At 38.0% G+C, this 121896-nt stretch overlaps 7 protein-coding genes and 2 pseudogenes across 18 annotated transcripts; 1 reads left to right on the forward strand and 8 right to left on the reverse strand.

Annotated features, from left to right (window-relative positions):
* Positions 1–14310: 14310 nt before the first annotated feature.
* Positions 14311–15572, reverse strand: LOC148584518 (uncharacterized; annotated as a pseudogene).
* Positions 15573–23869: 8297 nt separating this feature from the next.
* Positions 23870–43863, reverse strand: LOC132184527 (Pentatricopeptide repeat (PPR) superfamily protein). The gene is made up of 6 exons (XM_059598197.2): positions 43569–43863; positions 39261–42775; positions 37508–37606; positions 31526–31605; positions 24404–24505; positions 23870–24301 (listed from the first exon to the last, which is right to left on the reverse strand). The coding sequence occupies exon 2, from the start codon at positions 42708–42710 to the stop codon at positions 40341–40343; it is 2370 nt and encodes a 789-aa protein (XP_059454180.2). The 5' UTR covers positions 42711–42775; positions 43569–43863; the 3' UTR covers positions 23870–24301; positions 24404–24505; positions 31526–31605; positions 37508–37606; positions 39261–40340.
* A 6342-nt stretch (positions 43864–50205) lies between these two features.
* LOC132184159 (serine/threonine-protein kinase RHS3) lies at positions 50206–54389 on the reverse strand. Its single transcript, XM_059597671.2, has 5 exons — positions 54123–54389; positions 53496–53573; positions 51989–53271; positions 50913–51340; positions 50206–50815 (listed from the first exon to the last, which is right to left on the reverse strand). The coding sequence occupies exons 2-5, from the start codon at positions 53532–53534 to the stop codon at positions 50382–50384; spliced, it is 2184 nt and encodes a 727-aa protein (XP_059453654.2). The 5' UTR covers positions 53535–53573; positions 54123–54389; the 3' UTR covers positions 50206–50381.
* A 1919-nt stretch (positions 54390–56308) lies between these two features.
* On the reverse strand, positions 56309–67324 carry LOC132185058 (uncharacterized). 12 transcript variants are annotated; one of them, XM_059598878.2, is made up of 7 exons: positions 64446–67324; positions 64239–64344; positions 63291–63460; positions 58350–58505; positions 58106–58235; positions 56777–57631; positions 56309–56681 (listed from the first exon to the last, which is right to left on the reverse strand). In XM_059598878.2, the coding sequence occupies exon 1, from the start codon at positions 66983–66985 to the stop codon at positions 64448–64450; it is 2538 nt and encodes an 845-aa protein (XP_059454861.2). In that variant the 5' UTR covers positions 66986–67324; the 3' UTR covers positions 56309–56681; positions 56777–57631; positions 58106–58235; positions 58350–58505; positions 63291–63460; positions 64239–64344; positions 64446–64447. The 12 variants fall into 12 exon arrangements, with proteins under 12 accessions (XP_059454861.2, XP_059454866.2, XP_059454869.2 ...); XM_059598883.2 differs by having other exon boundaries at positions 58350–58474; positions 64239–64293; positions 64394–67324; XM_059598886.2 differs by having other exon boundaries at positions 56309–56656; positions 64239–64293; positions 64394–67324.
* Positions 67325–71707: 4383 nt separating this feature from the next.
* On the reverse strand, positions 71708–73000 carry LOC148584519 (uncharacterized; annotated as a pseudogene).
* Positions 73001–93567: 20567 nt separating this feature from the next.
* LOC148584520 (uncharacterized) lies at positions 93568–94262 on the reverse strand. The gene is made up of 2 exons (XM_088518491.1): positions 94034–94262; positions 93568–93932 (listed from the first exon to the last, which is right to left on the reverse strand). Exons 1-2 carry the CDS (start codon positions 94260–94262, stop codon positions 93568–93570), a joined length of 594 nt encoding a protein of 197 aa, XP_088374617.1.
* A 2378-nt stretch (positions 94263–96640) lies between these two features.
* On the reverse strand, positions 96641–97093 carry LOC132185880 (seed maturation protein). Its single transcript, XM_059599682.2, has one exon. The coding sequence runs from the start codon at positions 97002–97004 to the stop codon at positions 96759–96761; it is 246 nt and encodes an 81-aa protein (XP_059455665.1). The 5' UTR covers positions 97005–97093; the 3' UTR covers positions 96641–96758.
* A 1047-nt stretch (positions 97094–98140) lies between these two features.
* LOC132184395 (Acid phosphatase/vanadium-dependent haloperoxidase-related protein) lies at positions 98141–102344 on the reverse strand. The gene is made up of 5 exons (XM_059598023.2): positions 101975–102344; positions 101749–101883; positions 101570–101607; positions 101374–101440; positions 98141–98760 (listed from the first exon to the last, which is right to left on the reverse strand). The coding sequence occupies exons 1-5, from the start codon at positions 102194–102196 to the stop codon at positions 98353–98355; spliced, it is 870 nt and encodes a 289-aa protein (XP_059454006.2). The 5' UTR covers positions 102197–102344; the 3' UTR covers positions 98141–98352.
* Positions 102345–119171: 16827 nt separating this feature from the next.
* LOC132173327 (uncharacterized) lies at positions 119172–119999 on the forward strand. Its single transcript, XM_088518492.1, has 4 exons — positions 119172–119273; positions 119423–119656; positions 119746–119838; positions 119925–119999. The coding sequence occupies exons 1-4, from the start codon at positions 119172–119174 to the stop codon at positions 119997–119999; spliced, it is 504 nt and encodes a 167-aa protein (XP_088374618.1).
* The last annotated feature ends 1897 nt before the right edge of the window (positions 120000–121896 follow it).

A 121896-nucleotide genomic window follows, 5' to 3' on the forward strand; every position in this document is an offset into this window, starting at 1 on the left:
ATTTGAATTTTCATTGAATCATATGATTAAATATTGATCTTAGATATTTATATTATTCAATATACATATATGTATAATTATAATTTATAACATATATAGACTTATAAGTTTATAACATATATTGGAATTAAATCTCTTTGTACTTAATTGTTGTATTAGTATGAATTGTTATACTTATGACTTATGTCATATTATATATGTATAATTGGTTATTATATAATCATATAAATTAGAATGATAATACATTAATACTTCAATTGTGGTTATAAGTAACACATTGTTTAATTCAATGTCAATTACTTTATTTGATTTATACGAATCATGTTATCATTGTACATCATGATTAACCCTACTCAATAAAATAAAATAACATGATTAACTTCAATAAGTATTTGAATTGTTATTAAATTATATGATTAAGTATTGATCTTATACATTTATATTATTCAATATGCATAATTGTATAATTATAATTTATAACATATATAGACTAATAAGTTTATAACATACATTGGAACGTCTCTAGGTACGTAATTGTTGTATTATTATGAATTTGTGTACTTATGACTTATGTTATATTATATATGTATAATTTGTTATTATATAATCATATAAATTAAAATGATAATACATTAATACTTCAATTGTGGTTATAAGTAACATATTGTTTAATCCAATGTCAATTACTTAATTTAATATTATACGAATCACATTATCATTGTACATTAATAACATGATTAACTTTAATAAGTATTTGAATTGTCATTAAATCATATAATTAAATATTGATCTTATACATTTCTATTATTCAATATGTATAATTGCATATATGTATAATGTATAATTATAATTTATAACATATATGTACTTATAAGTTTATAACATACATTGGAACTAAGTCTCTAGATACTTAATTGTCATATTAGTATGAACTTGCATACTTATGACTTATGAATTATGTCATATTATATATGTATAATTTGTTATTATATAATCAAATGATTTAATGATCAATCGATCATGTGATATAAACATATAAATTATAGTGATAATATATTAATACTCAAATTGTGATTTAATTATCTCAAAAAAATTTGTGATTTAATGATCAATTGATTATGGTATATGTATAAATATTATTATAATTATAATTAAAAATATATTATATAAAAAGGCGGTTAGTGGTTACGATTAGTAAACCCAATAACCGCTAACCTCTAACCGTTAGGCGGTTATAGCGGTTAAGATGGTTAGTGGTTAAGCGGGTAGCGTTTATACCGGCTAGCGGGCGGTTAAATAATCACCCGCCTTTACACCCCTACGACATCCATTCCAAAACGAACCATTTTGCTCCGGCGGTAAAAAATGAAATCTTATATTCTGTTCACTCTTATTTTCATGTTCTAAAACAGAGCAAGTGAACCCTAAGCAATATTGAGAAAAGAGACACCATCCGTTCGTATTAAGAAAAGGAGCCATATCGAATGGATTGTTTGGAGCACCTACCTGTATAATATATTATGTTGAGAAATCTAAAGAATTTAAACCTCCCAAAGACAGTTACGGGTCTACAATTCTAAGGAAAGAAGACTCGTATTGAAGAAGAAGACTTGATAGAGAAGAGGAGTGTTACTCTTAAAGGAAGTAGGAGTGTCAATGCGGTAACGGTTAGTGATTATTAGCAAAAACCGCTAACCGTAACTGCCTTAGCGGTTAGCGAAATATTATATTTCGCTAACCGCGGTTACGATACTAACCACCGGTTAGTGGTTAGTAAAACATGTTACCGCCCGCTATAACTGCTTTTTCCAAATTGGGCATTTTGGGCTTTTTTTGAGATTTTTTTTGGGTTTTTTTGGGCTTTCTCAAGATAAACATATAACCAATTTTCAATTTTGGGCATTTTTTATTTTATTTTATTATTATTATTTTTTTATCACTGTTGCATTTTTACCTCATTCGTTTGCATTTTTAGTGTCTTCTTGGGTCAAATTGCTATAAAAAGAGCCTATATTGAAAAATCAAAAATATTTGATCCAAAATTTACATTTACTTGTACTTTAAAAAAAATTCCTTAATTATAAATCATAACCTATTAAAATTTTATATGATTAACTTGAATAAAGTATTTGAATTGTCATTGAATCATATAATTAAGTATTGATCATATACATTTATATTATTCATATGCATATATGTATCATTATAATTTATAACATATATAGACTTATAAGTTTATAACATACATTGGAACTAAGTTTCTAAATACTTAATTGTTGTACTAGTATGAACTTGCATATTTATGACTTATGAGTTATGCCATATTATATATGTATAATTTATATTATATAATCAAATAAATTATAATGATAATATATTAATACTTCAGTTGCGGTTATAAATAATACATTATTTAATCCAATATTAATTACTTAATTTGATATTATACGTCCATATAATATTGGGTAAAAATGTATAATGTCGATTACTTAATCCAATGTCAATTACTTTATTTATTTGGTAAAAAAAACACCGTCAAATCCCCATGTTTAACTCCCACCAATTCTTTTTTTTTTTTTTCTTCTACCCAAACCCCAACCCATCTTCTCTCTCTTTTCTCACCATACCCAAAACCGGCGTCATGTTTAACTCCCGTCTTTTCTCTCTCTTTTTTTTGGGTGTTAAATATGACTTGTGACTTGTGACATTGTTTGTTTTGGGAAATTCATTAGCATTTACAGCCACTATTATTCACCGGGACATTGAGATCCATACTTTCACCGAAAAAAACCAATAAAAATTGAGTCTTTCACGCAAAAACTGAATCTTAGGTAAAAATAACAAATACATCCCATAAAAACTTCTAAAAGGATGAAAATAATACTGTAAGGGATATAATAGTAGGAGCTCTTTAAGTGTAATTGGCATATTAGGTTAGTGCGCCAAAGCCCTTTGGTGAGTAAGGCTAAATAGTTAGGCTTGAGTTTAAAGGCTAACTCTATATAAGATTCACAATAGAATTGTATATCTCAAATCAACCTTGCATATTCTTGGGTTTCTCGAAGTGCCAATTCCCAATTACCATCAAACATGTCAGGAGAGTCTTTGACTTACTCTGTACATTTAGAAGCTTATTATTTAGGCTTATATTTGTATAACTGTGACTTCACTTGACGAAATAAATTCTGCTTTTTGCATCTCCACCTGCCTGGCATAACTACTGAGTTTCACTACCTTTTCTTTCAAATCTCTTATTTCTGAATCTTTCTCTCTGCTGGCAACTTCTTTATCTCGTACAGAGCATCTTGGAGAGGAACGGGAAGAAAAAGTTTAGTTAAAATCATTATAACAATGACATAATGGCAAATCAATCAGTTACATAAAATTACTACCTGGAGGAGGATGCTAAATTAAAGTAGCGAGAATGTTTTCAAGTGCAAAAATCCTCGAATTTCTTGGACCAAGAGAGATTGTGTCACAGCCATCACTACATCAAAAGCAAATGAAGGTAAATTTCAGAATGAAAAAAAAAAAGAAAAGAAAGAAAAAGGTAAGAGGTATTTAAGCATTGGTTGCAATCTAAAGAGAATATTAAAAAACCTAACAAGAGGACATTCATTAGAAAACTTTTAACCTTAATTTTGACTGCTTGAGCAAGTCTGCTTCTTCCTTCAATCTTGCAACTTCCTTGGCCATCCTAGTCCACCTATAATATCAAGAACATAACTTGGATTAACTTGGGCAGCGAAAAACTGATAAGGAGTTCCATAATAAAGTCTCAATACCCCATGTGAAATGTATATGGTAAAGCAAGAAAGAAAATCTAGATAGTGCATACCAAAAGATAGTGAACATAAAAACCAACTCTTAAATTAATTAATTTTTTTTGATAAGTAATGTTGATATAAAACAAAAGTGCAGAGGGGCGCAATCCAAATACACGAGAAGTATAAATAGAAAGCGCCTAAGAGGGAGAAAAATGAAAAAGAAAGTCAGAAAAACTAATCACTAAAGAAGCTAACCAAACGGCTATCCAAGAGTAAAGAGTAAAAAAGAAAAAATGAATAAGTTCCTTTAAAGTCCTAGTGGAATTTTCAAACCATCTGCATTTCTTTCGCTCCATAAACACCATATAAGACAAAGAAGAATCATTTTCCACATAACCGCACTTCGAGAACGCCCTCCCGTCCACCAGCAATCAAACAAGTTTCTTACCTTGCAAGGCTTAACCCAAAGCAACCCGAACCAACTAAAAATAGTATGCCTAAGAGCACTTGCAATCTCGCAGTGAAGAAGAAGATGATCGACTGACTCTTCGTTCTTCTTACACATACAACATCATTCCACTACCACAAAGTTCCTCTTACGCAAATTATAATGAATCAGAGTTTTGCCGAGGGCCGCAGTCCACCCGAAAAAAGCCACTTGCAACAGCACCTTAGTACGCCAAATACTCTTCCAAGGAAACACCTCATGGTCAAAGTTGGACAAGGCCTTATAGAATGACTTCACCTCGAACTTACCCTTCTTGGACAAGGGCCAACGAATACCATCCACAATACCAAGGGAGATCTTACAATAGTACAACCGATCAAAGAAAGAAAGTACCATATCCATCTCCCAATCCTGAACGGGAAGCACAAAAATGACATTCCACTCGACATCCCCATTCCTCCAAGTAAAGTTATCCTTCACCCAAGCTTCTTTGAATCTAGCAATACTAAACAGGGAAGGAAAGGCATGCTTCAAAGATTGTTCCCCACACCAAATATCATGCCAGAAACGAACTTTCGAACTCACCCCCACCTCAAACCGAATACCTTTGGCAAAAAAGTTCCAACCTTGTCGGATATCCTTCCATAAACCCACGCCATAAGAACCCGAAACCTCCTTCGTACGCCACCCACCATCTTGCTCTTCATACTTGGCTTTAATAATCTTGTACCAAAGAGCCTCACTCTCATTCGCATATCTCCAAAGCCATTTCCCTAAGAGAGCTTGGTTAAACTTATGCATCTTCCGAATGCCAAGACCACCAGAACGCAAGGGATGACAGATTTGATTCTAGCTTACAAGATGCAACTTAGGCTCATCTCCCATCCCTCCCCACAAGAAATCTCTTTGGACTTTCTCAAGTCTTTTTGCTACACTCATAGGAATAGGAAACAGAGACAAAAAGTAAGTCGGAAGATTAGACAACATACTCTTAATGGGAGTTAATCGGCCTCCCTTAGAAAGATACATTCTCTTCCAACCAGCCATTTGACGCTTCGTCTTTTCAGTCACATCATTCCACAGAACCGTATCCTTATACGACACCCAAAGAGGCAGACCCAAATACTTCATAGGCAAAGCAGCAACACTACACCCAAGGATATTAGCTAAAGCCCCAATGCTCTCCACCTCTCAAACCCGAAACAGCTTCAAAACATAAGTGTATAAGGCGCACATAACGGATTTGCTCGGGAGAACAGAGTATCATCAGCGAATAAAGAGTGAGAAACCACCAACTCTGAGAAGACCCTTTCTCCCACAGAGAAACCAGTCAAAAGGCCTAGCTCAATAGTCGTATTCACCATCTTACTCAATGCTCCATAACAAGCACAAAAAGTAACGGAAAGAGAGGATCCTCTTGCCGAATTCCCCTCAAACTGTTAAAGAAACCTTCCGAAGAACCATTCACAAGAATAGAGAATCTTACCGACGAAATACACCTCTATCCAAGCCCTCCACCTCTCACCGAAACCGCAACGATGCAGCAAATACAGAACAAAGTCCCAGGTTTACGTGGTCATAAGCCTTTTCCAAGTCCAATTTGCATAGAACACCTGACACCCCTGATCTCATATGACTATCCACACATTCATTTGCAATGAGCACATAATCTAAGATTTGACGACCACCGATGAAAGAATTTCAAGAGTTGGAAATGATCTTACCCAAAACAGTTCTCATCCTATTGGCAAGTACCTTAGAAACAATTTTGTACACCCCTCCCACCAAGCTAATGGCTGAAAATCCTTCATCTCCACCGCATCCGCCTTTTCTCGGAATCAAGGAAATAAAAGTTGCATTCAAGCTCTTCACCAACTGACGTCTTCGATGGAATTCAGCAAAAACAGCTATAACATCATGTTTTACTACACCCCAACAAGCTTGAAAGAAAGCCATGGATAAGCCATCTGGACCCGGTGCCTTGTCACCCTCCATACCTTTTACCACCTCCCATACCTCCTTTTCCTCAAAATCTCTTTCTAACCAATTATTTTCCTCCTCATCAATGGAGAAAAAAGATTGGTTATCCATTCTAGGTCTCCAAGTGCTTCGCTTTGAATATAAGCTTTGATAGAACTGCACAATATGATCTTTTACCTCAGTGGGATCGTCGGACAAGACACCATTGATACGAAGCACTTCCACACGATTATACCTGTGATGAGAATTAGCCACCTTTTGAAAAAACCAAGTATTTCGATCCCTCTCCTTCATCCACAAAGCTCTCGACTTTTGACGCCAATGAATTTCTTCACACAACATGGTATTCTCCAATTCTTTCGACATATCCGTCTTTTTAAGCTTCTCCTCCTGAACTAAGCCCCTCAACTCTGCCAAAGCATCCAACTCCTGAATTCCTTCCAACAACTCCTTTTTTTTCCTCCCAATGTCACCAAACCCCTCCTCATTCCACTTTTTCAAATCCAGCTTAAGGGATTGCAGCTTATTAGCTAAAACAAAGCTAGGTAAGCCCTCAAACAAATATGACCCCCACCAAGACTTAACCTTGTCAACAAACTCTTCAGATTTAAGCCACATATTCTCAAATTTAAAATACTTGTTACCTCCGCAAGGAGCCCCACAATCCAGTAACAAAGGGAAATGATCGGAGAGTAGACGTTTAAGTCTTCTTTGTGACACCGCTGGGTAATGGTCCTCCCAATCCGAGGAGAGTAAAAACCGGTCAATTCTAGACCAAATCTCATTCTCTTGATTATTCGACCAAGTAAATTGACCCCCCACCAACGCAATATCCACCAAACCGTTTTCAGATATAAAGTCCGAGAAATCCATCATGCCTGTAGTATAGTAAGGGACACTAGAACGCTCACTAAGAAACCGGACAATATTAAAATCCCCACCAAAACACCAAGGGACCTCCCACATATTCACCAAACCCGCCAGCTCCTCCTCCCAAAGGACCCTTCTCTCCACATCATCATTCGGGCCATACACAAAAAAAAAAATAAATAAAAAATAATAATAATAAAATCAACAATATTGAGTCAACATTAATTTCCCAATGCCTGAAACAAATTTAATACCCAAATCTTCTTATCTATTGTAAAATACCAACAGACTATCTATTTCCATTCAATAGAACATTAAATTTGTAGTTTAATTACTTGCAAGACTCTGGTTTTGACAGTATTTGTTTTCCCATCAACTCATAAATAGAACTTTGTGCAATTAAATATCTAAGCAAGCTGAAATTTTCCAGATTAGGTAGAATCATAATCTCCTTGAAGTTCTGAATTTATCCCCCACTGCTGTTGTAATTTGGTCTTGCACCAATTATGTCTATTGGATTTAACTTTGTGCAATTAAATGTGTAAGCTACAAATTGCAGTTCCCATTAAAGTTTTGGATTTATCTCCCTAGTTCTCACAACTTGGTATGGCAACAATTATCTCTATTAGAGCAAATTTGCTCAATAATTCCATTAAGCAGAATTATTGAGCTTTGTTAGCTCACGCCATACCGAAAACAGTTAGGCAGTATGGCGTGAGCTCAATCATTCTTCTCCAAGGAATTGCTCTTCTACGGTATGGCGTGAGCTAATAAATGAAATGGTCTAATTTCCATTAGACCATTTCATTTATTAACCTCTTTGTCTTTTTTTTTTATTCTTTTTTTTTTTGCCATTTATTATAGCAATTAGTGATGTTAACAGAAAAAGCTGCACAAGCACAAAAGTTTCAAGCAATACCTCAAATACAAAACAAACATTTAAAGTTTGGAAAATCCAGGAAGCTACAAATAACAAAGTACAAAAACCTCAAGTGCCTATCAGAAGGGTCTTATATACCCTCTGTTCTAATCTAACCACAGATATAAAGAAAATGAACCCATTTTATCATCACAACCAAAGCGCAAAAAGCAACTCAAGTTAAAAAAACAGGTCCTCTTAGAAAGCTCAAACATCTCTAAGTGGAAATATTAATAATAATAATAATAATAGTAATAATAATAATAATAATAAACTCACTCTTCAATTTGACGCTCATACTCAGCACGCACTTCATGTACTCGTAAAGTGACTTCAAGGTCATGCTCAATTGCCTGCATCAGAGCCTTCGCAATAACAACAATGTGTTAGTGAAGAGAGAGACACCCAAAGCACCATGTAATCAAATCCAAAAATAAGATACATCAAGAAACATGAAATAATGAATGCCAACCTAGTGCTAAACAGAAGCATTAAAAAGCAATTCTTATATGACACTAGATCATTTACTCATCAATGCACACACAAACCAATTCTCCTGATACATTTTCCATTTAAGTACTCCTTATATTGTATAAATACCTGAATACCAGGACCATTTCCAGCACCTGCATATAAAAGATAACTCATCAAAACTGTTATAAACACAGGAAATGAAGGAAAAAAAAAAAAAAAAAAAGGTGAACCGTGTGATGCAGTATAAATTCTAACCGGAAGTTTCGCGTGAGGAAGCCTTTCAAGATTCTAAAAGTTCTTTTAGCCTTTTTGTAGCCAGAGAAGCTTTTTCAGTTTTTCATTGCAAAACCTGGCATGAAATTCAAAAAGTAAGAACAATTTCTCTTAAACTAGTAAGCTCATAGAATCCCAGATAAAACAGACAACAATCGCCAACAACAACATTAACAGAGCCATGAAAGTTACTAGTTTAAATCTCTATAGTGCCAAAGGATAACAAAAAAATATGTTTGAGCACAGGTTCTCACACTATTCTACAGTTTGTTCAAGCTTCAAATTCAAGGGCTTTTACAGTGCGTCAAGTTACCACTAAATAGATAAGTTGAGTAATACATCTTTTTGTCAACTACATCCAATGCAAACTTCAAATCGACAAGGATATTGCGATGTCTCAAATCAACTGCATGAAGCATTACACAATATTATGACATCCTGTTATGCTGACACATACTCAAAGCATGATCAAAGAATGCATGCAAGCAACTTTTTCCAGTTGAGACAAAGTATGATTGTATTTCGTAATTCTATTTGAGAGGAACTTCTATTGGTGAAAATTCATTTTTTTACATGCCAATTACAGTCACTCTCGACATAGTTTCAAAATTTTGATATTCAATAATAGACCAATGTGATACCACATTCAGTGAATATTTTAAAATACACTATCTGATAATAAATCGAAAATCTAACTTGTTTCAGTTTATCAATGTGCCTTCAACATGAATATATAAACATCATAATAACAAAACAAGGAGAATCAGATAGATCATACCAAAAAACATTGGAAAAAGCTAATCAGAAATACTGCTACATAAAGATGGGAGCATCGAAGTAAGTAAAGATCATCAGGTGACCCTTTATTAGATTTTCATGACAGTATACTTCAAATTTTAAGTATGGCTATATTTATAAATAAATAAACAAATAAGAAAAAAAATGAATATATATAGCAAAGCATCTTAGACATCTGAGGACCATGAACAATGTAAACATAAAACACTCAAACATAAAATCTTGGACGGTCTGAGAAGGAAGATAAGCCAAATTTCAGGCATCAACTTGAGACTAACAAATGAAAATAAAACAACTAATTGAACTCAACCCACCTCAAACGTCTTATACTTAAATTCAAGTTAACCACAGTGCCTGGATTTAAAATACGGGTTTAACAAAAGGCATAATGTAGTTAAATCCTTCAGCAATGCATATACCTGAAGAACTTTTTCCAGTGAAGCCTTGCATAACCTAAACTGCATAGACTATAGCTTGATCTTACATTGCAATTGAACCTAAATATCAGGAAAATTGTTTTTGTTAATAGGGGAAACATTGAAAATAAACAATTATTTACATAAGCATGGTCATGTACAAGAATCTGGCACCTTCTGGGCCTTCAAACTTTGAACCTCAAACTGTAACCTTTCTGTTGTTTCATCACCTTTCGGTTTTGAGTTGAGAGTTGAGATTGAACATTTTGTTTCTTCTTCAACTCTGTAACCTACAAAAGCATAATATGGTTTCAGAACATGTAACTGAGTGATCAAACATATTGTCGTAATGCAAATAAAAAATGTACCTATTCTTCAAGGACATTCAGCTCCTCTTTGAGCTTTGCAACACAAACATTAGAAGATGAAACATTTTGCAAGTTTTTTCCTTAGTTCCTCAATCTCCTTATCCCAATTTTGACAAAATTTACAGTAAGGAAGCTATACTGATGGTTGACAATTTAAAACATAGGCCGAAACAAAGTGTTTCCAAAGTTCTCTCTAAAAAACAGTTGCATTGAGGAATGATCCCTTTCAAAAGACCTTTTCCATGCTTTCATTTTTCATACCCAGACTGAGAAGCACAAAGAAATTTATCATATTATTATCAATATTTTCTAAGTGCATTCTCTGAAACAAAAATGCATGCTTTAAAAGCACTATCAAAAAAACGTCTTAAGTAATATACATTTTATTTTACTCCAAAAATATTGTCAAGCGTAATTCAAATAAGCCAAATAGCTGTACTGCACTGGAAATACTTTCTGCTTTCCCAGCTTCTTGATGAGATCCCAATATCCAAACACTATTGTCTCAAAGGTTCAATCAAGAATAGGTGGTGGGTGATTCTCTCTCTCTCTCTCTCTCTCTCTCTCTCTCATATATTCCCGCCTTGTGTCGGCGTATGGGTGGCGCATGAGAGTTGTTTGGTGGTAGTTTTAGGCTATGTCATGGCTAGCTCGAGAAGGTGGTCTGTGGAATCCAAGGAGTTTGAGGTGCTGATTAAGGTAGGGGCATCAAAGGTGAGGATTTTTGAGAGGACCAAAAGACTCAATAGGTCCATTTTCTTGAAGAAGGATGAGCTAGCTTGGTTGGTGCGAATTGTGAAGGATTTGGTAGTAGTGGATAACTCAGAAGTCTTTTGGGATTAGTCTAGAGTTGGGTATCCTAGAATGCTAGCTCAGAAGTGTGCTAATAGGCATGGTTGTTTTCTGACAGTGGAGGAATTTGATGGAAGAAGAAGGTGTGACTCGATCATCATTCCAAAAGGTCAGCATGGGATAGGGTGGGACCGTTTCAATGAGGAAATGCGAGTGGCAAACTCTTCTTTACGTGAATTTTGAGTGGTCAATGAGCATCGCGTGTTCAGGGAAGAAATAACTAAAATCTAGGGAAACAAAGAAGGTAACTAAAATCTACCTATTAATTACAATATACTATAACTATAATACAAGAACATGCCATAACTAGAAAGACTAATTATGGCTAAATATATATGGACCGTATCTAATTGACATCCCCCCTCAAATTGATGCTGGCCGATTAAGAAGCATCAATTTGCCCACAAGAAACTTATGACGTTGTCATGTCATAGCCTTCGTGAAGACGTCAGCTATCTGGAGATCAGTGGAAACATGAGGAAGAGAGATAACACGAGTGTCCAAGGCTTCCCGAATAGAATGACAGTCTACCTCAATATGCTTTGTACGTTCATGGTAAACAGGATTAGCAGCTATTTGAATGGCACTAGTATTGTCAGCATGAAGAGGAGTAGAATCAGTTTGAGAAAAACCAAGCTCAGCCAAAAGCCCATGAAGCCAGACAATCTCAGAACAAGCAGTAGACATTGCCCGGTATTCGGATTCAGTGGATGATTTAGAAACGCGAGCTTGCTTCTTACTCTTCCAAGAAATTAAAGAATCACCAAGAAACATGCACCAACCTGTGACAGACCGCCGAGTGGCAGGACATCCTACCCAATCCGCATCACTATAAGCAACAAGGCGAAGAGGAGAGCCAGTTGGAAAGAACAACCCACGGCCAGAAGAGCCACGAAGATATCGAATGATACGCCGAACAGCAGCTAAATGAAGATGGCGGGGAGTTTGCATAAACTGGCTAACCTGCTGAACAACGAAGAAAATATCGGGCCGAGTAATAGTCAAATAATTCAAGCTACCTACCAACTGTCAGAACACAGTAGGATCAGAGAGAAGATCACCCTCCTCACTTCGATATTTCACATTAACTTCCATAGGAGTATCCACCGAAGAAGAATCTTGAAGACCAGCTAGACGAATCAAGTCTTGGGTATATTTGTGTTGATTCAAGAATATACCAGAAGAATCAGTGTGCACCTCCAACCCCAAAAAATAAGTAAGAGGACCAAGGTCTTTCATATGAAAAGAGTCTTGAAGATTCCGCTTGAGATGTGCAATCAAACTGGAGTTGGTTCCCATAATGACAATATCATCCACATACACAAGTAAAAGAACAAGACCAGTCGGAGTCTTGCAAAGGAACAAAGAAGAATCATATAGGCTTTGGACAAAGGAGAAGTGAAGCAAAGTAGACCTGAATTTTTCAAACCATGCCCGGGGAGCCTGTTTTAAGACATAGAGAGACCGCTTCAACTTACACACAGCGGCAGATGGAGAAGAAAACAACCCTGGAGGAGGAGTCATGTAAATATCTTCTTTGAGATCACCATGAAGAAAAGCATTTTTGACATCCATCTGGTGAAGTGGCCAGCCTTGGGAGGCGGCAATAGAAATAATTGTATGCACTGTAGTCATCTTCGCGACTGGAGCAAATGTCTCCTCATAGTCCACCCCATATTCTTGCCTGTTCCCAAGAGCAACTAATCGGGCCTTATACCGATCCAGAGTCCCATCAGAGCAAAGCTTAATTGAGTAAACCCATTTACAACCAATGGCTTTAACATGAGAGGGGCAAGGAACCATGTCCCATGTATGATTGTCCTAAAGAGCCCGAAGTTCCTCATCCATCGCTTTCCACCAAAATTCATAGTTAACAGCCTCGGAAAAACATGTAGGGATGGAAATAGAAGATAAAGTAGCATTAAAGGAAGTGTGCGGAAAACCATACCTATCAAGAGGACGTGATACCCTAGCAGATCGTCGAGGGCCAGACTCATGAACTGTCTCAGATGGCGGGTCAATCGGAGGAGTTGTCGGAACAGTTTCAGATGAAGGGTCAGTCTCGGGAAGGGGCAAAGTTGGTAGACGTCGAGTATACACAATTCCAGGTTTGAACCGCTCAGGCAAAAGAGGCAATTCATCAAAACAAGGTAGAATACTAATCTCAGGCAATGATTCAACATGTGTAGAAAAGAAACATTGATGCTCAAAGAACACAACATTACGAGATATATGAAATTTGTCAGAACAAGGATCATAGCAAACATAACCTTCGTGAGAAACACTATAACCCATAAAGGTACATTTAACAGACTGAGCAGAAAGTTTGTGACATTCATGAGCAGGTAAATGAACAAAACAAACACATCCAAAAGTATGCAGATTAAGATAGCTAGGATGCTGATGATACAAATGATAATAAGGAGAATCAAACTACAAGACCTGAGAGGGCAGTCGATTGATTAAGTAAACGGCAGTAGATAATGCCTCAACCCATAATTTGGAAGGAACAGATGACTCAAGTAATAAAGTACGAACAACATCCAAGAGATGGCGGTTCTTTCATTCTGCCACCCCATTTTCCTGAGGAGTATAAGGACAAGAGCCTTGAGAGACAATTCCTTTATGGCGTAAGAAATCATGAAACTCATGGGACATGTATTCTCCACCAGAATCAGACCTCAAAATCTTAATGCCTGTAGAAAAGTGATTCTCAATATATGCTATGAAGGTCTGAAAAACAGACAAAACCTCTGATTTGGCCCGAAGAAAATAAACCTAAGTATATCGACTGAAATCATCTATGAATGTTACAAAATATTTATATCGAGCATGAGAAATTGCAAGAGATATGCCCCATACATCACTATGCACAACATCAAAGCATTTTGTAGCACGACTACCATGAGAAGAAAATGAAAGAGTTTTACTCTTACCAAGTTTGCATACAGAACAATCAAATGACAAATTTTGAGAAACTCGTTCTTTATTGCCTAACAAACCATAATTTAACATATGAGACAGAATAACAGAATTTGGATGACCCAAACGTTTGTGCCATACTTCGTTCGGAGTATTAATTGTCCTACAAGCCAAAGATAAACAACTAGGAATTGACAAGTGCAATGGAAATAGTCTGCCAACTTTAGGCCCCTTCGCGAATATCTTCCCTGACACCTGACCCTGCACAAGACAACAAACACAAGAGAAATGGACATCACAGTTTTTTTCAACTAACTGGCCAACTGAAATAAGACTATTAGAAAGGCCAAGAGAGACATAAACATCTCTGAATGAGGGATTAATATCTCCTACTTCATTAATAGCTAAATGACTTCCATTAGCTACTTGAATATGAGATAAACCATGATATAGACGAACATTGCAAAGAGTATCAGACGATCTGGTCATATGATTGGATGCTGCAGAATCAATAAGCCAAGACTTAGATGAAATAGTATCATTACCTTGGAGCCCTAAGGCAAAAAAGGCTGACATAATCATCTGCTGGACCATTTCAAGAGTAAGAACAGCTGATCCAGCCGCAGAAGAAGAGGCTGAGGACATCACTGGAGCAGAAGAGGTGTTTACTGTAGCCTGATAGGCAGTAGCTTGACGATTCTGAGGCTGAGTGGGACATTCTTTGATAAAGTGGCCCGGTTTCTTACAGTAATTGCATGATTTCTTTGCACAATTGGCGGCAATATGACCATACTCCTTACAGCTAAAACACTGGACCTTGCCCATATCCTTACCCTTCCCTTTCCCATAGGCTGCATAGGCTATTGGATTTGGGTTGGAATCATGCTGAAACGTAGCCTGTGTGAGAAGACGCTACTCCTCACGAAGTAATTCTCCAAAACAAACATCCAAAGATGGCGAAGGATCTCGATTCATTAAATTTGAGCGAGTAACCTCAAATTCAGGGCGTAATTTCATCAGGAATTGATCTCTCTTGCTCTGCTCATGAACAACCTGAACAGCCGACAGAGATGCAGCAGGTACCTTCCCATAAACCATATCAGAAAATTCTCCCCACAAATTCTGAAAACCAGAAAAATACTCCAGAATGGAGAGATTGCCTTGAGTGTAATTAGCAATCTCATATTCTAGCTAAAAACGACGTGCAGTAGTGTCCTGATGATAAACCTTCAGCTAATACTCCCACATAGTCTTTGCAGTCTTATAGGGCCTCAAATTGAGCACAATAAGAGGATCAACAGACCCTAAGATCCAAGACATCACACGTGCATCCTTGACCTTCCACTTAGTCAAATCCTTAGCTTCCGTAGGAGCTAGATCACTACCATCGATATGGCCCCACAACTCTTTTCCCGTAACAAATACTTGAAATTGGAATTCCCAAGCAGAATAATTTTTTCCAGTAAAACGGACCCCAAAAGTCTCGCTAGAAGACATAATGAAATAAAAATTAGAAATTATAAAACCTGATAAATGAGTAACAGGCCCACCAGAACAGTAACCAAGCCCAAGCCCAGCAAGCCCAAGTCCAAACAGCAACCCACCGAGCAAAAAACCACGCTCACCAAACAGCAAGCCTAATTTGATGATTGCTGACCACACCAAACAACAAACCCAAACAGCAAGCATGAAACCACGGTCCACGCTCCTCCAAAAATCAAGAACCAGCAACAGTCCATACTCCTCAACACCAAAATTGCACCAAGAACCAGTGACAGTCCACACCGGCAACGGAACTAGCCAGCGATGACAACGTCAGCAACGAGAGCGTCATCGACAAGAGCGAGATCGTAGCCAACAGCCCAACTCCTCCAGAAATTTTTGGTAGCTCCAAAACCTCCACGCCAACAGCCCCAAATCCTCCAGAAATCTCCGACAACCCCAAAAGCTCCAGAAATTCAGGTAAGAATAAATTCCCTACCCTCAACCAAATTATCAACAACTTCCCCTGAAGTTACCAACAGCCAAAGAGACCAATAACTCAGTCCCGACCCAACTAAAAAAAACTCAAATCAAAACCCTAATTTAGATGATTTAGGCTCTGATACCATTGAGAGGTATTCAGTACAATTGACAAAAAGAATGATAAGGAGGTCAAGGGACGCAGTAGTTACGCGGAGGCGATGAGATTGTCGTCGAAGCAAACTGAGAAGGGTTGTAACTCCGGCCAAGAACAGTTTGAAAGGGTGCTAAGATGGCCAAAAACTGCTTCTTGTCTTATGGAACAACAAACCATTGAGTTTGGCAGGAAAGCATTGGCTTCGACGGAGACCCATGCTTTGGAGAGGGCTCACAGCGATACCAGGGAGGCTCCGACGAAGATTTTATGTCCGATGAGGTATGTCCAAGCATCTGTAGAGGATGGAAGACAAGGCTCGAAGGATGGTGGTCGCATGGGGTGTTCGGCTGGAGCTCCGGTGAGTAGCTCACAAACGCCGGTGATGTCGCATGACTCGAGGACTGCTTCTGATCGCATGACGGGACAGGGGGGAAGGGGCACCATGCTGGGCAGACCTACTCTAAGGTAAGTCTCGAGCTCCTCAAAGTCAGGGAGATGTTGAAGCGTCTGCAATGGGAGTGTGACGTGGGGCTGTTGCAGATTGACATGGCATTCAAGATTATGGAGGGTAGTGGGCTTGGGCTTGGGCAGGGAGACAAAAATCTAGCTGGTCAGAGGATGTCAACAACGAAGGGGATAAAGGGGTCTGGGCTGAAAAGGAAAATCACTAAGCCCAAGAAATGGTGGAGGGTGAAGAAGGTATTGGTTTGTAAGCCTAAAGGAACAATGAGCTCAGGCCTGGGTTTTAATAGCCCAGGGCATGTTGGACCTTTAGAAGCAGTTTGCCCAGAAGAGGAGGTTTCGACGGAGAAGCATGAGAAGGTCATGTTTGGCTTGCGACCTAACTTGGCTAGGTCGGCAAGTCGCTCGCCGGTGGTCACACAGGTCTCATCAGTGGACAAGGGGGTTAGGTCAGCGGCTGATGAAGCTTCCAAGCCGGTTGTCGGCACTAGTGGAAAGGATCCTCTAAGTCCAGCGAGCAAGGCTCAGCCCACCGGAAAGGGTGAAGTTATGGTGACTTATAGGAGGAGGAAATTTGGGCCGCAGAGGTGGAACGCCGCAAAGGTGGGCTCGTTAGAAGCCTCTTCTTCGACTTCTGGGCAAGTGAAAGGGATATTAGGGTCGTTGCCGGAAACTAACCAGAGGGTGCCGGAGACGCTTTCTTTGCCGGAGAACACACAGAGCTTACTGGAGCGTCGAGTGGAGACTGGAGAGGCTGGTGAGGGTTCACCGAAGTGCCCTGTGGAGATAGGTGATGCTGGTGAGGACACGGGCTCTACCTCAGATCAGGTTCCAATGGTCTTTTCATCTCGTCGGAACTCTAGGTTGGTGGCAGGGGTCTGTTGTGGATAGAAAGAATTGGGAATTGGGCCTGGGTCACGTAGGGACGAGGACAGTGTCTTAGCATCAATCGGGTTGGAGGAATTAGGATCAAAAAAGCTTTCTTCCAGCTGGGTAGTTGAAAGCTGCCTCAATTTTTGCCCAAAAATTGGTGTGTCTGATGAGGGGAAGAAGGAGGAGTTGGCAACCTTGTTCAATTCTATTGAAGCTTCTAGAATGAAGTTTGACTATGATCTGGGGGACTTTTCTGCCTATGGTCCTGCCCCCACAGGTTGTAAAGAGCTAGATAGTGCTCTTCTTATTGACAGGGGCCAGACGATTTCTGTGCAAGGTAGGGGTCGTGGGAAGGGTCAAATTGGTGGATCATGAAGCTAAACATCGTAGCATGAAATGAAAGAGGGTTGAATGCCCTCAAAAAAAGGTTGCGTATTAGGGGTCTATTGAAGGAGTGGAAAGCAGATATAGTATGTTTGATTGAGACTAAGATGGAGACTATTTCCCGTGAAGTGGTTCACAGTTTTTGGGGTGGTCAACTGTGGGGTGGAAGTATAAAGGGTCTAATGGTTTGTCAGAGGGGATGTTAATGATGTGGGATAGGAGGGTAGTGGAGAGTAAGGAGGAGTGTGTGGGGCAGTTTACCCTGGCGTGCTCTTTTCAAAATGTGGAGGACAACTGGGTTTGGGTGTTTGGGGGGGTTTATGGTCCGAATGAGGATGTGGAGAGGAGGGTCCTTTGGGAAGAGCTGGTTGGGTTGATGAACGTATGGGAGGTCCCTTAGTGTATTGGTTGGGATTTTAATATTGTCTGGTTCCCTAGTGAGCGCTCTAGTGCTTCTTATTACTCCTCGGGCATGATGGATTTCTCGGACTTCATTTCGAATAACAATTTGGACATTCCGATGATGGGGGGACAATTTACTTGATCCAATAATCAAGAAAATGAGACCTGGTCTAGAATTGACCGGTTCTTGCTATCCTCAGAGTGGGAAGATCATTTCCCAGCAGTGTCACAAAGAAGACTTCAACGCATGTTCTCCGATCATTTCCCTATTTTTTCTGGATTGTGGGGCTCTTTGCAGAGGTAATAAGTATTTTAAATTTGAGAACATGTGGCTTAAAGCCGAAGGTTTTGTCGACAAGGTTAGCTCTTGGTGGGGATCTTATTCGTTCAAGGGCTTACCTAGTTATGTGTTAGCTAATAAATTGAAATCCCTCAAAATGGAATTGAAAAAATGGAATGAGGAGGTGTTTGGCGATATTGGGAGGAAAAAGAAGGAGTTGATGGGAGGTATTCAGGAGCTGGATGAGTTGGCAGAGTTGAGAGGGTTAGATCAGGAGGAAAAGATTCGAAAGGCGGATATGTTGAAAGTTTTGGAGAATACCTTGTTGTGTGAAGAAATTCACAGGCGCCAGAAATCAAGAACTTTGTGGCTCAAGGAGGGGGACCGAAATACTCATTTCTTTCACAAGATGGCGAATTCTCATCGCAGGTACAATCATGTGGAAGTGCTTAGTATTAATGGTGTCTTATCCGAAGATCCAGTTGAGGTAAAAGATCACATTGTGCAGTATTATCAAAACTTATACTCGGAGCAAAGTTCATGGCAGCCTAGAATGGATAACCAACCTTTTTTTGTCAATTGATGAGGAGGATTGTAGGTGGTTAGAAAGAGTTTTTGAGAAAAAGGAGGTTTAGGAGGTGATAAAAGGTATGGATGGTGATAAGGCACCTGGTCCAGATGGTTTCTCCATGGCTTTTTTTTCAAGCTTGTTGGGGTGTGGTTAAACAAGACGTTATGGTGGTTTTTGATGAGTTCCATCGTAGACGTCAGCTGGTGAAGAGCTTGAATGCAACTTTCATTTCCTTGATTCCGAAAAAGGCGGACGCGATGGAGATGAAGGACTTTCGGCCCATAAGATTGGTGGGAGGGGTGTACAAAATTGTTTCTAAGGTTCTCGCCAATAGGATGAGAACTGTTTTGGGTAAGGTTATTTCCTATTCTCAAAATGCTTTCATCGAGGGCCGACAGATCCTAGATTCGGTTCTAATTGCAAACGAATGTGTGGATAGTCGCATGAAGTCAAGGGTGCCAGGTGTTATTTGTAAGTTGGACCTGGAAAAGGCATACGGCCATGTAAATTGGGACTTTGTTTTGTATTTGCTGCATAGGTGTGGTTTTGGGGAGAGGTGGAAGGCTTGGATAGAATGGTGTATTACGTTGGTAAGATTTTCCATTCTAGTGAATGGCTCTCTGGAAGGGTTCTTTAACAGTTCGAGGGGAATTTGGCAAAGGGATCCCCTCTCTCCGTTACTTTTTGTGCTTGTTATGGAGGCCTTGAGTAAGATGGTGAATGCGACGATTGACCAAAGACTTCTGACAGGTTTCTCGGTGGGAGATAGGGTCTTCTCGAAGTTGGAGGTTTCTCACTCTTTATTTGCTGATGATACTTTGATTTTTTGTGAAGCTTCTCTCGAACAAATCCAGTATGTGGGTCTCATTCTTTTATGTTTTGAAGCTGTTTCAGGTTTGAAAGTTAATCTTGGAAAGTCTAAAATTGTGGCTATTGGAGAGGTGGAGAACATTGGGGTTTTAGCTAATATCCTTGGGTGCAGTGTTGCTGATCTGCCTATGAAGTATTTAGGTCTCCCTCTTGGGAAGCCTTATAAGGATACGGTTATGTGGAATGATGTGATTGAGAAGATGGAGCGTCAAATGGCAGGTTGGAAGAGGATGTACCTCTCTAAAGGAGGTCGTTTAACTCTCATCAAGAGTACGTTGTCTAATCTACCGACCTACTTTTTGTCTCTGTTTCCGATTCCCATGAGTGTAGCTAAAAGGCTTGAGAAAGTCCAAAGAGATTTCTTGTGGGGAGGGATAGGAGATGAGCCTAAGTTGCATCTTGTAAATTGGAACCAAGTTTGTCGGCCCCTGCACTACGGTGGTCTTGGCATTCGAAAGTTGCATCAGTTTAATCAAGCTCTCTTGGGGAAATGGCTTTAGAGATATGCGAATGAGAGTGAGGCTCTTTGGTGCAAGGTTATCAAAGCTAAGTATGAAGACCAGGAAGGTGGGTGGTGCACGAAAGAGGTTTCGGGTTCTCATGGTATGGGCTTATGGAAGCATATTCGACAAGGCTGGAGTTCCTTTGCCAAAGGTATTCGCTTTGAGGTGGGGGTGGGTTCGAAAGTTCGTTTCTGGCATGATATTTGGTGTAGGGTAAATTCTTTGAAGCAAGACTTCCCGTCTTTGTTCAACATCGCTAGACACAAAGAAGCTTGGGTGAAGGATAATTTTACTTGGAGAAATGGGGTTGTAAAGTGGAATGTCCTTTTTGTGCGACCCATTCAGGACTGGGAGATGGATTTGGTTGCTCCTTTTTTTGATCGGTTGTACTCTTGCAAGATCTCTATAGGTACAACGGATCGTATTTGCTGGGCCTCGTCTAAGAAAGGCAAGTTCGAGGTTAAATCGTTCTTCAAGGCCTTGTCTAATTATGGCCATGAGGTGTTTCCTTGGAAGAGTATTTGGCGCACAAAGGTGCCTTTGCGAGTGGCTTTTTTCTGGTGGACCGTGGCCCTAGGCAAAATTTTGACTCATGATAATCTGCGTAAGAGGAACTTTGTGGTGGTAGAGTGGTGTTCTATGTGCAAAAAGACAGGAAAGTCAATAGATCATCTTTTTCTCCACTGCGAAACCGCAAGAACTCCTTGGCATATTATTTTTAGTCGGTTTAGGTTGCATTGGGTCATGCCTTGCAGAGTGAGGGATTTGTTCAATTGCTGGTGGTCGGGAGGACGTGCTCGAAGTGCGGTAGTATGGAAGATGATCCCTCTATGTCTTATGTGGTGTATATGGATTGAAAAAGAATGCTAGATGTTCTGAGGACTCTACTAGGACTATAGAGGAACTGATTCATCTTTTCTTCTTTACTCTTTACTCTTGGATGGCCGCTTGGCTAGCTCCTTTAGTAATTAGTTTTTCTAACTTCCTCTTTCATTTCTCTCCCTCTTAGGCGCTCTCTATTTATACTTCCCGTGTATATGGGTTGCGCCCCTCTGCGCTTTTGATTTATAACATTATAACTTATCCAAAAAAAAAAAAAGGTTCAATCAAGTTAAACTTACGGAATTTTCAACTTCCTAGCACTTGGAGGACATAAATATCTTAAAGACTCAGAACAGTTGTAGCACCTTATTTCCACATTTTCTCACCAACCAAACAGTCTCGTTGTTCCTCAAGTAGTCAGCTAAAAGAAAACCTAACTAACACTCAACCAAATCGCCTTCAATTCTATTCCTAAAGTTTCTTAACAACCAAATGGAGACTGAAAGGTTTCTCTCTATGCTTGCTATACTTGCTAAGAAACTCCAGAATAATTAAGGTGGGTCGTTGTGTGGATTGGTAGACGGGTTCTTGGTTTGTTTACAGAATTGCATACGCCGAATGACATCTAATTTGGGGTGTTACCTTGACTTCCAAGAACCCTCAACCTAGTTTTGCCAGGTTCGAATCAGGTTGAACAACAATTAAGTGTGAAAGTCAGTTTTGGGCTGGAGAAACTGATGGCCAGTAGGACAATTTGGGATCTCATAGGATGATTTGGGGTGTCTGAACTTGGCCTTGGCTGGATCTTGAAATTGTTTAAACCTGTTTCAACTTAAATGGGTTTGCTTTGGGGATGTTCCCCACATCTATGCACCTGAATATGAGAAAAGGCTTAGTCCAATCCTTTTGTGTTTCTTTTCTTGTTCTTTTGTAGATTTACTTCGCAATAGGAACAGTATGGCTACTTCCGAGGGTACTTTGCCATGTACTTGGAAAGCTGCTAAAGATACTACACAATCAGTACATTCTTTAGTCAAGAAGATAAATAGGAGAAGAACACATTGTAAAACGGGAGGCCTATAATTGGATGCTAGAGTTGCTTTGATGACTATTGTTGTTGGGTTGGTTAGTGGGTGGATATTCTTATATAGAAATATTTGTGCTGTTTTCTTAGCGGGTGGATAATCTTTAATAAGGAGCTTCAATGAGTACACTCCCATTTTTCCCCATCTTTCAAAGTTGCTTAGTTCAGTTGTTCTCTCTTATGTTTTAGATTCCTGGTGAAGATGATTCCACCATCTAGACAACAATGTCACAGAATACTTGGGGCTCATACTCAACCTATGTATCTTGAACGATTTTGTGATTTTTGCAGAGGGACAAGAAAAAGAGAAGCAATTGGCTGAAGAAAATGGCAACAATAGTGCAGAAGACTAAAACTAGAATTTTTGTAGTTGAAGCTCAGTTGGGGAATTGTGGCAAAAGCAGTGCAGAAGAAATGAATATAGGTAAGAAGATATCAGTTGAAAGAACTTCTGGAATCGTTCTGCTAGATATCGTTGTATGCAGGTTTTGAATGTTGTGTTTGTAACTTTCTTTTTTTATGGCCTGTATCTATTAACTCTCTTTCAAACAGTATGTTTTAATGACATCTTGTTACCTCAGGATGTGTGAAACTTTACAAGAAAACACTTGTTGATTGACCATAACTTTTCGTACCGTTCTTCAATCGCCATTGATGGCTAACTCAAGATTAGGGTTCTTCGTGTGACCGTCCTTTGACCTGTTTACTGTGTGCCGTTGGGTCTAGCTCGTATATGACATGCATTTTTCTAATTACTTGAACTTTCAAAAATCTCTATTTCGCATATGCAGTTTTTTCTTTCATATTCTATTAAAGTATTTATACGCATGAAACTTAAATCGCTTAAAACTTGCACACAAATGGGTAGCTTTACAAAGCTTCTTAAAATTCAAAACTAACATGAGCAAAAATGGCATCTGCTAATAAAATATTTATTTTAATGTTAACTGTTGCTTTATCAGAAAAGATGAAAGTAAATACACGCGTGGTAGAAATGCTAAAAAGTTTTTCTGTTTTCTTCCCAAGTGAAAACTGGTTCAAAAACATTTGTCTAAACACCTTTAGAAACTCTTTTCGGAAGAAACAGTTTGCCAACCTTCGTTTTTTTTTTTTTTAATGAAAAAAGAACATAAAATGATATTCTTTTTTTTATTATTATTAATTTGTGCGCAACCAATGGAAACTCAATAGGCATTTGGTTGGTTTTATCATTGTAGAGCCAAATTACAACTGATAAATTATAAAAGAGAGGCAGATTCAGTGGCTCGCATAAGGGAAAAAACAAGTATAATGGTAAACAAGTACCTTCTTTCTTGCCCTTCTCAAACTTGTACAAAGGTTTTCTATCAAACATGAACCAAAAAAATTAAAAATATATATTAAAAAAAAAATGCATAGACATTATTTGCGAATGAGCAAAGAAACTTTTTTAATATTTTATTATTTTCTGTGGTAACGACTAACACACAACAGCAACTTGTACAGAGCTCTATCAAAGGGTAGGTCATATACTTCGCGGGAGAGAAGGGACCCCAAAAAAATCAATAAAAAGGAAAAATAAAAACACGGCTAAAATGGACATTTGGTACACGCAACAACAATTGAAGAATTGTAGTCCACCTGGTTTTGAAATGGGCTTCAGTGTTTAAGAGTGGCCCCTGTACCGTTGTAATCTGAAAAACATGATAAATGCTCATCTCCTGTCACCCTTGAGCTGGTTGCTGCCAGTTTGCCCTCCATTAATCTTCTCCTCGTTCCAAGAGGGGTCCACTGGAGGAAGTTGATATTCATCGGGTTTCAGGGCCAATGCAAAGTCGGGCAATGTTGGTGCTGTTTCCATGATTCTGCAGTAAATCATTTGATCATTGTCAACCTTCCTTTCATCAATCAAGAAATGAAAAGGAAAAAAGCATCATACCGGTTATTTCCACTCGAGCAAAACTTACCTTTCATAAGAGTACAGATCACGGTTTATCCGAACCTTGCTTGACGTATCTTTTGGAATTTTCTCAGAGAGATACTTCATGGTTCCCCAGAGTGGCGGATATCTGCACCAAGGATCGTAAGTGAAGCCATTAAAAACTGTCAACGGGTGCATATATTTCCCTTGTTAAAAAAGTATACACAAAAAGCTAAAAACTAATGCTGGCCTTACTACTAAATCCTCACAAATTAATTTAGAATGAATACAGGAAACCACAAGGGGCGATTGGAATGATTTCCACAATTTACAGGCTCTATGTAGAAGTACTGTAAATTGATGAAAGTGGAATGACCATAGTTTGTGATCTGTCACTATAATACATGTCAATTGTGACAGGAAAGTTATGAACAAAAACGTTTAGGATCCATTAAAATGAAACCAAAGCACACAAATGCTGATCTACCACTGAGAATCAACACCATATTCTGCAACAAGCATAACCTAAAATGCAACCACTTGCAAACATTAATACCCCTGCATTTGAAAGAAAAGGCACCTAAGCACATTGAATGCTTTCACATACAACCTAGGTGTACAGAATGCTGAAAAAGAGTAGCTAAACTTTGTTGCCTCGAGGATAAGGAACAGAATGAAGTATGGAGAAAAAAGAATAAAACATTGAGGACCGGAGAATAGGTAAACAATGATGAGAATAAGCATGCAAAATTACTTCCACTGGAGGTAAAATATATTTTTTAAATATTGCGTGTCTATATATATATATACTTTGAAACTTTCCCTATGAAAATTACTTCAACAAACCCAAAGTTCTGGGTAGATGATATGATTTTGAGCCAAGCTTATCTGCTGACTTCAATATCATTACTGTTTAGAAGAGTTATGGAAGACTAGGCAGATTGATATGATATGATATACCATGAGAGAACATTTGACAACCATAGCACTAAGTAAACCATCTATCTATATACCCTTCAACTTGTGTCCAATAGTTCTTCTGATATACATCATCATAAAGCAACTTATGGTAGGGTTTTGAGTAAGTTTATGCCTCTCTCTCTCTCAAATTTCCAAAATCTAGGAAATGTCTTTGAATTTGTACTTAAGTTTTTCATCCACTTCAACATCAAAAAAAGAGTAAATAAAGATATTCACAAACACCCTAAACTTGCATTAAGTGAATATTTTACTATTTTAGTATGACCTCTATAGATTGGAGTTCACTACCAATGCAACTAGAAGAAGCCTAAGTAGAAGCAATTTTGCTAGATATCAAGCCTACTTGGGACCTTAAGTGCTCAATTTTAGTGTGTCGAGCCTTAATTTATGTTTTCTCCTCCTTTTGAAGAATTATGCTGCTAGTTTGGGTGCCTTGTTTTCTTTAATTTTTAGTAATCAAGCAATCTGGAATATTCCAGATCTGTGGCATGGACTGCAAAAGTGGCCCATAAGTCCTTTAACGAGTTGTTTTGGTATATTTTTATTTGGTTTTACCATATTCCAATTTAGTTAACTAGCTTCTCTAAAACCTATGTAACATGTTACTTATAGAAAGATTTTCAGCAGCTATTGATGCTACTTCGACGGTGGTTGCCTTGTTTCCCACGTTCAATTTCTAAGGAAACCTTGGTATTATTCCCTAGCCTTCTTTTCTTCTTCTTCATCTTCTTCTTTTTCCCCCTTCTTTTAGTCTTGAAAAACCAGAACTTATTCGACCAGAGCAAACACTTCTGAATTAAACCCATAAAATCTTTATAACATCAGCAAAAATCCTATTAAACCCTGACCATCCTTAAACATGATTCATATCAAACCACAGAAAAGAAATACTGAATAGCCCCACAGATTACAAGAAAGAATGCTATAGTATTTTTAGGGATAAAGGCTATCATTGAAAACTCAAGAAGATAATTAACCTATAAATAACTATTTCAGAAAGTTAGCTTAGAGAATAAGAATTCCCAAAATGATTAGAAAGGTATAAATGATTATTTTCTAACTGTTACTTTCAAAGATTTATTTTCAGGGTATCCATCTTTCTTCTTTCTTTTCTTTTTTTTTTTTTTTTTTTTTTTTTTGTTTTGTTTTGGTAATAACAAACAGAACTGCTAACTACCTTGACAGAGGAAGAGCTGCATTAAATGCCTCGCATGCCTTCCAACTTTCTTTGAAATACTCGTCGGCCGCTTGCAAAGCAGATACAGCCATCTAGGGCTGTTAAGTGAGCGAAGTGTCTCGCGAGCAAGCTCGGGCTCGGCTCGCATAAGCTCGGCTCATGCTCGACTCGCATATTAAATGAAGCACTTCATGAACACAAATCCTGGCTCGAATATTAAACGAAGCAAGCTCGGCTCGACTCGGCTAAGCTCGTGAACAACTCGTATAAGCTCGAGTGTGTGTATATATATATATAAACTAAGTAATAGATAATTAATTATAAATCTCATAATTATTAAAACCTTAAAATTGGATTTATATTTAAGCGTTAGAGAATGAAAAATTCTAGACCATTCGTGATGAAAGAGAAAGAGAGCAATCATTAAAAAAAACCTCGATTCAATTAGAGCAGATCCAAACGAAAGGAAGAAGAATCAAGCAGAGACTATTGAGGGAGATTGCGAAAGGCATAAACTATTGATGAATCAAACAGACCCAAACACTATCACTACATGTCTGGTGAGTGAGAGTGAGAGAGTGGGAAATGAGAGTTCAGGTGGAAGATCCGTTGTGACTAGTGAGGGGGATTGAGAGAGAGACGTTAAAAAAATATTTTTTTATAGGGGGCGTTGTCCCAATGCAGTCTGAGTGCAACTTGTTAACTTGTCCCACATTGTTAAGAAAACATCAATCTCCAAGTTTGCTTATCTATAAAATGATGCATATCCTCTCTCTTTGAAACCAAATGCCTTGCTGCATTGACTCAGGCTCCATACTCGACTAGCCAGGCTAAGCAAATACTCATATGCAAACTAACATCTTAAACCGTTTAAGAGTACTTGAAGTTAAATTTTTTTTTTTAAAACAAAAACATTAAATATAAGAGCCAGCTCGCGAGCTGGCTCGGCTCGACTTATTATTAGCTCGAGCTCGATTTTTTTGGCTCGCCCTTAAGCTCGACTCGAGCTCGAGCTCGAGTAAAATTTAAACGAGCAAGCTTGAACAAGGGAAGCTCGCTCAAGCTCGGCTTGTTTACACCCCTACAGCCATCCCATGGTATTTTTGTGTTTCCCTCATCAATGATCAAACCATGATAATAATATATATATATATATATATATATATATATATAAGGAGTTTTATTAATGAAAAAAACCCTAAAAGTACAAGAAGGGAAGCCAAAGCTCACAAGAAGGGAAGCCAAAGCTCACCCAACAAACCCACCCAACAGACCCAAACAAACCCTCATCCGCCCTCAAGACCCGACCGGAACGCTACAACGCATTAGCCTTACCCATCCTTCTTTTTTGCTAGTGCGTCTTCTCCGACATTCCCCAAGAAAATTCTCTATATACCCTTTCAGAGACGCCAAATTCCGATCCTCCTCCTCAGGGGACAGCACCTCGCGTGCTTCCTTATTCGCCCGATGAATAGACTCCTTCAAATCCTCCAGGAGCGCCCTATGCATATCATCATCCTTAACCACTTCCCGAAACTGCTCAAGCAGCCACTTTTGGGGTTTGGTAAACGTTGGTGACCTCTCCACAGCCTCAGCCTCGGCCACCAACACACAGACAAAAATTTCATCAGACGAGGGTAGGGCTGAGATAAGAGGGTCAGAAAGGTCACCGGCATGGTCTGGCTGGAAACCGGCATGGTCTGAAGACTCCGGCTTAAAATCCGAGGTTCTGTCCCCCTGCAGAGCTGTCGCATTGGGTATGACGTTGTCGGCCCCCAACTCCAGCCCAGAAGTGCTCACCGAGGAGGCTTCCTTAGCATCCAGCGTTGACGAGGCTGAAGGAGGTACAGTTCTCGGCCCAGAAAAGCCTCGCCGGAGTAAGCCCTTCGCAGGAGAAGAATTACGAATAGAACCCACCGCTCCCTTCGCCGGAGGAGGATTCCTGACAACCTTTCCCACCTTTGCGTCTATATCCTTAACTCTCGGAGCCAAGGAAGAAGAGCCCAGAGTCGACTCTCCCTGAATCATCGTTGACTCCCTCATCGGAAAACTACACCGGCAAAATCCTTTAGTACCCGAAGCCATGACGGCGCAAGGCATATGAGAATGCTGAAGAACTGGACCCAAATCCGCACCCGGAATCGAAAGGGAGCCAGAAGACCCATCGATGGGAATCGGGTCCGCTTCCAAAAATAAAGGCCTAAGCCCAACCCTATCCCTTTCCTCAGTAATTTTCTGAAGCGGGCCCTTGAGCCCAATCCTTAGCCTAAAACCAAAGGAGAATTTGGGCTTCAGGCCCAACCCATTAAGAATGACCCGGACCACCTCTAACCTAATTTGCTCAAGCCGCTTCTTCCTCCATGAAGCGCCGCCACCCAGAGATCGTCTTCTACCATACCCATGATTGAATCTTATGACCAGAGAAGATTCAGACTCCGGTCTCTCAAATACAAAACATTCCACTGCCTGCCGAGTTGTCTCCCTACTCAAAACCTAACGGAATCATCTTCTCCAACTCGCACCAAGCCACCTCCTTTGTCTGGATCAAATCCCCACCACCATTGGTTACCGGCGAGAGTACGACCTCTGCAAACGTCAGAGAACCCATTGACTTTCCCCAAAACTTACACACTGGAGAGGCGTCAGCTAGTGCAGTCACGGCAGTGGCTTAAAAATAAGCCAGAACTTTGCTCAGCTCCCCAGACACACTACTCCAGCCCCGCCCATCACGACCTTCAGGGAGCAAGATCAACCCTCTCCGGCCACCCGAGGCATAGACTGCCACCTCCAAGAACCGGCCAGATTTATTCTCCCCTTTCTGAACAAAGGTCTCCGTCGAATTCCCCCCTAAAGGCTTTGACGAAAGCATCAAGAGTAGGATTTCGCAGCATTTCTTCCACCATCGACAGCAGCCAAGCAGCGCATTGTGAGTCAAGAAGCACAACCCTTGAAAATCCTTTCCTCTTTTCCTCCACCCTCAACACATCTAACCCTTTCGCCACCGAGAATAGGATAGATTTTGCCTCCACAAAGATCCGGCTCTCCATCCCCACCTACAGCCAACAATCCCCAAGAGAGATCGCACCAGCCTCTCCACCCTGCACCACTCACATGGCTCCCCAGATCAAGATCCCAAAATATGATAATAGCGAAACCAAAACCAGCGAAACAAAATCAGAAAGAACCACTAATGATCGAAGCCAGAACAACCGGAATGGACAAACCAGGACTGGGCTCTAGCGCAATGCGCCTCCGCTAGAGGAGAGAGAGAGAGAGAGAGAGAGAGAGGTTTTTTCAATCTTAGGTTTTTTCAATAATATGCTGCAGCCTGGTTAAAATTAAAGGAAAAAGAAAAATAAGAATGTATCAAATAAGTGTGCAACAAATTTGATACTCAATTTAGTACATAAATGTCAGATTGTGCAGATAAAACAAAATTCAGGGCAAATTAAATAAATATTTTATATACACACAAGCACACATATATATAGATGTATTATGTATATATAAACATATTCAAATAACCGCACCTCAACAACGGAAAATGTCATTTGAAACCTAGGGATTTAGCTTCTAGAATCTATACCATTTTTCACTTTCAGACTAGTGGATGATTCTGAAAGGAATCTGTACTGATAATGAAATAAAAGTGTTGTGCTATACAGACCAGTAAGTGGTTAAAAATGTGCAAACCATTATGCAGGCTCAAAACCCCCTGACTTTACCCCAGGTGATATAGCAATATTAGGCCCGGGGGGGGGGGGGGGGGGGGGGGGTGTGGGGGGGTGGGGTGGGGTGGGGTGGTGTGGTGTGGTGGTGGTGGTGGTGGAGGGGTTGGGTGGATGGTAAAAAAAGGAGATCCCTAATCCTGCACAGATCAACTTCTTAATGCATTGCCAATAATAACACTGGTTAGCAGCCAATGATAGTAAATTACATATTTTTTTTGTGAAAATCATTTTCACTCAATCCCTTCATGTCCCCCATACTGATTCTGTACGTGGCTTGGAGCTTTCTGAAAAAGCATCCATTCCTCAACCCAAATGCTTAATTTTGAATCAAATGTGTGTCAATAGCAACAATGCAATAAATTGCAGCTGCATCTTTTGACCTTGAAAGCCTATTAGGAGAAATTCAGTTAATCCTTATTTTAACTCACACTCAAGCATCTTCAAGTTTATTAGATGAACAATTGGCAATTAACATCAATATCAGTCGTGGTATTAAAGGACTTCCAGTAATTATCGGGATACATGTATAAAATGTATGCAGAACCCAATTTATGATCTTACACACAATGACTTTGATTTTAAAGGCTCCCTGCCTAAATCATGGTATTAGATGACACTATCAAAATAACTCATTGAAGAAGTATATAGTGAAATACATATGCAATCTATAAAAGCATCTAATTTAGGATATCACTCATAATTTGATTTTAAAATTTGGTCTAATTCATGATATTAAGGGTCCCAATACATCCATTCAGACATCGTATGGTGATACATACTTTCCTCAGAGCAAGCATTTCTCTTTTCTAATCTTATAAATTGTGATAAGTTTAAAAAGATTTCTTTTGCTCATTGTGAACTAATTAGTCCTCTACTCTGAGGCTATGAGCCATTTGACTCTAAAATCTCGTCTGCACTTGCAAATTGGATGGTCAAATTCAGTGGCCAAGTGAGGACCTTGTCCAACGAGGAGCTCAATAGCCTCCAAACCAATCAGAAAGGTATGTGTACATGTCTAACTGACTACACCTCAAAATTTCAGTAGATTTCCAATTCACATGCTATAACTTTAAAGTGTGAACCTCACTTTCCTGTGTAAGTTTAAGTTTTTCATGCAATCTAACATAATGAGAATAAATTATAACATGCTTATAAGTGTCAAGTTATACATGTGATACCACCAAAGTCAGAAATCAGATTAAGAGATAAGGACAACTAATGAGAACCATTTATTACAAGTTCGAAAGACAAATAAGAAATAAGAGAAATAATAAGCTACCTTTGCTTCGACATATTTCAGTGTCGATGCTTTTCCCCCCAACCATTTGCTAGTGGGAGGTTCATTATGTTATCTTGAGCCTGCAAAGCAAACAGAGTCAATAAAAGCAATATGTTCTCCAGAATGATCGATTGCACCTTTATCCAACACAGATAATTTAACGGCTAGTCGCACAAACAATCACAAATTATTTTGGTAAGATATGTTATATTGCAAGCAACTACAAAATCATTAATTTATCATCTTTATCACACAATGGAGTAAAAACAATTATGATGACTCACTATAGGGGGATACCAGGAGTATCTAACACTCCATATCAAATTGGGATTAATATACTAGGAATTGTACTGGTAAAAGAAAAAAAATTAGTTGTGGCAACATAACCTAACCCAATGTAGATACATGAAAATCTTGTCTTAAAAAATTGCTGGCTCCAAAATGTTGGTCCTCAAAACTCAACCAAAAGTTTTACTGTTTTTGGATAAGTTAACAAGAGAAAATAAATGAAATTAAAAAACAAGAATCATCCAAGAAAGAGTATGTTAAGTAGTAATATTGCAGGCTCCATAAGGATTATGAACTAAATTCTGAATGAAGTAGATAAGCTGTGTCTAATTTACTATGTCTAATTTATGAACTAAATTATGAACTAAATTCTGAATCAAGAGTACTATGTCTAATTTACCAACTTACTTTTTGTCTTTGTTTCCGATTCCCATGAGTGTTGCTAAAAGGCTTGAGAAAGTCCAAAGAGATTTCTTGTGGGGAGGAATGGGAGATGAGGCTAAGTTGCATCTTGTAAAGTGGGATCAAGTTTGTCGTCCCTTGCACTACGGTGGTCTTGGTATTCGAAAGTTGCATCAGTTTAATCAAGCTCTCTTGGGGAAATGGCTTTGGAGATATGCGAATGAGAGTGAGGCACTTTGGTGCAAGGTTATCAAAGCCAAGTACGAAGACCAGGAAGGCGGGTGGTGCACGAAGGAAGCTTCGGGTTCTCATGGTGTGGGTGTATGGAAGTATATTCGACAAGGTTGGAGTTCCTTTGCCAAAGGTTGTTGGTTTGAGGTGGGGGTGGGTTCGAAAGTTCGTTTCTGGCATGATATTTGGTGTGGGAAAAATCCTTTGAAGCAAGACTTCCCTTCTTTGTTCAGCGTCGCTAGACACAAAGAAGCTTGGGTGAAGGATAATTTTACTTGGAGGAATGGGGTTGTAGAGTGGAATGTCATTTTTGTGCGACCCGTTCAGGATTGGGAGATGGATTTGGTTGCTCCTTTTTTTGATCGGTTGTACTCATGCAAGATCTCTGTAGGTACGGTGGATCGTATTTGCTGGGTCTCGTCTAGGAAAGGCAAGTTTGAGGTTAAGTCGCTCTTCAAGGCCTTGTCTAATTTTGACCATGAGGTGTTTCCTTGGAAGAGTATTTGGTGCACTAAGGTGCCTTTGCGAGTGGCTTTTTTCGGGTGGATCGCGGCCCTAGGCAAAATTTTGACTATTGATAATCTGCGTAAGAGAAACTTTGTGATGGTGGAGTGGTGTTGTATGTGCAAAAAGTCAGGAGAGTCGGTAGATCATCTTCTTCTCCATTGCGAAACCGCAAGAACTCTTTGGCACACTATCTTTAGTCGGTTTGGGTTGCATTGGGTTATGCCTTGCAGAGTGAGGGATTTATTTTATTGCTGGTGGTCAGGAGGTCGTGCTCGAAGCGCGGTAGTTTGGAAGATAATTCATCTATGTCTTTTGTGGTGTATATGGATTGAAAGAAATGCTAGATGTTTTGAGAATTCTACTAGGACTATAGAGGAGCTGACTCATTTTTTCTTCTTTACTCTTTACTCTTGGACGGCCGCTTGGTTAGCTCCTTTAGTAATTAGTTTTTCTGACTTCCTCTTTCATTTCTCTCCTTCCTAAGCGCTCTCTTTTTATACTTCCCGTGTATATGGATTGCGCCCCTCTGCGCTTTTGTTATATAATACTTTTACTAATCAAAAAAAAAAAGAAGTAGATAAGCTGTAATAAATGATGAAGGATAAAATGATTCCTTTTAGTCACAATAAAACTCAGCGTCTAGGCAGTTGAAATTCTCACATTCTCCATATCTTTCAGATACTAGTGAGTGATTCAATATCAATAGAAATGGAGCATGTAATTGAAATGATCATTCTAGGACTGTTAGAAAGAATATCTTCTATTAATAGGGGTAACTTCATTTATGAAAACTGTAAACCAACTAGCCGAACCAATTTTAGCTCAATACATCAGATTTATGAACAACTTTAGACTATCCTATCTTACAGAAAGGGATCCAGATACAGCATCAGTTTGATTTCAAATTGGTATATTGAACAAGAACTAACTAAGAATAGCAATAGAATGCTTTGTGCAGGGGATATTAGTGAGTGATTCAATATCAAAAGAATTGGAGCAGGTAATTGAAATGATCATTCTAGGAGGACTGAATAGAAAGAATATCTTATGTTACCTACTGCAATTCATCGACAAGGGTAACTTCATTTGTAAAAATTGTATACCAACAAGCAAAACAATTTCAGCACAATACATCAGAATTGTGAACCCTTTCAAACAATCCTATCTTACTGAATACTCGTTCCATAAATTTCCCAAATTAGTTTGCCATGGAAAGGGATCCAAATACAGCATCAGTTTGACTTTGAAATGGTATATTGAGCAAGACTAACCTAAGAATAGCAATAGGATGCTTTGTACAGGGATTAAGGATGCGGAAAGATTTTTTCTGACATTCAGAGTTCCCTTTCCAGTTGTTGCTGACAGAGTAATTTCAAAAGGACAAGGTTAATAATTATTTGAGTAGCACTCAAAAACCATTTCTGTCTGTCTATGTGTGTGTGCGCGTTAGGTTCGCTTTATCAAAACTTTGCACACATATTCTCCAACCCCCCCCCCCCCCCCCCAACAATCTTCCCTATTATCCTTTCTCTTTGAAAAAGAGAAACCTCCTCACAAGCCAGGACTTTAGCATTCTGAGATTCTGGCTGGTTGTAAGCCACAGCTATTGAATATGAACCACAAAGTGTAATAAAAAACATTGGAACAACAGAAATGGATAAAATCTGGGACTTTACTGAATATAGCAATGGTCAATAGTACAAATCATGGCCAAACCAATTAAGGTTTCTTTGGAGCAAAACACTTGCTGTTATCAACCATAGGGCTATAAATTAGCTGAGCTCAACTCGAGCTCAAAAGCTCATGCTTGAACTCTAGACGAGCTCAAAGCCCAATTGATTAAATAAACCTTTTTTTTTTTTTGATAAGTAAAGGAAGATCCACTAGTTAACTAACGGTTAAAGGGATAACAACTTGATCTTGGTCTTCAGCTCTTCCTTGGATTATGCAATTCAGAGCCATGCACACAGACTTGAAGATCAGAAGAGCATCTAATGATCCATTTGTTCATCCAAAAACAGAAGAAAAAAATAATAGCATTAATTAAATTTAAACATTGTTGAATTATCAAGCATATATGCAACTATATGAGCCTTGAATTCACAACTAAGAACGTGCTCACAAGCTTTATGCATGCACCTAATGAAAAACAAAAAAACAAAAAAGCAAAAAACAAATATTGCGGATGCATTTGTGTAGCCTAGCAGTCCTTATTCCCTAGCGTGTTGCCTCTATTACTAGAGATTGTTCACATGTAATTAACCAGGATGTTATAGTTACTATTTTGATAGAGAAAGCAGTAGAATTTATATTGTGCTATGTTATACTGTGCTATGTTATATATTAGGGTCTGTTTATTTGGGTCCCAGGGGTGTGGTTTGATTGATTGAAATGTTGGAAGAGCTGCTGAGGTCATCTGGTTCAGAGGAGTTCTTCAAATCCATCCGGGTGGAATCGAAGGCTCTCACTGTCAGGAGGGGTGGTAACAAGACTGGTTGATTCTTGGTGGTCTCGACTCAAGCCGTGGACGACAAGAGGAAAGTTATTGTGCTGCCTGAAGACTGAGAAGGACGGGGATGGGGCAGATTCGCTGGGGAACTGAGCAAAGTGAAGGTTTTTTTTGAAGCCACCACAGTGCCCCCCTCTGACTCCGGTTCTGTTATTGGGTGCTCCACGCCCCACGCGGTGGCAGGCGAGGTTGTTGTCCATCATGTGCGTGAGCTGGACCTGATTCAGATGGAGTCGTGTAGAGACGTCGAAGCTGGGAGAATGGCAGTGAATTGCTTCGAGTTGGAGAGGCAGTCAGCTAGGCCGACAAAGACGAAGAAGACGCCTGGCTCGTCCCTTGGCGGTGGAAAGGTGAGGAAGACGAAGAAGCTAGGGTTTTTTAGCTTCTGGAGGATTTTCGTGAAGTGGGTATGGGCTGCTTTGAAGCCCAACGGTTTCCGGGTGAAATCCAAGCTCAAGTTGAAGAAGGCCTCCTCGAATCCGGGCCCTTATGATTTTGGGCCGGCTAAAGGGTTGGATCAGGTTGCCGGGTCGGTTTATGTTGCCAGGTTGGTTCAGGTTTTCGGATCAGATCTTCCCGATTCAGATCCTGTTTCCAGTTCCGACCCTGGTTTGAGTCCTATTTTTGAATCTAGGTCTGCTTCTCGTCCGACTGGGTATGTTTCTCCTCCCCTACCAGACCAGATTTCGGCTGTGAAGGGTGCTGGGGATTTGACAGGGTCTCTTCTTCCTCCAGTCACATATGGGTCACATGTGAAGCCGCTGGATGATGGCCAGTTGGGGGCCACCAGTTTGGATTCGGTGGTGGTCGCGGTGGGTTCTGTCTCGCCAGCGGTGGAGCAGAATCCTAGTATGGCTGTTCGTCATTCTTTCCTGGCCAAGGGCTTGCTCCGACGGGATTTTTTTTGGGACGAAAACTACTCCTTCACCAGCCTCGTCTTCTGCCTTGGGCTATGGTACGGGTAAGGTGCAAGTGATGGCTTAGTCTAAGGAGTCGGTTGTGGCCTTTGGCGGCACCTCCGAGGTGCCCAGTGTTGTTGTTCCCCATGCAATGGTGAGCGTGGGTCTACCAGAGTCTAAGGATGGGCATCTAGAGCCTCTTGCAGGCAATGGCTTGGATCCGAATATGGATTTGGATCCGGATCCGGATAATAAGAAGAGTGCTGTTGTAGGGGCCTCTTCTTTGGGTTTTTGCACTTTTGACACCACCTTTGATGCCACTACTGTTGAGTTGACCGATACCCAATTAGGGTTGATTGAGCGCCTAAGGGAAGAATTAAAGGTCAATGATACAACTAAGGTGGTTTTGAAGCAAATCGAAGAGATTTTTCTTCGCGTGAATAAAGGTGTGCGTGATGGGGTGCTGTCTACCAAGGAGGAGGGATCCATTTTGGCGTTTTACTTTGCGCAGATAAGAGAAATTTCTAGGTGGAAAATTGGTTGAGCAGGTCTAAGGGCAAGAGAGAGCTGTTAAATTTAGAGAGCTCTATTAATTACGGCATTTCTTGCGGGCAATCCCGGACTAGGAGGGGCAAGACCACTGTGATGTAGTGATCTGAGTGGGTTTGTGGGGTTTTTTGGGTGTTTTTTAGGGTGAGCTTTGGGTGGGTTTGTGGGGTTCCTTTTGTGGGTGAGCTTTGGGGTTTCTTCTTGTACAGTTTTTTCTTCTCTTTTCTCTTTTTCAATAAAACTACTTAGTACTTATCAAAAAAAAAAAAAAAACTATTTTGATAGACCACAACTGTAAACTGCATAAATAAAGGGGAGTTAAAGTTATTAAGAGATTAGAATTCCTACCCAAATAATAAAAGAAAAAGAAGAAATCCTTGTAACAAATGTTGCAGAAAAGAGGCTCTGATGGCATCCTGCCATGGATAAAAACTTAAGTTCTGACAAATTATAGATTTTATGATTACTAAAGCTGATAATTCACTATGTAGAAATTTAGCTATCTTATATGAATGCCAAAGAAACAAGAAGAGACAACAGGATCCTGAAAAATTTAAGCTCACAATCCATAGTTATAAGTCAATGTGTTCATCAGACCTGCTGCCAGTACTTCACCATCTCACATGCAAGCCTTCACTTTACTGCAAGAGTAGCTTTGGTACTATCAATTGCCATTCCAAGTTGAATGTCAACACCCTACATCAGAAAGATCATCAGTGGGAAAAAAAAATCCAAAAAAAAGGGAGGGGGTAAAAAGAACAAAAGGAAATCATCAAACGCAAAGTATGGGATAGTCCAAGTCTTAAGAGCGGCCACTTCATACAGTAAAACGTTGGAGAATAGAAACATATCCAAGTCACCCCTCTCAAGACTTCACTTAGGTAGGACCAGTACCAGTAACCTCTAAAAGGAAAACTGCCTACATGATACAAATTTATATACATATGAAATTAAAAAGATGATCATTTTATGCAATTATATATATATATATATTTCTTTTGGGTCTATCTTCTCTATAAACCAAATATTGGCATTTGGCATTGTCATCATAAAAACTGAGATTTTGTAGAAAAATAGTACCTCAAGCAATTAAGACCTGAAGGATTAAGAAGAAAAAATAGTCATCTTTTACTAAAGAAAGGAAGAAGCATGTTAATTGTTAGAGCAACCAACACAAGAACCGTAGATAGTAGGTCAAAAGGCTCAACACATATTTAGACTCCTATCAAGATGCACACTCAACCAATACAAGACTTTCTGTAACACTCTCAGGTACTGGCCCAACAGAGCAAAACAAAATCCAATAGAGACAAGCTGGTAGAACCAGTCACTGGAACTAGAAGAAACCCAATAGAGACAAATGGGCTCAACCAACTCAAAACCAAAGACAGATGTAAATGGCCAAGCATGTGGAGTCCAAGACCAAAAACAAGCAAACAAATGTTGGGTGAATTTTACTTTATTAGAAAGATCATTGATCCATTAAAAACCTTTACGTTATTTAAAATATGTCATCTTTATTTTGCTCAACAAAAGTGACTAACTTAGAAAATATGTTTTAGATCAAAACAAGAGTTCTCTTAACAAGAATAGTACATATATATCCCATATGTATCTACAAATAGGTCATATTTTGGTTACACCAAGTGTAACTCTTTTTTACTTATCTTACACCACTCAATAATTGTTCATTAAATCAAGATTTTACTAAATCCAACCATTCTATTACATATTCTTCCTACATCATGCTTGCTAAACATCAGGACAATCAGAGATGACAAGATTTTTCAATTATAAAATGTTCAAAATTATATATTTGGAAAACAAACTAAAAGCATAACTTCATGAACTGGTGGATAGTAAAAAATGTTTGGTTCATGTACTCTATATCATGCCAAACAAGTATGGGAAAATTAAATGATCAAACAGTGGGTATGGCAAAATATGGATCTAATAAGAAGTTACTAAGTGGTTTAATATTTACAAAGTATTATTACCAAATGCAACTTGATCCTGACCCAGAGAAAGTATCTTGTTCTTCATAAAATACAATTTCTATCTAAACATTAGCATGAAACTCCAACTCATACTTTTTAACCCTATGTCATGCTGCCCACTGGCTAGTGCTAGATGAACATGAATCACTCCAAGTTTCAAGAAAACGGAAATGATTAACCTTAACCATTGGATAGCCTAACCAAACCTATGGTAATTTAGTTATTATAGCAAGCTAAAACCGGACAACAATTAGACTTCAACATTTGATTATATACCGCTAACAGTAACAAAAAGACATGCTTTCGCATCATCACATGTAATACACAGTTGTAAGTAAACACATCAGGCTTACAATCGAAGTCTTTCATTGTAGAGAACGCTTCCACGGCCTTTTCAGCCATACCCATCTTGGCATATCCTGCAATTAACACCCTAAAAGCATTGGAAGTAATCGGAATTTGAAGGTTTTTGAGGTCTTGGAGAGTTTCCCAGTACAAGTCAAAGTCATATTTGCCCTTAACGAGCATGTCAACAATGAGACTATCAGAGGCCCGGGTAGGCAAGTAAACGTCCAAAATATTATGGTTAAGAACTCCCTCTAAAAAATTATCAACACAAGAAATGCAAAAGAAACCAAGATGTTAGTTCATAAACGAACTTCTTTCCAGAAGTTGCAGTTGTAGATGATAGATAATGACAGTGGATTGTGCAATGAATAATATGCACAAGCAAGCCTTTTATTGAATTAAGCAAAACCATTTAGGCAATGGGAGAGAGAGAGAGGAGAGCATAACTCGTAATCAAGTTCCAAAAACTTGGAGCCTTAAAGAGAACTATATAGTAAAAATGTACAATCTTGTGAGCACACAAGTAGATCATATATAGTCACAACAAAATCAATGAAGAAAAAATATATCATACTGCATAGAATTATCACATATTAAGACCATCAGAGATTAAGTATAAAAATTCAAAAATTAAACAATCATTAGTTGAACAGAATTTGAATAACCATACAGTCAAAAACTCCATGCTTTTTGTCTGCAGAAGAGGTATCATGCTGAACAAAGAACAAACTATTATGAATCACGAAAACAACTTTAGATAAAATGAATCTCCTTTGCTCTTTCAATTTAATAATGTTACAAAAAAAAAAAAAAAATCAGGAATGGATTAGAAAATTCTAGGAAGCATTGGAAATGATCCATGTCATCCACTTCTTCAGTAGTATTAACACTTATTTCATGCACCAACTATAAGAACCAATTCCACCCTCCCAGTGGAGGCTACAAGGCTGGAAAAAAAAAAAAGGATTTCATGGAGGGAGGGTGGTTGTCAATATCAACCGAGCCTATTGTTTTACAACAGCTTGTCCCGGATTTGTGCCAAAACCATACGTTATTGTCATTTATTCCTCTGCAGTGGCCAATAATTATGCACGGGACATATATTCCATTTCCCGTGAGTTCCTGTGACCATGTAGAAGGGCCTTTGTATTTCGGTAAAGATGTCTATTCAAATCATATCCAAAAGACTTCATTTTACTTACAAGATCCAGGACATGCTCCTTCTTATCTTGGGAACGAAGTAAAGACCAAAGCAGCCGGTTGCAAGCTCGTGGCATCAACATGAAACCTTTTTCTATGGAATAGAGGAACACATTTATCGCCAGGTCCAGATTCCCTTCTCTGCAGAGACCATGAATCAATTTAACACAACTTGGGGGAGTGACAATGATCTTGCAATCCTCAAGAACAGAATATATCGCCATAGCTTCATCTACTCTTCTTGCCTGACAAAACCCAATGAGCAAAATGGTATACGGCCCTCGATCAAAATCTTTCATTTTATAATCCATTTCAAGTATGCCTCGGATTGCCTTTTCCACCTCTCCTTTCTCAAAATGTTCCTCTACTGCTTTGATGGTTCCCTCTTCCCTGCCTGGAAGGCTCCTCAAATACTTTAACCAAAGACTAATAGCTAATGAAACCTTTCTTTTCCTGCATGACCAGGTCATAAGTGATTTATAAACTGCAAAGCTAGGTGTAATCCCATTCTTCTGCATTTGATTGAAGACCCCAACTGCATCCTCTTCTCTGTCAACCCGATAAAGAGCATCTATAAGTGTTCCATATGTAATGCTATCTGGAGAGAGTCCTTTTAGTTGCAGGTCCTTGAAGAGCTTGAAAGCACCATTAATGTTCCGAGCCTTGCAAAAACCATTGATCAGAATGTTGTAAGTTATGATATCAGGCACAACCCCACTATCAGCAAGTTGCGTGAGAAGTTTGTAGGCTTTAAGAATTAATCCCGACTCGCATAGTTGCTCCACCATTGTTTGGAGACTAACCTTATCAAGACCCCGGTTGGCACCTTGAGAAAGCCGAAGAAATACGGAAGGATTTCTCCCTATCTCCATCTTGTAAAACAAAATATGAGCTTCCTCAAGCTGCCGAGCCTTACAAAGTCCATCAATAAGAGCATTGAAGGTCACAACAGAAGGAAAACATCCAAGCTTCTCCATATCATTGAATATCAGTTGTGCCTCCTCAACCAGCCCATTCCTACACATACCACAAATGAGAACAGTATATGTGGAGGCATTAGGGAAGCAATCATGCTTTGAAATCTCAAGTTGGAGAGACCGAGCCTTATCCAAAAGGCCGATATCACATAACCCTTTAATCACAGCATTATAACAACACGTATCCGGAGCCAAATCCCTCTCAGCCATCTCACCTAACAATTTCAATGCATCCTGAACCCTACCCGCATTTGATAACCCCTGAATCATTATAGTGTACAAAACAACATCCGGCTTGACGTCCTCCTTAAGAATTTTTCTGAACCATGCAAGTGCTTCTTTATATCTTTTAGCTCTAAACAAACCATCAATCAAACAACTATACCCAACGAGTCCAACAGGAAAACCATCCGTCTCAAAGGTTCGCAGAAGCGCATAAGCTTCATCAAGCCTACCCGATTTACAGAACCCATTAAGCAACGCACTGCAAGTAAACGCATCAGGAAACAGTCCACTCTCTTTCATTGTATTGAACAATCTATGTGCCTCATCGAGCCTCTTCGCCTGACACAACCCCGAAACAATAATAGTGCAAGTTATCTCGTTTGGTGATATACCCCTCTGGCTTATTTCATCAAACAAGTTAAGTGCATCCTGAGTCTTGCCAATTTTGTAAAGCCCATCAATCAAGATGTTATAGGTAGCTAAATCCGGACCACAATTAGACTTCAACATTTGATTATATACCGCTAACGCTAACAAAAAGACCTGCTTTCGCATCATCACATGTAATACACAGTTGTAAGTAAACACATCAGGCTTACAATCGAAGTCTTTCATTGTAGAGAAGGTTTCCACGGCCTTTTCAGCCATACCCATCTTGGCATATCCTGCAATTAACACCCTAAAAGCATTGGAAGTAATCGGAATTTGAAAATTTTTGAGGTCTTGGAGAGTTTCCCAGTACAAGTCAAAGCCATGTTTGTCCTTAACGAGCATGTCAACAATGAGACTATCAGAGGCCCGGCTGTGGAGAAGCTCTGTTCGCGTTGACCAGATGAAGAATCGGAACCCTAGTTTCGGGTTCGGCACTTGTTGGAGGACAGAGGTGACGATGTTGGATGAGAGATTGGGGAGTAGGCGGTCCAAATCGTGTTCCATTGGACTGGAGTTTTGGAGGGTGGACAAGATTTGATTGCAAGTAACAGCTCTGCGACGATAGAAGCATGGTCGTTCGGGAGAGGAGGCAGGTCGGAGGAGCAAAGTTGAGAGTTTCATCGCCTTATCGAAATGGCGGCACCGGCACAGCTCTCACTGTCATTGCTTGCAATGTGGTCGAGTATCTGGTCAAAGAGTATTTCACCAAATATTACAAATGTTAATTAAACTCCAAATCATGGAGGAAAACTTAGCATTACAACATGTTCTCTTCAAAACGAGGACCTTAGGGGTACTGTCAAAACCCAACCCCTGCTCGGCCAAAACAGAAAGCCAGGGCAAAAAAACAAAAAAAAAAATACAAAAACAAGAGTAAGCCAAAACCAGAAAATCAAAAACCAACATTTAGCCAAAAAAACAAAGCAACCCACGAACACCAACATTTGAACTACATTCAGCCAAACCATAGAACAAGGAAAACCCAATTTGGTTAGAACTCCAAAATCGGAAAGGAAAACATAAGCCCAAAAGGTTTTTTTTTTTTTTTGAAGACCAAATATCCATTCGGGAGAAGCTCAGCAAATTTCACAGTTTACACACAACACCACATTCGGTGGGTACCAGAAAATAAGCCAAGAAATTTTTTCAAGAAATTTACACATTCTCAATCAACAACCGAAAATCAAAGGGAATAAAATTTTCCAAACTATTGAGTGAAGCAAAACCGAAGCAGGGGAGCAAAACATGACACATGTTAGATATTATAATCGAAACTAGACCCACAAGCTCGTTTAAAATTCAGACTTGAAAAATCCAAGCATCTAAACCTTGAATAACCTCAAAATAGCATCCCTCTTTACAAATCAAACACAAAAGGCACTATCAAGATCTCTTAAACCATGTTAGATATTACAATCGAAAAGAATGGTACAAGAACAGTAAAACCATGAAAAAATCCCATTTCAAAATTCCACTTACCAAATCAGCTGCAAAAAACGGATATTGACAAAACAATCCTCTGAGCTGGTGCCGTGGGTGGCGTTCGGCTGGCCGGATCTTGGATGGCGGGCGTTGTCGGTGGCGATCCGCGGGTGGAGTTCGGTGGGCGTCGTCGCCGGATTTCGAGCTGATTCCGTGGGTGGGCGTTGCCGATGGTGGTGCGCGGGTGGCGCTCGTTGCCGGAAGTGGATGGTGGTGGGCGGAGGCGGAAGGTCGGGGGGAGAGAGAGAGAGCGGCGTGCAAAAGTGAGGAGGAGAGGGAAAATGAAACAGGAAACCTGGGCCTCACTCGCGTGGTTTCAAGTTTTTTTCTCTTTTATTTTTTTTATTTTTTATTTTTAGGAAAATTATATCTAAAATCCTTAGGTAAATGCGTTTTTTTAAAAAACTTCCTGGGTATTTTTTTTTTGAAATTTAGTCCCTGGGTCACTCGAAACTACTAAAAAACTCTCTACCGTCAATTTTTGTTAACTTCCGTTAATCTACTCAAAACTCACCATTTTATCTGATTAAAATATTATTTTTTTATTAATTTAATTTAAAAAATTCAATCTTAAAAATAAATAAATAAATTTGAAGGGTGGCCCCCCCAACCCCTATGGGGTGGCCGTAAGCCACCCCAAGGGTGGTTCGCCCACCCCCAGGTGGTTTGGGGTGGCCCGCAGGCCACCCCAAACCACCCATGGGGAGCCACCCCATGGGTGGAAAGGGGTGGCTGCGAGCCACCCCATAGGGGTTGGGGGTGGCCCTTGGCCACCGTTCAAATTTTTTTTTTTTTTTTTTTATAAGATTGAATTTTTTAAATTAAATTAATAAAAAAATAATATTTTAATCAGATAAAACAGTGAGTTTTGAGTAGACTAACGGAAGTTAACAAAAATTGACGGTAAGGAGTTTTCTAGTAGTTTCGAGTGACCCAGGGACTAAATTTCAAAAAAAAAATATCTAAAGAGTTTTTAATAAAAACGCGTTTACCTAAAAATTTTAGAAATAATTTTCCTTATTTTTATTAATGGGTTAACCATAGATTGGGTTGGCCAGCCTTAATGGAACTCATTTGAAGAGCCAACAGAGGAGAGAGAGTTTTTTTTTTTTTTTTTTTCATTTTAAAACTTCAGCCACGTAGACTGTGACGGGCAAAATGTGGTCTTTTGAATGCATTTTAGCATATCTCGAGAAAGAATAAACCCAACCAAAAGTGCCAAAAACCCAACTTCTCTCCTAAGTGGCTTTTTAAAAAAAAAAACAATTCCGAAACTTAATACTAGGGTTGTCAATGCGGACGATTTTTTTAACTATCCGCTAACCGCTAACTGCTTAACCGTATTAACTGTTAATTGCCTAACCACTATAACCGCCTAGTGGTTAGCGGTTATTGAGTTTACTAACCGTAACCGCTAACAGCCTTATTATATAATATATTTTTATAATTATAATTATAAAAATATTTATACATATAACATAATCACTTGATCATTAAATCACAATTTAAAAAAAATAATAATAATTAAATCATTGAGTATTAATATATTATCACTATAATTTATATGATTATATCATATAATCACTTGATCATTAAATCACAATTTTTTTAAAAAATAATTAAATCACAATTTGAGTATTAATATATTATCACTATAATTTATATGATTATATCACATGATCAATTAATCATTGAATCATTTGATTATATAATAACAAATTATACATATATAATATAACATAACTTATAAGTATACTAATTCATACTAATACAACAATTAAATATCTAAAGATTTATTTCTAATGTATGTTATAAACTTATAAGTTTATATATGTTATAAGTCTATATAAGTTTACATATGCATATGAATAATATAAATGTATAATATCAATACTTAATTATATGATTCAATAACAATTCAAATACTTTATTCAAGACTTCAAGTGAATCATATTATTAATGTACAATGATGATATGATTCGTATAATATCAAATTAAGCAATTGACATTGGATTAAACAATGACCATTATGTTACTTATAAACACAATTTGTGACAATTGTCTGAATTCTGAACTTTTTTTTATATGTTGTGTTGAATTTTATATATATATATGTTTTTTTTTAAAAAAAAAAAAAAAGTTAACCGGTAATGATTTAATATTTAATAAAATTTTTTTAAAGTACAAGTAAATGTAAATTTTGGGTTAAATATTTTTTATTTTTCAATCTTTTTTTATGGCAATTGGGCCCAAAAAGACACTTAAAATACAACAAAAAAAAAGACCCAAAAAGCCTTAAAGAAAGCAAAAAAAAAAACCCAATTTTAAAAAAACAATTAGCGGACGATTATTTATTTTACTAACCGCTAATCGACAGTTAACCGCTAAATAATTAGCAGTTGCGGTTAGTGAAATCTACTAATCGCTTTCGCACCCCTACTTAATACTCTCGTGTTTCCCAAATTCCCCAAAAAATTTTGAAACCTAACACTCTCCCTCTCCCGCTGCTCTCCCCTCCCTCCCTCGGTCACCCTCTCTCTCACTTCGGCGAGGGCTCCAGCAACCGGCGAAGACGAACAAAACCCTCTCCCTGGCATGCTCTCCCTCCCTCGCTCCTGTCTCTCTCTCTCACTCCGGCGCAAAAGACCTCTGGCCACGCGAGGTGAAAATCGTTGGGTTTTAGTCATATCTCTCTCTAAGATCCAGGAAGGCTCTCTCTTCTCTACCGGCGGTTAGTGGTCCCTCTTTTCTCTCAGAAAATGGTTGGGTTTAGGTTAATTTTTCTGCTATTTTTGTCTTCCTCTTTAATCCGCAACTAAAGAAGCTCATTCTTTCTTTCCATTTCCGTTAATGGGTTTTTGCTAATTTGTCTTGAAGATTAATGAGGCTTGAGTTTTGGTACCTTTTCTTGTTTTCTTGTAATATTTATATATAGATATTCTTTTATATTTTGTGGGTTTCTTTTTGCTTCAAAAAAATTTGGGATTTTTTTGGATTATTCTGTTAATCTACAGCTTCTATACAATGAATCTATTTGTAGTTTTTCGAAGATGTATATTCAGTACGGTTTTGAAAACGAAGATACCATAGATTCGTTGATCAAATTATAGTATTGTGGCCATCTCTTTGATTCGCACGCTAGGCATGATTACTCCATTTGGACTTTTCTTAAATCTTAACATTTGATTTCTTTTTTTTATTTTTTATTTTTTATTTTTTGCATAGGAAGCTGATATTAAAAACGCCCACAAGTATAGGTTGGTTGGGACTATGGAGACCTCGAGCTGAGCGGAAGGAATTTCATTGTCTTAATGTTTGTAATAGCCTGGTACTTGCATGCATTAACCATATATTTTGTTCGGTAGGGTGATTCCACCTTGCTGAAGGAGGAGTGTTGACTAGTAATAGCATAATCAAGGATGGTAATGCTTAAGGGAACGTGCACACCAGCGTTCCCTGTATCATGACCCAATCAAGGAAGATGAGTGTTATACATCCTAAATTTTGTTATAAAACATTAGTTTCTAAATTATGTATCATTATTTCATGAGATTTATTATTTTAAAAAATATGTCACCAACTCATGGGATGGTGACACATCATTTGAGAGCAACTTTTGGGAATGAAGCCTTAGGATGTCTTGCATTTCCCGTATTCAGGTTCAACCATAAAGATTACAATCAAGTTTTTTCTAAATAACCATATGTTCTACTACATGTCATGCAACAGCCAAACTCTAATATCCATAGTTGTTGAAGAAGCTTTCATCTTGAATTGAACGGTTCAAAGGAAAATTAATAATGACAAAGTGGATGAGTTTTTATGTGAACATATTCACATGCGTCTACCCGTGGTTCTAAAACAAGACTTTGACCTATTTTTGCTCAATCTTACCTTTGCAAAGAGCTAATTACATGAAAGAAAAAAAAATACCAATAGTGTCAAAACAACAAAATACAATGTACAAATGGCTCAAACTCCACTACAGCAACTGCAATTCCCTTTCAAATAGCTTTATAAGCATATATATAGCCTCGAAGCTTTCTTATTTCTTCTGATGATTCTGACAGTAGATAATCCACATACAGACACATTCCAGCTCCACTGCAATTCCCATGCATATATGTGTATTTCAGTGAACATAATGTTACATACAAATGCAGAGACAAATAAGCTATAACATACCTAACAGGCCCCAATGGAAGCCAGATAACATCCCACCGGAACTTCGGATGATAAATCAAAGCTCTTCAAGTATCCATTAACACAAACATGCATTACATCTCTGTTGCATGATAAATCATAGAAAAACATCAAACCTTCTTGGCTTTATCAAACACCATCCCAACCAAAGTCACCTAAACCAATAGGATATAAGAATTTCCATATAATTGAAGACATGTAAAAGAAAAGCTCTATTTCGTTTGAAGATAATACCCGGTATTCAGAAAACATATAAATGTACATTAGGCATCATATGGCTCTAACATGGCTCCAATACAAGCAGATCATCAAACACATCAGTTGTAACACCTTGGTCTCATATTGGGAAGATGAGAAGAAGTCCATATAAAATGGGTGGTTTATAAAGATAGTCATGGGTGCTAACTCCCACATTGCCTAGTTACTAAGTGAAACTGAGCTTTATAATAAATTCTAGGAAAGTTCCAAATTGACTAATTCTTTTGAGGTGATAGCACAGATGTGATTAGCGTTTTTCCCTGGATCGTTACAAATGGTATCAAAGGCACCTAGTAATGTTAGGTCATGTGGTACTAGAGCATTGCATGACGTGGCTATAATGAGGACATCAGGAATTTAAGAGGAGTTTGTAACACCCCGGTCCCATATTGAGAAGATGAGAGTGGGTGGTTTATAAAGATAATCATGGGTGTTAAATCCCACATTGTCTGGTTATTAGGTGAAACTGTTCTTTATAATGAATTCTAAGGAAGCTCCAAATTGATTAGTCTTTTTAGGGTAATAGCGCAGATGTGACATCTTTTGCCAACACCCAGATCTGAGAGAGAGAGATATGACCACCTGATTTTCACCTTGTGTGGCTGAAGATCCTTCGTCGAAGTGAGAGAGACAAGAGCGAGGGAGGGAAAGCATGAGAGGGAGAGGGTTTCGTTCTTTTTTGCATTGTGTAGCCAGAGATTTTTTGCGCCGGAGTGAGAGAGAGAGACAGAAGCGAGGGAGGGAGAGCACGCCAGGCAAAGGGTTTCGTTTGTCTTCGCCGGTTGAGCCCTCGCCTGAGTGAGAGAGTGTGAGCGAGGGAGGGAGGGGAGAGCAGTGGGAGAGGGAAAGTATTAGGTTTCAAAAAAAATTGGGGAAACACAAGAGTGCTAAGTTTCTGAAAAAAAAAAAAAAAAAAAAAGGCAATAGGATAAAAAGGCAGTAGGAGAAAAGTTGGGACTTTGTTGGTTTATGTTGTGGTTGTATTATACCTAGAGAAGAAAAGGGTTAGTGTAACCCTAAATCCTGCCAATTTTTAAAAAAATAATAATAAATGGGCTGACATGGCATGGTTATCTGCTGACTACCATGCCATGTCAGCAACTCTGGATTTCTATCGGATATTTCCCAATACCATTACTCTTTACAAGAAATACCTCTTAATAGTTAAGTTGGTAATGAGTTCTTAAAAAAGAGTAATTCTGCGAAGTAGCAAACTATGCCTAAATGATCTACACATGTTGATTTGTCCTTATTTAACCCAACTCGGGTTAAACTAGTCTAATAATAAAAAAAAAGAAATACTAAGGGTTAATAAGTTTTTCATATTTGGCCTATATTCCCTTACAATCAACCATTGAATTTGTAGACTTATGTAGACCTCACATAAGTCAATGGTAGACCCCACAAATCCAATGATTGATTGTAAGGGAATGTGTGCCAAATATGATAAACTTATTGATCTACAGTATTTCTCAAAAAATAAAAAAAATAAAAAAAATCTTTAAGTGATTAGTATAAAATTTCTTTTAAAAATTCAATCATTATAATAAATAGACATGAAGAATAACATAGTTTTTGTGGTTTTAAGATTTTTTATTTTATTTTTATTTTTTGACATATCCACACAATGGTGAGAAATAGGGTAGGGAGATTCAAACTTATAACATTTGATTTTGATAACATATTAAATAATCACTTATCCAAAAAAAATTAAGCAAATGAAAACAACCCAACAAAAAAGAAATAATTAAAAAAAAAAAAAAAACTTTTAGTGCTACATGTTTAGTTCTTTTTTTTATAAATATATATATATATTTTTATTTTTTTATATACCAGATGGAAAGGGAAATTACAACAGGAGATCTTAATTTGTTGCTGTCTGACCAAAAATCCAAGGAGGGTGGGGTGGAGGGGGAGTCGAGGTTTCCAGAAATAAGAATAGAGACAACCCATTTATGTGAACTACGTACTGACCACCTTTTAGTTTATATGATATTATACTAGCACAAAATAAAAATCAAATGAAATTAATTGGTTTTACATTCCAAGAATTCAAGAAAACAACATTCAGCATGTTGGCAAAGTCTCTTAATGCCAACTTTAATAACAAGATTATAGAGATTAAAAAAAATAATAATAAAAAAAAAAGAAAAAGAAAAAAAAGAAGTGAAAACAAAACCTCTGAGGAAGTTTCCTTCCCTACATATATATATAGTATTTATTATTTCTTCCCCTGGCCTCCACCCTAAGAAATAAATCAATAAATGAATGTTATTTTTGTTTTGCTCTTTGTACAACGTAAAAACCATCCAGAGAAGCATGTTATCATTGAAAATATGGTGCATGCTTTTAGAAGTACTCAAAATCTATATAAGAATCATTAGGAAAAGTAGTGCCATTTTTGTCAGCTCCAACACTTTCTCCCATCTTCTTTTCTGCAGTGGTTGCCTCCTTGCTAGCATACTGCGACAAGTCTACAGGTTCAGGAATGTGGGGAGGCATTGCGCTTCTCACAAGGGCCCAGTTCACTCCCTCGAAAAATGGGTGTTGTTTTACTTCTGTAGCACCCCTTTTGTATGCAATCCGCTTATGGGGTTCCTTCACCAAAAGTCCTCTGATCAGATCACGAGCCACAAAACTTACCTGTGGAGTTTCAGGAAATCTTAGTGGCTGCCCTACAACATTGAAGAGCGTGGCACGATTTCCTGAGCCTTTGAAGGGAGTTGTTCCATGCAGCAGCTCATATAAGAAGATGCCAAATGTCCACCAATCGACTGCACTACCTGTTCATTAAAATACAAATTAAATGATTAAATTCACTCGGTTTATAAACTGAAAAACTTTTGAGATAAGTGGTGATGATTTAATATTATTGTATACCATGACCCTCTCCACGGACGATCTCAGGTGCTAGATATTCATGTGTCCCGACGAATGACATTGAGCGCACATTTGTGGGCTCTGCCATCAGTTCAGGAAGGGAGCCTCCAACAAAGAGGCCAAAATCTGACTTTGATTTACGATTCTTTTTGCTTGGTAAAATGCGTGGAAGAAAATTCGATGGCTGCATGCAGCCATGCACTACAAGCGCATCATCTAAAATCCCCCCACCACCACCATTGCTTACATGGATAGAAGAGGACTTGACAAGTGTAGGATTCACAGAACAACGCAGGGATAAATCAAAATCCGAAAGCATGATATGACCCTCTTCTCTCACTAGCACATTCTCTGGCTTCAAATCCCTGTATACAATGCCTAGCATGTGCAGATACTCAAGTGCTAACAACACCTCTGATGCAAAAAACCTGTTAAAAGAACAATCTGCTTAAGAAATCTAAAATAGCAGATCGAGAAGAACACACTGAATTTTTATAATAAAACCAGAAGAGAGAAAAGGTGTTGGCAGAAGAAACTATAGCCGAGTGAGTTATCAATCACACTAATCAAAACATCGAGCAGTCATACTTTTTCGATCGGTACCCACCCTTTATAAAATAAAGTAACCCTCATGATGTCTACTACTTTATCTCTGCTTAAGTTCACATAGTTGTCATAAATTGAGTTCTAAAATAATGAAACTCAACTATATATATATATATATATATATATATATATATAAACTATCAAAATCAATTAGATACCATGTGTAACAAGGGTTCCTTCACACGTTCATTAATGTACAATCAGGGCTCCTTTGCCTTCGATATTTGAATCATACATAGATAGCTTGGAAAATAGGAATAATATTTCGTGAAAGCCATTCTTTTAGCACAGACATGAAAGAAAAGAATACCATTAACATTAATAATGCAAGGGGATCAGATCGACAAAGTTATATACTATTTTTGCCTCCTTTATTCACGTAAGTACTAAACCAGTTCAACAATATTGCGTGTAGAAAGATAAATTTGAATGATAATCAAAGAATAAGGAGAAAATGGTAAGGTACTTACCGTGCAGCTTCCTCAGTAAAATACTTGTTAGGTTGTTTCTGCCGCAGTGAATGAAGATTACCTCCACTACAGAATTCCATGACCAAGCAGTAGAATTTATCAGTCTCAAAGTGAGAATATAGAGTCGGCAAGAATGGGTGGTCTAAAAGTCCTAGTATCTCCCTTTCTGTTTGTGCTCGCAGAAGCTTGTTTCTACTGGCAAGAGAGGCCTTGTCCATAACTTTCATGGCAAAGTAGGCCTTAGTTCCTCTAAGGTTGACAAGATAGACATTCCCAATATCTCCATAACCAAGGCGCTTCAAAAGCCGAAAATGGCCAAGATTTAGAGGGGACCCTTTGGAAACCATGTTAATGGCATCCCACCGCACATCACCACCAGTATGCGGCTTAAGGGGTGCACTGGAACTCTCTAAGCTGTCACTGCGAGAGCTATTTCCACTCCCCTGGCCATTGTTGGCAGTCTTTGCACCGTTTGTCTTTGTGTTTGCTGGTGTTAGCCCTGCCACTCCTGTGGGAGCCGTTGGGAGTTCAGGTTTTGGAGACGTCCTTGGGCTTAGGATTAGGGAGTAGTTGCTAGTTGAATCAGAAACAATCTTGGCAACTTGTTCCATTTTTTTGGAACCAGAGGAAGGGTCAATTGTCAAATTGGGTTTCCTTTTGGAGATTGGATCCATATGTCCTTTGGAGATTAGATGTCCTGTTGGAGCTGTTGGGAATTCAGGTTTTGGAGATGTCCTTGGGCTTTGGATTAGGGAGTAGTTGCTAGCTGAATCAGAAACAATCTTGGCAACTTGTTCCGTTTTTTTGGAACCAGAGGAAGGGTCAATTGTCAAACTGGGTTTCCTTTTGGAGGTTGGATCCATGTGTACTTTGGAGATTGGATCCATGTGTACTTTGGAGATTGGATCCATATGCACTTTGGAGATTGGATCCATGTGTACTTTGGAGATTGGATCCATATGTACTTTGGAGATTATTGGATCCATATGTCCTTTGGAGATTGGATCCATATGTCCTTTGAAGATTATTGGATCCATATGTCCTTTGGAGATTGGATCCATATGTCCTTTGAAGATTATTGGATCCATATGTCCTTTGGAGATTGTATCCATATGTCCTGGTTTATATGCTGAATTCTGAGATGAATCAGCACAAACTTTTGCTGCTTGATGTTCTTTTTCGAGGACATACAGTGGACAATTGGCTGAATCCGCATAATTATTGGCAACAACATCCATCTTTTTAGGTCGACATGGTGATTTTTCTGATGAAGGGTAGCTCATCTGCATAACAAATGAATTAAACATTGTCCTATCATGATTAACACATCAAGCTTCACATGTTTAAACAATCAGTCCAGACTAGTTCGCGGTTTTCTTCTTCTTTTTTTCAATCCTTAATTTGAAGAGTAATCCATTTCAAAGAACAAATATCATACCTATTGTTAGATTTATTAATTCTAGAAAGAATCATACTGTAGGACTGAGAATAGATATGGAAAACTTACCTCAGCTGAGTCTGGCCTCTTGACAGGCTTTGATGACATTTATGGGGGCAACACAACACCAGCGCTCAACAGAAAATCCTAATCAGATTGGTATGAGTATGAATTACTCCTCCCACAATAAAATGCTTAAAGATGACATGATGTGCTTATGTATCACTACAATATTCTCATATAAATCCAACAACATATATTCATAGACATTCCATTTATGAGCTTAAAATCCTTGTTTACGATCTCAGACATGTCAAACAAATAAGTCCCTAGCTTCAAATGTTGTACTCTTGCCAAACATGTCTTATGCATTCGAGACCAAGCCAAATCAAAATAATAAACTACGTGGTTGGCACATAATGTTTTGTGACACAGCACTGCATATATCATATGGTCAAAGTTGGAATATACAATTGAATATGCTTCCATGATTTTTGGGAATCTATACAAAAATTTCAATATATATAATAACTGATATTGATGGAGAAGAAAAAAGAAAAGGCAAAGACCAATGCAAAAGCAAAACTAGCATAGACCCATTTGGAAACACAATGCAGGGAATACATGACAAACCAGAGAATTCAAAATTGGTAGCAATCACCAAAAAAAGAAAAGAAAAAAAGAAGAAGCTCCAACCTTTTCTTTCTCTGTCTGTGTTTCTGAGAATTTTATTGCATTTTCCTTGAATCCAAGAGTGAGTGAGATGATTTTCTTGGAATTTGGAAGAGGGAAATGGGAGACAGAAATTGCAGGGAAAGAGAAAGGAAAGGTGGTTAGAAGAGAAATGGCATCTGGGTATGGAGAATGAGCTGGTTTCCTCATTGAACCACCACCCTTCATCAGGTGGAGTGATCACAATTCTTGCGAGAAATTTGTGGAACAAAAAAGAGAGGATCATAACAAAACCACAATTAGGAAATCTCTTTTTTTTTTTTTTTTTTTTTAGAAACAGAGTAAAATAAAATCAATTTGTGTGTCACGAGAGAGAGAGAGAGGGAGAAAGAGCGCGCAAGAGAGAGGAAGAGGAGAAACGGTCATTGCTGTGAAGACGGATGGATGGATAGGCGTTTTTTAATCCTCACTAAAAGCAATATTGGTTTAACTGACTTCCAATCCTCTGTGCCCACCACTATTCTCCACCCTTTGTAATCCAGTGAGCTGGAATGCTCTCTTGCCCAATAGTTAACTGCCACGTTATGATTTTCCAACTATTTTTCTTTGGGGCATATGCAGTTGGATAGAGAGAAATGTTTAAACATTCATCTCTTGCTTATCTCTTGTCTGTTTTTTTTTTTTTTTTTTTCTTCAAGTCTATCTCACATATTCAATAGTAAGGAAGAAAAGACGATTAGTAAGAACCGTTAATCCCCTTCGCTAACTGCCTAGGTGGTTAACCGACAGTTAGTGATTAAAAAAAAAGAAAAAAAAAAACCAAAACGACTTCGTTTCTATGGTAATATGATAATACTTTACTACATACATTTTATATATATTTAAATGCAAAAATGATGCATGCATATATATATATATATATATATAGATAGGCAGTAAGCGGTTTTTCTTAACCGCCTTCAAAATGATTAGAAGTTAATGCAGTTAATAACCGCTCGTCTTTTCACCCCTATGCAATAGTGAATTTGTCCATCTCTTATAAGAAAATGTACAAGAATTAAGTAAGATATGGAAAATAAATATTTCTCCTTTAGATAGAGAAGCATTACACATTATTCTTTATCCAAAAGAGTCGATGGCATATGCTCCTTTTTTGTCCATAATTTCTATGTTTCTAGGCGATTTAATAAAACATAAATTCTTATGAATTTACATTGCAAAGTTTATTTGGATTTTATACAAGACTATGATTGATATCTGTTTTAGCTAAATGTCTTATGCCCCTTGATTCGTGAAGTGCTAGGTAACTCACAGAGAAGATAACAACTAGCGCAAGAGTAATGCTATAAATTGTATTTTTATTTTGCAAATATTTCATAAAACTAATGTAGTAGTTTAAAAAAAAATAAAAATTTAAGGGTTAGTTAAATTAGCGAGATATTTGTGTAATAAAAATATGGAATATAGCATTACTCTTTCTAAAATGAGTAATGCCAAATATCACATTTTTATCTTACAATGTTGACTTGATAATCTCATATCAATCGTTAAAAAAAAAAAAATTAAGAATGGAAAAATTAAACTTTACCCTCTCAAAGTTTGGGGCGATTTGCAATTCGATCTCTAAAGTTTTTATTTTGGCAATCCACCTCCAAAAGTTTTAAATTTTTGCAATTCGACCAATATTATCCCAAAATTCTCATATTGCTCATAATTTTTATTATATATATATATATATAAAATAGATGTGCAAAATGGCCAGATGGCCAAAGAGATGGCTACGGCCACCCCGATTTTTTTATTTTTATTTTTTATTTTTTATAAAAAATAAAAAAAATAAAAAATTAAGAAATATATGAAAAGTTTTGGATACAATTAGTCAAATTGCAAAAATTTAGAACTTTAGAGTGAATTGTCAAAATTGAAACTTTGGAGGTCAAATTATAAATCGCCCCAAACTTTGAGAAGGTAAAATATAATTTTCCCATTAAGAATTGATTGAAATTACCGCATTGCATCAGCGTTTTAAAATAGTTGTGAAATAAAAATTTAATTTTTATAACACTACTCTTTTAAAATTATTTTGTCGTTTCTTTTGACCATGTCAACTTGCTCTCACCATCTCAAAAATCTAGGTTAAGGATTCTTATAAAAAAAAAAAAATAAAAAAAAAAAAATTCCGAATTATTTTTCTGTTTACAAACTCAATGAAACCAAAAAAAAGTTGTATGTATTTTCGAACAATTTTCTTTCATAATTTTTGGCTGCTTAAACTAAAAACAAAACTCAATAAATGGGCAAATCATCTTTCAATCCCTCACAGTTTTTCCAATTATATGTTGTTTCTTTTGCACAAGCTTCCGTAACAAAGCAAACCATAATGGATTTAGATCCACGGCAATTCTTATAGTGGGGTACAGCAGCAACTGAAGACTGTTGCTTCAACTTAACAAAAGTGGCTCCCTAGCACTGCCCTTGCCCTTGACCTTGCTTCAAAATGCGACTATTTGCCTTTTTATTGGCATCTCTTCCAACGCTAGTTTTAACAGCGGTTCCAACTGCTAGTTTTAACAGCGGTTCCAACTGCTACCAAAACATTGTTATTTCATGAAACGAAACAATAAAAGAAAAGAAGAGAATAAAAAACCAGAAAATCATGGGAGCCAAAAACCACTTACCAAATGTTTGGCTTCACTGCATGGCCTAGCCCCATGATGGGCGGAGAACTTCCATTGCACTACACATTGCTTCCTTCCTTGAATGCTGCAGCCTCTTGCATGGGAGAGAACTATGAATCCAACTGTTCAGCTGTAACAAACTTATCCATATGTTACTTATCCAAAGAGCTGATATAGATAGATCTTCATGAATGTCTGGATCAGGGTACTCAAAGTCCAAATATGCTCTAGGAGAGGAGAAGTAATTACAGATAACTATCCAACCTTTAGCAATAGCTCTAAAAACTCCCCCCTTATTTACTTCCTTTACCTCTGTCTCAACCAGCCCCATAAGAGCTAGATTGTGCTCTAGAATAAATTTCCTAACAAATCTTTGCTTCATTGGGTCATTGAGACCTCTTATCTTCCAAACTCCAAAAGCGGACAAAAGCTAGAGCACTGCTCCTACAAGAGGAGCTATTTCTTCCTCCCCCTAATTTGGGGAGGGGGGAAGCTTGTTTAATCACTCCCTGACTGGACTTGTTTGGTCTCCTCTTTTTCTCCATAGAGTCCTTGACCCTACCGCCCAACAGGGAAGCCGTGGAAGACTTCTCAATGACCGTATTGAGCTGGCCAAGGGAAACTGGGGGGGGTGGAGGGAGGGGAAGAAGGACCTTACCCAACCGCAGTCTATCTTAAAGCATCAGACTATTACTGCCCAGGATTTTTGCCTTATTCCCCTGCATACCCGAATGGGGAGAATGCAAGTCATCTGATCTCCCACCAGCTGGTTGTCTAGTCCAGCAGAAATAGCAAGAGACACATTATCTTCCTTGCGATTCTTTTCACTGATTTCTTTTATCTGCGCCAATACAACTGTAAAACACATGACAAATGAACTATGAGAACTGAACATATGATACATTCAGTTGCTCCATCGTAACTGGATGACTCAATTTTGAAAAAAAATTATATAACTCACAAAAATTTCTCATTTCTAGTGTATCAGAGCCAGTTTCTTCTCAAAAACTAACAATTGACGGTGACATTATCCGATCATACATTAAACCAGTTTAGCACATCCTATGCCCATACATCTTATTCCTAACAAGAGAGGAAATGAAACAAAGCAATTGCAATTTTCAAAGAGAAGGGAAAACCATCCGGCAGTTGGTATTAATTTTAGTGTTCTCATAATATATCATGAACCTTAAACATACCAAGATTTATAGTGTTTTAGGAGATTAAAATAGATCAAGATACTGACAGATCAAGCCAAAAAAAGTACCTTTCTTGCCTTCTTAAAATAAATTTCAGCCCACACTTCATTAAAAGCAGAATGACACTTACCTACTCTTCTTGTTTCTGCTTTAAGCACACTGGTATAACAGGCAAAGTAACAGTTACATTCTTCCTCCACGATGCATCACATCAACCCCACTATCACCATATAAACCTTCAATGCAACTGAGATTTAGAACTGCCAAAACAGACAAGGAAAAATTCCATCAGAAAGTAAAAAGCATCCAAGGAAGGAGCTTACTGTTCATAATATATGTGCTGTAATCTCATTTGCCATTAATCAGGCTATCACCTGCGAAGTGGTCCAAAATACCGATTGGACCATCTGTTCTGATTTTATTGTTGTTGATCTTTTTCGGTAGTTCTACATGCTTGCTTGTTTCGTTCACAAACTCTAACAGCATGTCCTGTTCAAACCTGATGGCTTTATCATAAAAAACATCACCAACTGCAAAAGCCAATATAAACAAAATACTGAAAATTACTGCATTTATTTCAAGCAAATTGATAAAGTGATGAGCAGGAAAAAAGAGGAGAAAAACAACAGCACACAGATTCATCCATGATAAAGCTCTCAACTTTATATAAAATCTTTGCTTTTTGGGTAAGGTATATCAAATCAATAGTTTTTTGATAAGTAATAATTTAATGAAAAGAAAATTGGCACAACCCACATATATTAAATATATACAAGAGAAACAACTACAATAAAGTTGTAAAAAATCTGAAAAATTAAAAAGGTCAAAAAGATTCAAGGAGAAAGATGGAAGAAAGATTAAAACCCAATCTAATAGGGATCTCAAAAAAGTCGATTTTAAAGAGAGACAGAGGTCTCGCAATCCTCAAAGTGGCGACGATTCATTTCTCTCCAAATATTTCACATTAAGAATGAAGGAATAACTTTCCAGATAGCTTCTTTGGAATGCCCACGCCCTTGATTCTTCCAACAATGTAGCAGCTCTAGGACTGTTTCTAAGCATAGTCTACAAAACTCCAAACAAGTTGAAAACCATGTACAAAATATCGCCAGTGTATTCACAAAGGATGAAGAGGTGATTCACGGTGTCCTCATTCTTTTTGCATAGACAAGACTAATTAAAAAGAGCCTTGACCTTCCAAATACTTTTCCAAGGAAAAGGGCAAGGCTCTCTAGCCTGTAGAATTTTATAATAGTTCTTCAATTCAAACCCATGACTTTGGAGACCACAACATTCTATCCGCATCCCTAGGGTGAGTTCTCAAAGAGTATAATAAATTGAGGAAAGGGCCTAAAGATTCCAGCTCCCAATCCTGAACTGCCCTCATGAAATTCATATTCCAATGGAAAGAATTACCCAAGCAAACCAAGTAATCTGACACCATGACATCTTTGTCACGAACTATTGGATAAAGATCTAGGAAGAAAGTCTCCGATCATTTCCCTATTTCTCTGGATTGTGGGGTTCATTGCGGAGGTAAAAAGTATTTCAAATTTGAGAACATGTGGCTCAAAGCCGAAGGTTTTCTCGACAAGGTTAGCTCTTGGTTGGGATCTTATTCTTTCGAGGGTCTACCTAGCTATGTGTTAGCTAATAAATTGAAATCCCTCAAAATAAATTTGAAAAAATGGAATGAGGAGGTGTTTGGCGATATTGGGAGGCAAAAAGAAGGAGTTGATGGGAGGTATTCAAGAGTTGGATGAATTGGCAGAGTCGAGAGGGTTAGATCAAGAGGAGAAGACTCGAAAGGCGGATATGTTGAAAGTTTTGGAGAACACTTTGTTGTGCGAAGAGATTCATTGGCGCCAGAAATCGAGAACTTTGTGGCTCAAGGAGGGGGACCGAAATACTCGTTTCTTTCACAAGATGGCGAACTCTCATCGCAGGTACAATCGTGTGGAAGTGCTTCGTATTAATGGCGTTTTATCCGATGATCCAGTTGAGGTTAAAGATCACATGGTGCAGTATTATCAAAAATTATACTCGGAGCAAAGTTCATGGCGGCCTAGAATGGACAACCAGCCTTTCTTGTCTATTGATGAGGAGGATTGTAGGTGGTTGGAAAGAGAGTTTGAGGAAAATGAGGTTTGGGAGGTGATAAAAGGTATGGATGGTGATAAGGCACCGGGTCCAGATGGTTTCTCCATGGCTTTTTTTCAAGCTTGTTGGGGTGTTGTTAAACAAGACGTTATGGCGGTTTTTGATGAGTTCCATCACAGATGGCAGTTGGTGAAGAGCTTGAATGCTACTTTCATTTCTTTGATACCGAAAAAGGCGGATGCGGTGGAGATGAAGGATTTTCGGCCCATAAGCTTGGTGGGAGGGGTGTACAAAATTGTTTCTAAGGTTCTCGCCTTTAGGTTGAGAACTGTCTTGGGCAAGGTTATTTCCTACTCTCAAAATGCTTTCATAGGGGGCCGACTAATCCTAGATTCGGTTCTTATTGCAAACGAATGTGTAGATAGTCGCATGAAGCAAGGGGTGCTAGGTGTTATTTGTAAGTTGGACCTGGAAAAGGCGTACGATCATGTAAATTGGGGCTTTATTTTGTACTTGCTGCATAGGTGTGGTTTTGGGGAGAGGTGGAAGGCTTGGATAGAGTAGTGTATTACATTGGTAAGATTTTCCATTCTAGGAAATGGCTCTCCGGAAGGGTTCTTTAGCAGTTCGAGGGGAATTCGGCAAGGGGATCCCCTTTCTCCGTTACTTTTTGTGCTTGTTATGGAGGCGTTGAGTAAGATGGTGAATGCTACGGTTGACCAAGGACTTTTGACAGGCTTCTCGGTGAGAGATAGGGTTGTCTCGGATTTGGAGGTCTCTCACTCCTTATTTGCTGACGATACCTTGATTTTTTGTGAAGCTTCTCTCGAGCAAATCCGGTATGTGCGCCTTATTCTTTTATGTTTTGAAGCTGTTTCGGGTTTGAGAGTTAATCTTGAAAAGTCTAAAATTGTGGCTATTGGAGAGGTGGAGAACATTGGGGTGTTAGCTAATATCCTTGGGTGTAGTGTTGCCGATTTGCTCATGAAGTATTTGGGTCTCCTTCTTGAGGCGCCGTATAAGGACACGGTTATGTGGAATGATGTGATTGAGAAGATGGAGCGTCAAATGGCAGGTTGGAAGAGGATGTACCTCTCTAAAGGAGGCCGTTTAACTTTCATCAAGAGTACGTTGTCTAATCTTCCGACTTACTTCTTGTCTTTGTTTCCGATTCGCATGAGTGTAGCTAAAAGGCTTGAGAAAGTCCAAAGAGATTTCTTGTGGGGAGGAATGGGAGATGAGGCTAAGTTGCATCTTGTAAAGTGGGATCAAGTTTGTTGTCCCTTGCACTACGGTGGTCTTGGTATTCGAAAGTTGCATCAGTTTAATCAAGCTCTCTTGGGGAAATGACTTTGGAGATATGCGAATGAGAGTGAGGCTTTTTGGTGCAAGGTTATCAAAGCCAAGTATGAAGAACAGGAAGGCGGGTGGTGCACGAAGGAGGTTTCGGGTTCTCATGGTGTGGGTGTATGGAAGCATATTCGTCAAGGTTGGAGTTCCTTTGCCAAAGGTTGTCGGTTTGAGGCGGGGGTGGGTTCGAAAGTTCGTTTCTAGCATGATATTTGGTGTGGGGAAAATCCTTTGAAGCAAGACTTCCCATCTTTGTTCAGAATCGCTAGACACAAAGAAGCTTGGGTGAAGGACAATTTTACTTGGAGGAGTGGGGTTATAAAGTAGAATGTCATTTTTGTATGACCTGTTCAGGACTGGGAGATGGATTTGGTTGCTCCTTTTTTTGATCGGTTGTACTCGTGCAAGATCTCTGTAGGTACGGTGGATCGTATTTGCTGGGCCTCGTCTAGGAAAGGTAAGTTCGAGGTTAAGTCGCTCTTCAAGGCCTTGTCTAATTTTGACCATGAGATGTTTCCTTGGAAGAGTATTTGGCGCACTAAGGTACCTTTGCGAGTGGCTTTTTTTGGGTGGACCGCGGCCCTATGCAAAATTTTGACTCATAATAATCTGCGGAAGATGAACCTTGTGGTGGTGGAGTGGTGTTGTATGTGCAAAAAGTCAGGAGAGTCAGTAGATCATCTTCTTCTCCATTGCGAAACGGCAAGAACTCTTTGGCACACTATTTTCAGTCGGTTTGGGTTGCATTGGGTTATGCCTTGCAGAGTGAGGGATTTGTTCTATTGCTGGTGGTCGGGAGGTCGTGCTCGAAGCACGGTAGTTTGGAAGATGATCCCTCTATGTCTTATGTGGTGTATATGGATTGAAAGAAATGCTAGATGTTTTGAGAACTCTAATAGAACTATAGAGGAACTGACTCATCTTTTCTTCTTTATTTTTTACTCTTGGACGGCCGCTTGGCTAGCTCCTTTAGTAATTAGTTTTTCTGATTTCCTCTTTCATTTCTCTCCCTCTTAGGCGCTCTCTTTTATACTTCCTGTGTATATGGGTTGCGCCCCTCTGGGCTTTTGATATATAAATTTTTACTTATCAAAAAAAAAAAAAAAAAAAGTCTTGAGAAAAGCCTCTCGCACCACGCATCATGCCAAAAACGCATTCGGTACCCATCCCCAACCTTCAAGGAGACAAAGTTGGAGAAATTCGCCCGGCCATTCCTGATATCCCATAAGGCCCTCATCAGGCTTTCTCTAAGCACCAACCACCTCTTAGGACCCCATATTTCCCATCAATCATCTTTCTCCAAAGGGATGTCTCCTCTTGCACATAGCCAAAGCCATTACCGAGTAAAGCTTTATTGAACAACATAGGATTTTTAACCCCAAAGCCTCCCCTAGAAACTCAGTAGATAATCTTCTAAATCACCAAATGAAACTTAGGCTCACCACCCACTCCCTCCCAAAAATCTCTTCAAAGACATTCCAATCTCCTAGCGATATCAGCTGGCAAAGGAAAAAAGGGACAAAAAGTACATAAGTAAACTGGATAACATACTCTTAATAAGAGTTAGGCAACCTCCCCGAGACAAGTAAATCTTCTTCCAATAAGCCAATCTTCATTCTCTCAAACCTATCCCAAATAGCTTTTGATTTAAAAATAACACCCAGAGGAAGCCCAAGTATTTCATGGGCAAAGATGAGATGTTACAACTATCGGCCAGCTCTTCCTAATGCCACACCTCCCCACTGTGACTAATTAAGATGACAAGCATAAATGACAAGGAAGGCAGCTAAAAGCAACAACAGAAAATATAATGCACAATGATATAAAGATAATCTAAAATATAAAGCCAGTTGAGTTGACGTCACCTATAAATTAAACCAAAATGGAAAAGGGAACATAGGCAGAACTTTTGGCAAGTCTACCCCTTTCTCAGTTTTCAGTCTCTATCTTTAACCCCATCATCCCTTTCACGATCTTGGTCTTTATCCCCGTCCTCTGCGTGATCTAGGTAAATGTCCATTATTCCACAGGGATTCTGTAATGAAGTAACAGTTTGGTTCAGATTTTTAGACAACACATGAAGTTTGAAAAACGCATAAGGGATCTACCAACAATATAAGCCCTATGAAAAGAATCTGTTGCGAACCACACCAGCCCCAATACAACCCCCACAACTAACTGCATCTAGCCTAGGAATAACAAATGGGAAAAAAAAAAAAAAAATCATTTTATGTAGTTTTACTTGTGACACCAGCAAGGTGTCCATTGCAGATTTGATTAGACTCAAAGCTAACAATACAGAAAGCAGTGCAGGTAAACAATAATTTAAAGAGTTACATATCTCACAATATGATTAGTGTTCATTAAATCTGTTTATAAGATCCGGATATCTTCCAAGTAAATCACTCACATGACATAAGCAAAACTTTCCACAAATTACTAATCATTCCTTTCATGATGCCTCATAATGACTAACAGTGGTTGTAGCATACCACTTTCCACCACTTTTTGTTTAAATGTGAAGATAAAGAACATATAAAACTTACAAACATAGATTCAAAGATATTATAGGCATTTTAAATTGTAGTAGCATAGTCAAATACATGTGGAAGAAAAAAAAAAAAGATAAAACACATGCTAGAGAAAAGCATGAAGAGAAACACTCAAAAACCACAACAGAAAATTTCCTCCCTTATTCACAGTAATTTTATATACCATCTATATAGAAGAAGAAAAAATGTACTTATCTACCTAGAAGTACTTATATGCAGAGTTTAATTCTTTTGACTCCTAATTATATAGCTGTATGATACCTGCAGATGACCGACTTCCAAGTGGCCTACGCACAAAGCTTCCCTTCTTCTCTGCCTGTAAAATCAATAGCCATCTTCATTTCAACAATACAACAAATGGTGCTCCCTGTATAAACAATTGAAAGTAAATAATAGCATAATCCATTCTGCTATACCTTTAAATACTTGACTGAATATAGATTTTGGGTTCATCCAACCATTGCTTACTTTCAAAATTGCACTTCCTTCGTCTTGGCTATTATAATACCGTGGCGGTGTAGAACTGAGATGGTGCGGGTATCTGACAGTATTCCCTCAGAAGACATCTTACTATAAAGGGTCAAAGCCGTATCCCGATATCCCTTATTACAAATGCCTGACAAAAGAGCTGTGTACGTCACTGTATCAGGCTCTAGTCCTCTGTCAATCATTTCATCGAAGAGAGCAATAGCATCCTGAAGGTTGCCTGTCTTACATTGCCTGTCAATTAAAACAGTGTAACAAATAACATCAGGTCTTATATCCTTGTCATTCATTTCTGTCCAGACAGTTAAAGCATCCATTTCCCTTCCCTTGTTTTTCCTCGCATCTACAGGGGAACAAAACCTTCTTATATTTTTTTTGCAATGACCATCAAGCAAAACTGTGTAAGTGATGACATCAGGTTTAATTCCCATCTCCTTCATATCATGGAAGAGATCATAAGCTTCCTGTAAGCAATTCATTTTGCAGTAACCATGAATCATCATTGTGTAGGTAATGACATCAGGAGTTAACCCTCTTTCGACTAGAATATCAAAAAAACGCTGAGCCTTTTTCACATCTCCATTCCGACAAAGAGCAGCTATGACTTTACCGCACATTGTTCTGCTAGGTTCTCCATTCAATGCCAACATTGTCTCAAGCAACTGAAGAGCTATATTATAGAAACCTTGTAAGCAAAGGTTACTGAGTAGTTTAAAGCAGGAGCTTTTTTTAATTAGAACCCCTTTCTTTGACAGCTTAACAAAAAGTTCATAGGCCTTTTCTGTACGATTGGCTTCACAGTACCCACTAACCATAGCAGAATAGTTATCAACACTCTTATCCTCTAAACTATTTAGAAATTCCTCAGCTTTCTTTACTTTGCCTCCGATACATAAACCTTCAATAATCATGTTGTGTGTAATAGAGTTTGGTTTTAAACCCTGTGCCTCCATATAACCCAAAAGGTGAAGTGCCTTAGATGTGAGGCCATTTCTAAAAAACCCAGCAGCAAGGACATTATAGACAACAATGTCAGGCTTGAAACCCCTTTCCTTCATTACTTCAAATAGATTCAATGCATCCTTAACTTTTCCTTGGAAACAGTACCCTTTAATCAAGGTAGTATAGTGCATAATATCTAACATCATATTCTTACCTTTCATGTCTTTAAGCAAATCTATGGCTTCTTCCATTTTCCCCTCTTTGCACAAAGCATCCACCACAATATTGTATGAAACCTCATCAAGAAACATCCCGGACTCCTTAAATTCTTTGAATAAACCAACTGCTTCAGAAGGCATTCCCATGTTAGACAAGCATTGAAGAATCGGGCTGACAATCACACAATTACTCTTTATGCCCTTTGACACCATATCAGTGTGGAGAGCCAAAGCTTTTAGCAAATTCCAACCCTTGCAGTACCCGCGGATCAATGCACCATAGCTTTCTGCATCAGGAACCACCCCTTGTTTTTCCATGTCAAGAAAGACACTTTCCGCTTCATCTACTTTCATCTTGCCACAGAACCCACGAATGACCGCATTATAAGCATAGGCATTAATAGAGGCATTTGCCCCTTTCCATGCTTGTAGCACTTGATATCCCAAATCCGGCCTCTGATGGTTGCAAAGCCCTTCAATATATGCCGTGTAAGCAAAAGCATTAGGGGTAACACCAGCTTCTTCCATCTCCTGAAACACATGAATAGCTTCTTCCAAGTTGCCCTTCTTGCAGAGAGCCTTAATCACAATTGCATAGGTGTATTCATTAGGGCTCAAACCTAACCTCTTCAGCTGCATGTAAATGGCCACAGCCATGTCCACTTTCCCCTTCTCAATCAAGCGATTCATGAGAAAATTACAGGTAAAGATATGGGGGACAAACCCGCGCCTCTTTGTTTGAAACAAAACATCGATGGCCTCATCAAACATAGCAATGCTAACATAAGATTTAATCAGTGCATTGTATGCTCTAGCCAATGTCTCATTCACCTGGAGCCCCTCTGCCTCAAGTGTTTCAAACAAATCAGAAATTTCAAATCCTGGGTCCAGGTGTTGATGCTTCTTAGACCCAGGAATGAGCTCCAAAAAGACAGCATCCAGCTTCCTATCCAAACCCCAACAGCATAAAATCTTGATAAGGGCTGCATACGTGGAGGCATTATGCCGAAAGCCGTGTTCCTTCAACTGGGCAAAGAAGGACAGTGCAGTATTAGGATTCTTTCTCAGAGTGCTCAAGATTTGAACAACCCTGATCGAGTCTACCTCGGCTAAAGATGTGCTGTTCTTGTTGTGGTTGGTGGTGGTATATCCAGAAATACCACTACAAGCAGAAGCGGTATTAGAAGTAGAGGGGGAGGCAGTAATATATTCATCATCAGTGGTTGAATCTGAGGATTCAATTGGGTTCAAGCGGGCAAGCGCTGTAGAAACCGACTTCATACAAATACAGTTAGAACCAGTAATAGTGCGTTTTCTGGGAAAACCCAATACTCTAATTGATGGATGAAACCACATGGACATATCAGATAAACCATAGAAGGATATATATCGCAAAAATCACCGAAACTAATAAACAAAGTACCTTGTATCAGAGCCTGGAACGGGATTTCTCAGCCAAAACCAATCCCACAATCCCTCTCAAACTCCGGTTTTTAATCTCGTACAAACAAACAAAATGTGATACTATAAAACCCAAACAACTGTTGACTAAGATTTCCACGCCGAGGATCCGACATGGGAGGAAGCAAACTAAGGAACCAAAAGTGTTCAAACAGGCACATTTCGTATGCTCTGCCAAAGAGAGAGACAACGTTGGTTTGATTGCTAAAACCCTACTGCCCAACCGCTTAATCGCAGAGGCTACGGCCATAAACCCCACACGGCCCAAGTATATGTGGCAGTGGTTCGGGTTCCACTTGTACAGTTCCGACCCACCCGCCCCGTTACCAACATCCTCTTGTCTTGTATTCAATCAATACTATTGTCTATTGATGAAGCATTCTATCGAGTATCTTCAAATTTGATCCATTATTTTTAAATTTAATAATTCAAATTCTGTCATTTCAATATTTATTTATTTTTAAATCCCTAAAGAAATTTCTAAATGATACTAAAAAATTATAATTTGATTCTTCATTATAATTTAATTTTAAAATTTAAAAGTATTATTTTCATATTTTTTCATTATAGGTTAAAAAAACGCATTTCTATGGTACATTTAATACAATTAAATAAATTCTTACATCTTAAGTTCAATGCTTAATTATCTCTTTGATGTTCTGAAAGAAGAAAACTTCAATTCCGTTAATTAAAGCATGAATATAAAATTAGCAAAAATCTTTGATATTATTGGTATGATAGAAACCCTAAATTGTTGAGGTGTTAATCCGGTCAGTAATAACTGGCCACCGACCGATAACCAGGTACCAATTGGCAATCAACCAACTGGTTGCAAAAAAAACCGATAACCAATTTTTGTTTTTTCACACACCTGGTTAGCCAGTAACCAGGTGTGTATATGTATATATAATAAATATATATTATATATGTATATTAATATATGTTATATAGTGTTAAGGGGTTATTTTTATTGTAAAATGTTATTTCTTTTGGTTGCTGGTTTGTATACATACTTGTTTTTATTTTTTCCTTTGGGTTTTTAGGGCACTTTTAAAATGTATTATGAAAGCAAATAACAACTATAACTAAGCCTAGCTTATTAGGCTAAAAAAACCATAATCATTTTTTTAAAGGGCAAAAAATGCATAAATTAAGCCTAAAAAATAGGCCCAATATCCAAAATAGGCCCAAAATGCACAATTTTTTGAAATCCCGGTTACCGGTTGGGATAACCGGGTACCAACCAGTAACCGGTTAACTAGTAGTCGGTTTCTCATTCTAGTTTTCTAAATTTAATAATCGGGTACCCTGGTCACGGTTACCGGGTTTAGCCAGTAACCAGTAACCAGGACCGGGTTGACACCCCTACTAAACTGAATCAATATCAAATTCAACTTCCACAAAATCACAAAAAAAAAAAAAAAAAAAAAATTATTTACTTTAAACAATAATAAAGTTGTACTTATAGTTATAAAATCACATTTAGAAAGTTATATTTATTCTCTGAATTTTTCTTTCTTTTTTTTTTAAAAAATAAAAAATAAAAAATCCTAGATATGGCTCTTACTACAATTTTTTCGGTCTTTTATTTTTATTTTTTTAAAAAATCACACACACACACACACATATATATATATATGGTTTTTTAAGTAATGTATTAATACATATAACTCTTGATTCTATGTATGGGTTTTTTCTAAACATATTAACATATTAATGGTTTCCGATTTTTCTTTTATATATATATATATATGTGTGTGTGTGTGTGTGTGCGCGCGTGTGTGTGTGGGATTCTATTTATGGTTTTGTAAGTAATGTATTAATACATATAACTCTTGATTTTATATATGGGGTTTTAACTATATATATATATATATATGACAAGACATTTTACATTTATAAAGTTGCAATCAAATTCTTAAATTTTTAGATTACCTTGTAAAACATAAATTGACATAACATACAATAACTTACAAGATCTTAACTATCATGAATTTCACACTAAATTAATAAAATAAACATACCATAGTTCATTGATTCTTTTAATTCTTCTTTGAAAGCATAAACACCGGAAATTGGTTTATCTCGCTTGACCCACTTAAGGTACACAAAGATGGTAGAAATTGTGTACATTTATAAGGCAGAGAGATGACTGATTTCCTTTATTCCTTTATAACTCAACTTCCCATCAAAGTAAGAGTTAATTCAATAGGAAACCACTTCTCTTAATTAATTAACCAACCGTTTATTAAGGATTTGGATTAAATAATCTCATAACTTAAGGAGTCTAATAAATACTTATATGTGCCATGTCATATGGGACATTAAGGTCTTACATACCTTAGTTAAATGAGATGTTTCATTAACTAATTAAGGCTCTTACACATCTTCTTAACCCAAAATGGTTAGAGAGAAAGAAAAAAAAAATCTTTTTAAAGGTGCTGTTTTTAAAATCTTTGAAAAATATGTTTTCTTTTTCATGAACAAAAGAAGGAAAATTTTAGTTAACCCCCTTTGAATTGTCATCGCTTTTGCAATGTTCTCCTAAAGTTCAATTTCTCTTAATTTAGTATATCCATCTTTTAATTGTTTGAAATCTCACCATTTAGTTTGCTTTTCCCAAAATACCCCTATTTGTTAAAAAAAAAAATTTACAAAAATTAAGATGTTGATCCAAATTTAATGGTAATTACAAAAATACCTATGCGTCAATTTTTTTTATTTTTTTATTTTATTTATTTTTTAAAAGTTATATATATATTTTTGGAAAAAAGAATGGTATTTTGAAAGTTTTGTTGGGATTTAATGAAAAAATCTTAACTGAATGGAGACATTGAAAAAAAAAATTAAAAAATTTCGATACACTAAATTAAAAGGTTTTGAACTTTAGGGAGACATTGCAAAATGAGTAACAATTTATGGGACAAGTGAAGTTTCCCCTCAAAAGAAAGAAAGAAAGAAAGAAAGATACTGTCATTTAATTTTATATTTATTATTTGTTGTTCACACAGTTTGCCGGCCACTAAATTAGATTACACCGGAGAATTACGCAAACAAATCGACTCAAGAAAAAAAAAAAAAAAACTCTTTCTTCTTTCTTACTTCCCTTTTCTTATTATTTGATTACAATTTTTTGTCTATCTTCCCATTTACAAATTTTTTCCTTCTTATACCTCTCTTTCTCGGGATTCGCACCATCGTTGCACCGAAGCTTGACACATGACATCTGGAGAGGAGATCGGGAGCTGGGTGAGCGGGTCAGGTCTGTCTGACTTCTATACGATAGCAGCGAACCTTCTAAGAACAACAAGGCTTCAGCGGGACAGGGATGGGGCAGCCCCTCTATTTTGATTAGACACTTACTTTCTCTTTTTTCAAGGTTAAGCGAACCCTTCCCGGCAACCCCTTCTTACGATTGCGAAGCTGGAGTTGGGTTTTTGACGAAGGCTTCGAGGCTCGCCAAAGCAGCGGGACTAACATGCGAACCTAAACATCGGTATTTTACTATTTAAGACGGACGTAGGTGTGAGCGGCTTTGGGACGTTTGGTCTCGCGTCTTTGGGCCGCTGGGTCGGCTTACACTATGGACAGGCCCTTAGGCCATAGGCGTTCTGGGCCTTGCGAATGATTTTGGCCTTCTATTATGCGGGATGTCTAGGTTCGACAATTCTTCAGCTGGGCCAGACCTTGGTCCAATAGTTACCCTCCTAATTCCCTTAGCTGTTTATCTTCGAAGCAAAAAGGAGGGCATGGGAATTACTAACCTCGAAAACCGTTTCGGTCCTTCTAACTTCTTAGACGTTGGGAATCACGCGCGCCCTTTTGGCTTCAAAGCTTCGGGCCGTTTGGACACTTGGATTTTCGAGACGACTATCACTTCATCTTTCTTCTTTCCATTTCTAGCCTTTGCCACTTTAAACCCTGGTTGACTTTCTTCGTCACAGTGCCCTCACGTTCCCACATTCACGATTTCCTTCATTTCTTCTTTGCATGAACTGTCTTCTTTCGAACTTCTGTTGACGTTGTACCTGACTTCGAGCAATTTCTTGGGTGCTAAAACCCCTTGAGCCCATCTCTGTCCCTGCTCATTCCTTTTTGGAGCCCGTTGTTCTTCATCTCCGGTTGTTGGAGGCGCATCGGTTGCTTCGCTCGAACTGCAGTCGCTTTCCTCTCCTTCTGGCGCCAAAAGTATTTTTCCTTTTGGGTAAGAGCATCTCCAACAATTTTTGCTAGTTTAGCTACTCAAAAAGTACAACTCACTACTTTAGCTACTGGTTTTTCACTACACACTCCAACAAACCTTCTATTTTACACTTTACTTCCTTTTAAATATTATTTTTCATTTTTTTAATTATATTTTTTTGCCAACACTTAATCAAAGAGAGAACAAACATTTATATAAAATCATTCATAAAAAAAAAAAAAAAAACAAATACATACAAGGAACATTCACCGTACAAAAAAGAAATACATAACATAAAAATCATCATAGATTCCATACAATTGCAATATGTAGAAATGCAATTCACCAAAGCAATAAAAAGTTCAAACGAAATGAAAATTTCTAAAAAAAAAAAAAAAAAAAAAAAAAAACCTAAAACATACAATTAGACTAATTAATTCTTAAGATTGACCATGCAATTGCCACAAATGCTCGATGAGGTCGGATTGCAACTGAGAATGAGTTTGACTATTTCTAATGCTCAGATGCCTTTGAATGAACTCCACAAATTCAAAAGTATGATCACGAGGAATTTGTACTTGAGGAGTTTCATCAATTTGCTCATATTCAAACTCATTAGCATCGTCAGTATTTCGCTCATTTTCAATGATCATATTATGCATTATTATGCAAGCTTTCATAATGTTGATGAGCGTTTAACGATTCCAACCATGTGTAGGTCCACGAATTATTGCGAATTGTGCTTGAAGCACTCCAAATGCACGTTCCATGTCCTTTCTTGTTGACTCTTGGGCTGCAGCAAATTGTTTGGCCTTTTTTCCTTGTGGACATGAAATTGTCTTTACAAAGGTTGACCATTGCAGATATATACCATCAGCAAGATAGTATCTCATTTTGTAGTTATGACCATTGATTGAGTAATTTGCTGGAGGAGCACATCCTTCAGCGAACTCAGATAACATAGATGACTGTTCTAAAACGTTGATGTCATTGTTAGAACCCAGTAACCCAAAAAATGCATGCCATACCCATAGATCTTGTGAAGCCACTCCTTCCAAAATCGTTGTTGGTTCATGTCGACGACTTGAGAACATATCTTTCCATGCAGCTGGGCAATTCTTCCATTGCCAGTGCATACAATCAATGCTTCCTAGCATTCCTGGAAAACTACGGTTTTCACCAACTTCTAGCAATCTAGCAACATCATCTTTGTTTGGAGATCTTAAGTAAGTAAGTGTTTGAATAAATTGAAACCACCGCTTCAACAAAATTTTGTAGAGATTCTGTTGCAGTGGTTTCTCCAATCCGCACATATTCATCCACATAATCAGCTAGTACTCCATAAGTGATCATTGTAAATGTGACAGTTATCTTTTGAAGGGAAGACAAATCGAGTGTTCCAGAACAATTTCTTGATTGGACAAAGTATGGATTATAAACTCCTACAGCAGAGAGAATACGGCAAAAAAGAGGGCGATGCATCCGAAACCTCATTCGAAATACTTTTGGAGGATACATTGCTACATCATCAAAATAATAGAGAAAAAGCCTTTGTTGGCCTTGCAAAGGATCACAGTTGATGAATCTACGTCCCATAATAGAACCACAACGTGAACTTGATCCTTCCTTTCTTTTGAAATGCTTATGTGCCCAAATAATTGTATAATTAGAGTCAACTCATCATCAAAGTCAGAGTCTTCAATGAGCATTCTTCTTATAGGATAGACATCCATGATGTTTAAAATTCAACTGAAATTTTGAGTAGATGTTTTGAACCAATGAGCTTAACAACTTTGAATTTATTCAAAACTTTCATCTACTAATATTTTCAGTATTAATATCGCACATCTACTCAGAATTTACTCTAAGCATTTAATTTCACAACCTCAACTACTTCATTTACTCAACCATGCAACCTCAATTTGATCTACTCAGATTTCAACATTTACTCTCAACTATGGAAATTGCATTTACTCTCAACTCAACCTCACGACTACTACTGAATTTGCTTTCGGAATTTTTGAAATTGCATTTACTCTCAACTACTGACTCAATTTACTCCAATCGCATTACTACAACTCAACCACACGAAACACTCATTTTCAATTCGAATTTACTAAACTTTCATCTGGGCACAATTTTTCAATTTGCATTTACTACAACTCAACCACACCAAACGATCAAATCAACTTCAATTCGAATTTACCACTCAACTTTCATCTAGGCACAATTTTTCAAACATCATTTACTACTACTCAACCACACCAAAGGCTTAAATCAAGTCTTCAATTCGAAATTACTACTCAACCTTCATCTAGGCAAAACTTTTCAATTCTCAATTTCCATTTACTACTACTTAACCACACCAAAGGCTCAAATCAAGTCTTCAATTCGAAATTACTACTCAACCTTCATGCAAAACTTTTCAATTTTCAATATGCATTTACTACTACTCAACCACACCAAACACTAAATCAATATGCAAAATTCGAATTTAATACTTACCAAAAATTCGAAACCATCCCTACAAAATAATTGCACAAAATACATAACAGCCTAACATAATCAGTAAAAGTAGGCAGAAAATATGCTAATAAAAGTTAATACAATACTAAACACATAATAACTTTAACACATGAAAAAAAAAGTCCAGCATGTTTTATGTCATCCTTCTACTTTCAAAGATTTCCATTTGTCGGACATGTATATATTTTCTTTGGAATTTAGACATGCCACTTGTATCTGCAAGCATAATTTTGTCCTCCTCTGCTTGAATTTTACTTTGCTCAATTTGAATCTTCTCATTCTCTTAAGAACTTGTTTCTTCCATAAGTTGCAATTTCCGCTCAGTCATTCTCATTGCTCTTTCATTCATCTGAGTTAGTAAGCCCAGAATCGCATCATCAACATTATCCTTGCTCTTTTGTTTACTCAAACGTTCTTTTGCAACCTTCCTACCCTTAAGCTGTTCATATCTACAAAGTTACTAGTAGATATAGTATCTACCCCTAAATTTATCGGAGCTTGAGTAGAAGGCACTGCATATTCATATGATATGTTTCTTGTTTTTCATTGACAACACTCCATTTTGGACATGTCTTCAATATATTCCAGCAATGTTCAAAAATAAATGGTGTTTTATTAAGTTTCTGATACAACTCTTTTGCCTTGTCAATCTGCAATTAAGAAATATGAACATAATTATATCCCTTATAGAAATTCTATGTTGACACAACAATAAATATAAATTATACCTTGTCTTCCTGACTCGACATACTTTGATTCAATAACTCAACTTGAGCTAAGTTTGCAGCAAACTGAGTTACGCTCTTTCGAATTACTCCCCATTGATTAGCTAGAGATGTGTGAGACATGATAGTATCAAAGCCCTTATATTCATTGTACTTCCCCCAAATTCGCATCCAATATGCCTTCTTTGACTGCTCAGTTCCATGCACTGGATTAGTACTAGTACTTACCCACGATTGTATGAGTAGAACATCTTCTTCAATGGTGAGGTTGCCACCTCGTGGTCTTTTAAAACCAAATTCAATATCACCTTGTTGTTCATCCATTTGAGAGTATGAATTTGGAGATCCCATTGATTTAGTACCGTCTTCATTTAAGAGGCCCACAAAAGATGTGTTTCTTTCCATTTGAGAATCCATTCAACAAATCTTAAGAAAAAAAAACACCACACACTATACTCTATCAAACGCACACACACACACAAAAAGGGTTAAATTCACTTTACTCCCCTGAAGTTTCAAAAGTTTTTCAATTCGAACCCCAATGTTTAAAAATTGGCAATGTACCCCCAAATGTTTCAAAAATTTTCAATTCAGACCCTCCGTTACTAATTTCTGTTTAATTGGACGGAAATCATCTCACGTGCGTCTCACATGAGATTTTGATGCTCTTTATTCCAATTTTACTTTCATTAAAACTTATGAAATTACATAATTACCCTCATTAAAACCTATGAAATTGAAGGTAATTACGTAATTTCATAGGTTTTAATGAAGGCAAAATTGGAATAGAGGGCATCAAAATCTCACATGAGACACACGTGAGATGATTTCCGTCTAATTAGACAGAAATTAGTAACGAAGGGTCTGAATTGAAAATTTTTGAAACATTAGGGTGGTACATTGCCAATTTTGAAACATTGAGATTCGAATTGAAAAACCCCTGAAGCTTCAAGGGGGTAAAGTGAATTCCCCCCCCCCCCCCCCCCCCACACCCAAAAAAAAAAAAACACATAAAACAAGAATAGCAAATAGGAAGATAATGCTAATTACAAAATCAAGATGTTTGGTTTTGTGTTTATTTCCGTTTAATATGTAGTCTAGGGAATAGCCTCACTTTCAATAATGCATTAGAAAACCAATAGAATGAATGCGATGGAAAGCAAGATAAGAAAGACAAGCAATCCTACAAGTCTGAGAAGAAAATGAACACAAAAGCATCATATATTTATCTTTGAAAGATAACTCATTCACTTAGACAAAACAACAAACACTTAAACTATGTAACACAAAGACAAAACCAACGTCAAACCCAAAAGCAGATTAAATAAAAGAAAGGGACGAACATCAACATTAAACCTCAATTCACCACAATGTCGATATACACACGCTCACAGTCAAGCCAATTTAATAAAAAAAAAATTCCCAATTTTCTACAGGAAATTAAACAAAAATTCAGCAAAGCTTCAAAACCCAAATCTAATAAAACCCATGAAATTTGATTCCACCTTTTGAACCAAAATTTCGTAAAACCCATCATCTTCATCAATTCTTTGAACCAAAATTTCCTAAAACCCATCATTTTTGTTAACCTGTTAAACCAAAATTTCTTAAAAAAAATTTCACAAACCTTTAAGAGTTTTCTTTCCAGGTGCCTCTGAGAGTTTCCAAGACAGAGTATTTCCGAGAGAGTGCTTCCCAGAGTTTCAAAGACAAATGTTTCGGTGAAGTTGAGAAGAAGAGAAAGAGAGGAGAGAACCAAAACTTTGGAAACAAAGAAGAGGGAAAAAACTTTTGGGTGAGGTGATGAGGAATCTGTGATATTAAGAGAGAAGAAGAGAAAGTGGGAGAGAAAGAAGAGAGGAAAAAAAAATTGTGTGATGAGGTATTTTGGTGAAGATGAACTAGTGAGAGAAAGATGTTGTGCCAAATACCCACCTAAATTAATAGGCAAATACTTTCAAGTGCACAAGATCAAATGATAGTATAGCAGACAAATACGAGATTATTCCCACGAGGATTGGTAAATTATGTTTAGAAGTAGTTTCCTATTTAATTAACATATAAAATTCAATTGTCACGATTGAATTAAATTAAAAGATAAACTAAAACTAAAAATGATTAGGGTTTTTGATATCCACCACTAATCAGACTAATTAAGATAACAATATACTAATGCGCCAATCATACCGGAATATTTAATGTTTGCCAACCTAAGGGCATGGGTGTATACTCCTTAAGCTATAGATTTTCCTAAACAATGAGTTAGGCATTAGTGTATACTCTAACTCTTTTATTTCTTAAATGATTTAGCATGGGCGTATACTAAGTTGTTTTTTTAAGAAAGCATGAATCTATGAAAATCGACAAACACATAGAACCTAGGACATGGGTGTATACTCCCGGTTTTCCATGTTGAATAACCCAAGAACCCGGTGTAAATTTCTTTTGTTACTCTTATTAAACCCGGGACTCGGCCATCCAAATTGATTTAATTAACTAATACATACCACATGCATATGTTGATGAGACAAACACATATGAGAAATTCAAGAAAACAAGAATGAATCAAGTTAAATACACCAAAATATAATTGTAGCAAAGGCGCCAATATTGAAATCCTAAATAGACATGACTAGGGATTCAATCTAGCCCCAATTAAAATATAAACTACATAACAAAATAAAAGGTGGAAGAGAAGAAAAACCCAAACTCCTCTTGATCTAGCCTTCAGTTCCTTTCCAGAGCTTATGCCTCTTTCTCCACACATTTTCCTAGAAGCTAAGAGGTCTATTTATAGGCCTAAAGAAATCCTAGAACCCCTAGTAACCTAGAAAATTCGTAGGGCTTAGTCCTATTACAAGTGGGACTTGGAATACCCTAATATGGAAGGAAAGGGAATTCTGGCTGCAGCTCACTGTTCTCTAGCGCATGGGTGCGATCGATCGCAGCCTGTGTGCACTCGATCGCACGTTTGCGATCGAGTCTCCTTGTGTGCGTATGAGCGCAAGGCTGCACTCGCTCGTCTGGACCTCTCTAGAAGTGCGCTCGATCGCAGGTCCCCTGCGATCGATCACACTACCAGAATGCTTTTTGCTTGCTTCAAATCTTCTAGCTTTTTCCCAATTTTGTCCTTTAAGCCCAATACTTCTTGGAATGCTTTCTTTTCTTCCAAAAGCCTACAAAAACAAAGAAAAATACGAAAAGGAGATAAAATAGCACAAACTAACAAAACTAAAGATTTAACAAATGAAAGTTAAGGGCTAAAATATGAATATTTTGGCACTTAACAAAAGAAAAAGTGGGGAGAGAAGCAATAATAAAATAAGAATAAGACCATTTGATAAATAATAAAATATTGCTACAATGTCCTACAATGAACTTTCAATTATGAAAGTTCACTGTAATATATGTAGAGAAACCCTTCACTTTACAGTGTCTGCTGGAGCATGAAAATGGAACATTATAGCTAAATTTAGCTAAAAAGCTAGTTTAGAAACACTGTTGGAGATGCTTTAAGGCAACTATCAACGCTCCTACCACGAACTCTGGCTTGGATCCGGTTGATGGGCCCGATTGAGCTTGAGGAACCCAAGGTTGACAATTACGTGTGGTGGTGATCTTCTCTGCTGGCAAATGATGAGGGGCGTATTTGGGAGACATATGCAGTCCCTAATAACATAGTGATTCAGATTCCGAGTCACAACAAATCTACTATCCCTAAGGATAAATTTCAGGAGATAATGATGTACGAAGCGATGTTGAAAGCTGGCTTGAGATTTCCTTTCCTGGCCATTATTCGAGACCTTTTGATGGAACTAAGTTTGGCTCCCAGTCAAGTGAAGCCCAACAGATGGAGGCTTATGATTTCTTGTTGCATCTTTTGGTCTATGGTCTTGGGGTCCACGGTTCGCCTGACTGTGCGTGAGTTCTTGTACCTATACAAGCCTGTCAAATATGGTGATGGTTGGGCTTTCCAAAGTCGTGTGAAGAGGTTGATCAATTTGTCGGACAAGTGGAGCCCTGGTTCGGCCTTCAAGTTAGGTTTCTTCCTTATCTTTGAGAGCGGTTGGGAGATTTCGGCAAGAGACATAGACAGAGGGATCAAACCGCTAGGTCCTATTAAATGGCGTGTTCCCATTGGGAACCGACTTAAGCCTCCCCAGTCTATTCTAGCGGGGGAATATAACCAGATCCGTAAGGTTAGAGCTTGGGTAGAGGAGAACCTTATGAACGTAGAACCGAACTACCTAATTTTAGAGTCCAACCTCGCCACCTACCTTAGTCATAAGAAGGGGAAAGGAATTCCTCTTCCTAAGTCGACTAGCCTTTTCGTTGTTGGGAGGTCAAAGAAGGACGCTCTCGGGGCCGCGCGAGGGTGTGAGACTAAGGCGCAGGGCAATGCCGCTAGAAGTTCCGTTATCGTGCCTCGTCTCAAGGTTGCTAAGGAATATAGGGTTGAGGCTCGCCTTAGGCCTGCCAAGAAGCCTAAGCTCGTGGCTCGACCAGAGGTTCAACCTAAGGTTACGAAGGGGAATAAGTTTGAGACTCGCCCAGGTGCTGCTGAGAAATTTAGGGTCGAGGCTCGCCTTAAGGTCGTTGAGAAGCTAAACATTTAGGTCATAGGGAAATCCCTGATGAGGGCTCGGTAGCCACTTATACCCGTGACAATCCCAGTGAGTCCCCAGACTTTGAAGAGGAAGAGGGAGGTTGCGGAGTCGCCCGAGGAGTCAAGTGGAGATGAATCCACGGTGGCCGACCTCAAAGCAGTTGGGGGTAAGTTCTAAGGAATGCTTCATAATGGGGTTTCGAAACCTAAGCCTCGACCTAAAATTATTCTATGACCTGAAATTATTCTACGACCTAAGCCACCAGTCATTGACCTACATACCTCGGAGTCAATGGGAAAGGGGGTGGTGACAAAGGGAGTTGCTGAGTCTTCTCCGAATGCGGAGGCCCATGAAGCTTTGGGGGTTCCTTTGAGTTTGGCTGTCACTAAGGGGGTCCTGTTGCTGGAGTCGAAGCTCCTAAGGCTCCCGTTGAGGGAAAGAAGGCAGAGTCGGATAAGGCAACATGGTTCAGTCTCCACAAGTGTCAGGTGCCCAAGGCTCATTCTGCTTTGTCTCCTCCAGTCGAAGTCGGGCCTTTGACAGGCACCCAGGTTTTTCAAGGGGGCGAAGGGTCGGATAATTTAGAGTTTGCTTTGCCCTCGAATAGTTCAGGTGGTTTCATAACCGTTCTTCATGAGGGTGTGCCCCTCTGGACTGAAGATTGGGGAAGTTCGTTGGGATTGCTGGGCTATCCTATGACAGCCTTGGCTCCAATAATTCCATCCGATTTTGCTAGAACACGTGAGGCCTCTGTGAAGCAGTTGACCTTGTCATGGTCCGACAACAAATGTTGGTAAGTGCTTGGGTCTACCCCCTACTCTTTATCCTTTTTGGCACCCCTACTTAGCTAATCATTTCATTCATCATCATCATCATCTTTTTTTTTTTTTTTTTTTTTTTCCAGCATTCAACTAAACTCGTAGGCATGGTGGTCCGCCACGGTTGGCTTTTGGATTGGCCTTCATCCGAGGTGGAGGATTTAAAGGCCAGACTCGCTGCCTCTGCGACGTAGACCCTCAACTTGAAAAAGTTGATCAAAGAGCAGTGGTAGATAATGGAGGCAGAGCTCCAAAGAAAGAGGGACGCTAAGGAAGGGGGCAAAGAGCATTTAAAGCTTGAGGAGATTCTGAAGGATGCCGAGGCCCAAATTGAATCTCTCCGAGGCGAGGTCGAGGACCACCAAGCGGCTCAAGGGAAGTTACATAAAGCCTTGAAAGGTATGAGGGACAAGGCGGAAGAGGACTCCCAAGAGATGGCTAAGCTCCGTGAGGACCTCGCGAAGGCCAAGGCGGACCTGTTCAAATTTGAGGAGAGTCGCCTTGCCAAATCTAACAAGGCATCCGAAGAACTTGCTAAGGCTCAAGCAAAACTTGCTAAATCAGAAGAGAACCGTCGTGCTGAATCTAGTAAGGCTTCGAAAAAACTGGCCAAGGCTTTGTCGCTGGCCGAAGAGGAGAGGGTGGCCGCAGTGGACTCTCTCGTTCGCAAAAGGCTTGTCAGGCTCTTAAGGAGAAGGTGAAGGAACTCACGTGAACCTAACAGACTTGGGCCAATCCCTTAAGCTGTACTAGGAGTCCGCGCCCACCTACCTCGCTCAACTGGGGTGGGTGTTCTCTATACGGAATAAGGCTTGGTTTCGTGGATAATGGTAGGGCTTTGAGATTTGTCGTGCTCTTATGGGCATGGATGAATACCAAACCAGGCTTGATTAGCTGAGATTAAATGACTTCTAGGTGGGTGCTGTCACAATGAGGGAACTTATCAGGATCGGTCTAGAAGAACTTCTAGACGCAATGTTTCTGAACTCTACAGATTTCGAAGAGGAGGTCTTCAAAGAAGAAGATACTTCAGAAGAAGACGGCGAACTGTAGGACCATTGCAAGGGTTTTTTGATTTTTATGGTTGTGTACCTTTTGTCTTTTCTTGTAACGTTGTAGGCACGTAATTGTAAACATTATCTGGTGAACGGAAAGGCCTTGTGATTTGTTTGTGTTTATTTATGTTGTGGGTATTGTGAACTCAATTGCCATGGTTTCCCTTGATAATTTATTGTTGGGAGAGGTTCATTGAGTGAATTGCTTCAGCTTTTCCTTCCTAGCGAGGCTTTGCTCTGCAGCTTTCTTTTGCTAAGAAGGTTGGTCATTGGGTCGTAGCGAGTTATCTTCCCTAGCAATGGTATGCCTCATGGCAGTCTTTTGCTTGGGAGGTTCAATAGTTGAGGTCCTTTTCCTAGCAAGGATTTATCTCGTGGCAATCTTTTGCTAGGAAGGTTCAGTCTTACTAATGGATGGAAACCTAATTCCTTCAGCGCACAAATAGTCACCCATTGTATTTGATGATAACGCATAAGCATTAGTTATAATAACACATAAGCATCAGTTCATATTACACATAAACATTCGTCGGCTAACAATACATAAGCATAATCAATCGAACAACTATCAGTGTCAGTGGTAAAATTTCTATAAGTGCTCAGCGATCCAGGGTTGTGGTAGCTGATGAGGGCTAAAATATATATTTTAGCTCTTTAATTTACATGTGTTAATCTCTTAGTTGTACTATTTTGTGTTGTTTTACTTCCTTTTAGTGCTTTTGTCTGTTTTTAGGTGTTTGAAGGAAAGTGAAGCATTTTTGGAAGTTTTGAGCAATAAAAATCAAATTCGGGAAAAACTGGAACACAGGATCGATCACACCGAAAAAGTCTAGAGTGCAATTGTGATCGAGCGCATCAGACATAGGATCGAGCGCAAGGCAGCGATAGAGCGCACCCCATGCGATCGAGCGCATTCGGGTGACCCAGATGCGGAAAGCCTTATTTTCCACTTAAAATTAGGTTTTACAAAACCTAATTGGGTTAGGGTTTTGTCCTCCGATTTTATTAGGTTTTCTAGGGTTTTTAGGTTTCCTAAGAGCCTATAAATAGACCTCTAAGCCTCACAATTTCCCTTTTCTTTTTAGTTTTAGTTTCATTATGTGTAACTCAACTCTTTGTTACAGCTAGATTGAAGCCTTAGTTATGTCTTTTTAATTTAATACTAGTGCCTTTGTTTCAATCATATCTGATTTATTTTAATTGATTATGTCTATGTGATTGAATTCCTCATATTTTATGGTATGATTTTGTTAATTAAGTCAATTTAGATGACCGAATCTTGGGCTTAATAAAGTGACAAACGGACCTCATCACGGGTTCTTGGCTTAATCAACATGGAAAACTAGGAGTAGATACCATGCCCTAGGTTTCATGTGTTTGTTGATCTCCATGGAATTATGTTTCCCTAAAGAAAAACTTAGAAGATATCATGCTAAATCCTTTAGGGTAGAAAAGAAATAGAGTAGATATCATGCCTAATTGATTGCTTAGGAAGATCAATAGCTTAAGGAGTAGATACCATGCCCTTAGGTTGACAAGCATTAAATATACCATACAGTTGGACATTGGCCTAGTATTTTCTTAACTAATCTGATTTGTGGTGAATGTCAAAACCCTAACCTTTTCATTATATATCTCTTTTTCACATTGCAAATCTGTGACAATTTGACAATTTAATTTGGAAAATCAATTCTAAATAAAAACAACAATCCTCGTGGGAATGATCTTGTACTTGCACTCTATACTCAAGTTTTGATCTCGTGCACTTGCGAGTAAAACGTACAAAGTATTTGCCTATTAATTTAGGTGGGTATTTGGCATAACAAGTTTTTGGCACCATTGCCGGGATTGTTTGATTTTGTTTAGAATTTACTTTCCCTTAGTTAATTCTGTTTTGTTTTAATTTTATTTTGTTGTTAATTTTAATTTTGTTTTCTGTTTTCCATTAATTAGTTAATTTTGTTTTAAATTTAAGTTCCTGTTTTCTGGTTTCCGTACATTCATTCCCATTTTGCAGCGGTGCAATCAAGTTCACAGCTGTAGGGCATCAAATTTGTTCTCTTTTCTGTTTTAATTATGTTTCAGTTCTACACGAGTGCGATCGAACGCACCTAGTTGTGCGCTCGACCGCATTCTTGCCCTTGCACCCCTGCGGGCACAAGTGCACCCACACACTCATGCACACACATTTGCACAAGTGAGATCGAGTGCACCTTATAGTGCGATCGAGCGTACTTGTTCAGACTCTCACATGACCTACTTCTGGGTCGCACATCCCTTGTTTCTGTTGTTAGAATTTTTTTCCATTGCACAATAGGGCTGAAATTATTACCTTCCCTTGTCTATTTCTTTTTCATCTGTGGTAGTACGATTGAGCACACTATTAAGTGCGATCGAGCACCCTCATCCAAACAGTAGCATTAACACTTCTGTAAAATCTGATTTTAACTCTCTTTTTATGACAATTGCAGGATTATCAATCTCAGAATTGAACCATCTTTTCGAACAATCCAAAGATTGAAAGGATCATTCGAAGAAAAAAAGATATCTTCAAATCATAAGAAAATTTGAAATGGCAGGAAGAGAAGAAGAAGATGTTGAGAACCCCTCAGTGCTAAGGCCGATGAAAAGTTCATTCATTCCTCATAGCTTTGACTGGCCATCATGCATTGACTTCTAGCCCATTGTGCAGAGCAATTACAATCTATCTCCACATTTGCTTAACATGGTCCCACACTACAGAGGCACATCATTGGAGGATCCATACTTGTACATTAGGGATTTCTTTGACCTTTGTAAGACTCAGAACATCCAGGGCTTAACTGTAGAAGGAATTAGGTTACTTCTCTTCCCTTTTTCCTTGAAAGATAATGCAAAACTCTAGTTGAATTCTTTGGTTGTAATGTCTACCATAACTGGGAAGAGTTGGCTATAAAGTTCCTAAAGAAGTTCGTCCCAGCCTAAAAGACAAGGCAACTGAGGAAGGATATTCAGACCTTCCAACAAAGAGATGGAGACCTATTTTTTAAAGCATGGGAGCACTTCAATGAGCTGCTTGTAAAATGCCAACACCACAACTTGTCTCAAGATGATCAGGTACATGCTTTCTATTAGGGCTTAAGTGATATTAATAAAAATCTTGTTGATTCAGGTTATGGAGGTGTGCTAATGGAAAAGAATAGTGAAGAGGCCATAGAACGCTTTGAGACCTTAAGTGAGAATTCCCAACAATTCTCAACTAAAGGGAAATAAGGAACTCAAGGGGAAGGGTGTGTATGAAGTAAGCACCACTGGTGGAGTTCAGACCTAGATGGCAACCATGGAGAAGAAGCTAGACATGATCATGAAAGCCAAGACAAATCATAGCATTGCTCCAGTTCAACAAGTAGCACAAGTCGAGGCATGTGCTATATGTTCCCTTTCTAACCATCACACTGAGACTTGTCCTATGTCTTCAACTGTAGGTTAGGAGCAATTGAACTATGTGGGGCAGAACAACTACCCTCCAAAGAACAACCCATACTTCGACACTTACAATGCAGAGTGGTACAACCACCCCAATATTTCTTTCAGTAACAATAAGAATGTTCTAAATCCTCAAGGGCAGCAACAAAATTTCCAACAAGGAAATAATTACCAAGCTCCACCACAAGCGGCCCAATCACATCTTGAGTTGAAAAAGAATGACGTTGAAAGTGCTATACTCCAGTTCTTGACTGCACAACAATAGATCAACACTCAAACCACTCGAGCAATTCAGAGACTGGAGTCTATTGTGATAAATACCCACATAAATTAATAGGCAAATATTTGCTACGTTTTACTCGCAAGTGCACGAGATCGATCCCATGAGGATTGTTTGGCACACACATATGAGAAATTCATGCAAGCAGGTATTAATCAAGTTAAATAGCACAACAAGATCATCACAAAGGCACCAATATTGAAATATTAATTAAACATAACTAGGGCTTCAATCTAGCCCTAAATAAAATATAAACTACATAATAAAAATAAAAGGGTGGAAGAGAAGAAAAACCCAAACTCCTCTTGATTCAGCCTTCAGTTCCTTTCCAGAGCTTGTGCCTCTTTCTCCACAACTATGCCTAGAACCTAAGAGGTTTATTTATAGGCTTTAGAAGTCCCTTGCTACACAAGTAAACCTAGAAAATTCGGAGTTTTAAGTCCAAGTCCAATTAGGATAAATAAAACCTAAGTCCAAATCGGAATAGGATTCGCCCAGAATTGCGGTCCTGACTTGCGGCATAATTTTGGCCTTGCGGCGCTCCGAATTGGGAAAATGCTATTTCACAGTGATTTCCAATGCCCCTTGAATCACTTCAATCTGATATCTGAGCTGAAAGTTATGGTTAAAATACCGAGATGTGTTCAGAATCCAATTTTTCATCCAATCTGATTTGACTTCAATGTGAGAAATTCCGAATTGATCCTTTCCTCTATTTGATTAAACTTAACCATGATTGGCTAAGCTCAACCATATCTTCTAGGTCTTCCCAATTTGCCCTTTAAGCTTGTAATTCTTCCAGAAACACTTTCTTTTCTTCCAAAAGCCTAAAAAACAAAGAAAATACAAAAAGGAAGTAAAATGACCTAATTAACCAAAATCAAAGGATTAAAACATGCAAGTTAAGGGCTGAAAATATGAATATTTTAGCACTTATTAGTGCACTTGCGAGTAAAACGTACCAAGTATTTGCCTATTAATTTAGGTGAGTGATGTGGTCTTTTTGTGTCCAAAAATATCAATAATCAAATTAAGCATTCACAATAGGACGAATCCTTGTAGGATAAGGCTATAGAGAGGGTGTTGAACCTCAAGGACTGTAGGGGTATTGTTATTAAGTTTTTCAAGATTAAATATAACTTAATTTTAAGAAAGTTGTTTTGATTTTGTTTTATAAACTAATAAAGTAAATGCATAAAATAAAGATACTAGGGATGAAAGATTGAATAGGGGGTTGATTTCACTACTCACCGCATACCAATGGTCAATTATAAATTAATAAGGGAAAATGATATTTTGCATGATATAGGGCTCGTCTCACTTGAGTAGTCAACAAAATACCATCATTTAAAATCCATCTTTGGTTGGCACGGACCGTCCACCTAACCAGTAAGATGCGGTACAATCTGTCTTCCCTAGGTATAGATTATCTAATTCCTTAATAGACTACACACAATCAATGAATAAGCATAACCCATCTTTGGTTGTCACGAACTGTCTACCTAAATTACATTAAACTAGGGTATAGTACAATTCATCTTCCCTAGGCATAGCCTATCAAATCCTATTGATAATGTGTCAATTAAAACCGTTGTACAACAATCATTCACAAAATCATAGAAAATATGAAGGATTGAGTTCAATCAATATAAAAGACTTTCTAAGACAAGAGAATAATTCAATAATGATTGAATATAAACATTAAAAGCAATTCTCACAGATATACAATCATCATGCATATAGAAAAACCAAAATTAAAATACAATTAAACCATTGTTAATTGGAAAGGGTTACATCAACACCCTATTACAGAATTACAACTCATCGGGTTGCTGGGATGGCCTCCTGCCATAATCTTCTTTTCTTCAACTTGTCAGGCCTCCAAGAAGATTATTTCTGTCTAAAACTAAGCACACCTTTCTTCTGAAGTTTAAGTGTTGTGCCAACTACTACCTAAATTAATAGATAATATTTAGTACGTTTTAACTCACAAGTGCACAAAATCAAAACAATAGTATAGTGCAGCAAGTACGAGATCGTTCCCACGAGGATTGTGATTTTATTTAGAATTAATTAAAAATATCAACTTGTCACTGAATTGATATTGTGAAAAAGGAAATAAAAAGATAAATGAAAAAGTAAAGGTAGGGCTTTGATATCCACTACTAATCATACTTAGATAATATAACAATATGCCAATGATCCAACCATATTATGAATACTTAATGTTTGCCAACCTAAGGGTATGGGTGTCTACTCCTTAAGCTATTGATTTCCCTAAGCAACGAATTAGGCATGGGTGTCTACTAAATTGTTCTTTAAGAAAGTATAAATCTGTGGAAATCGACAAACATATGGGGCCTAGGGCATAGGTGTCTACTCCCGGTTTTCCATGTTGATTAACCCAAGAACCCGATGTGGATATCTTTTGTTACTTATGTTAAACCCAGGACTCGGTCATCCAAATTTATTTAACTAACTAGTCCATACCAGATGCATATAATGGCCAGTCACATACATATGAAGAATTCAAGAAAATAGGAATTAATCAAGTTAAGCAACACAATATGATTATCACAAAGGCTCCAATATTGAAATATTAAATAAACATAATTAGGGCTTCAATCTAGCCCTCCTTAAGAGTTAGTTACACATAATTAAAATAAAAGAAAAAGAAAAGGTAAAGAAAGAACCGAAAACCGCTTCTAGAAGTAGCCTCCAATTCCTCTCCCCAAAGTTGTCTCCTTGAAATTGTCTCCTAAATTGTTTATTGAATTGTGAGGCTTAGAGCTCTATTTATAGGGCTTAGGAGAGTCCTAGAAGCCCTAATAATCCTAGGAATTTTGGAGATTTAAGTCCAAGTCCAATTAGGATAAAGAAAACCTAAGTCCAAATCGGAATAGGATTCGCCCAGAATTGCGGTCCTGTCTTACGGCGTGATTTTGGTATTTCAGTGCTTCGAATTGAGAAAATCATATTTCACAATGATTTGTAGCATTTTGAGTGAGCTTTCCATGCCCCTTAAATCACCTCAATTGGATATTTGAGCTGAAAGTTATGGTCAAAATACCGAGAGGTATGCAGAATCCAATTTTGCCTCCAATTCGATTTTGATTCTTATTTGAGAAATTCTGATTTACTCCTTTCCTTTATTTGAATAAACTTAACCATGATTGGCTAAGCTTAACCATATCTTTTAGGTCTTCCCAATTTGCCCTTTAAGCTTTGAACTTTTCCGGAAACGCTTTCTTTGCTTCCAAAAACCTATAAAACAAAGAAAATACAAAAATGAAGTAAAATAGCATGAATTAACCAAACTAAAGGATTAATACATGTAAGTTCAGGGTTTAAAATATGAATATTTTAGCACTTAACATTAAGGCCTATAGGGAGCAAACAAGTTCTAGAATCCCTAGGAAATCCAAAAAAATCGTAATTCAATCTCCTAGTCAAATTAGGAAGCAATCCTAGTACAAATCATAATAGGATTTGTCCAGATTTGCGTTCTTTTATTGCGGGACGATTTTGGCATAGCAAACTTCCAAATTAAAAAAATTTAGTTCACAATGATTTGTAGTATCACCTCAATCCGATAGTTAAGTCGAAAGTTATGATCAAAATACTGAGACATGTGCAGAATCCAAATTTGAATCAAATTTGATTTTGACTCCAATTAGAGAAATTTCGATTTAATCATTTCCTCTATTTGATTAAACTTAATCACATCATATATGTCCTCTATTATGATTGGTTAATCTTAATCATATCTTCTAGGTCTTCTCAAAGTGTGTTTTTAAGCCCAAAATCAATGAAATTAATTGCATCTTTATTTAAAACCTTAAAACAATAAAACAACACAAAATCAAACAAATAACAATGCTAAGGAATTAACATATGCTAGTTAAAGGGCTTGAATGTACAACATTCGGCGCTTATCAGTGGGTATTTGGCACAATAGTAGCTTCTTCCCTTTAGCAGTTTCTAGGTGGTATGCATTGGCGTTATACCTCCCAACTACCCCGTATGGCCCTTCCCCTTTCGGTGCTTGATGAGAATCAACAAGCACCATTAAAGGATCCATTGCATGTTCCAGTTGGGCCTATTAATAGAGCAAGATGCAAGAAGATCAAAGAAGCACTTAATGGGCTGATTCAAGAGATTTGGGTTGATTCGAAAATGGGGCATTCCAAGCTTGGCCCAAAGGGAGATGAAGGCGTAATAAATTTGATCCAAGCTATTGATGGAGCTGATTACGCATAATTTCCTTAGCAATGGCATGGATTAATGGTTGATTATGGCTGATTGACTTTCGAATTACATACCAATTAATTAGATGATTGACTTGCCAAATTATATGCCGATTAATTGGTTGATTGACTTACCTATTTCAAGACCTTCCTTAGGCGTGATTTAATTGCCAATCTCAGTCTATTTTTGGCATGGAGGAGCTGTTGATTTCAGACCAAATCAACCTTAATTTTACGCTTTTATTAGTTAGTCCTTTTTTTACTTTATTTACTTTCCAATGTTGGAACCAATTTAATTTCCTTTCCATAGCAAGTAGGTAGTCATATTTTCAGCCATGCTTTATAAATAGCATGCACTCATTGTAATGGACATCATGAATGAAAATTAGAAAAAATGTGAGGCTTGCGTCTTCTTTTGGTTCTTCAAAGAACTTATGAACTTATCAAGGATTCTTCCTTGTGGCGTTCAAACTTATATACCTTCGGTTCGCGTTTCATTTATAAACGTTGGGTCGATGGTTGTTTCTTTATACCTTCGATTCGTGATTCAATTATAATCATTTGGTCGATGGTTATTACTTTATACCTTTGGTTCGCGTTTCATTTATAAACGTTGGGTCAAGGTTTTCTATCAAAAATCTGAATTTTAGCTTTCTTGGGTCCGTATTCCAATATTGTTTGTTGGGTCTCAAAGCGTGTCGATTGAGGTTTGCATCAGTGCTAGCTTCCCCTCTATTAGGTCCTTGGTTGCGATGGTGATCTTCCTCAGTACCTAGTCTCCCATTGCAAACTTTCGGGGGCAGACCCGTTTGTTGAAGTATTGGGAGATTCTTTGCTGGTATGCGATCATTGTCATGTCCGCGGTGTCCCTATACTCATCTAATAGATCCAATGATAACATCAGTCCTTCGTCATTGCATTTTGGGTTGTAGTTCTGCACTTTGAAAGTAGTCGAACCAATTTCAACAAGGATCACAACTTCACATCCAAAGGCTAACCCAAAGGGGGTGTCCCTCGTTGAGGTCCGCTCCGTAGTCCAATATGCCCATAGTTCTTCCAGTAGCTCTTTGGCCCAGATCCAATTACGCTCCTCCAGCTTCTTCTTAATTATCAAAAAGATAGTATTTTTTGTGCTTGCACCAAGCCGTTCGCCTGAAAGTGTTCAACGGACGAGTAGTAATTCTGAATCTTCAGCTTTGTGCACCATTTTTGGAAAGGTTGGCAATCAAATTGCTTTTTGTTGTCTATGACACAGGCATGGAGGATCCCGTACCTCGTGATTACTGACTTCCATAGGAACTGCCTGATTTTAAAGGTGGTTATTCGTGCCAAAGCCTCTGCTTCGGCCCACTTCGTGAAGTAGTCAACCGCTACCACTACAAACTTCACCCCTCCTTTCCCCGGTGGAAGGGGACCTTCAATGTTGGACCCCCATTGCGCGAAGGGCCAAGGGGAAGATATGGGCGATAGCTCTTCAGGTGGGTTCCCCAGAACTGCGGCGAACCTCTAACACTTCTCACATTTCTGTGTACTCTCGGACAAGTAAGAACCCATTCACACTGTTTTGTGGGCGAGCATGCATCCTCCCCCGTGACCGCCACAAATTCCTTCATGAATCTCTTTCAGAATGTATGAACCCTCATACTTGGATATACATTTAAGCAAGGGTAGGGTGTGTCCTCTTTGGTAAAGCTCATCTCCGAAGATGGTGTACTTCCTTGCCTTTATGCGGAGCCTGTTGGCCTTTTTGCGATCTTCAGGGAGTTTTCCTTCTTTCAAGTACTCAAATATGTCTTTGGCCTATTAGGGGATAGCCCGCACCTGTGCCACATTGATTATGGGGCTAATAAAGGATTTGGGAATGAAGCATACCTGTTGGGAGGAGGAATCTAGTTCTTCGTCTGAAGCCGAACCCAAGCAATCCAGGTAGTCTGTTGCCTCATTTTGCAACCGGGGAATTCTCTTAATGGAGAAGGTTCTAAATCTGGCAATGAACTTTGGACCTTTTCTAAATGCTTTTGAGTTCGACATCGCCCACTCCTAGTTCAAGGGCGACCGCCAGGCCCGCCCATACAGCCTCGTACTCTGCTTTATTATTGGTTGTTTTGAAACCCATCTTAATTGCGTACCTGAGTTCTTGGCCTGATGGGGCTCCGACCATTACTCATGTTCCACTACTCTTCTTGTTTATAGACCCGTCAACGTGAATGATCCAGGAATCTGTCGTGAGCTTCTTCGTTTCCTCCGCAATGAAGTCTACCATCACTTGCCCTTTAATGGCGGTCCTGGGGAGGTATTCCAAATCAAATTCTCCCAATTCCACTGCCCATTTGACCATTCTCCCTGTGATGATGCGGATGGTGTGAGATTGGAACTAGGGGCGAAGCTTTCTCGCTGAGGTGACCAATATAAATGCCAACTATTTGATCTTCATATATTTGGCCTCTGCTCCATGGAGGGCTCTACTTGTGTAATAAATTAGCCGCTGAACTCCAGCCTCCTCCCTGACCAGGGCTTGACTAAGCAAGGGCGGGTTGACTATGTACTCTTTTAGTTGTTCGAAAGCCTTGTAACACTCCTTCCCCAATGAAAGCCCTTGCGAAGTATTTTGAAGAAGGGGAGGCACTTGTCTGTGGCCCGCGAAATGAATCGGTTCATGGCCGCGACCCTTCCCGTGAGCTGTTGGAGTTGCTTAGTGTTATGGGGAGGTTGCATATCTATGATGGCTTGGATTTTTTTCAAGGTTCGCCTTGGTCCCCCTATGGGACACTGTGAACCTCAGAAACTTGCCTGAGGATGCCCCAAAGGCGCACGTTGTGGGGTTGAGCCTCATGCAATAACGCCTTAGGGTTCGAAAGGTCTGCTTCAGGTCTACTACATCACTGGTGGCTTGTTTGCTTTTGACTAGCATGTCATCAACATTGACTTCCACATTCCTTCCAATTTTGTTCTCTGAACATGCAATTGACTAACCTTTGGTATGTCGCTTCTGCATTCTTCAACCCAAAAGGCATTACCCGGTAGCAATAGAGTCTGTGGTCGGTCATGAAGGCCCTTTTTTCTTTATACAACCCGTCCATCTGGATATGGTTCTATCCTGAAAATGTATTCATGAAACTGAGAAATTCATACCCCACCGTAGGGTCAACAAGTAGGTCTATCCCGGGGAGGGGAAGCTATCCTTCAGGCATGCCTTGTTTTGATCAGTAAAATCAACGCACATTATCCATTTTTCGTTTGCCTTTTTACCATGAACAAATTGGATATCCAGGTTGGATATTGGACATCCCTAATAAACTGTTCTTTGAGTAGTTTGTCCACCTCTTTTGCGGCAGCTCGGCTTCTTAGGTATCTCTTCTTGTGTATAACTAGTTTTGAGTTTAGACTTAAGTTGAGCCAGTGAGTGATAACTGAGGGGTCGATCCCAAGCATGTCTTTGTGCATCCAAGCGAAAACATCTAAATTATCTTTCAAGAAGTGGATTAAGTTCTCCTTGACCGGTTGTGATAACTGAGAGCCTATCTTCAGGGTTCTCTCCGGTCCGTCCATTGGGAGTTCAATCAACTCTTCCATGGGTTCACCATGCTTCAAGGATCGCTCGTCGCGGACTTCCATTGTGATGGAGAGGGCTTCTTTCATGTGTGGTTCCTTTAGCGTTGCATTGTAGCAGATCTACAATGTCTCCTAGTTCCCTCTTACCACTCCGACACTGTGCTCTGTTGGGAACTTCATTGCTAAGTGGACTGTGGACACTACTGCTTTGAGAGAGTTCAGCGTTGGGTGCCCCAATATGATGTTGTAGGCTGACTGTTTGTCTAACACAAGGAAATCGACCATTACCGTTACTTGCCGAGGCTCGGCTCTGGCTGAAACTGTCAAAGAAATCACCTCGACTGGTTTGACCATTTCTCCACTGAAACCTACTAGGGGAGTCGTTACAAGGTTCACTCAATTTTTGTCGATCCCCATCCTTTTGAAGGCGGCCATGTACAATATGTTTGCCGAGTTGCCTGTATCTATCAATATTCTATGGATGTTATAGTTCGAGATAAGGAGGGTCACCACCAGTGCATCATCATGCGGAAAAGAGATTCCACATAGGTCTTTGTCCGTGAAAGATATGGGGAGTGCCTCTTGCCTTTGGACCTTGGGGCTTCGTTCAAGTGACAGCACCTCCCCTGATATCAGCCTTCTGGTGTGGACTCTTCTAGAAGAGTTGGATTCCCCTCCCCCAGTGAACCCCCTGAGATGGTGTCGATTTCTGCTATTGCCTTGTGCCCCCTCGATCTTCAATTCTCCAAACTTTCCCTACGCGCTCTATCCTGGCGCTTGTCGGCCCTGTAGTCCACATGGACCTTTTCATCTTCCTCCGATGAGTCGTGACCTTCATATCCGTGGAATTGGCCTTGCACCCCATAACGCCCTCTATCTGCGGGTTTGGGCGGTGGCCTCTTCGGTCGTGTCTCCGACCTTCGTATCGCTGTAACTCTTGCCGTTGATCCCCCTCTTGTTTTTTTTGGGATCCTATCCTCAGCTCGTGGACAGTCATTCGCGTACTAGAGGGCTTGATGTCTTTGTCATGCTACGAACCTGGCCAACTTTCCACTCTTGATGAGCTTTTTGATCTCCATGCGCAACGTGATGCAATCTTCGGTGTGATGGCCATGATCCTGGTGGAACTCACAGTACTTGCTCATATTGCACTTGTGGGGAGGGGTTCTCATTGGTTGGGGTTGCCTTACCTCCGATAGGGCGTAGATTTTGTGCCAGATTTCTATCAGATTGGTGTTCAAATGGGTGAAATTAAGTTCTCTCTGGGCAGAGTCTTTCTTTTTATCTTTCTTCTTCTCCTTTTTGCTTGGGGTTCTCCAACGAGGCTTCATTCTTCGTGATCCCCAACTACGTTTCCCTTCTTGCCAATAGGGCCTTAATAGTCTCTTCCCTGTTGATGTATTCTGCTGCTTTATCCATAAACTTTTGGAGGGTGGCGGGCGGGCGGTCGTCGCACTATCTTTGTGGTCAAGGGACTTGAGGGGTGGACACCATGCATGAGGGCCATTAACACTAAGTCTCCAGGCGCACCCTCCACTTCCAGCTTCTCTTTGTTGAAGCGATCTATATAAGCCTTTAAGGACTCAGCTTCTTTCTGCTGGATGGTCATCAAGTACGTTACGGGCACCCTCCACTTTCGTGTGGACATAAACTGAGCCAAGAACATCTTTGCTAGATCCGTAAAGTTGTCAATTGAGTTCGGGGGAGTGTTACGAACCATCCATGAGCAGTCCCCCCTTCAAAGTGAGGGGAAACGCATAGCACGCAATCTAGTCTGGGGTCCCACGTAGAGCGACATGGGTGCGGAATGTTTCAAGATGTTCCATGTGATCCGTAGTACCATCGTACGAGGGAACCTTGGGGACTTTGAATTTATCAGGCAATGGGCAATTTAGTACTCGCTGGGTGAATGGCAGGTTCGTGCTTTGGAGGACATCTTATACCACCGATGATTTACCTTCACTTGGCGAGCCATTTTTCGATACTCGCTTTTCAACTCCTGGTATAATGCCACTAAATCCTCTCCTGGTGGTTCTTCATGGTTCCCCCCATGAGGTTGCTTCCCGCAAGGATCTCGCTCTCGACGCACGTCCCGTTCATGCCTACCATGTTCTCTTCTGAACTGCTCTTCATAGCCTCCATCCCCGTAGGATCCATCTCCATAATAGTCAAGCGTACGTGTAATCTCTTTCGTAATACCCTTTTCCGAGTCACCTTCGTATTGGCTCACGTAGCTGTGACCATCTTCATCATGATAACATCCACCATCTTCATAGTGGTGGCTACGTCCGTAGTGGGTGTAGCCATATGGGCTTTCTTGGTAATACTCCCTCTGAGGAGTCTCTTCGTAATAGTACTCATCCCTCACATAATAGTCATGGGGTATCACTCCTCCTTCGTAGGTATCATGTTCATGTTTTTGCCCCTTAACCCTTGGCTGAGGCGAATTATTTCACAGCCCTTCCCCTGGTTGCTCAGGGGGAGGCCTTTGACAATGGGCCTGTCTCTCTAGCTCTTCGTTCCGAATGGTAAGGCTTCAAGTGTACTTCCTCTCCTACTCTAATTGTGAGGTTAGGTAGATCAGCTGGGGGTTAGTCATCTTGGACGATTCTGCTTCATTATGGCTTCTGGACCTCATCTGGGACCTAGTGGCATTTCCTGATGGGTTAGCAGGTGTGACCAGCATGAAGGCATTAGTTGTCGTGTGCGTTGGCAGCGGGGTTGAAGCTCTGTCAACTAACGATTGGTTTCCTCTTGTGCCGGCGTTCTCACCATCAGTGGCAAGCATTTTATTTTAGGGGAAAGGACTAGGTTTTACACCACATCGATTCCCACAGACGGCACCAAACTGTTCACACAGTTTGCCGGCCACTCACTTCAATTACACCAAAGAATTACACAAACAAATCGACTTAAGAAAAAAAAAAAAAATCTTTTTTCTTCTTTCTTACTTCCTTTTTCTTATTCTCTAATTACAATTTTTCGTCTCTCTTCCCATTTACAATTTATTTTTCCTTCTTATACCTCTCTTTCTTGGGATTCGCACCATTGCTGCACTAGAGCTTGACACGTGTCATCTGGGGATCGGGAGTTGGGAGAGTGGGTTAGGTCCATATGACTTTCGTACAACAGCAGCATACCTTCTGAGTACGGTAGGGTTTCGATGGGACAAGGACGTGACAGAATTCGCCTGACTTGACAGCTCTTTTATTCTAATTAGACGCTTACTTTCTCTTTTATCGAGGTTGAGCGAACCCTTCTCAATGACCCTTTTGTACGATTGCGAAGCTAGATTTGGGTTTTTGACGAAGGCTTCAGGGCTCGCCAAAGCAGCAGGCCTAACATGCAAACCTTAGGCCGTACGTGTTTTGGGCCTTGCGAATGATTTAGGCCTTCTATAGTGCAGGATGTCTAGGTTCGGCAATTCTTCTGCTGGGCCGAACCTTGGTCCAACATTTATGAACACAATCGAGTTATATATCAGAAAAAGTTATCTGACAAAGTTTTCCTTTAAATTAGGTTAGAAAAAAAAAAAAAAAAGTTTTCCTTTAAAGTAGATTAGATAATTTTTTTTTTTTTCTGATTCATTTATTAAACTAAACTGTGTATAAAATGCATATATATAATTTTAAGTACATTTTACAAAATATACATAAAAAATACATGTTAACTAAAAATATATACGTAAAAATTCCATTCCACACTCAGCATTTTTAAATACGAAGTCAATTTAATAGACTTCCCATGCACGCAAGTTTGAAACGAATGAGGATACTTTACCATTTTTTTTTTTTAAAAAAAAAAAAAAATTGTAGATTTTGATTTTAAGCCATATTTCAAAATTAAGTGACATGTAATCAAGATAATCAATAAAGTAGAGACGCATCTCAAAGATTTTTTACAACGATCGAGCAAGAATTAGAATTGATGAAAATATACTAAATACTTGGTATTTTTCTAAGTGTTATCGATACTTAAAAAGTTATTAAGATCACATAATTTGAGAATCTATATAATTTTTTTTTTAAAAAATCGTAGGATCTTAATCCGATGGAAACTACCATCCACTGTGCCTGTAATTAATAGCTTTCAAGAAAAAAAAATAAAAAAACATATATAGAGAAGCGGATTTTTATTCAAACATCAAAGGAACAGCTTTAAACACATGCATTTCCATGCAGATTTGTACAAGATACATAAGAGATATATTATATTATTAGGCGGGGCCCGTCCCAGTAACACCGAGGTCCTGCTTATTGTTTTCATCTTTTCCGGCACCGAAGGCGGGGCCGCCTTTTCCGGCGGCGTCCTCGACCTTGTCCTGCAGCTTATCGATCTGAATCATACCCTGATCCTCCTTCGAATCTACGACAATCTTGGTCTTGTTCTCTCCACCTGGCACTGACTCGTACGTTGTTGCAGTCTTCGACTCCTTCGGCAGCGCTCCCTGTGCCCCTGACATTATTAATTATCACTTTTTTTTGTTATCAAAATCTTTGTATAATCTGCTGCTATTTCTGTCGCTCGAACTCTGCCTCCATTTTCCTCAGCTTATATATATATATATATATATATATGGACTTATACGAGTCCCTTGTACATGAATCCACGTTATCTTTTAACTCTCAACGTGGCGTCCAGGAGGAGTAGAGAGTCTAGAGACTCTCTCACAAGTGCTTTGCTGTATTTTTCACTCACTAGCTACGTGTACACATGCAGCCTTTGGACTAGGATAAGACTAATATTAATTTGTGAGCTTTTATTTTTTTATTTTTTTATTTTCTGCACGCATTTATGAAATATCTCTTATCATATCCAAATTTTAGGTATTTATGAAATTTCTTTTATGGTATTTTTTTTTTTTAATAACAATACTAAAAAAGAGACCATTAATTACATTTAACGTATAAATGATACTATATTATTTAAAAATTTTGAATAATGCATGACAATATAAGCACCGTAAGTTTTTTTATTTTTTATTTTTTAAATAGCCACGCCACATTAATCTTAGATGGACGCTGGTAGGCCAAAAAGAATTACTCCTATTTAGATGGGAATCTACCTGAGTAATTCAATCTAATCTACTTGTGTGACTTGTGTCCTACTAACAATAATGTGCTTATTAAAATCACCATTAAGCTGGTGATTAGTCATTATTAAATTTTGATCAAATTGTGATCTTAATAACCACATCATTTTTAATAGGACACAAATAGACCTTCTAAAATTACTCGAATCCACCTAGCTGTTAGTTGCGAGAAATGAAATAGAATTGATTAAAATTCACCTCAATTTTGACAACCATTATTGTAGGAGAGTGATTCACTTGTTCGAATAAGTAGCTGTTCAAATTTTTCTGGACAAATAAATCTTATATGACAATTTGATATCCTTATCCTTATCCCTATTTTCATTTGTACAGAAAAATACACCTGTCTGCGGCAGAACAGCTATACACTACAGGTTTTAGTGACATTTCTTTTTCACTGTATTCCGCAGCCAGACAACTCAAACGGTCTCCCAATAACTCTTCAACCAAAGGGCAAGTGCAAGTTGGATGGCCGTGTCGGTGTGCTTTCATAAGCCTGGAAACTCTGAAAATGAAGGGGATTCTTATTGACCAACTCAGACACTGCTCGCATAAACATGTGGCAGGAGATGAGCTGGGTTGAATCTGAACCTCCTCTGCTCTAAAGCAAACAATTGGAATGCAGGGTATTGATGTTGCAATAATTTTGAACACTAGATGCCTAAGAATCAAAATAGTAAGAAAAATAATAAAAAAGTATACACAACTTTATACAATATCACGTTATGGTATATGCAGCCAAGCTAACAAAGAAACCAAGCAGAGCACCTGCTATGACTTCAACCTCAGTATGGCCTATTGATTCTTTCAATGGAATTGAATTATCACTACTTTCTGATCCTTCTTTGACATCAGCTGCTAAGGCAGAAAACAGCAGAGTCTCATTATTTTGCCTCATTTTGTCATCTGATCTGAGTAACATAGGAGAATTTATTGGTTTTGATGTGAAAGAATTTGCTTCCTCAGACAAGAGGGGCTGAAGACTCTCCAAACTTATCGGCAATGAGGGTCCCAGTTGAGAATCAATCAAATCATCTCTATCCTTATTGTGAACTGAATTTAAGTGTATCTTGGCCAGCAATTTGTTCAGCACTTTTGCATGGTTTCCCACTTCTCTTCTCACACCCTGCAGAAGTAAAAATTCACACTCAAATGGAAGTTTCAGATCATATCGCGTCTCAAGTTAGTGATGATAAACAGATTTTAACAAGTGATCCAAAAGGGCATGTTCAGTGAACCCAAAACACCATGAATGTGAAGAAGAGCAACTCACGTTATTGAAGAACGAGAAAGGAATAATAACCAAAAAGGCCTTCATCCTTGGTACATTGTCCATCCCTGACAAAGCCTGAGGCTGTTTTATGGAGAACCCCTCGTGTTCTCTATCTTATTCTCTTTGCTACATTGTCATTTAGGACATATGCATACATACCTCATATATTACATTCGTATGTTATGATTTCATGAGTGGTTAGTAGATATTTCACTAGCAAACAATTTTAAGTTTACAGCTGAGATAGCATGAAGTATTAGTCTCATGACAAAGGTTGTTTTTCCTGATGGAGCAGCTTTTTGGTGAAGATAGCTACTGATAGTACCAAAAACTCAAGGAACAGGATTTCGTAAAGCTAGATTTTGAAATAATTTAACCAAGCAAGAAAACTGTTCGTCTAAGCTACTGACAGAGAGAAAGAAAGAGAACGTATTCCTGATCAATGATTCTGTAGATTGAGTCAATCCAAACCTGGAGTTCGGTACTAGTATAGTTTATGACAATCAGCAAACATGTTTCCCAATTGGAACTAGTAATGGCCGCCAATTAAGATACTAATGATATTGAATCGACAGCCAAGTACTAGTAAAGGTTAGAGAGGTAACTCAATTCAATAAATAGAAGATCATTATAGATGAAGGGAAGAGCAATCAATAATTCAATGTTTATGAGACATTAGCAGGTCTGACCCCTTGAATCAAATTTACTTGCTAAGACTTTTGACTACATTTAAAATGGAAACCCATGAAAGAAGATTTCCCACGTATATTACATTTCTAATTGGAAAGACTAACTAATGACCATATTACTTTCTGGAAGCTTCACATGCCCAGTTAGGCTTTTGTCTACTCCAGATGTTCCTGGGAGGGGCACAGAACTGGTGGAACTACGTTAATATTGTTATAAGGATTTTCTGTTCATGGATACTATTAATGGCTCTCTTCTCCTTCTCCATAATATATGAAGTATTACAGATGAAGTTAAAAGAGGCCCATCTTATCAAAAATACTAAGTGCTGAAATTTGTGAGCCAGAGTTAACCAAACTGAAAACCAGATTACAAGCAAGACTGACCAATGGATCCATCATCCATTATATTACATAATTTGAAAAAAGGTAACAACATAATTTCAAACCATCAACTAAAGCCTCTCTTTCAGCACTCGATCCGACAAACAAAAAACAATGAGTGAGTATGTGCTGTTTAAAAAACACCAACACCAACTTCAAGCCCATATTTTCAACTACAGCCATCAACTTCCATTTATGAATTCCAACTGATGTTCTTATCTATTGAATCAAAATTAGTTGTTTCAGTTTAAACTTCAATCACCATACAAGAGATCAAATCCAATAGGTCCTTGTTACCTTTTCAACTCCAATCTTAATGACCCTTGGTATAAGCATTAACATTGATGATAAACCCACTATATCAAGTCCAAATGATGGATGCCTATATCCACCTCCAAACTCAAGCAGATCTATGGTTACGTAATACTGTCTTTACTTTAATTAAAGCTAGCAGCTCATAAGAGGCCTAACAAACATATACAGGGAACAATGATAAGCAGTCCATGATAGTTTGATCCTAGAATTCATGTCTGTAGAGTTGTATGTGTGTGTGTGTGTGTGAGAGAGAGAGAGAGAGAGAGAGAGAGAGAAGACTTAATAACATCCCCCACTGCCACAGTAAAAATTATGAAACCGCCAAAATGAACCAGGTCTACCAAGACAGGTCCCTACCTAATATTAGAAACATCTACCAAGAGTTTCTGCACAGCAAATACACTTTGAAGTATGTTTCATTCCCCAAAATTGAACTTTGATAACAACACGGAAAGTTTTATGCACTTTTTTTTTTTTTTTTTACAAAAGAAAACACTCTCTGACGTAGCGGAAGACTAAGGTAACTAATCAAATAGCAACGTCTTTGATTTTGCAAAAGGAGAAGCGTCTTTGTCTTTTACCCCAAAAGATAAAACAGGCTCGCAGGCTTGCAAGGTCAACCAAACTACTTTATAAACCAAGTCCAGGTGAGCCAGTTGAACTGGAGTGAAGAATGAGCTCACCACAAGTTTTCAATCTGGTCAATCTAGACGAACTTCAACAACTAAATTTCCAGCTCAGCTAGGCCTACCTAGAAAATTTGCACCTATTTCCAATATAGACAAACTTGGGACCAAATTACTACTTCTTTAAATTGTATTCATATATGTTTTATATTTCATAATCAACTGAGACCTTCTTTCCCAACAGAAAAACTTCAATTGTTAGACATAGATTGTAAGATGTGAAACCTGTTTCCTAAGATCCAAGCTCCAACTTACATATAATATTCTTAATGCAGTTAAGGCTACATTTCAAAGATCATCCCATTGAATCAGGAGAAAACAGTCTTTAATTGCTTAAAGAGAATATCTGAAAAATGACATGCAGTGAAAAATGAGCTTCTATAACACATGTATACCTGCGCATCATACATAACAAGGCCAGCATAAACAACTGTTAGGCCAAAAATTGAATCTGAGAAACCCCTGCGATCAAACAACACAGGAGGAAACAGAAAAGATTGATACCCAGATCAAATTAAATACTATAAAGTTAACTCTCATACGAGAATATAAAACATAATGCAGAGATACACAAAAGTAAGTGCTGCTTACCTTTCCAAGCCAATGGTTGTCGCGGTAGCCACCACTGCCTATCCATAAGAAGATGTAAAAAAACTTGATCAAATTACAAATCAAGTTATATGTACATACAAAAAGAAATAATAATAATAATAATAATAATAATAATAATAATAATAATAATAATTAGAGGGTGAAGGGGGCCAGAGTACAGAGGAGTGGGTAGAAGGGAAGCCTCCAGCCCGAATGGTAGCCCTGAAATCCAAGTCTTTGCCATAGAGAAGCACAGAAGTGAAGGGCTTAGAGAGCTGCCCAATTGCAGCAGATCCCCCAGCCGCAAGTAAAACCTGTTGAAGAAAAAAAATTAAAGAATTTGGAAATGGGTAAGCAAGCAAACAGGAAATTGAACAAAACGGGGAGAAATTAAGGATTTTGGACCTTGTTGTGGGCGAGTTGCCAAAACTGGTCGAGCAGTTCAGCTCCGAGACAGGTGATCCTAAAAGGAGAGGATTTGGGGTGTCTCACTCTCATGCGAAGAAGAAGAAAGGGTTCTTTTTGGAAAGAATTGTTAACAATGCGATGCTTTGCTGAGGATACCCATGAATGAGTAGAAGCACAGGCAGACGTGGAAAAGCTCCAACAGCAACACTGCGAGAACATGGTAAATCGCACCAGTCAGTTGCAGTTGCAGTTGCAGTGAATGATGATAGGGCAGGCAGAGTCGAGTCTAGTCAAAATCTCATCTTTCTTCCCACTTCTGGCATCCAATTCTATTGGCATATGTGCAGTGGAGGATGACCTTCTGGTAAGTGGTAAGGCCATAAGCCATGTGGACGATTTGGATCACTCGGAGGCTACAAATTTTAGGTTGGTGTTTTGACGTTGAAATATTTTTTTTAAAAAAGGGAATTTTTTTTTTTTTTTTTTTTTTTTAAGTAATTCTATAAGAGGTAATTGTATTATAATAAAAATGATGTGGTTATTAAAATTATCATTTGATCAAAATTTAATAATGATCGATCACAAGCTCAATGATAATTTTAATAACCACTTCATTCTTAATAGGACAAAAATAGGCATTTTAAAATTACTCTTTTTTTTTTTTTTTTTTCACTACCAATTTTGGTCAAATTAAAAAAAATTTCGAGTTTAAATTTCTCTCTTTCGCGCACACACTTTTTTACATAACATTTTTTTACTAGTGTCGAAATTCATCTGCCACCGTGGAAGTTGCTGGAATCTTTCACTTGTTTTTGTCAAGAGTCACCAAAATCTACCACTAGAGTTTGCTCGCCGTTTTCAGTTGCCCGCTTTCATTGATTTTTGTACGAGCCCAAATGTCAAAAAAATGTTTTTAGCTGAAATTATTTAAAAAAAAAAAAAAAGAATGACTTCACTAAAAACATTTTAAGTAGAAACAAATAGTGTCTTATAATTTTTATTTTTTATTTTTTTTAAGAAAAAGACTAATAAAATTAATAATAATAATATATAGTTTTGGCAATTAAACTATTAAATTAACTTATGTTGGGAAACACATGCTTCCTATCTAAAGTAATTGAGAAGAGCATAATATTAGGGATTCTCAATTAGGGCTGGCAAAACGAGTTCGCATGTCAGGTTTGTGTCTCACCCGATTACGACACGACGTCTTTAAGCCCAACCCGAACACAACACGTTTAGTTAAATGTGTCGAACCCCCTAACCCGAACACGACACGGTCTATAAACGGTAACACAACACGAACCCGTTTATATAAACGTGTCGTGTCGGGTCGACACAACACGACTCGACGCGATCTGACCTGACCTGAATGTAAATTAATTTTAGTTTTTAACATTTTATAGCATTACAAAAATAGCAAAATCTTACCAAGGCATGTCTTTCCTTTACTTTTTTTTTTTAATCATCTTTCCTTTACTTACTTCCTAAACAAAATCCTCTAAAACAATAACCAAACCATCAAGGGCAAAGCTTACAAAGTTACAACGTCACATAGAGCAATGTTAAAACCAAAACCAAAATTTAAACCAAAGTTAAAACTAAATGAATTACATGCTCCTGTTAAGGAATATTAATAGAAATAGCTCCAGAAGTACTGATTTCATATCAAAAGCTTCAAATTTAGGATGCCCCTTCCCATGCCAATGCCCAAAGCCTTAGCGTTCATTCCTTCACTCCCAACAACTTCTTGATGTCAAGCTGCAATAATGTCAAAGTCAAAAAGAATTACATCACTTTGATGAAAGAAAATATGATCTCTTGCTGTACAACTGAACTAAAAAAATCAAATTAACATCAAACTACAAAATTGGCTTTCACTGGAAATATCCCCATTTGCCTAACTTCAAGAACTTATACACTGGAGCAACATTTTCACCATTCACTTCAATCTAAAACAAGTAACAGAGTACCAAATCTCACACAAGCCATTTACCATAATGATATACTACTAGTACAATTTAGATTTAACTTATGGCATATGAATTCATGTAAGTTTGGGCTCAAACAAGTGTGCATATGTGTGTGCGCGCACACAATCTTTTTGCATAGCAGGGCAATTTGCATAATAGTAATTAGATCACCATATGAGACCTATGATCAATTTTTAGTTTTCCATAGTATCTTCCGTATGTATTTCGTTACTCATCTACATACATCATCGTTAATAAATAAGTCTCAGTTAGACATATATCTTAACTAAGAGTTTCTAGAAAAATATCCTCAAATAATATGTTAATAAAACTGACAGAGGGTAACCCGTTAGACATTAAACTCATAATTGATGAGTGCCAAATATTGTATATTTGAGCCCCTTAACTTATGTTTGTTAAGCTCTTAGTTATGTTAATTTCTGATGTTTTTGGTTAGTTTTGGTGTTTTAGTGATTTGCGGGTTGTTAAGAGAAAAATGCGGCTTTAAGGTGAAATTTGCAACTCATTCCATTAAGTCTGGGGCTTAAAACACTTCAGGTAGCATTAGCAGCAAATTTGGATAGAGTGATGATTCGCATCCGACGACTTCCACTAAAAAGGCCATATCTTGAGTTGTATAGCTCCAATTGAAGCGATCTTGATGTCATTGGAAAGCTAACTCAAATATCTACAAATTCACATTTCACAAGGGTAGGCTAATTATGACTGGAAGTGCACTCGAGCGCACGTTTAGTGCGATCGAGCGCACTTGCGCCCAGCCCATAGGAGACATGTTGCACGAGTGCGATCGAGCGCACTCGGCCAACCTGGCAGCACTGAAACCCTAAAATTAGCTTATAAATATCATTATTTTCCATTGTAAACGTACGGAGACGCGCCGGGGGCGCCGTTCTTGGTCGTTTTTCGTGTTTTCTGGGTTTTTTTGTAGCTTGGAACTCGAATTCTTTTGTAAGTTTTTAATTTTAATGAAGTAATTTAGTTTCTTTATGATTTCTTTTGTCATGAGAGGCTAATTCTTCAACTAAGGTTGAAGATGAAGCCTCGCCATTGATTAGTTTTATATTTTTATGTTTTGTTCGTACAAATCCGTCGTTTAATGTAATATATGTTCGTTTCAATTCAATTATGTGACAAAATTGTGATTGATTGTTGTTTATAAATCGTGAAAACATTGGATATTCGTTGTGTTTCATCCAACGGATACATCGAATGATTTATGTGCTGTTCAAACGCAATATTTCTAGGTTTGTTTTTGCAGACCTTCTTTTTGCAGAATCTATGCATATTTGTAATGCTTATGTATTTTTTGCATAATGACACTGGAGATGAACTAAGATTTTAGTATTGTGCTGGTTGGTGTTTTTTAATTAGATTGTACATATGAATAGATTATGTCTGCATTATCAAATAGCAAAGATTACATTTGTGTGGGCATTGATCTCTAATTGTTTGATGTGTATGATTAGGAGGCATACCAAGATGTTGAAGCGATTCAAAGTGTGGCCATACAAGGAAGGACTATTGCTGCTCTTTTAATTTTTCACTTAAATTTGATTATATCGTTGTTCATTATTAGTGAAAGAATCCGTTCAACCCTCTTTGATGTATTTGCTTATTTGAGAAGAATAGGTAATCGTCTTCTAAAACTTGTTGATGGTAGATGAGAAACAATATGGCCAAAATTTTTGTATAGGATCAGAACTCTAAAGTTTATTGGCCATATCGATAAGGTGTGTAAAGGATTATGACAATAAATAATATAGCAGTTGGTAGAGTTAGTAGAGAATTTTTTTGATGGTAAAGTAAAAAATAGCATATTATTTTATGAAAATAGTCTGCATTTCTTGAAAGGGAAAAAGGGGTGGTTTTTGTATAGCCTATAAAAAGGGTATTGAATGTAACACTGAAGGAGCAATAGGAGGGAATTTTATTTAAAAAAAAACCACGGGTACTAAAATTTCTAAGTCACATAAAGAGAATCACAATTTGATTAAAAAAACACCATGTAGAAAACTTCCTCAAGGAAATTATAATCCATGAATAGGAGGGGGGGAAAAGTCCATAATTGCAACATAGTTCTCAAAATATCAAGAGAAAATACCAAATTTTCACAAGCTAATGGTGGCCAACTCGTATAGAACCCTATGAAACCGTGAATGGGGTATTGAAGTGTACTTGTCGGATATTAGAATATTTTTTGTTCTTTTTTTTTATTATTTTTTTTTTAATTTTTAATGGCTGGAATTGTAACAAACAATGGAAAATATATAGAATAGTGCATATTGTAATTAGAAAAGACAATGAAGATATTTATTATAGAACTGAATGGTTACAATAGATATATGAAGATAAATGCTAAAATATTTGGCCAGGCCTCATTAACACAAGAATATTAAATAGATGAACATTAATGATAGAAAATATTTATGGTTGATTCGAGGTAGCCAGGCCTCCCAACATAGAAATAATTCCAAATAAGATTCAGTTTCCTTTCTCCTCATGTGATTCTCTTTAAATAAACAAATTTTCCAATTTGAATTCGACCAAATCCGACTCCTCATAACTGCCCAAGATTGACGCCCATTTAAGCAAGTTTCTAAATTTAAATTTCACCAAATCAAATTTATCTTATTTGCCCAAGATTGACGCACCATTTAAATTTATTGTTGAGATAATTTCCCAATAGAGGAGCGCGTTAGGGTCGTTGGGGGTGTCGAGCTCGTTGCCAGTGGTGTCCGTGACGATCGATGTGGACGAAGCGACGCCGTTTTCAACGCCTTGTGCTTCGCCGCCTTACTAAACTCCTTTGCCTTCTCCTACTTGTGAGATGGAACCTAGGACCTAATCAAATCTGACACGCTCGTGTAAAAAATTGAATGTACTTTTAAGGGTCCAAAAATTACTAAAACACAGTTTTTGTAAAAGTTTAAAAATAAAGCTTTTGTCAAAAATCGCTTTTTGACTTAAAAACTGCTTCTCAAATATGCGAATACAATTAATAACCGATTACCTATATATATAATTGTTAGGACCAACTTCTATCTTTTTCTTATCTCTTAAAATTGATATGGCCTTTAAAATCACTATTAAATTTGAGTTTGATCACTATTGAATTTTAATTTAATTGTAATTTTAAAATTACATCTCATAATTTAAAAATTTACATTTTCTTCAAAATTGTAGAGAATCCTTATCCTACATAACCTACTTACCTCGAGTAATTCTACAAGTTTCTCTTGTGTCCTTCAAAAAATTATGTGCCTCCTAAAATCACCATTTGATCAAAATCTAATAATAATCAATCACAAGCCCAATGGTGATTTTAAGAGCTACATCATTGTTAGATGGGTATAAGAGCAAATTGTCGCATTACTCTCTTACCTCCACATGGTTTTGTTTGTCCATGCTTTTACACTATCCCCGAAATTGGGTACTGCATTTCAATTTAATTCTTACATTTTAAAAAAATTTATAGTTTCAAAGTTGAAAATTTTAATTCTTAAAAATATAGTCAATCTATCAAATACTTTTCTTTTTTTAAAAAGACAACAATGAACCCGTCTAAGACATTGCTACTTTATGTATATATTCACCTTAAAGATTAAATCTCGGAGGTACATCCAACAACACAGATAAAGTAAGTCACAACTTCTCTGTGGGGTGAGCTCAATGATGCATCTGAAATGCATAGTAGTCTAAAATGCAACTACTATGCATGGGCCAAAAGTATGGAATTCAGCTCTTTAAGAGCAGTCACATTGGACTCAACAAGATAGCTAAAAAGCTATTTTGTCTAGCTTTGTAGCAAAAAATGCTCCACATGCATCCGACTCAACAAAATGGCAAAAGATTTGTTGAGCCTAGTGTGTGTGTCTACATATATATAACATTTGTGTTCTCTGTCTTCTTTATGAATATGGAAAGTAGATAAAAAAAAATAAAAATAAAAAGTAGGGTAAAGTCCACATATCCCCTCTCAAACTACGGCTACCCAATTGACAATATCCCCTCAAATTTTCAATTGTGACAATGTCCCCTCCAAACTATCAAAATATTGTCAATGTCCTCCCCCCCCCTCCCTAAGGCTAGCAATAAGACAAAAAATGCCCATATAAATTTCTCAATAAGACAAAAATACCCCTATAAATTAAAAAAAAAATTGATTTTTTTAAAAAACGGAAAATTTTAATTTAAAAATAATATTTTTTAAAAAAACAATTTTTTTAAACAAAAATTTTTATTTTAATTTTTTAAAACGGAAATTTTTATTTTTTTTTAAAAACTATTTTTTTAAATTTATTTTAAAAAAACAAAAAATTTCATTTTATTAAGCGAAAATTTTATTTTTTTAAACGTAAATTTTTATTTAAATAAAATTATAAAACAAAAATAAAATAAAAAAACGAAAATTTTCAATTTTTATAAAAAAGAAAATCGAAATTTTGAATTTTTTTTTTGATAAAATTGATTTTAAAAAAGAAAAAATTGGCCAAGTTTTGGATTTTTTTTTTTTTTTTTTCTTGTTAGTTTTAGGTTTTTTTCTAGAAGTTTTAGTATTTTTGTTTATATTTTACTAAGGATAATTTTGCCATTGGGGGGAACATTGACAATTTTTTGTAGTTTGGGGGGGACATTGTCAATTGAGTGGTAGTTTGAGGGGGTTATGTGGACTTTCCCCAAAAAAGTATTTTAAATGAAAAAATGAAAGTAAATAGTTAAAATACTGAGCCAGATGTAAGTGTTTTGAAAAAGTTGATAGCTAAAAAAAAGTGTTTTTTTATCTAATTAAGTTTTAACTAAATATTTGTCGAACAAGCAAAATTGTTCTTGTACGAAAAAGTGGGGCCAAAGGTAAAGCTAACCGGAAAAAAAGGAAAGAAAAACAATAATAAATTTCTATATGGGGGAGCCTCAACAAATAACTTTAAATTAAAATTCATCACAAAATAAAAATTATTTTTGTGCATACATGTTTTCAGTGCCCTCATCAAATCAAACCAAGCTAACGTGAGTGAATAACAGTTCTCACACAAGAAAAACATGAAAACGTAAGAGATTAAGAAAGCAACCTAGAATTATAATTCTCTTTCCCCGTGCTTCAATAATATTTTTTTTGTTTGATTCTTGCCTGGCTGGCTTCTTCGCTAATTTGTACCTCATGCTTACCCCTGCAATTTTAAAACCCATTAGCACTTACACAAATAACCAACAGTAACGTTATGTGCATATTAAATTTGCTCCTCCTAGTGCATGCTTAAGGGAAAAATTTGGTGGAAGCACCATGAGTCCTATTTACATATTTGCAAATGCATCATGCTCAAGAACTACATTAAGAGGGTCGTAGGTTAACTTTTGATGAATGTTTGTCTCTTAATAATTTGAAGACTGCTAAGATGTTGTAGATATCTAAATTTTATGTCAACACACGTTTATTGTAGATTCTAATTTCTAAAGATCTTGCAGAGAGCTAAAACTTCATGTCCACGAACGTTTCTGCAAAAAATTTTAATACCAAACATGTTCGACATCCAAACAAGTAGGTGTGCAACACCCTCAAACTATTAATACCATAATGAGACAATATGCTTTATTGAGAAAGGTTTTCTGCCTATCACTTGATTAATGTAATTGAGATCTAGAGTCCTTCGGGCCTCTTACTAAACTCACAAATTTTCTCCTCCTCACTTAAAGAAAACGTCATACAAAAACAAAAACAAAAAAAATAGAAAATAGCAAAAGATGTCCATACATTTTCATTTGGAAAAAATTGAAAATTATATTGCTCATCCAACTCAAAAACTAAGAATCAAAATGTTCAATTATATTAACTATCTCCTTTTCCCCATTAATTTGTTTAAAAAGCATATGTTCTTAAGAAAGTCCTTTGCAAACATGCTTATTTTGACAATCAAATACAAGCTAGCAGTTAATAGCTCCTATTTAAGAAATTCATTGTACAAGACATAAAAACGAATACCAGAACTAGTGCGTAGTAGCCAAAATGCGCACAGAAAATGTTTGTGTTTGGGAAAAAATAAAGGAATATGGAGAGAAATAAAGCAAGAATCTTACAGCGAAAGACATTTCGATACGTGGGTGGGGAGTTCCGTCACGTATTTCCGGATAGCAACTACCGATATAACCAACTTCTTCCTCGACGTGGGCTCAACATGAACAGTGACACACTCAAGTTCAGAAGAAGATGCACACTGCAAAACGCAGAACATTTGGTTCTCCAGATGAACGAAACCAGGTGTGTAGGGGTCATCATATTTATCAAGAAATGATATCCCTACACCTTTCAGACTCCCTTTGAGCCACAGGTCCTGCGCTAAGTTGTAGGAAAGCAACATTGTGGCGTCTGTTAACCAGTACAGCGTATCACCTACTGCACCTACGGCCCTTCCGCTATATCCCAGATCGAGGACATCTGGCATCTACCTTGCGCTCAGCATGCTTCTCCCAGGAACGACGCCGCACATCATATGCATAGAAAGTACTCATAAAAGTCCTTGAAAAACGAGGGCATTGTGCTGTTTTTGTGGCAACGAGAATCCGGTTTGGATTCTCCAGAGCTGCAGAAATAAATTTAGATTCCACCGGAAGTGGAGGATCATCAGGCACTTCTTCCCATTTTTGAGTCAGCGGGTCAAAAACCTCTAGTTCCAGGCCGTTTGAACAAGAATTAGTCATATCTCCAGCCAACACATGAAACTTACCGTCTACTGCAAAGACGTGAGCATCGAGTCTAGGATATTTCATTGGCATAACAGGAATCCACTCCGTAGATGGACGGGCGGCGGTAACGTCCAATTTACAAGCATACACTACAAAAAAACGGCCATTTATTCACGTGTTAAACAGTATATTTTTTTGGCACGTCAGTAACTGTTGACGTGTCAATTTTAACACGTCAACAAATTATTTACTGACGTGTTAAAATCTACCCGTCAATAATTCCTGACGTGTTGATTTCAACACGTCAGCATTTACTGACGTGTTGTTTTCTACACGTCAGTAAATTTGAGTCAAATTTAATATAATATTATTTTAAAATTAATAAATAATTGATTTATTATTTACTGACGTGTCAAATACTAACACGTCAAGAATTGTTGACGTGTTAATTTGACACGTCAATAATTGTTGACGTGTCAAAATAACACGTCAATAATTATTGACGTGTCATTTTGACACGTCAACAATTGACATGTCAACAATTGTTGACGTGTTCTTTTGACACGTCAACAATTGTTGACATTTTGACACGTCAACAATTTATATATATATATATATATATATATATATATATATATGATCCAAACATTATTAGGGTAATTTAATATTGTACAGTATGATCGAATCCCAATTAACATTCAATAAAATTAATTTTTAGAAAACAAGCACCGACCAGTACTTTAATATATACTTTTCTTCATGTGGCATGTACCGTAACCCATTCCATTTGAACATTCAAAACTTAAAAAAAATTCCAACGGTTAGCCATGTTTTACTCGAGATACCATATATATATATATATAGCAAAACCATGCAAAAGGATATTTATATAACATGAATTTAACGTGCATGCATGGTTCAAATTATACTAAAGGATCTATATATATATATATATATATATATATATATATATATGTACGTATAACATGCATTTTTCTCGATCTCGTTCATTTAATTGTGAGATACCAAATTTGGTATCTCATTAATTAAAATAATTAAAGTAACAATATTGGTGATCGATGATATTAACGTTTTGACAAACACACACACACACACACACACACACACACATATATATATATATATATATATCATGTACGCTATATATCAATTAGGTTTTAGCCATGCGTACATTAAAATGAAAATTGTTGTTTGTAAGATTAATTGCACTATTCATGTACATCAAATAAAACCAAATACATGAGAACTCAAATGAAATACAAAAGAGGAAAATGGAAATTATATTAGTATTAATATAATTAATACTATATTATAAACATATAAACATATAAACATGTATATATATATATATGCTATTTAAAAGAACATGTATAATTAAATATATTATAACATATATATATATATATATATATATATATATATATATATATATATATAAATAGTTCCTGACGTGCCACATAGGCACGTCAGGAGTTCCTGACGTGCCACATGTGGCACGTCAGGAACTCCTGACGTGCCTATGTGGCGCGTCAGGAGCGTGCCTTGGGAAGGCCAGCGCCTGCTGGCCGTCCCATCGCACGCACCTGCTACGCCACTTACTGATTTTCCCTCCTGCTACCACACGCACATGCGCTTTCATCCCCCTGCACCCAGCTCGCGCGTCTCTCTTCTCTCCCGCCAGTCGCCGGCACCTGGTTTTGTTCTTCTGCATATCTCCTCTCTCACTCTTCCTCATTTTCTTCTACTTTCTCCCATATTTTCTCCGGCCATGATCAGCTCTATCTCTCTGCCGGAGCGCCGTACGTACCACTCTAGCTAGCTCACTCCCCGTCGCCGGCCACCGCCTCCACAGCGCCGTTGCCGTCTCTGGCGATTCTCCGGCCGAATCTGCTCCGCCAATCTCCTCCAACTCACCTACAGGCCAGGTATATATATATATATATATATATATATATATATATATATATATATATATTTTTTTTTTTTTGTTTTATTTTATATATACTATTGTTTTTTGTTATTGCAGATTAATATATATATATATATGCATATATTGTGTTGTTTTAGGTTGTTTTATTTGATATATACTATTGTTTTATTATTGCAGAATATATATATGCATATATTGTGTTGTTCTATATTGTTTTATTTTATATAGTTTTTAGGTAATATATATATATATTGCAGAATATATAAAATATATACATTATGGTGTATATTGCAAAATTTTATGTTTCATTTTGTCATATATTCGCATGATGTTTCAATAATGTATAGGATTGAGTATTTGTGAGCTAAATTTTTTTTTTTTTAGGAATATTTATTAATTAATTACTAATTGTACGTTGAAAATATAGATGCATGCAAAATGATAAAGATTCATCATTATATGTTCTTTTTAATATTCTTTTTAATTAATTATATGATACACTTTTAAGGCCATATTAATATTCTTTTTAATATGGCCTTAAAAAACTAGTTGAATGCAAGATTCATCTTAATTCATCTTAATGCAAGATTCATATTAATATTCTTTTTAATTTGTTTGCCCGGCTATATAATATGGCCTTAATTAACTGTAAGATTCATCTTAATTTGTTTACCCATATCATTATGTCATTGGCCATATAATTAAGGCCAATGACTTTTTTAAGTAGCTCCATAAATATGACTTTTTAATTTTGTTCGAGATATTTATTTTTCCGAGTTTTGAGAATATAATGGATTTGAGTGGGTGGCTGAAGATGCAAAATTGTAAATAGCAAGTTACATGATTGCTTTTAATTCCAGAAACTAGAAACTAGAAACTAGAGAGCTTTCTTGTGGAACACGTGGCATTGTCTTGCTTGCTTGGTTTGAACTTTCAACTTGAAACTAGCTTCCAACTTTGACTGCGAAGGCTGAGATGGAGACAACTCATATAGGAATGCATCGAGTTGACTTCCTCTTTGGATTTTTATTCAAAATTTTCACACATGAGAATAGCTATTTTTCTATTCTTCATTTAATTTATATATTTTTAAAAATTTTCTACAGATTTTTTTATTCTAAAAAAAATAAATGAATAACAAGTCTCTTTGTACAAAGTCATGACTTTGTTTGTTACACTATTTTTTTATCACACTTTTGTTTTGAGTGTTTTTAAGAAGTCTAATCATAATTAAACACATAACGTAAACACTTGCAAAATATATTCAATTCGATTCTTACTTCATTCTATCCCACATATATTATTTTTCAAACAAAAAAAACCATACAAAACGGTCCAAAGTTTTGGTTAATTTGAGGAACTTATAAGCTTCTTCAAGTTGAAATATAACGCATCAAAATTAATATTACCTAAAAACTGGTTGGAATTTTGTTACAATTGTGATTAATATGAAAGAAATTAATCTAGTAATTCATGCCAAAGGCTAACGACATTTAAGCTATATTTATTGTATTTAGGGTCCTCGTAACGAACCTAGCTCGGTAGATGTACTAGAACAACCTTATAAGTTATAAGCTAGCTATAATTAATTTGTTTAGGGTCCCCACCAAAGAAAATGCTTAAATTTTGGATCAAGTATTTTTTTTTTATTTGGTTTTTGTAGATTAATTATAATAGATAAGGGTTATAAATACACCCTTCAGTACGGTTGAATGTAGATACGCATGAATATGTATATATTTTTGGACATAAACAATTTAACCCTATACGAGAATGTATAGGTTTATATTTCTAATGTGGTTCAAATATTTAGGTATCGGTTTATGTTTATATACATGCATGTGCTTGAAAGTATGTATACAATTTGTAAGTCTTATGTATTTATTCCTAACTCATGTACGTAGATAAAAATGGACAAGAGTTGGATGACAAAGTCTAGGGGTACGAGGGAATACAGAGACGGGTGTAGAATGTTTGTGGAGTTTGCAGTTAGTAACTGTAGAACCCTTGATGGATTCATCTATTGCCCTTGTAAGGTTTGTCGAAATAACCGGCGCCACCCGCCGGGTTTCGTATTCGACCACTTGACAGGGGGAAAAGGAATGATGCCGGAATACACACTTTGGTTCTATCACGGTGAGAAGCATGTACAGGGTCCTGATACCGGGTCTAATTCCAATCGCCCGGCCTCAGATGCGGGTGCATGTGCAAATCAGGGTGGAGACATGCACGGAATGTTGCGTGATTTATTCGGCATGCACGAAGTAGTTAGGGAAGACAATTGTGAGCCTAAGGCCGTAGTGCAAGGGGGTGAGGAAATTGTGACCGAAGAAGCCGCTGAAGGCGATGCACTAAAGTACTATGCCCTTCTAAAAAATGCGGAGAAGCCACTTCATACTGGGACAAAACATAGCAAATTAAGTGCCACTGTTCACCTGTACAACTTGAAGTGTGTTGGTGGAGTTAGTAACTCGATTTTCTCGGCTTTCCTAGAGTTCATCAATCAGTTGCTACCCGAGACTAGTGAAACTCTGCCAGTTAATACATATGAGGCGAAAAAGTTTTTGCGAGACATGGGACTAGGGTATGAGAAGATTCCAGCGTGCCGTAATGACTGTATGCTATTCTGGAAGGGCAATAAAGAGTTGGATTCATGTACCGTATGTGGAGAATCTAAATGGACGGAAGCAATCAATTTAGATGAGGACGGTCAACCCATATCATCGGGCAAGAAACGTCCGGTGAAGGTGTTGCGGTGGTTTCCACTCATACCACGACTACAGAGGTTGTTTATGTCAGAACATACAGCACGCTTTATGAGGTGGCATGCAGAAGGCCGCACTAAGGATGGCGTATTGAGGCATCCAGCCGACGGCTTAGCATGGAAGTCATTTGACAATTTACATCAGGAGTTTTCAGCGGATAGCAGGAATGTAAGGCTCGGACTAACCTCTGATGGATTTAATCCATTTGGGAATATGACTACATCGCACAGCACTTGGCCTGTAATGGTTGTACCCTACAACTTGCCTCCTTGGATGTGCATGAAACACACATCTTTTATACTATCATTGATTATCCCGGGCCCAAGTTCACCTGGAATGGATATAGATGTCTACCTTCAACCCTTAATTGAAGAGTTACAAGAACTATGGAATGTAGGGGTTCGCACATATGACGTCTCAAAGAAAAATAATTTTGTTATGCGAGCGCAGTTGATGTGGACAATTAATGACTTCCCAGCATATGCAGATTTGTCTGGATGGTCTACCAAGGGTGAGAAGGCATGTCCGTGCTGTATGAACTCGACATGGTCAAAATGGTTAAAACATGGCCATAAATGGTGTTATATGGGGCACAGGCGATACTTGCCCATGGATCATCCATGGAGACGAAACAAAAGCACATTTGACGGCAACGTAGAACTAGAATGTGCCCCTGATGTGCCAAGTGGAGATGAAGTCATAAGCCAATTAGAAGGGATGGTGTTTGGGGATGAGAACGCCGGTCAGGCAAGGGAGGCTGAGAAAAAAGAAAGAAAAAAGCAGAAGACGAATAATGGCCATGTAGTGTGGAAGAAGAAAAGTATTTTCTTTAGGTTGCCGTATTGGAAAGATAATTTATTGCGGCATAATCTTGATGTTATGCACATAGAGAAAAACGTCATGGACAACATACTTGGTACAATACTGGACATTCCAGGGAAAACGAAGGACAACCACGCCGCCCGCTTAGATTTGCAAGAAATGGGCTTGAGACGTACACTTCATACATTTGTGGACCCGCAGGATGGTAAGACCTATTTTCAACAAGCTACCCACACGATGTCCAAGGATGATAAAACACATTTTTTGAAAGTGCTACGAAATGTAAGGGTGCCCGACGGATATGCCTCGAACATTTCTCGTTGTATACGACTTAAGGACCGTACGATATCGGGGTTAAAGAGTCATGACAGTCATGTACTGATGCAGCAGCTTCTACCTATTGCATTGCGTGGTTCACTTCCAAGCAATGTGGTTAGACCTCTTGTTGAGATGTCCACATTCTTCAGGTGCCTATGTTCAACAACATTGACCGAACAGGATATTGACCGACTACAGTGTGACATCTGTATCACGTTGTGCAAGATGGAACAGGTTTTCCCCCCTAGCTTCTTTACGAGCATGGTTCATGTGGTCGTGCATCTTATCCGTGAATGCCGACTCGGTGGACCTGTACAGTATAGATGGATGTATCCGGCAGAGAGGTAAAATTTGTTTACGGATATTCTTCTATTTTTTGGTTTCAGGTGCCAATACATGACAAGTACTAACTAAACTGAAAATATGTATTGGTTCATATTTAGGAGCCTTGGAGTATTCAAATCTAATGTGCGCAACAAAGCGGCTCCTGAGGGCTGCATTGCGGAGGGCTACATAGCAACTGAGTTGGTGACGTTTTGTTCGAGATATTTAGAGAATACACCAACCTTTCACAATAGGATACAAAGAAATCTGGATGGTTCAAAGGGAAATGGAACACGAGTCCGACTCGACCGAATCACAATGACACAGATACACCGGTATATTATGTTCAACTTGGACGAGTTTCATCAATTGCGGACGTAAGTAGAGATCTTTTGTTGGCACATTGCATGCTCAATGAACTTGTAACAATATTGCTCGTATTGAATTATAATTAACATAATTTCGAATTGTAGGATGCACATAGATACGCTTAGGCGATCATGCAATAGGGGACGAACAACAGAGGCTCAGTTGGAGACCCAACATTATGACTTGTTCTGCGAGTGGTACCGTGACTACGTAAGAATGATGTGATGTTTACCTTATCACAATTGTCGGAGTTATTTGCGTGCAATTTTTAAAATCAACTAAAGCTAGTAACCGTGCGTTTCCATTGTACGTAATATATTCACAGGTCGATCGATTGGACGAGCGATCCAGGAATGAACTTGGTGACAAATTGGTAATGCATTGTAGAGGGCCGAGGGAGGCAGCAGTCAGATACAATAGATATGTGGTTAACGGCAAGCTGTTTCGCACTATTGCATCTGATGCCGGAAAGAGGACTCAGAATAGCGGGGTGTGTGTGCCGACTCTTGATGGCGACACGTACTACGGGAAGTTAACGGAAATAGTTGAGGTTGAGTATTACGACAGGACTAAGTACGTTATGTTTAGGTGTGATTGGGCAGACAACACAAGGGACAAGGGGTACAAGGTGGATGAGTATGGTATAGTACTTGTCAACTTCAAAAACCTTGTCCACACGGGAGAACTGGTTTCTGATGAGCCGTATGTGCTAACTTCACAAGTTGACCAGGTATTTTACGTACAAGATGATAGGTGCCCAGATTGGGCTTGCGCTGTAAGGACCAAGCCTAGAAACATATACGACGTTGGTCAGGTTGAAGGACATCAAGATTCATGTGCCAATTACCACGAGTGTGAGCCTCTTATTTTGCCCAGAAATGTTGATCACGATCTACAAGATCATATCGAATACGTCAGACACGACTTAGATCCAACCGAAGCGTATGTATATTAGTATAATTAATTTTATATTTATGTTTTGATTGGTAGTTGTTCACTACATGCACATTACATCAACACACTTAATTAAGCTGTGCATTTGCTAAAATCTGATATATATCTCATGTAGCACTATTATTCATGCATACTTAATGTAGTAAATATTTCATACATTGTTTAAGAAATTAATTGGGTTTGTGGTGTTTTTTACAGGGTACCATGAGTACAAGGGGGAAGAGGAAAGCACGCAGGGGCTCGTCCGCAGTGCGGCAATCTACGTCGCCTGGGTCTCCGGCAGGCCAACTTGATGACAGCGAGCAACAAGACGTTGCTCAGCTTCTTGGGATACAGGAAGGATATCGACCAGTTCTTCCAAGTACGATGGAAGGGGAGACCCCTGTCCATGCTCCATACACTCGGGCAGGCATGGCCCAAACCGGGTTTCGGGTTGATTCGTACCCGTACAGCGAGTTACGACAGAGTTATGAGGGCGATGTCGAGCGGCTTTACATCCAGCATAGCGCAGGTACGCCCGACTGTTTTTTTAAAGATTCAAAAGATTGAAAGTTTCTAACTATATTGGTGCAATATCAATTATATTTAACTACAACTACAACTTTATAGAATTCTAAACATTATTAAAAAATACAAAGCAGGTCTGGAGGACACTGAGACAGAGGCCCAGGAACACATGGTTGGTGGGGCACAGGCCACGGATGACCCGCAGCCCACCAACCCTGCTCCCGACGCCCGGTTAGGCCCTCGGCAGGTCCGGATCATAAGTAAGTATATATGCTTTAATGTCGTGCATATTTTGGTTTTAATTTACTTGTTACCTAGTATTGAATTCGAAATAACTTACCTTTCTATTTTTTAATTTGTTAGGTACTGATTCTGAAGGAAACACCGTTATTGAGGTGTTTACCATTCTTGATTCGCACAGGCGGCCGGGAGTCCCCCCCGGCAAACGGATCATTTTGGAGTACAATGCATCATGCCAGCCCGTTGGATTTAGTGCCGTGCGGTTCAGACGGATGACAGGAGACATAGTTAGGAGCGGAAATTTCGTCCGAATACCGGACGATTGGTCGAAGGTACCGGACCGTACCAAGGAGGATATTTGGGACGCCTTGATGGTATGTTTTTTAATAATAAGTTAAACACTAGTAATGTATATATGTATATATACGCTCTAAGTTGCAAATATATATGTGTGTTTAGTAAGTAAATGCATATACACATATTTTATTTTATTTTTTAATTTATCAATGTTGAACTTGTGCAGGCATACTTTTTCGTTCCACCCGAGTACAACTTGGAAGCAGTAAAAAATGAAGCATTTAAGGATATGGGCTCCAAGCTGCGGACTTGGAGGCACGATCTTAAAAAAATATGTGCCATTACGGAGGAAGATACGCCGGACACTATACGGGCAAGACTGGGGGGACAGACGCTAGGCGAGTACAATGCCGTCGATCTGGATATCTTATTGGAGAGATGGTGTACCCAGGAGAATAGGGTAGGTCATGAGTTAAATTCTTAGTGTTGTGTACTGTCATTTATTGTAATTGTATTGGTATTAACATATTAAAAGTGTTAACTGTGTAGGAGTATGCGGCGAAAATGAAGAGCTTGCGAGCATTAAATGATTCACCACATTGCACCGGATCAATGAGCTATGCCAGGTTGACACATGAGGAGGTACGTGTGTAATTTATTCTATATATATCTAACATTATATCATTTGATATATTTAAAAATAAATGAATTACCTATTTTAAATGCAGGCCGAACGTTTGGGCCATCAACCTACTCGTGCACACAATTATGTCAAGTCACACACGAAGAAGGGCGGTGGATAGCCGAATGATATTGTGAAGGAGAGATGTGTATGATATTCACTTTTCATATGTTGTTTTGCTTGTATATTTGATAAATTATTTGCGATTAACAGTTGTGCGACCCACTGACTCAATAATTAATGTGACATTCAGGAAAAGATGAATGAGCTTATACCCACCGACCCTGCAGCATCGTCTAGCATCACAGAGGGAACGGTCAGGTGGGCGCCAAACGACGCATTCGCCCAGGCAATGGGAAATAAGCCTGAGTATGCCGGTAGGGTTCGGATGGCCGGACCAAATATTCTGCCTGTGTGGGGGACCATACACTCATACTATACACCGTCACAGACACGGTCAGGAAACGTCAGGTACTCCACGATATCACAAGACACACTTGATAGAGCGCTTGACGCGGAGAGGGCGAAGCACAAGGAAGAGATGGATGCGTTGTTGGCCGAGAACAATGCGCGGGTAGCCCAGCAAGTGGCGGAGCAGATGGCTGAGAACAATGCCCGGGTAGCGCGACAGGCAGCTGAACAGGAGGCTGAACGTCAGGCAAGGTTTGACGCCCGTTTTCGCCAACTTGAGGAAATGATCCGGTTTCACACCCCACCAGACAATGCTTCCCCACCCTTTGCGATGGTGCGATCGTCGGTCGACAGTGGATCAGGTACTGACTTTTTTTAATAGTCAATTTAGTTTTATAACTGTCCCTATATATATATTTAGAATTTGGATATGTAACTGTCCCTATATATATATTTAGAATTTGGATATGTTGTAGTCATTCTAAATAATTAATGATGTTGTAAATCTTGCTTAAATTTGGTTTATATATCATGGTTGGTTTGGTGATGGATGTGGGTTAGAGTTTTGCTGGTTGAGATAATTATTTAGAGTTATTCATGCACGTATAAATGGATATAACTGCATGGCACGAAGCAATACATGCATATCAATATCATCAAGACCAGTTCTTCATAAACTTAATTTTGTAACTCTAAATATAAATAGATATAAATGCACTCAATGCTAGGGAGGGCGCTTTCCCTTTGTGTTTATCATCTCTTCCATTGAACCCCCAAGATTAATAACCTATATGGAAGTTCTATAATTGCAATGGAAAAAAGAAGAAGATCATATGTCTCACATAATTGCCATGGGAAAAACGAAGTTCATTGTCTCATGTCTATATATTATTGATTGCTCTGTGACCATGCATATATATATTGACTTAATTTTTTTCTAATTTTTTTTTATATCAAAGTTCTGCTAACTTCAACGTTTTACCTATTTTAGTTATATCATTTACTGTGGAATAATTAACAACTGAGTTAGGTGAATATTCGGGCATTTTTCTTTCACTTTACCGACGTGATTGTTTGTATTCGGGCTCAATGATTGTTTGTATTATCATCTACCGTTAGTGGATTTTATTTGTTTGGTGGTTGTTTTATTGGTGAATATTGTTTGTTTTATCATTTGCAGGTAATGGACATCGTCGAGAGGATGCTATGGATGTCAATGATCGCTAGTCTGGTTGAGAATTTGAGGCTATTCACAGTTGTGTATAAGTTGATGTAATTGTATTTGTGTATATTATGTTAGTATGTGACATTTTTGGTGTGTTGAAGTTAGTTTTGGTGGATAGTTTGTGATTGGTGTATATTATGTTATTTGCGTCATTTTGGTGTGTTGAAGTTAGTTTATATATATATTTGTGATTGGTGTATATATATTATGTTATTTGTGTTATTATGGTGTGTTGAAGTTAGTTTTGATGGATAGTTTGTGATTGATGTTAATGGATATGATGTATGTTATTTGATGGAAAAATTGTATATTATTTGCATGGATTTGATGGATAGATTGAATATCAGGTGAACCGTAACACAAAATTCGGGTATAGTCCTGA

The sequence above is a fragment of the Corylus avellana genome, chromosome 7, assembly GCF_965113065.1.
Source record: "Corylus avellana chromosome 7, dhCorAvel1.hap1.2, whole genome shotgun sequence".
Taxonomy (NCBI): domain Eukaryota; kingdom Viridiplantae; phylum Streptophyta; class Magnoliopsida; order Fagales; family Betulaceae; genus Corylus; species Corylus avellana.

Coding starts and splice junctions, on each gene's coding strand:
- LOC132185880 (XM_059599682.2), bottom strand. CDS start 97,004: ATGTCAGGGGCACAGGGAGCGCTGCCGAAGGAGTCGAAGACTGCAACA.
- LOC132185058 (XM_059598888.2), bottom strand. CDS start 66,985: ATGTCCATGTGGTTTCATCCATCAATTAGAGTATTGGGTTTTCCCAGA.
- LOC132173327 (XM_088518492.1), top strand. CDS start 119,172: ATGACAGGAGACATAGTTAGGAGCGGAAATTTCGTCCGAATACCGGAC. Junction 119,657..119,745: donor GGTGTACCCAGGAGAATAGG/GTAGGTCATGAG, acceptor TTAACTGTGTAG/GAGTATGCGGCGAAAATGAA. Junction 119,839..119,924: donor CCAGGTTGACACATGAGGAG/GTACGTGTGTAA, acceptor TTTTAAATGCAG/GCCGAACGTTTGGGCCATCA.
- LOC132184159 (XM_059597671.2), bottom strand. CDS start 53,534: ATGTCATCAAAGCCTGTCAAGAGGCCAGACTCAGCTGAG. Junction 53,272..53,495: donor AGAGGCCAGACTCAGCTGAG/GTAAGTTTTCCA, acceptor TTTGTTATGCAG/ATGAGCTACCCTTCATCAGA. Junction 50,816..50,912: donor CGTCCGTGGAGAGGGTCATG/GTATACAATAAT, acceptor TTTAATGAACAG/GTAGTGCAGTCGATTGGTGG.
- LOC132184527 (XM_059598197.2), bottom strand. CDS start 42,710: ATGAAACTCTCAACTTTGCTCCTCCGACCTGCCTCCTCTCCCGAACGA.
- LOC148584520 (XM_088518491.1), bottom strand. CDS start 94,262: ATGGTTCGTAACACTCCCCCGAACTCAATTGACAACTTTACGGATCTA. Junction 93,933..94,033: donor GTTAATGGCCCTCATGCATG/GTGTCCACCCCT, acceptor ATACATCAACAG/GGAAGAGACTATTAAGGCCC.
- LOC132184395 (XM_059598023.2), bottom strand. CDS start 102,196: ATGTTCTCGCAGTGTTGCTGTTGGAGCTTTTCCACGTCTGCCTGTGCT. Junction 101,441..101,569: donor ACAACCATTGGCTTGGAAAG/GTAAGCAGCACT, acceptor GTTTGATCGCAG/GGGTTTCTCAGATTCAATTT. Junction 98,761..101,373: donor TTGTTATGTATGATGCGCAG/GTATACATGTGT, acceptor TTACTTCTGCAG/GGTGTGAGAAGAGAAGTGGG.